Source organism: Hyla sarda, chromosome 2 (genome assembly GCF_029499605.1).
Source record: "Hyla sarda isolate aHylSar1 chromosome 2, aHylSar1.hap1, whole genome shotgun sequence".
Classification (NCBI taxonomy): domain Eukaryota; kingdom Metazoa; phylum Chordata; class Amphibia; order Anura; family Hylidae; genus Hyla; species Hyla sarda.
The window spans coordinates 503,015,682-503,159,860 of NC_079190.1; the positions used below are offsets into that span (position 1 = coordinate 503,015,682).

At 44.3% G+C, this 144,179-nt stretch overlaps 2 protein-coding genes across 6 annotated transcripts; one reads left to right on the top strand and one right to left on the bottom strand.

The window, feature by feature from the left end:
* Positions 1 to 7,936: 7,936 nt before the first annotated feature.
* LOC130357247 (gastrula zinc finger protein XlCGF57.1-like) lies at positions 7,937 to 47,522 on the bottom strand. Its single transcript, XM_056559851.1, has 3 exons — positions 47,408 to 47,522; positions 21,666 to 21,741; positions 7,937 to 12,950 (listed from the first exon to the last, which is right to left on the bottom strand). The coding sequence occupies exons 2-3, from the start codon at positions 21,730 to 21,732 to the stop codon at positions 11,329 to 11,331; spliced, it is 1,689 nt and encodes a 562-aa protein (XP_056415826.1). The 5' UTR covers positions 21,733 to 21,741; positions 47,408 to 47,522; the 3' UTR covers positions 7,937 to 11,328.
* On the top strand, positions 22,950 to 104,089 carry LOC130357252 (gastrula zinc finger protein XlCGF57.1-like). Of its 5 annotated transcripts, XM_056559865.1 has the most exons (5): positions 22,950 to 23,189; positions 69,127 to 69,347; positions 78,820 to 78,867; positions 99,121 to 99,196; positions 101,379 to 104,089. In XM_056559865.1, exons 4-5 carry the CDS (start codon positions 99,130 to 99,132, stop codon positions 102,587 to 102,589), a joined length of 1,278 nt encoding a protein of 425 aa, XP_056415840.1. In that variant the 5' UTR covers positions 22,950 to 23,189; positions 69,127 to 69,347; positions 78,820 to 78,867; positions 99,121 to 99,129; the 3' UTR covers positions 102,590 to 104,089. The 5 variants fall into 5 exon arrangements, with proteins under 5 accessions (XP_056415840.1, XP_056415843.1, XP_056415839.1 ...); XM_056559864.1 differs by lacking the exons at positions 22,950 to 23,189; positions 69,127 to 69,347 and adding an exon at positions 47,565 to 47,623; XM_056559868.1 differs by lacking the exons at positions 69,127 to 69,347; positions 78,820 to 78,867.
* The last annotated feature ends 40,090 nt before the right edge of the window (positions 104,090 to 144,179 follow it).

The following is a 144,179-nucleotide window of genomic DNA, read 5'->3' on the forward strand; positions in this document are numbered from 1 at the left end:
ACACCTAAAGGGTTAACACACTTACTGAATGTCATTTTGGATACTTTGAGGGGTGCAGTTTTTATAATTGGGTCATTTGTGGGGTATATCTAATATGAAGGCCCTTCAAATCCACTTCAAAACTGAACTGGTCCCTGAAAAATTCCGATTTTGAAAATTTTGAGAAAAATTTGAAAATTGCTGCTGAACTTTGAAGCCCTCTGATGTCTTCCAAAAGTAAAAACATGTAAACTTTATGATGCAAACATAATGTAGACATATTGTATATGTGAATCAATGTAAAATTTATTTGGAATATCCATTTTCCTTATAAGCAGAGAGCTTCAAAAGCAAAATTTTCAATTTTTTCATCAAATTCTGGAGTTTTTCACCAAGAAATGATGCAACTATCGACAAAATTTTACCACTAACATAAAGTAGAATATGTCACGAAAAAACAATCTCGGAATCAGAATGTAAAAGCCGTGATGGCGGCGACCGAGAGCGAGGATGCCGGGGAAGCAGAGGCCTTTCAGGAGCGTCAGGGACACATCGGGGATGCGGCAACAGCGATGGAAGGCGACATCCAGGGCAGCGGTGACGGTCCGGAGCGGTGGGGACACGTGAGTATAACCTCCAATACCAGTGGTCTTCAACCTACGGACCTCCAGATGTTGCAAAACTACAACTCCCAGCAGGCCCTGACAGCTGTTGGCTGTCTGGGCATGCTGGGTGTTATAGTGTTGCAACATCTGGAGGTCCGCAGGTTGTAGACCACTGTCCCATACTTTACATTGCACGGATCCCTCAACATACGGATTACCATCGTATGTTGAGGGACCACTGTATACGGCCTTCAGTTAATTGGCCGACCCGCGGCATCGCGCGGGTTAAACTTGCCTGCTCCCGCTGTTTCCAGCAGCATGTAAGTTCGGTTTCAGCACCAGGGACCTATAAGATGTGGTCCCCAGTCCAGGATCATGAGGGGGCCACGGATGTTCAGGAGTCCTCATGCGGCGGGCGTCCTGATGTATGGCACATGACTGGGTCTGCAGCGGGTGCGGGAGGTGTACAAGAGGTCTGGCTGCGGCGGGTTTAGCAGTAGCAAAACTACAACTCCCAGCATGCCCAGACAGTCAGGGCATGCTGGGAGTTGTAGATTTTCAACAGCTGGAGGACGACGATTTGGAGACCACTGAGTAGTGGTCTCTAAACTGTGGTCCTCCAGATGTTGCAAAGCTACAATTCCCAGCATGCCCACACAGCCAACAGCTTTCTGGGCATGCTGGGAGTTGTAGTTTTGCAACATCTGGAGGACTACAGTTTGGTGACCACTGTGTAGTGGTTTCTAAACTGTGGCCATCCAATGTTGGAAAACTACAATTTATTTTTGTTAGTTTTTTGCACTTATTTGGGAAGCGTATGCGGTCCCGTGCCACCAGTGACCGTACTCCATGTGCAAACTGTCCTGATTGCTGATCAGTGATTAATACTGATCAGCACATTTTTGGGGTACAGGCAATTTTTTTTTTGCTCTTTTTTGGAGGGGAGTTCGCTTCCCCAAAAACCCTACACCACAATAATTCACTGATCAGCAATCGGTACAGTCTGTACATGGGATCCGGTCCGGCCACACTTTGCAGAACAGTTGCTGGTGGCACTGCTCACATCCCCCAAAAAGTGCAAAAAAAAAACCCTGAACCTCAGTAAATGTAAAAATCACTACACTACACATTTAATGCGCATGGCGCTCTCTCACTTTGGAGCCCTGTAGTATTTCAAGGAAACAGTTTAGGACCACATATGGGGTATTTCCATACTCGGGAGAAATTGTGTTACAAATTATTTGGGGCTTTTTCTCCTTTTACCCCTTATGAAAATGAAAAAATTGGGGCTATACCAGCACATTCGTCTAAAATAATATTTTTTACACTTGCAGGATGGGTTTTTTCTTTATTTTTCATGTTCATAAGAGATAAAAGAAGAAAAAATCCCCCCAAAATTTGTAACACAATTTCTCCTGAGTACGGAAATACCCCATATGTGTGCGTAAAGTGCCCTGTGGGTGGACAACAGGGCTCAGGGGGGAGAGAGCACCATGTACATTTGAAGTCTAAATTGGGGATTTGCACAGGGGTGGCTGATCATTCCAGAGGTTTTGACATAAATGCTAAAAAAAAAACAAAAAAAAAAAACACGTGACCCCATTTTGAAAACTACACGCCTCATGGAATGTAACAAGAGGTGCAGCGAGCATTTACACCTCACAGGTGTCTGAAAGATTTTTGGAACAGTGGTTCATGAAAAAACAAACAAAAAATTTTTTTTTTTCATTTGCATAGCCCACTGTTCCAAAAATCTGTCTAATGCCAGTGGGGTATAAATGCACACTGCCCCCCTTATTACATTCCGTGGTGGGTGTAGTTTCCAAAATGGTGATACATGTTGGGGGTTTCTGCTGTTCTGGCACTATGGAGGATTTGTAAACGCATATGGCCCCTCTCCAAAAGCTCAATGTCGCTCCATCTCTGAGCCCTGTAGTGCCAGCAAAGCATTTTATGTCCACATATGGGGCATTTCCATACCCAATTTTGGGGGCTTTTCTCCTATTACCCCTTGTAAAAATGAAAAATATGGGGTAACACCAGCATTTTTGTGAAAAAAAATAAAATTCTTCATTTTCACGTCTAACTTTGATGAAAATTCGTCCTGTGGGTGGTTAAGGCTCACTGTACCCCTTGTTACATTGCTTGAGGGGGTTGTTTCCTAAATAGTGTGCCTCCCAAAAACCATTTCAGCAAAATCCTCTCTCCAAAATGCCAAAGTTGCTTCTTCCCTTCTGAGATCTGTAGTGCACCCGCAGAGCACTTTACATTCACAAATGAGGCATTTCCTTACTCGAGAGAAATTGGATTACAAATTTTGGGGGGCTTTTTCTCCTTTTAACCCTTGTAAAAATAAAAAATAAAAATGGGTCTACAAAAAGATGTTACTGCAAAAAATTGAGATTTTGAGTTTTCTCCTCCACTTTGCTGCTATTCCTGTGAAACACCTAAAACAGGGGTCTCAAGCTCAAATTATCTGGGGGCCACTGGAGGCAGCAGCTGGGTGAGGCTGTGCCACATGCGCCCCTTACATATAATGCCCCCATCATGCGCCCCTCATCATCAACGAGCAACACCCCCCCCCACCAGCAGTAGCACCTCTATGATCCACCAGCAACCCCCCCATTTCCCCTACCGCATGAGGTAATAGCATGAGCTGACAGATGATGGGGGTGCTGCTTCTGGGGTTTCCCCACATTAGGTAGGCAGCAGGTTCCCCACATTAGGTAGGCAGCAGGTTCTCCACATTAGGTAGTAGCAGGTTCCCCACAATAGGTAGGCAGCAGGTTCCCCACATTAGGTAGGTAGCAGGTTCCCCACATTAGGTAGCATTGTCGTTTCCCTCCTGACACACACACACACACACACAGACAACCATGCACACACACATAGACAACCTTACCTAACCTGCGCTGCGCTTTTCTTCTCCGGCGGCGGGCTGACGAGTGACGTCACTGACGTCCTCCTGTGCGGGTCTGCAGAGGGACGTCACATGCGCGATGCCCCTGATCAGACTCGTGCCGGCTGGCCGGCCAACCGGAGATGCGAAGGAGGAATAGGTAAGTGAAGCCTTCCGGCATTTGACGCTGCTTGCTCGAAGCAGGGCTAAATGCCTGAAGAAGTTACCTGCCCGGTGATCGGAACTGCATGTCCTGTGCGTCAGCAGGCCCGTCGCAAGAGGACAAGCAAACCTAGCAATTGCTTGGGGCCCCGAGCTGGCCCGGGGCCCCCGAGCAGAGCCAGTCTCTGCCTGTCCTCCTGCGCTATACTGTTCTGCAGGCAGCTCGCCCTGTCGGCCTGACGGGCCAGCAGTGCGAGTCCATGTCTGGAGCGGGAAGCAGAGACTGAAGTCCCTGCCTCCGGCTCCTTTTTGTGCCCCGCTCCGGCTCACCTTCACTCAGTCAGTCCAGGATTTGTAATTTCGCACGTCACCATCATGACGTCACCGCACTGATTCCCATAATTCAAGGGCTGGCGTCCTTACGCCGGCCCTAGAGCGTGACGTGTCACGTGATGGTGCGCGGTGCGCGAACTCACAGCCTCGTCACAGGATTACCGCGCGCGGTGTTTAGTGCTGCGATAGTGACAGTGAGTAAATGCAATGTTATTTAAAGTTCTAAACTACGTCCCTACTGGGTCTGGGGGGGAGGAGGTTAATCTGGGGTACCGATGTACTACCTTCCTACAGGGAGGGAGGGTTAATCTGGGGGGGTACTACCTTCCTACAAGGGAGGATGAGGGGGGGGGTAATCTGGGGGGTACTATCTTCCTACAAGGGAGGGGGTTAATCTATGGGGTACTAACTTCCTCCAAGGGAGGGGGGTTAATCTGGGGGGTACTACCTTCCTACAAGGGAGGGGGGGTAATCTGGGGGGTACTAGCTTCCTACAAGGGGGGGTGGTAATCTGAGGGGTACTACCTTCCTACAAGGGAGGGGGGGGGGGTAAATCTGGGGGGTACTACCTTCCTACAGGGGGGGGGGGGGTTAATCTTGGGGGTACTACCTTCCCACAAGGGGGTGTAATCTGGGGGGTACTACCTTCCCACAAGGGAGGGGGGGTAATCTGAGGGGTACTACCTTCCCACAAGGGAGGGGGGGGGGGTAATCTGGGGGGTACTACCTTCCTACAAGGGAGGGGGGGGTTAATCTGGAGGGTACTACCTTCCTACAAGGAGGGGGGGGGGTAATCTTGGGGGGTACTACCTTCCTACAAGGGAGGGGGGTTAATCTGGGGGGTACTATCCTCCTACAAGGGAGGGGGGGTTTAATCTGGGGGGTACTGCCTTCCTACAAGGGAGGGAGGGGGTTAATCTTGGGGTACTACCTTCCTACAAGGGAGGGGGGGGGTTAATCTGGGGGGTACTGCCTGTCTACAAGGGGGGGGGGTAATCTGGGGGTACAACCTTCCTACTGGGGGGGCAGGTAGTACCCCCAGAATAACCCCCTCACCCCCAGTAGGAAGATAGTACCCCCAGATTAACCCCCTCCCCCAGCAGGCATGTACTACCCCCAGATTACCCCCCCCCCAGTAGGCAGGTAGTGCCCCCCATACCGTATGCACTGACTGGCTGTCTGGTAGCACCTCCTACAGTAAAGGGAAGTATTACATGTTCTGTACTCTATCTGTATTACTGAAGTGTATGCGCTGACTGGTGTCTGGTAGTGCCCCCTACAGTACAGGGAGGTATTACATGTTCTTTACTCTTTACCTGTATTACTGAAGTGTATGTACTGACTGGTGTCTGGTAGCGCCCCCTACAGTACAGGGAGGTATTACATGTTCTTTACTCTTTACCTGTATTACTGAAGTGTATGTACTGACTGGTGTCTGGTAGCGCCCCCTACAGTACAGGGAGGTATTACATGTTCTGTACGCTTTACCTGTATTACTGAAGTGTATGCACTGACTGGTGTCTGGTAGCTCCCCCTACAGTACAGGGAGGTATTACATGTTCTGCACTCTACCTGTGCCAGGGTTAGCTGCTCCTTTTGGACACCAGTTGAGGGCGGCTACATTTCGTGTGTACTGTACAGGACCCTGAAGAAGCTCCTGTCCTCTATATAGACCAGTCTGTCCAAACCAGGGTCCCTCCAGCTGTTGCAAAACTACAACTCCCAGCATGCCTGGACAGCCTTTGGCTGTCCAGTCATGCTGGGAGTTGTAGTTTTGCAACAGCTAGAGGCACTCTGGATGGGAAATAACTGACATAGACAGTGATTTACAGCTCCCAGCAGATCTTTCTTACTTTTATATGTAAGGATTTGCTTTATCTATATTAGTTATCTACTTATTTTTCTTTAATCCTCACCTTTTCCTATTTCGGATGACATTTTGGGGCTTCAAAACCAATTATCAGGTTTCCATAGAGTTATGGTCCCAACATACAATGGTTTCAACATACAATGATCGTCCTGGAACCAATTAATATTGTAACTTGAGGGACCACTGTATATTGGATTGTATCCAATATACATTAAACATTTGCAAAAAACACCACTGTACCATACAATTTGTATGGTACAGTGGTGTTTTTTTGCAAATGTTCATTTGTTCAAAATGTTCAAATTTCATGCACATTAAATGCAACAGCACAGTGCAAATACTGCTGTTGCATTTAATGTGCATGAAAATTGCACTGTAAACCTCCTTTATTATTTATATAAAGTGTGTGTGAACTTAATCTGTATAGCTATGCTGTGGTTCCTGTAGGCTTTGGGTGCGTAAAGTGCGGGGGGCCTCCATGTCTATTTTGCTTGGGGCCCCCAAATTCCTTCAAACGGCCCTGAGCGTCAGGCAATACAAATTACATATACCTGGTGCGGGCCACAAACTTTCGTTCCTCAGGGTTAACAAACTTTCTGAATGTCATTTTAAATACTTTGAGGGGTGAAGTTTCTATAATGGAGTCCATTATGGGGGATTTTTTTTTTTTACAGAAAGGCCATTCAAATCCACTTCAAACTGAACTGGCCCCTGAAAAATTCAGATTTAAAATTTTTCATGAAAAATTGGAAAATTGCTGCTAAATTTGTAGCCCTTTAAAGTCTCCAAAAAGTAAAAACATGTCAAGTTTACGATTGCAATATAAAGTAGACATATTGTATATGTGAATCAATATATGATTTATTTGACATGTCCATTTTCCTTACAAGCAGAGAGTTTTCTAATTTTTCATAAATTTTTTTTAACCAAAAAATTATGAAAATATCGACAAAAATTTACCACTATCTTAAAGTAGAGTATGTCACTAAAAAACAATCTCTGAATAAAATTCATAAATAAAAGCATCCCCGAGTTATTAAAGGGGTACTCCGCTGCTGTGCAAGTTTCGGGACAATGTGACCCAGTCCTATGTGTTATCTGAACATCCTGCTGTTGCAGAGATTAGCGCTAGCTGTTTGGGGCAAAACTTACCTTTAGTTCTGGCAGGATATTGTGTAGTTTTTCGGGTTCTCCTTTGCTGGTGAGCACATTTCTTGCTCCTTTCACGGCCATGTTGTGTTTGTGACGTGTGTGTGGGTGTGCATGATGCTGTCCTTGCCTTTCCCCGTGCTCCAATTCTGGTCAAACCCTCCTCTTGAATATTCATTTTAGTTGTTTAGCCACTCCTTTTAGGAGTGCAGCCCTCGCAGCGCCTGTTGTGCATTGGCTGAAGCCTTACATGTTGAGTGATGCTTCCTTGCACTGCACGCAATAGCGTAGGAATGAATGAGGGAAGTTCGGTTGCAGTACAGCATCAGCTATTGGCCAGTGCAGGGCCGCATTAGACACTAGCAAGTTTCACAGAAAAGGTTCGAACACAATGATGCTGCCAGAAGGATGAACAAGGGGCGGAACAACATATTCTAAGCAGCACAAAGGGCAAAGACTAATGGCCAAGGAAGGGCGTGGAAAAGGAGGGGAAAAAGAGCAACGATAACAGGCGCAAGACCTCCTGGGAACTGTAGTTCTCCTGCTGGACAAAACAGGAAGACGGAGAGGGAAAGCAAAACAACACACAGAAAAAAAAGGGAGCACAAGACAAGCACGGACGACCAGGACCCCACGAATATTGCAGAGTAAGGTAAATGTGCATGAGAGCCAGCAGAGGGAAAACCACATTACCAACGGAGTACTCCTTTAATGCTTAAAGTGACAGTGGTCAGATGTGCAAAAAATGGCTGTGTCCTTAAGGGGTTAATATGTAATTTACACTTTTTAAGTCCCTATAGGGAACTATTATAAACAATCGTTAGATTGCGATGTAATGTTTAGTATTATGTAATAATAACATAGCACTGATCAGAATAACGAGAACCCCAGACACCCCCCCTCCCTCACAAGAGCCCCCCCCCCAGTAACTTCTTTTTTCCTATAAATGCTCTGATTGACATTGATAATGGCATCTAAAGGGTTAATGGCAGACATCATGGTGATCGCTTCTTGTATTCTCAGGCTGTTCTCCTCATGTCATTGTGGCTTTTCTCCAACACAAAAACACAATGATGGGTCAGTTTGGAGATTAGATTGTGAGCCCCATTGGGGACAAGGACCAAAGGGAGTGATGACAATCTCTGTACAGTGCTTTGGAATAAATTGGTGCCATGTAAAAAAGTATTATTATTATTGTAAAGATCTATAGTGACAGGACAGTGCTGCCCCGGTCCGTTATATAGAGAGAGGATACTTTAGGTCTCTGCCTGTGAGTACTACATGTCACCATTATATCTATTAACTGCTGAGGTAAAGTTGTGACACAATCCCGAGTAATTTAAGCCCCACCCCTGGAGCAACTGGAACCCCACCCACTGCTTGTTGGCCCCACCCCTTTCTGGGACCGTTTGCAACTTTGGCTGTGGTCAGGAAGCTTTGCTAGAAGGCTGGACAGTGGTCTCAACCCTGTGCTCCAGAATTACTGGTTACCTACCATGTGTATGTATTCCAGGACTACAACCAGCATGGACATGGTGGGGGTTATAGTCCTCCATGCACCAAGGAGCCCAGAGCTGACAACAGAGCTAACTACTGACCACTAGGGGGCAGTATGTGTCAGGATAGTCAGGCAGAGGTCTGTGTGCACATAGCTGGAACATCACAGGAGAAAGAGACAGAAGATACATGAGGAGATTACTCTTCTGTGTTATGCAACAATGGATTTTGTTGTTTTAAACTTAAAAAAAAAATGTTTTAGATTTTTGTATAGAAAAGTCATGTCCCACAGGATGTCTCTTCTGTTCTGTATAAAGAATAATGTCTGAATTCTCCAGATACAAAAAGAATAGAAGAAACAAAGAGAAGTCTTCATACTTTATTCTCAGGTAGAAGAACTTTGGGATACAGTCCATTTAGTCCAAACCCAGTTGGATGTGGAAATAGCAGTAATGGTTTTCAGTATTGTAGCCGGGCATTTCTAGTGTCCCTATAATGGTGATCTCCCCCCTGATCTTCAGATTGGGGGTGGAAGGACACAAGTCCCTGCTGGGCAGTACAGTTACTGAGGCGAGCATGTGACGTCCAGCGGGTTTCCTACACACATCCAATGGAATTAATAGGACTCGTGCACAGATTGGTCATCTCCATGTCCTATCTGACCATCAGACAGGAGAAGAACATTCCAGAGACACTATAACTTAGAAGACGTCCTGAGACATCAGGTCCTACAATGTGCACCGGACACATTTCCTACAGTCTGAACATTCTAATGACTTCTCTCCTCAGTCAGCTCTCACATCTTCCACAACACCAGATTTCCCCCATAGAGTGTATATCCTGAGGTGATGAACAAGATTTCATTTTTGGGGGGCACATGTTGTGACCTGTTTATACCTGCATCGGTCTAATCCCCTGTCTGGTATCCTGCACTGGTTTGCATCTTTTACTTTTGCATTCATTGTTATAGGACAGCCAGTCCATTCTGTGTATAAAGTATAGGGCAACATTACTTGGCTTTGCTGTTATACTGTGTAATGTGATTCTGTAGACTCGGTATTGTGTTTTCTGCTATATATATATATGGTTTACACATGAGGTTGGGGCTCTAGAAGGACTGAGCAGTATTATCTGCCCACCATTTATATACATGTGCCCTCTTGACGTGGTTATATCCTCCCCTCATGTTTTTGTAGGTTGCTCTGGTTAGAGCAATTTTAATTATTTTTAATTGTACGGTGTCTTTTTGTATCCATGTATTTTTGTATATATCTTTTGCTAATAAAGATTCATATTTTATACAGAATATTGTTGTTACTGATAGGTGTGCACTGCATTTTAGTATATCCGTTTTCTTCTCCTTTTGTTTTGTACAATATTTCATTTTGGACTAAAATATTTTTCACATTTTGAACATAAAAATGGCTTCTCCCCTGTGTGTGTTCTCAGATGTTTAACCCCTTAAGGACCAAGCCCATTTACACCTTAAGGGCCAGGCCAATTTTATTTTAGCGTTTTGGTTTTTTCCTCCTTACCTTCTAAAATCCATAACTCCTTTATATTTCCATCTACAGACCCATATAAGGGCTTGTTTTTTGCGTGGCCAATTGTACTTTGTAAGGAAACCTCTCATTTTACCATAAAATGTACGGCGAACCCCAAAAAATTTTTAGGGAGGAAATTTAAATGAAAACCAAAATTTTGCATATTTTGGAGGGTTTTGATTTCACACTATACTCTTTACGGTAAAAATGAGATGTGTTCTTTATTTTGTGGGTCAATACGATTAAAATGATACCCATGGCTAGATACTTTTATATTTTTGTACCGCTTAAAAAAATCTAAAACTTTTTGTACAAAATCAGTAAATTTAAAAATCGCCCTATTTTGACCACCTATAACTTTTTTCATTTTTCCATATATATGGCGGTATGAGGGCTCATTTTTTTGCGCCGCCATCTGTACTTTTTATCGATACCACGTTTGCATATATAAAACTTTTTGATCATTTTTTATAAAAAAATGTTTTAATAAAATGTGACAAAAAAAAAAGCATTTTTGGACTTTTAACATTTTTAACGTTTACGCCATTCACCGTACGGGATAATTAACATTATATTTTGATAGTACGGACATTTACGCATGTGGCGATACCAAATATGTTTATTTAAAAAAATGTTTACGCTTTTTGGGGGTAAAATGGGAAAAACTGACAATTTTCATTTTTTTGAGGGGAGGGGATTTTTTTTTTACATTTTTCAACTTTTTTAATTTTTTTATTTATTTATTTTTTACACTTTTTATGATGTCCCCATAGGGGAATATCTATAGCAATCCTTTGATTGCTAATACTGTTCAGTGCTATGTATAGGACATAGCACTGATCAGTATTATCTGTGATCTTCTGCTCTGGTCTGCTCAATCTCAGACCAGAGCAGAAGACCCCGGGAGACGTCCGGAGCCAGGTGAGGGGACCTTCGTCTGCCATGCTGGATGATCAGATCACCGCAGCAGCGCTCCGATCCGATCATCCATTCAAAGTACCGCACTGTATTGATCACGGCATCTGAGGGGTTAATAGCGGAAAAATCGCGCGACCGCGGATGTCGGCCATTACGTCCGTGGTCGTTAAGGGGTTAACAATATGTCTTACTAATACATTTTCCACATTCTGAACATGGATATGACTTCTTTAGGTTTGTCCTCATGTATACAGATGAATTTGACTTTTGGTAAAAACATTAGCCATATACTGTATATGATAACGGTTTCTCCCCTGTGTGATTTCTCAGATGTTTTACAAGCCTTGAGTTACGACTAAAACACTTCACACATTACGGACATGAAAATGGCTTCTCTCCCGTGTGAGTTCTCATATGATGCACAAGACTTGATTTTTTCCTAAAACTCTTCACACATTCCGGACATGAAAATGGCTTCTCCCCTGTGTGAGTTCTCATATGTTTTACAAGACTTGATTTATTACTAAAACACTTCACACATTCCGGACATGTAAATGGTTTCTCTTCTGTGTGAGTTCTCATATGATCCACAAGAGATACTTTCCTAGTAAAACACTTCACACATTCCGGACATGAAAATGGCTTCTCTCCTGTGTGAGTTCTCATATGATGCACAAGACTTGATTTTTGACTAAAACACTTTGCACATTCTGGACATGAAAATGGCTTCTCTCCTGTGTGAGTTTTCATATGTTCCACAAGAGTTGCTTTAATTCTAAAACATTTCACACATTCCGGACATGAAAATGGTCTGTCTTCTGTGTGAGTTTTCAGATGTTTTCCAAGATTTGATTTTTTCCTAAAACTCTTCACACATTCCGGACATGAAAATGGTTTCTCTCCTGTGTGAGTTCTCATATGATCCACAAGAGATACTTTCCTAGTAAAACACTTTCCACATTCCGGACATGAAAATGGCTTCTCTCCTGTGTGACTTCTCAGATGTTTTACAAGACTTGATTTATTACTAAAACACTTCAAACATTCTGGGCATGAAAATGGTTTCTCCTCTGTGTGAATTCTCATATGATCCACAAGAGATACTTTCCTAGTAAAACACTTTCCACATTCCGGACATGAAAATGGCTTCTCTCCTGTGTGACTTCTCATATGTTCCACGAGATGGGATTTATTCCTAAAACACTTTCCACATTCTGGACAGGAAAATGGCTTCTCTCCTGTGTGAGTTTTCATATGATCCACAAGACTTGGTTTTTGACTAAAACACTTCACACATTCCGGACATGAAAATGGCTTCTCTCCTGTGTGAGTTTTCAGATGTGTTACGAGATGTGATTTATTACTAAAACACTTTGCACATTCTGGGCATGAAAATGGTTTCTCCTCTGTGTGAGTTCTCACATGATCCACAAGAGATACTTTCCTAGTAAAACACTTTCCACATTCCGGACATGAAAATGGCTTCTCTCCTGTGTGAGTTTTCATATGTTCCACGAGATGTGATTTATTCCTAAAACACTTTACACATTCTGGACATGAAAATGGCTTCTCTCCTGTGTGAGTTCTCATATGTTTTTCAAGACTTGGTTTTTGACTAAAACACTTCCCACATTCTGGACATGAAAATGGCTTCTCTCCTGTGTGAGTTTTCAGATGTTTTACAAGATATGATTTATTACTAAAACACTTTACACATTCCCGACATGAAAACGGCTTCTCTCCTGTGTGAGTTCTCATATGTTCCACAAGAGATACTTTCCTAGTAAAACACTTCACACATTCCGGACATGAAAATAGCTTCTCTCCTGTGTGGGTTTTCATATGTTCCACGAGATGTGATTTATTCCTAAAACACTTCGCACATTCTGGGCATGAAAATGGTTTCTCCTCTGTGTGAGTTTTTATATGATCCACAAGATATACTTTCGTAGTAAAACACTTCATACCTTCCGGACATGAAAATTGCTTCTTTCCTGTGTGAGATCAATGTTCAAATAAATAAAATGAGCAAAGCACAATACAGTCAACACATCTAGATAACAGGCTCACTTTTTTTCTAGGTGCACACGGAGGGGGAGATTTATCAATATGTGTCAGTGTGCAGCCACTTCACATCATTTATTTTTTGTGTTTTTGGCTTAGGTGCGCCAAATTTATCAAAACGGAGTGAGGTTTGATAAATTTTGCACTAATTTGAAATCAACTCAGAACTTGCTGTAGGATGTCATTTTTCTAAGGCAAGGTAGACGTAGAATTAATTTGCAATTTTTTTAAACGTATGTGCAATAAATTTGCACAGTTTTAAAAAAGACACAGGTAATATACCTCATCCACTGCATAGTCATGAATGAAGCACTGCAGTTCATGGTCACTTTTGCCAAAGTTTACTATTTAAAAATTGCTCCAAGTGTTTGTGCAAAAACTAACTGTGCAAAAATTTTGCACCAAATTTCAGCCAATAAAATGTCAGGAAGGCAATGATTAATATTCCCCAGAAAGTTTCAAGTAAAGCCATGTACAAATAACAAAACAACATGTAGTCATATAAAGTAAACAAAATCTACCAAAATTGCCAAGTTGGTATTTGAAGGAAATGTGCAGATTTGTGGTCAGTTCAAATGATACGGCACAATTGAGTTCCAAATATAGGTGACTTATTCACTCAATAGCCACTACACCATAGAGCTCCATGTAAACTCAGCAGCAACTTAAATCGACACGTGTGTAGGGCATACAAATGCTGACCGCACGCCAAGTAAAACAATGAGAAAAATTGGAAAAATTTTCCGGATTTATTTTTCCCTTTTCATTTTATTCATATTGCACTTCAGATCGTCTTGAAAAGACTAAATAGCAGCATATTTAGCAGCAGAATTAGACAGCATAAGCAGTAGTTCCACCAGTCATGGCACAACGTTTCAGGGACGGACCCCCTTATTCATGCGCATTGACTGCTGGGAGCATGAACAGGTAAGTAAGACATCCACACCAGCATGCAATTAGACTAGCTGGACATCGTTGTAACTTGCACATTAATTCTAAAAATTATTTTAAACAGCAGGCAGTGCATAGTGTGGAACTTACGAAAAGACATTAAAGCTACATTGTTCATTCAAACCTTTCGGTATTAATGTTTTGAGTTCTGTAATCCAAAACGCTTCACGTTGAAGCAAGCGCTTTTGATTAAGATTTTCATTCGTGTGAACAGTAACCTGTTCCACGATTTGCAACCGTAATTCTGAAATTTGCTGACCATATTGTTGAAAGTGCCGTGCAACCGTGGTTTCTCCATATTTATTAAATGTTACGTCTGTTTCATGTTGTTCATTTTTTTCATTTTTTAAGGGTTTTCTGATTGCAGCTTTATGTTCAATTAAACGTGTTTTAATACTTCTTGAAGTTTGTCCAATGTAGCATTTGCCGCACGAGCATTTTAACAAATAAATTACATTACTCGAGCTGCAAGTAAAAAAGCCTCTAATATTTATTTTATGCCCTTTTGTAGGACGATGAATTATATCACCCCTGATGATGTTACTACAATTTGTACATGTTAGACACGGAAACGTCCCCTGTCTACGAGATGCAAAAAATGTTTGTCTATCTTTCTTTTTTTACAGTAATATCACTTTTAATTAATTAAAAGTAGTAACATCATCAAGGGTGATATAATTCATCATCCTACAAACGGACATAAAATAAATATTAGAGGCTTTTTTACTTGCAGCTCGAGTAATGTAATTTATTTTATAAAATGCCTGTGCGGCAAATGCTACATTGGACAAACTTCAAGAAATATTAAAACACGTTTAATTGAACATAAAGCTGCAATCAGAAAAGCCTTAAAAAATGAAAAATATGAACAACATGAAACAGACGTAACATTTAATAAATATGGAGAAACCACGGTTGTACGGCACTTTCAACAATATGGTCATCAAATTTCAGAGTTACGGTGGCAAGTCGTGGAACAGGTTACTGTTCACACGAATGGAAATCTTAATCGAAAGCGCTTGCTTCAACATGAAGCATTTTGGATTACAGAACTCAAAACATTAATGCCGAAAGGTATGAATGAACAATGTAGCTTTAATTTCTTTTTGTAAGTTCCACACTATGCACTGCCTGCTGTTTAAAATAATTTTTAGAATTAATGTGCAAGTTACAACGATGTCCAGCTAGTCTAATTACATGCAGCTTGGAAAAGATACCCTTTTGGTAGCCATTGATATTGAATCTTTATACACGTGTATTCGCCATGTGGATGGATTGGAAGCTACAGAATTATTTCTAAGATGCAGTAATATTAAACCTGAAATGTCCTCTTTAATATGTCAATTACTAGACTTCGTCCTTACTCACAACTTCTTTACATTTAATGGATCCCTCTACCTGCAGCCTTGTGCGCCCTCGTATGCAAATTTGTTCCTGGGGCTGTGGGAGAGGGATCTATTCCTGTCAGATCATGGGGACCTCTCAATGGAACGTGTCCTTTTTTGGGCACGGTACATTGATGACGTCCTCATTATCTGGCAGGGTACAATAGACGAACTGGAATCATTCATGTGTCAACTTAACCACAACACCAAAAATATTAAAGCCACTTATTCATATGATTACACTTCGATTCCTTTTCTAGATGTGACTCTGATTAAAGACACCAATGGATTCCTTCAGACTGATGATTACAGAAAACCGACTGCGACTAACACCTATCTTCATGCAACATCCGCTCACCCAAAACATGTTTTAAAAGCCATTCCGGTGGGTCAATATCTACGCATTAGAAGGATATGCTCCTCAGATGAAAGATTTGAAGAACAAGCAAAATTGTTACAGAAAAGATTTAAAGAGAGAGGCTACAGCCAGCGATGCTTAAAACGTGCATACAAACGAGCTAAAGCAACACTGAGACATCAATTACTGCATAGAAAGAAGGAGCCGATTCCGGACGACACAGTAAGATACATCTCAGATTACAATGATCAGTGGGACACCATGAGAAGGATTATTGAAAAACATCTCCCTATACTAAGGATAGGACACTATCCTCCAGCACTATATACCTCCACGAATTCAGATGACCGCAAGAAGAGCAAGAAATCTAAAAGACATCTTAGTGAAAAGGGAGTATATCACTAGTACTGTAAACCTTTTTGGCGGAAAGGGTCCTAAAAATGGGTGTTTCCCTTGTGGAAAATGTGTCGCGTGTCCGAATGTAGAAAAAAGTGACAGCTTCGTAGATTCATAAGGGCTTAAGACCTTCAGTATTCAACATCACATTACATACAATTCTAAAGCTCTAGTCTACTATGCTTCATGTCCATGTTCAAAAATATATGTCGGACTCACCACAAGAGCTTTAAAGGTTCGTATTAGAGAACATGTGAGAGACATTAGATTGGCATCTGAACATGAACATCCTGAGGAGTTGAAGTCTATTCCTAGACATTTTTTGGCTGAACATGGTGGGGACCCCAAGGCATTGAAAATAAAGGGCATTAATATGATTGATTTAGGCATGAGAGGTGGTGACATTCTAAAAATACTAGCACAATGTGAAACAAGTGGATCTGGCGTTTGAACTCTTTACAACCACAAGGGTTGAATGAGGTATTACCATTCTCCCCATTTCTCTGACCACCTGACGGTTTTCTCAGCAGCTTTTGCTTTTTAATATTTGTTTTAATTGGTTTTATGTACTAATAAGCTTTTTTCCCATTTTTCCCCCTTTTTTTTTATGTCAGTGGTGTTGTATCATCGCGTGACTAGTAGCCTTTTTTTGGAATCCTGGGATCCTATATGCGGACTATTAACAAGATTTATGAATGTTATGGGGATTGATACTTGGGGGTAGATATGTATAAAATCTATTGTACCTAATTTCGATATAATGTATGGATATAATTTTGCTGTCATTAATTACCCTGCTTAGCTTGAGAGATCCTTTCAATTGTGGTTTTCTTCCTTTTCCTCTTCCTCCTTCCCCTCCTTCTCCCTCATTCCCTTTTCCTTCTCTTTCCTTCCCCCCTTCCCTTCCCCCCCCCCAACACCATTGTTAGTATATATGAAGTTTAAGTCCATTAAGTACTGGGTCTCTTGGTTTGCCTGGACACGACGACTCCGCCCAATAGTGGGTTCGGGGCCGTCGGGGTTAATGCTGATCAATAGACCCAGTACCTCTATGTCTGCTGTGCGCACGAGCGCGGTCCGGCGGACGGCGTCCTTCCGGATCTGTGGCTGTAGGGCCGATCATGTGATGCGGTCACGTGACCGCGTCATGTGATTCGGCGTGTGACGCAGATTGCGGAAGTGGCGGCGCCCGGCCGAGACTGCACTTCATGCTCCGATTATGGCAGACAGACAGGTGGTTCCCCTAAAGGTAATTTTATGGCAAATTCTGATTGTTGGACATCACCTTAAATAGGATTGCTTGATGAGTTAACGCCAAACGTGCGTTGGGGTGGCGTTGCTCCAGCAGACCCTGATAGGAATTGGATGTTACAGTTTGGTATGCCTCTTGTCTTCACTGTGTGCATTGTTGTTAAAATGTTTAATATACAATATAACTCATGCAAGGTATAACTCTAGGGTATACAAGATGGCTAACTTGACACTGTATAATAGTTAGAGCATTGTTTTTCCTATATATGTGCTGTTAAAGGGGTAGTCCAGTGGTGAAAAACCTATCCCCTATCCTAAGGATAGGGGATAAGTTTGAGATCGCGGGGGTCCGACCGCTGGGGCCCCCTGCGATCTCTCTGTACGGGGGCCAGGCTCTCCGGCAAGATAGCGGGTGTCGACCTCCGCACGAAGCGGTGGCCGACACGCCCCCTCAATACATCTCTATGGCAGACCCGGAGATTGCCGAAGGCAGCGCTTCGGCTCTGCCATAGAGTTGTATTGAGGGGGCGTGTCGGCCGCCACTTCGTGCGGAGGTCGACACGCCCCCTTCCCGCGGGCTGTCAGGGCTCCGTACAGGAGATCGCAGGGGGCCCCAGCGGTCGGACCACCCGCGATCTCAAACTTATCCCCTATCCTTAGGATAGGGGATAAGTTGTTCACCACTGGACTACTCCTTTAATGCATACATGTGTGACTATGCACCATGTTACTTTTCCTTATGTAACTTATTAATGTGGATCTGTCTGTGAGCAATGCCGTTGTCTCTCCACTTTGTGGATGCTTCTCCCTATATGTGATTTTAAATTAACTTTTTAATGCATACCCAATAAAATTATGTAATTTTTATATTATAAGTGTCTCCATTCTCTTTTTCTGCTGCGATATTTGTGTAGGAGTACACAATAGGTTGATTGTAATAAGTACTATCTTGATATATTGATACAAAACTTTGTTTGCTGTTGTACTTATATTTACAGGTGTGGATGTCTTACTTACCTGTTCATGCTCCCAGCAGTCAATGCGCATGAATAAATGGGTTCGCCCCTGAAACATTGTGCCATGACTGGTGGAACTACTGCTTATGCAGTCTAATTCTGCTGCTAAATATGCTGCTATTAAGTCTTTTCAAGAAGATCTGAAGTGCAATATGAATAAAATGAAAAAGGAAAAATAAATCCGGAAGAATTTTCCAAAGAAATCGTGAGTTATGATTTAATCCTTTACTCACTCTCATTGTTTTACCTGGCGTGCGGTCAGCATTTGTATCAGATTTGTGGTCAGATAATAAAATCTCTATATCTCAGGACAGGTGACTACATTCAGCCCATTTCCCACACATATACATGTATTTACCAGAAGTGTAGTCTGATACAATTTTAAATCCTTGTAAAAACTTATATACATGAAGAAAATGGCCAATACTTGGTCACTAGATGACTATATTTGGGCCATTAAAGTGCATAGGGCCATGTGATCACGTGTATCTATCTATCTATCTATATATCTATACATACATACATATATTATATTGGCATCTGAATTTGATAAAATACCAATGTATACAAGTTACATAAGGGCAAATCATGAAGTGAACAAGTCCTTACACATCCAGCACCCACCATGTATAGAGCAGACTCAGCTCCTAAGCCCGCTTCATGCACTCTTAAAGGGGTACCCAGGTGGAAAACTTTTTCTTTTTTTAAATCAACTGGTGCCAGAAATTTAAACAGATTTGTAAATTACTTCTATTAAAAATTCTTAATCCTTTCAGTACTGATTAGCGGCTGTATACTACAGAGTAAATTATTTTCTTTTTGGATTTCTTTTCTGTCAGGACCACAGTGCTCTCTGCTGACACCTCTGTCCATTTTAGGAAATGCCCAGAGCAGCATTTGTTTGCTATGGGGATTTCCTCCTGCTCTGGACAGTTTCTGACATGGACAGAGGTGTCAGCAGAGAGCACTGTGGTCATCACAGAAAAGAAATCCAATAAGAAGAGAATTTCCTCTGTAGTATACAGCTGCTTATAAGTACTTGAAGAATTAAGATTTTTTAATGGAAGTAATTTACAAATCTGTTTATTTCTGGCATCAGTTGATAAAAAAAAAAAAAAAAGTAAATAAGGTTTCCACCGGAGTACCCCTTTAAGTCTGCTCCATGCGACCTTAACCCCTTAAGGACGCAGGACGTAAATGTACGTCCTGGTGAGGTGGTACTTAACGCACCAGGACGTACATTTACGTCCTGTGCATAACCGCGGGCATCGGAGCGATGCCCGTGTCATGCACGGCTGATCCCGGCTGCTGATCGCAGCCAGGGACCCGCCGGCAATGGCCGACGCCCGCGATCTTGCGGGCGTCCGCCATTAACCCCTCAGGTGCCGGGATCAATACAGATCCCGGCATCTGCGGCAGTGCGCGATTTAAAATGAACGATCGGATCGCCCGCAGCGCTGCTGCGGGGATCCGATCATTCAGAACGCCGCACGGAGGTCCCCTCTCCTTCCTCCGTCCGGCTCCCGGCGTCTCCAGCTCTGGTCTGTGATCGAGCAGACCAGAGCAGGAGATGACCGATAATACTGATCTGTTCTATGTCCTATACATAGAACAGATCAGTATTAGCAATCATGGTATTGCTATGAATAGTCCCCTATGGGGACTATTCAAGTGTAAAAAAAAATGTAAAAAAATGTAAAAGTAAAAAAAAAGTGAAAAATACCCTCCCCCAATAAAAAAGTAAAACGTCCGTTTTTTTCTATTTTACCCCCAAAAACCGTAAAAAACATTTTTTATAGACATATTTGGTATCGCCGCGTGCGTAAATGTCCGAACTATTAAAATAAAATGTTAATGATCCCGTACGGTGAACGAAAAAAAAAAAGGCCAAAATTCCTACTTTTTTAATACATTTTATTAAAAAAAAATATATAAAAAATGTATTAAAAGTTTTTTATATGCAAATGTGGTATCAAAAAAAAGGACAGATCATGGCGCAAAAAATGAGCCCCCATACCGCCGCTTATATGGAAAAATAAAAAAGTTAGAGGTCATCAAAATAAAGGGATTATAAACGTACTAATTTGGTTAAAAAGCTTGTGATTTTTTTTTAAGCGCAACAATAATATAAAAGTATGTAATAATGGGTATTATTTTAATCGTATTGATCCTCAGAATAAAGAACACACGTCATTTTTACCATAAATTGTACGGCGTAAAAACGAAACCTTCCAAAATTAGCAAAATTGCGTTTTTCGTTTTAATTTCCCCACAAAAATAGTGTTTTTTGGTTGCGCCATACATTTTATGATATAATGAGTGATGTCATTACAAAGGACAACTGGTCGCGCAAAAAACAAGCCCTCATACTAGTCTGTGGATGAAAATATAAAAGAGTTATGATTTTTAGAAGGCGAGGAGGAAAAAATGAAAACGTAAAAATTAAATTGTCTGAGTCCTTAAGGCCAAAATGGGCTGAGTCCTTAAGGGGTTAATATATGTTTGATCCCCTCTTGAATAACAGAAACATTTTAGATACTTACACATCATTTGGAAAAGATTCTATATAAGAACAAGAAGATCCAGCAGAGATAAAGAATGAAATCCAAGATTCTTTATTCCATTACATTAAATTAACAGAACACATGTCAGGGAGATAAAATGACGCATTTCAGGTGTTCATATGGCCCTTAGTCATACCAAGACAACAATAAAAAGACCAAAATGTTTACTTATACAATTATAATGTACATGTTATGAGGATAAGTAAGGCCGCGTGTCACAGGCTGAAACGCGTCATCTCCATGCCTGTCCTGTATGCTGCTTGCATGATAAAATAAACCACATATCTGTTTGAAACTGCTGCACTGGACCTCCTCCTTTCCTGATTGCATATCAGTGAATCCGCACCTGTCCGTGCTGCAGCGGGTCTACACTGGGTGAGCTGATCCTACTTCTCTCTTGTTACAATTATAATGCTACAATACTTTACTCTCTTATGATCATGTATGTGAAGGGTAAATATGCTTTCCAGTCCTATTGGTAGGAGATCATGTGATCTTTATATACACATGGCTGTGGAAGATAGTTTTTAGTATGAACACCTGAAACGCGTCACTTTATCTCCCTGACCTGTGTTCTGCCCTGCGCCCACTCCCTGTCTATGATGCGCGCTATCAATACAATATACATCTCCACCACTAAAAAGCAGGAAGAAATATCTTAAGGAACCTCAGTCTGCAATTTATAATGACAGAATAAAACATAAGATGTATGAAAGGCTCTTACCATTCTCTGATATGGGGTTTTCTAGTCCACTCATTGTTCCTCCAGAACTTTCCTGCAAAGATTCCATATTATAGACCTGAGGAAAAAAACATAAAGAAACCTTAGTTTATCGTCTATCCAGGTGAGTGTTACATCCCCCCTAGAAGGTATGAACCAATCTGCACAAGGATCTCCTCAAGTGGTGATCACATAGGATCTACAATCATCCCAGTCTCTTTCCTACAATTATTGTGGGGTTCAGTGATGGCCGCAGACAGGGCCAGACTGGGACTAAAAAGCCGCCCTGGACACAACCCTACCAGCCCACATACAATATACACATGGCATAAACAACAAATATGAAACAATTACAATATCTTATAATTCCTTCTACTTCCAGTCACCTCAGAGATGTTCTAGTCACCATACATGGACCCTCCACACACTCAGGTCTCTATCTCCAGTCAGTGTCTCCAGTGTCCCAAGTATATTCTCCTGGTAAGTTCCCCCATATGAGCCATGCTGGGGTCTTTTATACCCTTTTCACCATCAGATTGGCCTCCCCTCCCCCACCTACAATATGTAAAGTAAGAATGATGGGGCCAGAACCTGTCCAACCAGTTTTAGCATTCTATGGCCTCCTGGGATCAGCCTTCATTTACACATTGTATTGCAGGGTGGAGACATATTGGTCACACCCCTATTTACATCTGTAAGAGATACCGGGGATACTCTGAGACCTTTTCATATGATAATCAGAGGAAACAATCAGCATTTTCTCTCCTAATGAGGAACATGAACCCATAGGTCCCACACAACTTAACTCTAAAATAAACACACAACAACTGAGCTGGTGGATAAAATTGTCCACAATGTTTTACTAAAGGTTAAATAAATTATAATTTTATCAAAAATTTTAATTTGCCAAGATAACATAACTTAATAATTTTGACCAAAATACCAAATACTCAAACCAAATTAAATACCAGAACTATAAAAATAAACATGTCCACAAATGAAGTTCCCTTCTCCTAATCTTCACCACAGGCTGACTGAGCTGGAGACACCAGAGTCCTGTATTTAGGGGGGGAAAACCTGTTCCCGCCGTTGGGCCTGTAGCCAATCAGAATGCTGTTGGGGGCAGAAGCATCGCTGGGCAGAAGATCACAGTTGCCGGGCAGAATCTGGACGTCCAATCAGAACCAGGAATCCATCTCTTATCAGAAAAGCTGTTGCTGGGCAGAATAACTAAGTACAGAAATAACCTGAGGGGAAAAGGTGGGGGAGGGGGAGAGCACAACAACATGTATACTGGGAACCATGATGTCTTGTGTCCCTCCACCTCCAGACATGACACCATACACAGGACTCTCCATCTTTATCTCACATAGATGTAATTCTCCATATTATATCACATACAACCTATTATAAGGATTTCACAGACCAAACCTCCATATTTCCTGCACATATAAAGAAGGTTTATGACACAAAGAGGAACGAGACCTCAACATGACAGAAAATGACAATACATGAGGACGACTCTAGGTGAGTATTCCATGGATTACAGCAGGCAGTGCCGTCCTGAACCTCACTGAGATATGAAGGTGGGGTCCAGGGGCGGACTGACCGGCTGGTTAATTCGGCTGTGGTCTGAAGGCCCGGCCGGGTAAAGGGCCCGCTGCAGCTGCTGAGGATTCAGGACACTTGTCTCGGATCCCCAGTCCAACAAGCACTACTTTCAGCTGATGTATTTCTCTATATAAATATCCCTGTGCTGTTCCTGCTCTAGTATCATTAGTAGAGACAGGCAGCAGAGCAGGGATGAAGGGAACCTGATTGATGTCTCCGCCCCTAGCACAGGAAGAGGGCGGGGCTGAGAGCTGACAGGCCTCCCAGGAACAGAGCAGCTTCATGTGAGGTGAGGGATGTCCCTGTGTGCTGCCTCTCTCCCTTCTGATCAGCAGTATATCCTGGGGCTGGTTGACGTGTATAGTAGCAGCCCATTTGGGGTCACTTTCCCTCCTCCAGTGTTCATAGGTCACGAAAAGGTCACATTACAAGAACAATTTTGGGAAAAATCATGGCAAAAATGGCGCAGTGTTTCCGTGATTTTTCGAAATCGCGGTAAAACGGCGCCATTTTTGCCTGGATTTTTCAAAAAAATTATTCTGGTAATGTAACCTGTTGGCAAAGGAGAAGGGAAAGTGACCCCACTGGGGCGACAACACGTGGACACACTGCTTGTTTATTTATCATTAACCCCTTAAGGGTACATTCACATGTACAGGATCTGCTGCATATTTTGTGCAGCTGATTTTGCAACCCATTAGCTTCAATGGGTAGTAAAATCATCTGCAGAAAATATACAGCAGATCCTGTACTTGAGAACGTACCCTAAGTGCTCATTCACATGGACCGATCCACATTGTATTTTAGGCTGCAGATTTGCCCACAATGGACCCTACAGTGCTGCCTCCATCTGTGTCTGCTCATAGTGGCAATCCGCCGCTATGAGCAGACACGCTTCAATGTGCATGTTCGCCGCACGCATGTGCAGTGTACTCGCACACATCGCAGCCGCTCCCTCTGCTCCCTGAGCTAGGCCGAGAGCAGCCGCAATGTGTGAGAGTATACACATTGAAGTGTGTCTGTTCGTAGCAGTGGATTGCCGCTATGAGCAGGCACAGATGGAGGCAGTACTGTAGGGTCCATTGTCGGCAGATTCGCACCATAAAATACGCTGCGGATCTGTCCTTGTAAATGAGCCCTAAGGACACAAGTAGAGATGAGCGAACTTCCAGCAATTCGATTTGTCACGAACTTCTTGGCTCGGCGTTTGCTGACTTTTCCTGCATAAATAAGTTCAGCTTTCAGGTTCTCTTGTGGGCTGGAAAAGGTGGATACAGTCCTAGGAGAGAGTCTCCTAGGACTGTATCCACCTTTTCCAGCCCACCGGAGCACCTGAAAGCTGAACTAATTAATGCAGGCTAAAGTCAGCAAATGCAGAGCCGAGAAGTCTGTGACGAATCGAATTACTGTAAGTTCGCTCATCTCTAGACACAAGGCGTACATGTACGCACAGTGTCTGCTCCCACTGTGTTGTATAAATCATTAGCTGGAACCCTCGGCTAATGCCAGACATCACCAATCAGGCTGAAGTCCGACATTAACCCTTTAGATTCAATGTTGTTGAATCTAAGTGGCCCTGTATATAATCACTTATATGGTGTACAGCTGGTATATACTGCTATATGGGAACTGTATGGGGGAACACTGGTGTGTACAGTGACCCCCCAACCTACGATGGCCCCGACATACGATAAGTTCAACATGCAATGGCCTCTCAGAGGCCATCACATGTTGAAGGCAGCATCAACATACGATGCTTTTGTATGTCGGGGCCATCGCATAAACGGCTATCCAGCAGCGCTGACTGCTTCAGCTGCCGCCAGATAGCCATTTACGGTGCCCCGTGTGCTCCGGTGATGGTCTCCTACCTGTCCTCGAGGCACCCGAAGCGTCCTCTTCACGATCCCCTGCATCGCCGGTGCTCTCCATCGTCGTCATCACGTCGCCACGCGCACCGTCCCGTCATCCAATAGGAGCAGCGTGCGTAGTGACGTGATGGCGGCGACGTGAGAGCGACGATCCCTGAGAAGCAGAGACGTCCGAAGCGTCGGGGACACCACGGGGACGCGGCAACAGCGATAGAGGGCGACACCCAGGGCAGCGGTGACTGTTCGGAGCGGCGGGGACAGGTGAGTACAACTTCCTATACTTTACATTGCACGGATCCCTCAACATACGATGGTTTCAACAAACGATGGTTCATTTGGAACGGATTACCATCGTATGTTGAGGGACCACTGTATAGTGGTTTATTTCAGTACAGTATGTTGGTATTATCCAGTTATTGTGTGGTGGTATATATTTCCTTCTTGTATACAGGTATTATTGGTGATGAAAAATTCTTACCTATGTTATATATATATTTCATTTTATATGTAGAAGTGGTGCATGAGGAGGGATTTGTGTAGAAGAGGGGTGGAGCAGAGGTGTGGCCCGGGGCCGACTGGCGGCCCTTGTTCATTTGGTCTGGGGGCCCCCCTGAGTGTTGTCAGTCCGCCCCTGGTGGGGTCTACTATTCACAATATATGCACACTGACTATGCAGGGACCTTAAAGCATTAAAGCGTACCCATCATATCCCCAAAAAAAAAAAAAAAATAAGTTATCTGTTGCTCAGTGCCTCATCCTGATCCTATACATATAACTTTATATGTCTAGCTTCTGTATTTCTTTTAAAATCAGCTTATATCAGATCACACTCATTTTCCATCTTCTCTCAGGCAGGGGGCGTGTCCCTCTCCTGCCCTCACTGTACATGACTAAACTTCCTCCCTCACTGTGTCACTGAGCTGTCAGCCAATCACTGCACTCTGCTCTGTAACCCTTTCCACTCTGGTTTTATGCTGCACATGTTACACAGAGAGGAAGAAGGATTACTGGAGTTTGCCTGCTGTTCTCCTTATACACTATGTAGTAGGGGTGTGAATTGGCAAGAATCTGGCAATACGATACGTATCATGACACACATCTGATGAGACAATATATCCCGATTCTGTCTCAAAGACGATATATTGCTATTTTTTTTGCATGAGGCTGTATGAAGGCTAATTTTTTGCGCCATAATCTGTTTTTTGTATTGGTACCATTTTGGTACTGATCTGACTTTTTAATCTCTTATCTTTTTTTCTGGGATATTATAAAAATTGCAATACTGTGTTTTTATTTTATTTTTAACATATACTTCATTTACCGTACGGGATACATAATGTTATATTTTAATAGTTCGTACAATTACGCACTCAGTGATACCAAATATGTTTATTGTTATTATGTTTACATGTTTTTATATAGGAATAGGGGGTGATTTGAACTTTTAACATGGAAGGGGTTAATGTGTGTTTTTTAAACTTTTATTAAAACATTTTTTGTTTTTGTTTTACACTTTATTAGACTTTCAGGAGGAATCACTAGATTCCTCATACAGATCAATAGAGTTCTATTGAACTCCATTGATCTGTGTGCTCTGCGAGCCAGGCTGGCTCTGCGATCGCCGCATGCTGGCTATTAGCGGTGTCCCCCAGCTACTGAAATCAGCCGGGGGCTGCATAGTACAGAGTGGGCAGGAGTCCAGAGCCTTCTCCATTCACCCCTCTGAGCGCCACCCTGCTTGCCCGAAGGAGGACTAAGGGCTGGAAATTTCACCTGCCCGGCGCCCAGAACTGCATGTCTGGGGCGTCGGGAGATAGGAATTCCACATCCCTGAAAAGATCCATTCGAAAATATTTTGAATCGATACAGTATCGTCTAATGAAATATCACGATACTTGACTGAATAAATTATTTCTTACACCCCTACTATGTCGTACAGCCCTGCGCGTGACTGTTTTTTCAATCCCGCTCCCGATGATTTTTTGTCCAATCGCATCCGCTAACATAATAATGTACAGATACTAGGGTGCAATGCTCTGCACATATTGTGTAGTACACACACTGCTATACATGGGGCGTATGTGCAGAGCATTGCACTCTAGTGTATGTACAGATGTGAATTGCAGTGACTGTGCTGACTCAGAGGCCCTGGGTCACTGACCGATGCAATGCTCTGCACATACCCCCACCTGTATAGGAATGTACACTACACACACTGCTATACAGATGGGGGTATGTGCAGACTGCAGAGCATTGCACCCTAGGCCTAGGGTCTATAGAAGTCCATAGGGTGCAAAGCTCTGCAGTCTGCACATACCCCCCCATGTGTATAGCAGTGTGCGTAGTCTACATTACTACTGGGGTGATACTGTAACAAACCTCCTCCTCATGTAATCTCATTACTACTGGGGTGACACACTGTAACAAACCTCCTCCTCATGTAATCTCCTTACTACTGGGATCACACACAGTAACACCCCCTTCCTCATGTATCTCCTTACTACTGGGTTGTGAATCGGCAAGAATTTGGCGATACGATACGCATCGCAATACACGTATGACGATACGATATATCCTGATATATCGCGATATATCCAGATTATGTCTCAAAAACAATATATAGTGATTTTTACGCACGCAGTGATACCAAATATGTTTATTTTTATTATGTTTACATTTTTTTTAATATAGGAACAGGGGGTGATTTGAACTTTTAATATGGAAGGGGTTAATGTGTGTCTTTTACACTTCTTTTTTTTTTAAACAATATTATAATTTCACCCCCAAAAACCCAGGAAAAGTTATTGAATAGACTATAAGCCTAGGGTGGGAAATACATCATCCCCCCATGTCATTATCCAGACTCCAGTCATCATCCCCCCCCCCTTCATGATCACCGCCTGTCAAACCCTTCATCAGTGGTCTTCAACCTGCAGACCTCCAGACGTTGCAAAACCACAACTCCCAGCATGCCCGGACAGCCATCGGCTGCTGGGATTTGTAGTTTTGAAACCTCTGGAAGTCTGCAGGTTGAAGACCACTGTGGCTTTCGTCATCATCCAGACCCCCGTCATCATTCCCCCCCCACCCGTCATCATACCCCCCCTCCCTGTGCGGCGGCATCAAGGCTACGTCACTAGTCCGGGGCAGGACCGGAGCGCGGAGAAGAGGGCCCCCCGGTGAAAATGGACAGCCTGGAACGACTAACCCTCCCCATCAGACGGTCCCTGCAGCATAGATGGCCCGGACCAGCTCACCCTTCCTTCCCACCAAGGGGAGGTGAGTAGAAAACAAAAGGGGGGGGTCTGGATGATGACGAAGGCCGCAGTGGTCTTCAACCTGCGGACCTCCAGAGGTTTCAAAACTACAACTCCCAGGATGCCCGGACAGCCGATGGCTGAAAATCGTGCTGAAAAACTCGGCTATATTATAAAATAGAATAGATAAATAGATATAGATATATAAATTGTAAAAATTGACAGACTAGTTGTACATTAAGATAACATTAATTAAAGAATGTATAAATAAAATAGTAATATACAGTCCAAGCAGGGCCCTTGCTATGGACTAGAATAAATGGTAGAATTCATAATAATAAAAAAAAAATGGGGGTATTGATGGTGATGGAAAAAAATGATAAAAGATGATGAGAGTAAAAATATGAATGAAACAGCCACCTATATGCGCATAGATTCTGAGTAGTTACTGTTACTGTAATTAAAGGGGTATTCCAGGAAAAAACTTTTTTTTTTATATATATATCTCAACTGGCTCCAGAAAGTTAAACAGATTTGTAAATTACTTCTATTAAAAAATCTTAATCCTTTCAGTACTTATGAGCTTTTGAAGTTAAGGTTGTTCTTTTCTGTCTAAGTGCTCTCTGATGACACGTGTCTCGGGAAACGCCCAGTTTAGAAGCAAATCCCCATAGCAAACCTCTTCTAAACTGGGCGCTTCCCGAGACAGGTGTCATTAGAGAGCACTTAGACAGAAAAGAACAACCTTAACTTCAGAAGCTCATATGTACTGAAAGGAATAAGATTTTTTAATAGAAGTAATTTACAAATCTACGGTAAACAAGAGAAAAGATCCAGCAACTCACCGCCGAGATGACCGAGCAAGTGGAGGCACAACGAGGAAGCAGGTGGACAGATGGATGTAACGGGAGGCGACTAACCAGTTTGTTTCGTACAGGTGTACTTTATCCGGCCGGTGACCTCCGGCTCGGTGTAGATGTCCGCGCGGTAAATGGATGGATTCCCGGTGACCTCCAGTTATAGCACGGGATGCACCCGGCAAAATAGATAGTTGTAAGGATGCGATGATTGGAGCGGTGGATAGGTGCAAATGATCCGTAGTGCTGCCAGGCGGCGTCCTCGTGGCTAGGCGCGCGCGCCTGTACAGTGGTCCCGATATAGCTGTCCCGATATATAGTGGTTCCAGCTGTTGCAAGTGCAAATGTGCATAAACGGAGGTAATAGTCTTTGTATAGGTGGTCTGTATAGTATCAATGAGTTAGCTAAATGCGTTTTCTGGGAGACCCCTTCTTCAGTAGCTGTATATAGTGTACCCCATGTTAGTTCTGGGTTTAAATAGTCTTTCTGCTTTGATTTGTAGCCATTTTGCGCGGAGCGGTGCGGCGGTGGCAGTGATAGGACTCAGGACCCCCGGACAGGCAGGGGGAGATAAGCGGGTGGCAGCGGCGGCCTATGGCACCGTAAAAAAGCCACTGCAGTGTATTGATTTAAAGCGCCCGCTTCAAATCAATGATCTGCAGCGGTGTCGCAGGGGGATAAATAGCCGATAACTTATACCGATATTCCGGTATAAGTTATCGGCTATCGGCCCTAACCTCCACCGATTATCGGCCCTATAAAAACGATATCGGTCGATCCCTAATATACAGGTTCTTCTAAAAAAAATTTGCATATTGTGCTAAAGTTCATTATTTTCCATAATGTAATGATAAAAATTTAACTTTCATATATTTTAGATTCATTGCACACCAACTGAAATATTTCAGGTCTTTTATTGTTTTAATACTGATGATTTTGGCATACAGCTCATGAAAACCCAAAATTCCTATCTAAAAAAATTAGCATATCATGAAAAGGTTCTCTAAACGAGCTATTAACCTAATCATCTGAAGCAACTAATTAACTCTAAACACCTGCAAAAGATTCCTGAGGCTTTTAAAAACTCCCAGCCTGGTTCATTACTCAAAACCGCAATGATGGGTAAGACTGCCGACCTGACCGCTGTCCAGAAGGCCATCAGTGACACCCTCAAGCAAGAGGGTAAGAAACAGAAAGAAATTTCTGAACAAATAGGCTGTTCCCAGACTGCTGTATCAAGGCACCTCAATGGGAAGTCTGTGGGAAGGAACAAATGTGGCAGAAAACACTCCACAACGAGAAGAGGTGACCGGACCCTGAGGAAGATTGTGGAGAAGGACCTATTCCAGGCCTTGGGGGACCTGCGGAAGCAGTGGACTGAGTCTGGAGTAGAAACATCCAGAGCCCCCGTACACAGGCGTGTGCAGGAAATGGGCTACAGGTCCCGCATTCCCCAGGTCAAGCCACTTTTGAACCAGAAACCGCGGCAGAAGCGCCTGACCTGGGCTACAGAGAAGCAGCACTGGACTTTTGCTCAGTGGTCCAAAGTACTTTTTTCGGGTGAAAGCTAATTTTGCATGTCATTCGGAAATCAAGGTGCCAGAGTCTGGAGGAAGACTGGGGAGAAGGAAATGCCAAAATGCCTGAAGTCCAGTGTCAAGTACCCACAGTCAGTGATGGTCTGGGGCGCCATGTCAGCTGCTGGTGTTGGTCCACTGTGTTTTATCAAGGGCAGGGTCAATGCAGCTAGCTATCAGGAGATTTTGGAGTATTTTCATGCTTCCATCTGCTGAAAAGCTTTATGGAGATGAAGATTTCATTTTTCAGCACCACCTGGCACCTGCTCACAGTGCCAAAACCACTGGTAAATGGTTTACTGACCATGGTATTACTGTGCTCAATTGGCCTGCCAACTCTCCTGACCTGAACCCATAGAGAATCTGTGGGATATTGTAAAGAGAAAGTTGAGAGACGCAAGACCCAACACTCTGGATGAGCTTAAGGCTGCTATCGAAGCATCCTGGGCCTCCATAACACCTCAGCAGTGCCACAGGCTGATTGCCTCCATGCCACGCCGCATTGAAGCAGTCATTTCTGCAAAAGGATTCCCGACCAAGTATTAAGTGCATAACTGAACATCATTATTAGAAGGTTGACTTTTTTTGTATTCAAAACACTTTTCTTTTATTGGTCGGATGAAATATGCAAATTTTTTGAGATAGGAATTTGGGGTTTTCATGAGCTGTATGCCAAAATCATCAGTATTTAAACAATAAAAGACCTGAAATATTTCAGTTGGTGTGCAATGAATCTAAAATATATGAAATGTAATTTTCATCATTACATTATGGAAAATAATGAACTTCAGCACAATATGCTAATTTTTTTTAGAAGAACCTGTATATATCCACATACGGTAGCTCATGCATACATGGATAAACAAATAGAATAAATACATGTATAAAAGTGATAAAACATCATAAAATATAACTGTTATAAGAGTGTCAGAGTACAAAAATGTAATTATGAATGGGGATGTAATATAGAATATAAAAATATAAAAAAAAGATAAATATAAAAATATAGTAAGAACGCAATAAATACAGCAATATATAATACCAATGTAATATAAAATACAACAACCTGGTAATAATGGGATTAATAGTCATAGTAATATTACTACAATACAGATAAAATTAAAATCTACTAAAAACAATAAATATAAATATAATGAATTTCTGGTGAAGATGGGATAAACCATGTGGGCTTAGTCCCTGGACCCATCCAGATGCTTATATACAGCCTGGTGCTGGATGGGGCAAGGGGCCCAGACCCCCATGGGGACATCACAGGAGTCCAAAAACTTCTAATTCTGAATTTAATCCCTTTGGTTCCATGGACTCGAATTCGTCGATTTTCCTGGCTTCTGCTCTAGACATTTTTGCGATAAAATTCCCTCCTTTCCAATCCTTTTTAACCTTTTGTATACCTATATATATATATATATATATATATATATATATATATATCATATTGGATGGATCTTGTTTGTGGTATTGATGGAAATGTAGAGATAATGGATGTTTTGCATTGCCTTTTTTGATGTTATAAATATGTTCCGAAATACGTGTTTTTAATGCTCGTTTAGTTCTGCCTACATACTGTTTGTTGCAGCTGCATTGGATGATGTAAATTATGGCTTTTGTGTTGCATGATATATTGTCCATGATTTCCCATCGATAATTATTTACTGTGGAGCAGATGCTTTCTGTTTTCTTTTGAAATTTTGTTATTTTACAGTTTGAGCATATGTTGCAACGGTGGAAACCTTTGAGATGGAGCCATGTTTTGTCAGTATATGGGTTAAGGTTGTTTTGGATGGTTGGGGCTACTTGTAAGCCTAAAAACGGAGCCTTGGTATAGATAATAGAGGGGGTCGATGTTAAGAATGTGTTGAGGATTTTATCTTGATGAAGTAGGTGTCAGGTTTTTTTTTTTATAATTTTCTCGACTTTTTTGTATTCTTGGTTAAAAGGTAATATGAGACGTAATTGGTCACCTTCTTTTGGGGTTTGGGGTGTATCTGTGAAGTAAGTGTTTCTGTCATGGTTCTCTATTTTGGATTTAGCTTTTTCTAAGATGTTAATCGGATTGCCTTTTTGTTTGAATTTATCTGTAAGAGATTCGACTTCTATTTGATATTGGTTATCTTGTGTACACTTGCGTTTTAACTTTCTGAATTGGCCAGATGGAATATTTAGGAGCCACCATGGAAGATGGAAACTGGAGAATAAAATGAAACAATTTTTTGCAGTGGGTTTATGAAAAGTGTTTAGTTCTAAATTTATTAACAATATTGGTTATTTTTAAATCAAAAAATTTGATGGATGTGAGGTCACTAGACACAGTGAAAGATAAATTCCAATTTTTTCGTTAAGACTGTTTAAAAATGTTTTTAAGTCCTCTGGGGCGGACATGAATAGATTTGCATAGCTGGGCGCGAACCTGGTTCCCATGGCGGTACCTCTTTTCTGTAAATAAAAGTTATCGTTAAAATAAAAATAATTGTGAGTTAAAATGAATAAAATGCTGTCTAAAATAAATTGGATTTGTGCAGGTGGGAGATTCCCTCTTATTAGAAATGTTTTTACTGCACCAATACCTAAATTGTGTTGTATCACTGTATACAATGAACTCACATCAAAGTGACCAATAAATAATTTTCCTGCCATTTTAAGTTTTCCAATATAGAGATAATCTGAGTGGTATCTTTGAGGCAATGAGGGGTTGTCTGTATGTACGGTTGGAGTAGTCTATGTATTGTGAGAGGTTGGATGAAATTGACTCTATTCCTGAAACTATTGGCCGGCCTGGAGGGTGAGTAGGGTTCTTATGGATTTTCGGGATGCAATAAAAAAAAAACTGGTATCCTTTGCTGGGTCCCTAGTATGAAATTTTTTTCTTTCTCAGTTAAAATGCCTGATTGTGATGCTGTATTGCATAATAGTTCTTGTTCTTTCATGAACTGACAAGTTGGATCTGATTTTAGAGGTAGATATGTGTTGGTATCCATGAGTTGTGAGAGATATTCTTTGTTATAGTCTTCTGTATTAAGGATAACGATCCCCCCCCCCCCCCAACCCACTTTTTCTGTGGGGCGGATCGTAATACCTTAGTTTTGTTGTAATTGTTTTATGGCTTCTCTCTCTTTAAAAGTCAAGTTGGATTTTGCTGTCAGTGTAGGTGTAAGTTTACGAATATCACATTCTACTGTCTGTTTAAATGCTGTGATTTGGGGACCAGCTTCGTACCTTGGAAAAAAAATTCGATTTTAGGGCGCAATCCGTATGTGTAAAATTGTCTGAGGTGGAAGTTTGTGGTTCTAGAGGGTGTTTAATAAAATATTTTTTCAAGCATAATTTCCTTATGAATTTTTTGATCCCTATATAGGTATCGAATTTGTTTAATCTTTTAGTAGGGGCAAATTTTAATCCCTTCTCTAATAGGTTAGTTTGTGAGAGTAGTTGAACTGAGGTTTATAATGGAACTCTCAAGTTCTTTCAATTGGCCTTTCCTACCTTGGTTGGGGGCTGGGTTGATGTGTCTAAATGCTTCACAATTTAGATCTAAACTAGGGATCGACCGATTATCGGTATGGCCGATATTATCGGCCGATAATCACGATTTTGGGCATTATCGGTATCGGCAATTATCTTGCCGATAAGCCGATAATGCCCCGCCCCCCGCACCGCCCCCACCGCACTGCGACCGCCACCCCCTCGACCCGCCGCACCGCACCTCCGACCCACCGCACCGCGTCGCACCCCCCACCGTGATGCTAGGCGGTATACCGGTATGGATTTTTTCCCATACCGCTATACCGGTCGGGCCCCTCCCCCACCCTCCGAGTGAATAAAAAAATTAAACTTACCCGTAATGGGGGTGGTCCAGGCCATCCTTCCTTCATGTAGTGTCCGGGGGCGTTCCGGGTGGAGGGTGGTCCGGGCTGTCCTTCTTCTCCCACGGTCTTCTTCTCCACTCCGGGCAGGCTCCGGCCTAGTACGCTGCATAGACTCCGCTACGCCGTGACGTCAGGTGCGTCGCTGCACACGGGCGTCACTGCGCAGCGACGTCTATGCAGCGTACTAGGCCGGAGCCTGCCCGGAGTGGAGAAGAGGCCCGCCGGAGAAGAAGGACAGCCCGGACCGGACCACCCTCCACCCGGAACGCCCCCGGACACTACAGGAACGATGGATGGATGGCCCGGAGCACCCTGGCAGGTAGGGGAGAGAAGCGGGTGGTGGCGGCGGCGGCCTATGGCCCCGCAAACGCCACTGCAGATCATTGATTTAAAGCGCCCGCTTTAAATCAATGATCTGCAGCGGTGTCGCAGGGGGTTAAATAGCCGATAACTTATACCGGAATATCGGTATAAGTTATCGGCTATCGGCCCTAACCTGCACCGATTATCGGTATCGGCCCTAAAAAAACGATATCGGTCGATCCCTAATCTAAACTGTGAAGCATTTGACAATAAATGGAAATGTTCACTAAGGGAACAATCCAGAATCTTAATGCAATTAATTATTGAAAGAAGGTTACAACTATTAAATGAATATGATACTGACATTTTAAAATTAAAAGAGGATTTAGAAAAACGATAACAAAACAGCAATTATCACTGACTTCAGGACATCTTATGTCAAAAATTAGACAAATTAGAAACAGAAATCATTAATAAAAAATCCCAAAAATTAAGCTGGCTTTCAAACAATACAAACAAAAAATCATATACTGAAAACACACATAACGCTCAAACTAACACATCTGTCAATCAATTACACAATAAACCCCAGTATAATATACCTACACAAAATAGATACACCCAACTGTCTAATAGTAATTTTTTAGACAGATGCCGCCATTATCGCCCTTCTCCAAACAGAACCCACAGACCACACTATCAAAAATACCATCAAAGATGGAATCACCACAAATCTCCTCAAAAGGAGACCTCCACCACTTCTCCCAACCCCACAAACCACATTTCCACCAATTATCACTCCAAAAATACAACCACCCCTACCACATCCCAGACAACGCACAATACAAGCCGAAATACATTCAGCACCAACCACTTCTCATTCTCACATCAACCTTCCACCAACCCCAAGAAAAAGAGGATTCGTCGAAGAGTTAGAAGAACTGGACACACCAATCCATCCCTCAACCAAGGTAGGAAAGGCCAATTGAAAGAACTTGAGATTTCCATTATAAACCTCAGTTCAACTACTCTCACCAACTCACAAACTAACCTATTAGAGAAGGGATTAAAATTCGCCCCTTCTAAAAGATTAACCCCTTAAGGACAATGGACGTACTCCTACGCCCTCGTTTCCGAGTCCTTAAGGACCGAGGACGTAGGAGTACGTCCTGTCCATTCCCGGCCCCCCGCCGCTAGCCGGAGGGGAGCCGGTGCCCGATGCCTGCTGAAATCGTTCAGCAGGCATCGCGGCATGTCGCCCAGGGGGGTCATGATGACCCCCCATGTCGGCGATGGCCGCAGATCGCTGAACAATTCAGCCCAGCGATCTGCGGCGGATTCTGGGTCAATCGGGTCTCCAGTGACCTGGAATTACTGGCTGATCGGGGCCGTCTCTGAAGGCTCCGAACAGCCATAGCCAGCAGGGGTGAGGTGGCACTGGTGCCACCTCACGATCGCCCTGATTCGTCGGACGGTTTACCGGCCGACCAATCAGGGCACCTGCTGTGGGTGTCACTCCCTCAACCCACTCCGCCCCTCTTCCGTAGGACGTGAGAGGGTGCGGGAAGAAGACCCCGGAAGCTGGGGACCCCGATCCCCGGCATCAATGTTGGGATCGGGGCCCCAGGAGCGACGGCGGTAGCGAGGGACTGACCTGCAGCGGAGCAGCAGTTGGAGATGAGTGACAACCTCCTGCTGTTGCTTAGCAACAGCTCCCAGCATGCAAAAAGGGCAAAAGCAGGAGGCAGACCACCACAACTCCCAGCATTCCCTTATGGGCATGCTGGGACTTATAGTTTTGCAACAGCTGGAGGCACATTTTTTCTATGGAAAAGTGTTCCTTCAGCTGTTGTATAACTACAACTCAATCAGCTAAAGTGCATGCTGGGAGTTGTAGTGGTGCATCTGTTGGTTGCATAACTACAACTCCCAGCATGCCCGTTGGCTGTCAGTGACTGCTGAGAGTTGTAGTTTTGAAACAGCTGAAGGCACACTGGTTGTGAAACACTGAGTTAAGTAGCAAACCAGTGTGTGGCTGGACCAGGCTCTATCAATGGATTACAGAGCACACAGATCAATGGAGTTCAATAGAACTCTATTCATCTGTCTGAGGAATCTAATGATTCCTCATAGAAGTGTAATAAAGTGTTAAAAAAAAAAAAAAAAAAGTTTTAATAAAAGTTTGAAAGACACATTAACCCAGTGGTCTTCAAACTGTGGCCCATCAGATGTTACAAAACTACAATTCCCAGCATGCCAAGACAGCCGTTGGCTGTCCGGGCATGCTGGGAGTTGTAGATTTGCAACATCTGGAGGGCCACAGTTTGAAGACCGCTGAATTAACCCCTTCCATGTTAAAAGTTCAAATCACCCCCTTTTCCTATATAAAAACATGCAAACATACTAAAAATAAACATATTTGGTATCGCTTCGTGCGTAATTGTACAACCTATTAAAATATAACATTATGTATCCCGTACGGTAAATGTAAAATAATACCAAACCACAGATTTGCAATTTTTAGAATATCCCAGAAAAAAAAGTTAAAAAACTATTAAAAAGTCAGATCAATACCAAAATGGTACCGATACAAAAAACAGATTATGGCGCAAAAAATTAATATCATACAGCCTGGTATGTGGAAAAAAAATAAAGCTACAGGGGTTAAAAAATGGCAATTAAAAAGAATTGAAAAAGTCCAGAATTAGTAAAACATGACGTAAACGATACAAATCAGGTATTGCTGTAATCAGGCGCCTAAAGTATAAAACTAACATGTTACCTCAACCACAAGGTAAATGGCGCAGAAAAGAAAACCACAAAATCTGCAAAATTATCTTTTACTGTTTCAATTTCACTTCCCTTAATATATATATATATATATTTTTTTTTTTGGTTCAGAGAATATGTTATTGAAACATTAAAAGGTATCATTACAGTAGGTAGTTATGGTAGGGCGAGGAGGAAAAAATTAGAGCGTAAAAGCGAAAATTGGACATGGACAAGTGGATCGTCATGAGGAACAAGTAGATTTTGCTCCATTTTAATCCCGTGGACAAGTAGTTTTTTATAAAATTTCCACATCCCTGTGTATATAAATAGTGCAGACAATGTATATAATAGTATATATATGTATATATAATAGTGGAGCTGTATATAAATAGTGCAGACAATGTATATAATAGTATATATATGTATATATAATAGTGGAGCTGTATATAAATAGTGCAGACAATGTATATAATAGTATATATGTATATATAATAGTGGAGCTGTATATAAATAGTGCAGACAATGTATATAATAGTATATATATGTATATATAATAGTGGAGCTGTATATAAATAGTGCAGACAATGTATATAATAGTATATATGTATATATAATAGAGGAGCTGTGTATAAATAGTGCAGACAATGTATATAATAGTATATATGTATATATAATAGTGGAGCTGTATATAAATAGTGCAGACAATGTATATAATAGTATATATATGTATATATAATAGTGGAGCTGTATATAAATAGTGCAGACAATGTATATAATAGTATATATATGTATATATAATAGTGGAGCTGTATATAAATAGTGCAGACAATGTATATAATAGTATATATATATATATATAATAGTGGAGCTGTATATAAATAGTGCAGACAATGTATATAATAGTATATATATAATAGTGGAGCTGTATATAAATAGTGCAGACAATGTATATAATAGTGTATATATGTATATATAATAGTGGAGCTGTATATAAATAGTGCAGACAATGTATATAATAGTATATATGTATATATAATAGTGGAGCTGTATATAAATAGTGCAGACAATGTATATAATAGTATATATGTATATATATATATATATAATAGTGGAGCTGTATATAAATAGTGCAGACAATGTATATAATAGTATATATGTATATATAATAGTGGAGCTGTGTATAAATAGTGCAGACAATGTATATAATAGTATATATGTATATATAATAGTGGAGCTGTATATAAATAGTGCAGACAATGTATATAATAGTATATATGTATATAGAATAGTGGAGCTGTATATAAATAGTGCAGACAATGTATATAATAGTATATATGTATATATAATAGTGGAGCTGTATATAAATAGTGCAGACAATGTATATAATAGTATATATGTATATATAATAGTGGAGCTGTGTATAAATAGTGCAGACAATGTATATAATAGTATATATGTATATATAATAGTGGAGCTGTATATAAATAGTGCAGACAATGTATATAATAGTATATATATGCATATATAATAGTGGAGCTGTATATAAATAGTGCAGACAATGTATATAATAGTATATATGTATATATAATAGTGGAGCTGTATATAAATAGTGCAGACAATGTATATAATAGTATATATGTATATATAATAATGGAACTGTATATAAATAGTGCAGACAATGTATATAATAGTATATATGTATATATAATAGTGGAGCTGTATATAAATAGTGCAGACAATGTATATAATAGTATATATGTATATATAATAGAGGAGCTGTGTATAAATAGTGCAGACAATGTATATAATAGTATATATGTATATATAATAGTGGAGCTGTATATAAATAGTGCAGACAATGTATATAATAGTATATATGTATATATAATAGTGGAGCTGTATATAAATAGTGCAGACAATGTATATAATAGTATATATATGTATATATAATAGTGGGGCTGTATATAAATAGTGCAGACAATGTATATAATAGTATATATGTATATATAATAGTGGAGCTGTATATAAATAGTGCAGACAATGTATATAATAGTATATATATGTATATATAATAGTGGAGCTGTGTATAAATAGTGCAGACAATGTATATAATAGTATATATGTATATATAATAGTGGAGCTGTATATAAATAGTGCAGACAATGTATATAATAGTATATATGTATATATAATAGTGGAGCTGTATATAAATAGTGCAGACAATGTATATAATAGTATATATGTGTATATAATAGTGGAGCTGTATATAAATAGTGCAGACAATGTATATACTAGTATATATATGTATATATAATAGTGGAGCTGTATATAAATAGTGCAGACAATGTATATAATAGTATATATGTATATATAATAGTGGAGCTGTATATAAATAGCGCAGACAATGTATATAATAGTATATATGTATATATAATAGTGGAGCTGTATATAAATAGTGCAGACAATGTATATAATAGTATATATGTATATATAATAGAGGAGCTGTGTATAAATAGTGCAGACAATGTATATAATAGTATATATATGTATATATAATAGTGGAGCTGTATATAAATAGTGCAGACAATGTATATAATAGTATATATGTATATATAATAGTGGAGCTGTATATAAATAGCGCAGACAATGTATATAATAGTATATATGTATATATAATAGTGGAGCTGTATATAAATAGTGCAGACAATGTATATAATAGTATATATATGTATATATAATATAGGGATGTAAGAAAAAATCGATTCTCGCGATAATCGCGATTTTTCATTTGCCGATACAGAATCGATTCAAAATATTTTTGAATCGATTCTTTTAGGGATGTGGAATTTTTAATAAAACGCACTTTTCTTACCTGCCAACGAGCCCGCGGAGCTCCGGTACAGGTGTTCGGTCCCCGGGCTGTATTCTTCTTACTTCCTGTTAGTCCGGCACGTCACATGGAGCTTCAGCCTATCACCGGCCGCAGTGATGTCCCGCCTCCGCTGGTGATAGGCTGAAGCTCCATGTGACGTGCCGGACTAACAGGAAGTAAGAAGAATACAGCCCGGGGACCCAACACCTGTACCGGAGCTCCGCGGGCTCGTTGGCAGGTAAGATAAAGTGTGTTTTATTTTATTTTGCAGCACCGGAGTACTAGATCGCCGCTGTCAAAGCTGACAGCGGCGTCTATTGGGATCTATGAATGCTCCCAGGTGGGCGATATATCGCGATGTATCGTCACCTAGACGGTATCGCGATATATCGCGATATATCGAATCGCCACACTGGTATCGCGATTCGAATCGAATCGCCAAATTCTTGGCGATTCACACCCCTAATATAATAGTGGAGCTGTATATAAATAGTGCAGACAATGTATATAATAGTATATATATGTATATATAATAGTGGAGCTGTATATAAATAGTGCAGACAATGTATATAATAGTATATATGTATATATAATAGTGGAGCTGTGTATAAATAGTGCAGACAATGTATATAATAGTATATATATGTATATATAATAGTGGAGCTGTGTATAAATAGTGCAGACAATGTATATAATAGTATATATATGTATATATAATAGTGGAGCAGTATATAAATAGTGCAGACAATGTATATAATAGTATATATTAGGGATGTAAGAAAAAAATCGATTCCCGCGATTATTGCGATTTTTCACTTGCCGATACTGAATCGATTCAAAATATTTTTGAATCGATTCTTTTAGTGCTGTGGAATTTGTATCTCCTGATGCACAGAAAGCATGTCCCGGGCATCAGGAGATACAAGTTCCACATTTTGTCAGCCGGATCTGACACGGCGGCGGCGCTCTGGATGTATGGAGCGGGCTTCGACTCGTGCCCGCTCTATACTCTGCAGCCCCCGGCTGATTTCAGTATCCGGGGGCCGCTGATGCTTCACCGCCGCTAGTATCCAGCATGCGGTGCTCTGCAGTGAGTATGGAGCGGGCTACGGATTCCTGCCCGCTCCATACTCTGCAGCCCCGGCTGGCTATTAACCCTTTAGATCGCCGCTGTCAAAGCTGACAGCGGCGTCTAAAGGGACATGTGTATGCTTTCCATGGCTCTGTCATTGATAGAGCCTGGCTGGACCAGGCTCTATCAATGGATCGCAGATAAATGGAGTTCAATAGAACTCTATTCATCTGTCTGAGGAATCTAATGATTCCTAAAAGACTAATAAAGTGTACAAAAAAAATAAAATTAAAATAAAGTTTTAATAAAAGTGTAAAAGACATTGTTTTTTAGACAGAATGGGGATATATCGCGATGTATCGTCACCTAGACGGTATCGCGATATATCGGGATATATCGAATCGCCACACTGGTATCGCGATTCGAATCGAAGCGCCAAATTCTTGGCGATTCACACCCCTAGTTATACTGTACACTCGCTTGTAGTGGTTATACTGTACACACGCTGGTAGGTTTTATACTGTACATACGTTTGCAGGATTTATGCTGCACATACTCTGGTAGGGTTTATTATGTACATACGCTTGCAAGATTTATAATGTACACACACCTGTAGGATTTATGCTATACATGCACTGATAGGATTTATACTGTACACACGCTTGTTGGGGTCATTTGGTACACTCACTCGCAGGATTTATACAGCACACACACTTGGACACGTTTGTAGGATTTATACTGTACACACACTTGTAGGGTTTATACTATACACATGCTAGTTGGATTTATACTGTACACACGCTTGTAGCTTTTATATGGCACATACGCTTATAGCATTCATACTGTACACTCGCTCATAGGTTTTATACTGTATACATGCTATGGATTCATACTACACACGTGCCTGCTCGTAGGAATTATACTGTACACACGTTTGTAGATTTATACGGTTATCACGCTTGAAGGATTTATACTGTACATGCTTGTAGAGTTGGATTATATGTGTGTTCGTGGGAATCGTGCTGTGCGTGTGCTTGTGCCATGTGTGCGGTGCGTGTGCTTGCGGGTTGTGAGGTTAGCGCGCTCGCAGCGTTTGTGCCGCGCACATGCTTGTACAGCGCATGAGGTGTGGCCCTGTGCGCAGGTATGTGGTCATAATAGTTACTACATGCATGCTTGTTCTTTGTCATCGGTTGTGATTGGCCACAGGTGCGTTCGCTTTGGTGGTGTATATGCGCATTTAGTTGGCCTGTGTATAGGGTCATCAAGTTTGGTGGTACAGCCATGCATAGCTGTTATACGACAGTTTCGCACAGTCGTTCTGTACACATCTGTATATAGGCAGGGAGATACGTGGTGTAGTTGTTACTGACACGTTGCATTATTGTTACTGACACGCCTTCAGCACAACAATAACACAACACATTGGTGGTGTATACCCATTATACCTGCCACGTCTGCAGGGGGATACATTGCATAGTTGTTGTTACTGACACGTCTTCAAAACAATGACATTACGACACATAGGTGACGTATACCCGTTATGCCTGCCACGTCTGCAGGGGGGGTACGTCGCATAATTGTTGTTACTGACACGCCTTCAGAACAGCAATAACAAGACACATAGGTGGTGTATACCCATTATACCTGCCACGTCTGCAGGGGAATACATTGCGTAATTGTTGTTACTGACACGTCTTCAGAGCAACAATAACACGTCACATTGGTGGTGTATACCCATTATGCCTGCCACGTCTGCAGGGCGTCACGATGCACAATTGTTGTTACTGACACGCCTTCCGAGCTACAACGTTACGACACATTGGTGTGTACCCATTATACCTGCCACGTCTGCAGGGGGGTACATAGCATTATTGTTGTTACTGACACGTCTTCAGAGCAACAGCATTACGACATATAGGTGGTGTATACTCATTATGCCTGCCACATCTGCAGGGGTGTTCATTGCGTAATTGTTGTTACTGACACGCCTTCAGAGCAACAACATTACGACACATAGGCAGTGATATGCTCATTATTCCTGACTGTGTGGAAAGTTGCTCAGTTTATTTGTCCATACAGTTTGTTCAGTGCATATGCTCGCTTATGCAGTAATTTCCAGCCACACGTTCATAGTCTGTTCGGAGTACGCGCTCAAAGCTTTATACATACGCCCATATAGTTTGACTGTGTATTCGGTCGTGAGTAGTTTGAGCATGTGCTTGTGGTGTTAGTGAGGTGCATCTGGCCTTGATGGTTATGTTGGGCTCACAATATATTTTAAGGTCTGCATGTGGATCAAGAAGTCATCCAAGGCATATATTCTTAGGGCAGGATTGTTCTATTCGGTATAGATTCATAGGTCCATTGGGTACACGTTTCATGATATTTTGTTGTATGTTATGGTATTTAGACCATACACCTGTGTCTATGATACTGCGCGGGTTTTTTTGGCTTTGGGTGAGTCTGTACGGATAATTCCGTGGGGTACCTTTTTTATTGACATTGAGTCGAGCATATGAAAATATAGCTGGGGTTCGGATTATTACTTGCTAAGTCAACAGGTCAAGCATGGTTACGGCCTGTCTCAGCTTCAGGTTGATGTTGTCTCTAATAGTTATGTACATTGATACAGAGTTTTAAATTTGGCTTGATCAATCACATTTACAGGTCGGTCCGGGTACAACCTGACACGACTTCAGGTTGCCGACTATGTCATCATACGTTGTGTTATTCAGTTGTTGGGTTACGTATAGGGATATAGCTTTATTTTCCAATGTGAGTTGTCATGTTTATAGGTCAATCATGGTCACAATCTGTTTCGGTTTCAGGTTGACGTCGATACTAGTAGTCACATATGTTGGTTGAGGCATTAATTCGGTTAGATCAGTCACATCTGCAAGTCAGTCTGGGTACAACCTGACTCGACTTTGGGTTGGCAATAATGTTTTTGTATACATTGTGTTTTTTCAGCAGTTGGGTTATGCTGCAGGGATAGCTTTATGTTTCCATTGTTAATTGCCACGTCTATAGGATAGACCTGTTTTGGTTCAGGGTGACGATCATACTGTTAGTTACAGATTTGGTTGAGTCTTTCATTCATGTTTCGGCCTGTCTCATCTACAGGTCGGTTCAGTTGCGACCTGACACGCCCTCAGGTCGGCGGCAACGTCGTTATGTGTCAATATCTTTACTTAGCATTAGGGTCATAGCTTGGGTCTGTGTGGTTGGTTTTGTTTGTCTTGACTAAGGTTGACGATAATAGTAATTACGTGTTGGTTGAGTCTCATCATCATGTTGCTGCATGAGTGGTTTCATTGCCGTTAACGTCCACAGGTTCGTTACAGTGGTAACCTAACACAGGTATAGGTTGGTGGTTACGTAGTCTTTTGTGTATACACGTTGTTAGCACTTGGAGTTGTGTTTTCGGGCATAGGGTTGTTCTCTGTTGGGACGTTTCACGTCCGCAGCTCAGTGAGAACTTCCAACATGTAGCCTGGAATACTTTCACGATATTTTGCATTAGATACTTAAAGGCACATGAGATACCCTTTATCGGGTTTTGCCACCCTTCTCCGCATCCAGCATAATACTAGCAAAGTATATCTGTCAGGTATCCAGCATAATATCACGGTCTTGCTCTGACTGGGCATCATCGTTTGCATTCCATGCCATCAATTCTGCCCTGGTGAGTGCGCAGGAGGAAGGTTCGCAAGCCCTCTAGCCATCAGCTTAGTTGGTTGGTTAGTTAGTTGACGCTTTGAGTAGTTCCCCATGGCGACATCTGGACGGCTTGACATTAGAGGCTGCGCTGTCCTTCAGTTGTCATGGTTTCCTAAAGTTTAGGGGAATTACATGCAGATGCATGGCTGTAGTTACTATAACTTTGCAGGGTTACAGATAGTTACGTATTGATATTATATAGCAGATGAATGTTATGATCAGGTTATTATTATCATTCGTACTCTCCCGAGTCCCACGAGTGATGCTCAGTTCGAGTGTGGCTAGCTCCGCTTCCACATGTCAAGGATCCAACGGGATCAGCCGCTGCCATTGTTAGGGGGCGGCACTCACTGCTAAGTTGTTTGCCAAACATACGTACGTATTCTTGTTAAGTTCTTCATAGCGATCCGTCCATTATATCCAGTCATTCCCTTAGCATCGGGGCTGCTGCACCGTTGTCACATTGTGGTGTGCCAGCATAAGTGGTTAGGAGATAGGGGTGCTGGGAATTCAGTACTATATGCATTATACCCCCATTCCATAGTTAGTATTGCACGAGGCATTTCAGTTATTGGTCACAGGGTTATTGTGTGTTAATAGCGCTCTGTTCTCATTATGAGTTTTGCCCTCTATTTTTCAGGTGTACTCCTACGCGGCAGTATATGGCATAACTCAGTCTGCCTAGATAGGTTATTGGATGTAGTAGGGAATAGGAGTTTAGTTAGAGGTTTAGTTAGATAGGCTCGCTGTACGATTGAGAACCGACCACAAGTTTTAAGGCTAATTTATTAGCCGTATTTGTGGGAGGGGCAGGATTTCGCTATAAGAACCCGCGGCGTTACCTGTGCTTGACGCCGCGGGTTCGTCACATCCCACCCAACCCTCCCTCAATATCATTTTCACTTTATGATTATCATTACACATCAGGGTATGCCCTCTATTTTTCAGGTGTACTCCTACCCGGCAGTATATGGCATAACTCAGTCTGCCTAGATAGGTTATTGGATGTAGTAGGGAATAGGAGTTTAGTTAGAGGTTTAGATAGGTAGGCTCGCTGTACGATTGAGAACCGACCACAAATGTATATATAATAGTGGAGCTGTATATAAATAGTGCAGACAATGTATATAATAGTATATGTATATATAATAGTGGAGCTGTATATAAATAGTGCAGACAATGTATATAATAGTATATATGTATATATAATAGTGGAGCTGTATATATATAATAGTGGAGCTGTGTATATATAATAGTGGAGCTGTATATATAATAGTGCAGACAATGTATATAATAGAATATATGTATATATAATAGTGGAGCTGTGTATAAATAGTGCAGACAATGTATATAATAGTATATATATGTATATATAATAGTGGAGCTGTGTATAAATAGTGCAGACAATGTATATAATAGTATATATGTATATATAATAGTGGAGCTGTATATAAATAGTGCAGACAATGTATATAATAGTATATGTATATATAATAGTGGAGCTGTATATAAATAGTGCAGACAATGTATATAATAGTATATGTATATATAATAGTGGAGCTGTATATAAATAGTGCAGACAATGTATATAATAGTATATGTATATATAATAGTGGAGCTGTATATAAATAGTGCAGACAATGTATATAATAGTATATATATGTATATATAATAGTGGAGCTGTATATAAATAGTGCAGACAATGTATATAATAGTATATATGTATATATAATAGTGGAGCTGTGTATAAATAGTGCAGACAATGTATAATATATATATAGTAGTGGAGCTGTGTGTATATATATATATATATTAGTGCAGACAATGTATATAATAGTATATATATGTATATATAATAGTGGAGCTGTATATATATAATAGTGTAGCTGTGTGTATGTATATATATATATATATATATTAGTGCAGGTTACATCAAGAGGAAACTCACCCGGACAGCAGAGATAACCCTGTGTGCAGAGAAGATTCCGGACTCTGTTCAGGATATTAGGATCGGGTAGATGCTATTTCTTAGGCAGCTAAAGGACCTGTGATGATGTCATGGCCATGTGACCAGCCATGTGACTAGACTGGAGTAGGCGGAGCCAGTCTGGAGTCTGTAGGAAGCAATAGATTTGGCGGTTATGAGTGATTTGCTGGTGAGGAGGTGAGATAGTGATACTCTGCAGGGCCCAAGTGATACTCTGCATGGCCCAAGTGATACTCTGCAGGGCCCAAGTGATACTCTGCAGGGGCCAAGTGATACTCGTCAGGGGTCAAGTGATACTCGGCAGGGGCCAAGTGATGCTCTGCAGGGACCAAGTGATACTCTGCAGGGCCCAAGTGATACTCTGCAGGGCCCAAGTGATACTCGGCAGGGGCCAAGTGATACTCTGCAGGGGCCAAGTGATACTCTGCAGGGCCCAAGTGATACTCTGCAGGGCCCAAGTGATACTCTGCAGGGGCCAAGTGATACTCGTCAGGGGTCAAGTGATACTCGTCAGGGGCCAAGTGATGCTCTGCAGGGACCAAGTGATACTCTGCAGGGCCCAAGTGATACTCTGCAGGGCCCAAGTGATACTCTGTAGGGGCCAAGTGATACTCTGCAGGGGCCAAGTGATACTCTGCAGGGGCCAAGTGATACTCTGCAGGGGCCAAGTGATACTCTACAGGGGACAAGTGATACTCTGCAGGGGACAAGTGATACTCTGCAGGGGCCGATACTCTGCAGAGGCCAAGTAATACTCTGCAGGGGCCAAGTGATACTCTGTAGGGGCCAGGTGATACTCTGCAGGGGTCAAGTCATACTCTGCAGGGGCCAAGTGATGCTCTGCAGGGCCCAAGTGATACTCTGCAGGGCCCAAGTGATACTCGTCAGGGGTCAAGTGATACTCTGCAGGGCCCAAGTGATACTCTGCAGGGGCCAAGTGATACTCTGCAGGGCCCAAGTGATAGTCGGCAGGGGCCAAGTGATACTCGTCAGGGGTCAAGTGATACTCGGCAGGGGCCAAGTGATACTCTGCAGGGGTCAAGTGATACTCGGCAGGGGCCAAGTGATACTCATCAGGGGTCAAGTGATACTCGGCAGGGGCCAAGTGATACTCTGCAGGGGTCAAGTGATACTCGGCAGGGGCCAAGTGATGCTCTGCAGGGGACAAGTGATACTCTGCAGGGCCCAAGTGATACTCTGCAGGGCTCAAGTGATACTCGTCAGGGGTCAAGTGATACTCGGCAGGGGCCAAGTGATGCTCTGCAGGGGCCAAGTGATACTCTGCAGGGCCCAAGTGATACTCTGCAGGGGCCAAGTGATACTCGGCAGGGGCCAAGTGATACTCTGCAGGGGCCAAGTGATACTCTACAGGGGCCAAGTGATACTCTGCAGGGGCCAAGTGATACTCTACAGGGGCCAAGTGATACTCTGCAGGGGCCAAGTGATACTCTGCAGAGGCCAAGTAATACTCTGCAGGGGCCAAGTGATACTCTGTAGGGGCCAGGTGATACTCTGCAGGGGTCAAGTCATACTCTGCAGGGGCCAAGTGATACTCTGCAGGGCCCAAGTGATACTCTGCAGGGCCCAAGTAATACTCTGCAGGGCCCAAGTGATAGTCGGCAGGGGCCAAGTGATACTGGTCAGGGGTCAAGTGATACTCGGCAGGGGCCAAGTGATACTCTGCAGGGGTCAAGTGATACTCGGCAGGGGCCAAGTGATGCTCTGCAGGGGACAAGTGATACTCTGCAGGGCCCAAGTGATACTCTGCAGGGCCCAAGTGATACTCTGCAGGGGCCAAGTGATACTCTGCAGGGCCCAAGTGATACTCGTCAGGGGTCAAGTGATACTCGTCAGGGGCCAAGTGATGCTCTGCAGGGGCCAAGTGATACTCTGCAGGGCCCAAGTGATACTCTGCAGGGGCCAAGTGATACTCGGCAGGGGCCAAGTGATACTCGGCAGGGGCCAAGTGATACTCTGCAGGGGACAAGTGATACTCGGCAGGGGCCAAGTGATACTCTGCAGGGGCCAAGTGATACTCTGCAGGGGCCAAGTGATACTCTGCAGGGGACAAGTGATACTCTGCAGGGGCCAAGTGATACTCTGCAGGGGCCAAGTGATACTCTGCAGGGGCCAAGTGATACTCTGCAGAGGACAAGTGATACTCTGCAGGGGACAAATGATACTCTGCAGGGGACAAGTGATACTCTGCAAGGGACAAGTGATACTCTGCAAGGGACAAGTGATACTCTGCAGGGGCCAAGTGATACTCTGCAGGGGACAAATTATACTCTGCAGGGGACAAGTGATACTCTGCAAGGGACAAGTGATACTCTGCAAGGGACAAGTGATACTCTACAGGGGACAAGTGATACTCTGCAGGGGACAAATTATACTCTGCAGGGGACAAGTGCTACTCTGCAGGGGACAAGTGATACTCTGCAAGGGACAAGTGATTCTCTGCAGGGGACAAGTGATAGTCTGCAAGGGACAAGTGATACTCTGCAGGGGACAAGTGATACTCTGCAGGGGACAAATGATACTCTGCAGGGGACAAGTGATACTCTGCAGGGGCCAAGTAATACTCTGCAGCCGGTCTGGAGTCTGCAAGAAGTAGGGATCGACCGATTATCGGTATGGCTGATATTATCATCCGATAATCACAATTTTGGGCATTATCGGTATCGGCAATTACCTTGCCGATAATGCCCCGCGACCGCCCCCCCCCCCCCCCCCCCGACCCACCACACCGCGTCGCACCCCCCACCGTAGTGCTGGGCCAAGTGATACTCGGCAGGGGCCAAGTGATACTCTGCAGGGGCCAAGTGATACTCTGCAGGGGACAAGTGATACTCTGCAGGGGCCAAGTGATACTCTGCAGGGGCCAAGTGATACTCTGCAGGGGCCAAGTGCTACTCTGCAGGGGACAAGTGATACTCTGCAGGGGACAAGTGATACTCTGCAGGGGACAAGTGATACTCTGCAAGGGACAAGTTATACTCTGCAAGGGACAAGTGATACTCTGCAGGGGCCAAGTGATACTCTGCAGGGGACAAATTATACTCTGCAGGAGACAAGTGATTCTCTGCAGGGGACAAGTGATAGTCTGCAAGGGACAAGTGATACTCTACAGGGGACAAGTGATACTCTGCAGGGGACAAATTATACTCTGCAGGGGACAAGTGATACTCTGCAGGGGCCAAGTAATACTCTGCAGCCGGTCTGGAGTCTGCAAGAAGTAGGGATCGACCGATTATCGGTATGGCTGATATTATCATCCGATAATCACAATTTTGGGCATTATCGGTATCGGCAATTACCTTGCCGATAATGCCCCGCGACCGCCCCCCCCCCCCCCCCCCGACCCACCACACCGCGTCGCACCCCCCACCGTAGTGCTGGGCCAAGTGATACTCGGCAGGGGCCAAGTGATACTCTGCAGGGGCCAAGTGATACTCTGCAGGGGACAAGTGATACTCTGCAGGGGCCAAGTGATACTCTGCAGGGGCCAAGTGATACTCTGCAGGGGCCAAGTGATACTCTGCAGAGGACAAGTGATACTCTGCAGGGGACAAATGATACTCTGCAGGGGACAAGTGATACTCTGCAAGGGACAAGTTATACTCTGCAAGGGACAAGTGATACTCTGCAGGGGCCAAGTGATACTCTGCAGGGGACAAATTATACTCTGCAGGGGACAAGTGATTCTCTGCAGGGGACAAGTGATAGTCTGCAAGGGACAAGTGATACTCTACAGGGGACAAGTGATACTCTGCAGGGGACAAATTATACTCTGCAGGGGACAAGTGCTACTCTGCAGGGGACAAGTGATACTCTGCAGGGGACAAATGATACTCTGCAGGGGACAAGTGATACTCTGCAGGGGCCAAGTAATACTCTGCAGCCGGTCTGGAGTCTGCAAGAAGTAGGGATCGACCGATTATCGGTATGGCTGATATTATCATCCGATAATCACAATTTTGGGCATTATCGGTATCGGCAATTACCTTGCCGATAATGCCCCGCGACCGCCCCCCCCCCCCCCCCCCCCGACCCACCACACCGCGTCGCACCCCCCACCGTAGTGCTGGGCGGTATACCGGTATGAACCGGATACCGTTTTTTTTCTCCCACGGTATGGATTTTTGCCCATACTGCTATACCAGTCGGGCCCCTCCCCCACCCTCCGAGTCAATGAAAAAAATCCATCCTTCCTGTAGTGTCCGGTGGCATTCCCAGTGGAGGGTGAACCGGTCCGGGCTGTCCTTCTCCAGGGGTCCTCTTCTTCACTCCGGGCAGGCTCCGGCCTAGTACGCTGCATAGACGCCGCTACGCCGTGACGTCAGGTTCGTCGCTGCGCACGGGAGTCACTGCGCAGAGGCGTCTATGCTGCGTTACTGACAGGTAGGGGGAGAGAAGCAGGTGGCAGCGGCCTATGGCACCGCAAAAGCCACTGCAGTGCATTGATTTAAAGCACCCGCTTTAAATCAATGATCTGCAGCGGTGTCGCGGGGGGATGAATAGCCGATAACTTATACAGGAATATCGGTATAAGTTATCGGCTATCAGCCCTAACCTCCACCGATTATCTGTATCGGCCCTAAAAAACTATATCTGTCGATCCCTAGCAAGGAGCACAGTTCATATCCCCAGAGGCTTATGAGTTGTTTCTGTAATGCTCTGCAGGCGAGGGGGGTTGCTGTAATGCTCTGCAGGCGAGGGAGGGGGTTGCTGTAATGCTCTGCAGGCAAGGGGGGGTTGCTGTAATGCTCTGCAGGCAAGGGGGGTTGCTGTAATGCTCTGCAGGCAAGGGGGGGTTGCTGTAATGCTCTGCAGGCAAGGGGGGGTTGCTGTAATGCTCTGCAGGCGAGGGAGGGGGTTGCTGTAATGCTCTGCAGGCGAGGGAGGGGGTTGCTGTAATGCTCTGCAGGCAAGGGGGGGTTGCTGTAATGCTCTGCAGGCGAGGGGGGTTGCTGTAATGCTCTGCAGGCGAGAGGGGGGTTGCTGTAACGTTCTGCAGGAGATGGGTTGCTGTAATGCCCTGCAGGAGAGAGAGGGGGGTTGCTGTAATGCTCTGCAGGGGGGGGGGGGTTACTGTAATGCTCTGCAGGGGGGAGGGGGGTTAATGTATAATCTACCATTGATGGAGCTGAGGGGTCTCCTGCCCTGTACAGCTGTTGGCTGTCTGGTCATGCTGGGAGTTGTAGTTTTGCAACAGCTGGAGGCGCCCTGGTTGGGAAACACTGCTGTACAACAACAGGATGGGGGGGGGGGTGATAGTAGGACCTTGGCTGTGCTTATGGTGGACTACAACTCCCAGCATGTCCAGGCTGTTATGATTGGATATTAAAGAACATTACATGGAGAAGGTGTAAGAGAACTACAACTCCCAGCATGTCCAGACTGGTATTATGAGATATTGGAGAACATTAAATTAAGGAGGTATAAGATAAGTATGGACATGCTGGGAGTTGTAGTTATCTTATACCTCCTTAAAGGGTTATTAAAGGAAAAAAACATTTTTATATATCAGTTAAGCCCTTAAGGACCAGGGGTTTTCCGTTTTTGCATTTTTGTTTTTTCCTCCTTACCTTTAAAAAAACATAACTCTTAAAATTTTTCACCTAAAATTCCATTTTATGGCTTATTTTTTGCGCCACCAATTCTACTTTGCAGTGACATCAGTCATTTTACCTAAAAATCTACGGCGAAAGATTTGGGGGCTTCCATTTCCACGCAGTACATTTTTCGGTAAAAATGACACCTTATCTTTATTCTGTAGATCCATATGATTAAAATGATACCCTACTTATTAGGGATCGACCGATATCGTTTTTTTAGGGCCGATACCGATAATCGGTGGAGGTTAGGGCCGATAGCCGATAACTTATACCGATATTCCAGTATAAGTTATCGGCTATTTATCCCCCTGCGACACAGCTGCAGATCATTGATTTAAAGCAGGCGCTTTAAATCAATGCACTGCAGTGGCTTTTGCGGTGCCATAGGCCGCCGCCGCCACCTGCTTCTCTCCCCCTGCCTGTCTGGGGGTCCTGAGACCTATCACCGCCACCGCTCCCCCCACCGCGCCTAGGGGTGCCTCCAGCTGTTGCAAAACTACTACTCCCAGCATGCTGGGAGTTGTAGTTTTGCAACAGCTGGAGGGCCTACTGTAGGTTTAGTATATTATACAGATCCCTGTCCATCCCAGAACCCTGACTCACCTTCCCATTGGCTGCTGGGACCATCCGGGGAGGGTGGTCCGGGCCATCCATCCTTCCTGTAGTGTCCTGTGGCATTCCGGGTGGAGGGTGAACCAGTCCGGGCTGTCCTTCTCCGGGGGTCCTCTTCTCCACTCCGGGCAGGCTCCGGCCTAGTAGCGCTGCATAGACGCTGCTGCGCAGCGACGCACCTGACGTCACGGCGTAGCGGCGTCTATGCAGCGTGCTAGGCCGGAGCCTGCCCGAAGTGGAGAAGAGGACCCCCGGAGAAGGACAGCCCGGACCGGTTCACCCTCCTCCAGGAATGCCGCCGGACACTGCAAGAAGGATGGATGGCCCGGACCACCCCCATTACGGGTAAGTTTAATTTTTTTATTGACTCGGAGGGTGAGGGAGGGGCCCGACCGGTATAGCGGTATGGGCAAAAATCCATACCTTGGGAGAAAAAAAAAACGGTATCAGGTTCATACCGGTATACCGCCCAGCACTACGGTGGGGGGTGCGTTGCGGTGGGTCGGGTGGGTGGTCGCGGTGCGGCGGATAGGGGGGGGGGGGCGTTCGCGGTGCGGTGGGGGCGGGGCATTATCGGCTTATCGGCAAGGTAATTGCCGATACCGATAATGCCCAAAATCGTGATTATCGGCCATACCGATAATCGGTCGATCCCTACTACTTATATAGGTATGATTTTGTCGTACTTCTGGAAAAAATCATAACTACATGCAGGAAAATTATTTTTCCGCGTATGGGGCGGTATGAGGGCTAATTTTTTGCACCGTGATCTAAGTTTTTAGCGGTACCATCTTTGTATTTATCGGACTTGTTGATCACTTTTTATTTTTTCATGATCTAAAAAGTGACCAAAAATACACTATTTTGGAATTTTTTTTGCGCGTACGCCATTGACCGTGCAGTTAAATTAATGATATATTTTTTATAATTGGGACAATCTGCACGCGGCATTGCCACATGTTTTAAATGGGAAAAGGGTGGTGATTCAAACTTTTATTAGGGAAAGGGTTAAATGAATTAAATTTTGCTTTCCTGAAAATTTCAATTCCTGGAGTCCGTAGGCAGCACAGAATGGGTTCAGTTCGTCCTCCCGAACTTGTCAGAAGAGGTAATCAGCGTATAATTAAACAAATTAACATAATTAACAACCCCTCCCACCAGGTATAAGTAGGTAGATAGGAACTCAGACCACAGAGTATTTTTACAGCAATATTTATTTAGGGAGGGTCCTCTGTGCTGCCTACGGACTCCAGGAATTGAAATTTTCAGGTAAGCAAAATTTAATTAATTCCTGGACGTCCTACGGCAGCACAGAATGGGACTTAAGTAGCAAAAAAGGGACGGCATTACTTCTTCCAACACCGTCTTACCCAGGGTTGAGCTATTGGATATGTCTAGGCGATAGTGTTGAATGAACGTCATCGGAGTTGCCCACGTTGCAGCTCTTCAAATCTCTTGAAGAGACACATGAGAAGCTTCTGCCCAGGATTCAGATGTTTCCCTAGTTGAATGTGCTTTGAGATCCTTTGGGGGCTTCAAGCCTTCCTTTTGAAAGCAAAGACTGATCGTATTCTTAATCCAGTTGGCAATAGTAGTCTTGGCTGCCTTCGAGCCCTTAGACTTGGCCCCGAATTGCACAAATAGATGCTCCGAGCATCTGAAGGATGCTGTTCTAGACAAATATTCCAATACCGATCGCCTCACGTCCAGTTTTGAGACTTCTTGGTTCTCAGCCAAAGCTGGTAAGACAATTTCATGTTTTAGGTTATTAACCGAATGTACCTTAGGAATAAAACCCGGTAGAGTTTGAAGAACTAACGCATCCCCCAGGTCCCGCAGGTAAGGTTGCTGGCAAGACAAGGCCTTTATTTCACTGATTCTTAAAGTTGAGGCGATGGCTACCAGGAAACAGGTTTTCCACGTGAGAAACTTTATATCAATGGATTGTTCGCAAGGCGAATGTGGTGCCAATCTTCAAAAAGGGCTCTAGGTCTTCCCCAGGAAACTATAGACCGGTAAGTTTAACGTGCATTGTGGGTAAATTGTTTGAAGGACTTATAAGGGATTACATACAGGAATACATAGGGGATAATTGTATTATAAGTGATAGCCAGCATGGGTTTACTAAGGATAGAAGTTGTCAAACCAATCTAATTTGCTTTTATGAAGAGGTGAGTAGAAGCCTTGACAGAGGAATGGCTGTGGATATAGTGTTTCTGGATTTTGCTAAAGCATTTGATACTGTCCCTCATAGACGTCTGACAGGTAAGTTAAGGTCTTTGGGTTTGGAAATTTTAGTTTGTAACTGGATTGAACACTGGCTCATGGATCGTACCCAGAGAGTGGTGGTCAATGATTCGTACTCTGATTGGTCCCCGGTTATTAGTGGTGTACCCCAAGGTTCAGTACTGGGACCGCTGTTGTTTAATTTATTTATCAATGATATAGAGGATGGTATTAACAGCTCTGTTTCTATCTTTGCAGATGACACCAAGCTTTGTAGCACGGTACAGTCTATAGAGGATGTGCATAAGTTACAAGATGACTTGGATAGACTAAGTGTCTGGGCATCCACTTGGCAAATGAGGTTCAATGTGGATAAATGTAAAGTTATGCATCTGGGTACTAATAACCTGCATGCATCGTATGTCTTAGGGGGGATTAAACTGGCAGAGTCACTGGTAGAGAAGGATCTGGGTGTACTTGTAGATCAAAGACTACAGAATAGCATGCAATGTCAGGCTGCTGCTTCCAAAGCCGGCAGGATATTGTCATGTATCAAAAGAGGCATGGACTCAAGGGACAGGGACATAATACTCCCCCTTTATAAAGCATTGGTACGGCCTCACCTGGAATATGCTGTTCAGTTTTGGTCACCTGTCCATAAAAGGGACACTGCGGAGTTGGAAAGGGTGCAGAGACGCGCGACTAAACTAATATGGGGCTTGGAACATCTTAGCTATGAGGAGCGATTAAAGGAGTTACAATTGTTTAGTCTTGAGAAGAGACGTTTAAGGGGGGATATGATAAACGTATATAAGTATATTAATGGCCCATACAAAAAATATGGAGAAAAACTGTTCCAGGTTAAACCCCCCCAAAGGACGAGGGGGCACTCCCTCCGTCTGGAGAAAAAAAAGTTTAGTCTCAAGGGGCGACACGCCTTCTTTACCGTGAGGACTGTGAATTTATGGAACGGTCTACCTCAGGAACTGGTCACAGCAGGAACAATTAACAGCTTTAAAACAGGATTAGATACATTCCTGGAACAAAATAAGATTAATGCTTATGAAGAAATATAAAATCTCATCCCTTCCCCAATATCGCGCCACACCCCTACCCCTTAATTCCCTGGTTGAACTTGATGGACATATGTCTTTTTTCGACCGTACTAACTATGTAACTATGTAACTATTGTATAGGCTCAAACGGGTCTGAGGCGAGGCATCTTAATACTTGGATAGGTCCCATGACGGTATAGGTTTACTGACTCTCGGACATAGATTATTGACTCCTTTAAAGAATCTTTTAACCAAAGGATCTTTAGCGAATTTTCCTGCTAAGAATACATTTATAGCCGCAAACTGCACTTTCAAGGTAGACTGCTTGAGACCCTTGTTCAAACCTTTTTGCCGAAAATTCAAGATATCGATGACTGTAGGATCACGATTAGGGATCATAGACTTGAATAGATTCCATACCCTGGTGTAGCATTTCTTGGTCCCTGGTCTGCTTGATTTTTCCAGTGTTGATAACACCTCATCCGACAGACCCTTGTCCTTTAGTGAACTCAGTTCACCCTCCATGCAGTTAGGTGTAATGGGTCTAGATCCTGATGATAGATCCCCTGTTAAGACAACAGATCCACTCTCTTGGGCAGATGCCAGAATTGGTTGTCCCATAGTTCCCTTATCAGGGAGACCCATGCTCTCCTGGGCCAGTATGGAAGGATTAGAATCGCCCGAGGGTTCTCTTTCTTGACCTTCAATAAGGTTCTCTGTATCAAGGCAGGTGGTGGAAATAGATACAGGAATTTCCCTCTCCAGGGAAATGACAGGCCGTCCACATGCTGCAAGGTGGTCCAGGAGGGAAAGCGAACAAAACCTTTGCAGCTTGGAATTCTTCCTTGTTGCGAAGACATCTATCTCCGGTGTCCCAAAATGCCTGGTCACCTAATCGAAGACTTTTGCATTCAGCTCCCATTCTCCTGGATGTAGTGATTTCCGACTGAGGAGATCTGCCATGACATTTAGCGTCCCCTGTATATGTACCGCCGCCAAGTTCTTGACATTTCTGCCCAGCTGAAGATTTTGGCACACTCCGTCATTAATGATTGGCACCTGGTCCCTCCCTGTTTGTTCAAGTAGAAGACTGTGGGAAGATTGTCTGACCTCACTAGAACATCCTTGTTTGACAAGCAGGGGGAAAAATGAAGAAGGGCCAGACGTACTGCTCTTAGTTCTTTCATGTTTGAGGACAGAGATTTCTCTGAGCGGGACCAGAGGCCTTGGGCCCAGTGATCCCCAATGAATGCTCCCCATCCACGAGCTGATGCGTCGGTTGTGATGACCACTTGTTGTGCTGGAAGCAAAGACCTTCCCTCTGAGAACCTGTTTCATGCAAGCCACCATTGGAGTTCCCTGCAGAGGATCGACGGAATCCAGATGGATGTTTCTAAACCCATCCTCGATCTGTTCCAGTACGAGAGAACTCTTGACTGAAGACTGCGAATGTGGGCCTTCGCCCAAGGTACCGCATCTATTGTTGATGTGAGGCTGCCCAGTACTCTCATGGCTAGCCGAATAGACACTGTCCTGGATCTTATGAGGAACTTTATTTGCTTCCTCAACTTTATTTCCCTTTCCCGGGAGATAGAAATTTTCATTGATAGAGAATCCACTAGGAATCCTAAGAAAAGGATTTGTTGTGATGGGGCTAAGTGGGATTTCTTCAGATTGATTATAAATCCATGGTGTTCTAGAAACTCTATTGTCTGCTTTACATGACGACTCAATTCTGGTTGTGATCCCGCCTTTATCCACCAGTCGTCCAAGTATGGTACTATTGCAATCCCTCGAAGCCGCAAGGCCGATGAAAGAACCACCACCAGCTTTGTAATCAAAGGGGAGGCATCTGAACTGAAGGTGTCATGTTGAGTGTCCTACTATCACTGCAAACCTCAGGAATTTTCTGTAGGATGGATGAATGTCGATATGCGTCCGATAGGTCTAATGTGGCCATGAAGTCTCCCTGATTCAGAATGTGGAGCCCTGACCTGATGGTCTCCATCTTGAAGTGCTTTCTGGCCATGAACTTGTTCAGGTATGTGAGGTCTATGACCAACCTCCATTTGCTGTTGGATTTCGGCACTGCGAAAATCCTCGAATAAATTCCTGATGATTGTTCTTGAGGGGGCACCCACTCGACAGCATTCTTCTCCAGAAATTCTTTGATCAAAGACAATACATTCTGGTCCTGGTTCGAGTTGACAAAATACAACTCGTGAGGAGCACTGAGAAGCTCGAGACGACATCCTTTTCTTATTACTGAGAGTACCCACTTGTCCTTTGTCGTCTGTGCCCAGGCAGGAAAAAAAATTTCTAACCTTCCACCAACTTTTGGGGACGCTAAACTGTCGTCATAAGTCCTTCTTTTTTGTTGGTGGCTTGTTCTTAGATGCTGGATTATAGCCTGTGTTCTTTCTCTGCCGATTAAATCTGGGCTTGTTATATTGGCCCGACTGAAAGTTCCTCCTTTGGAACTTGGGTGATCTTCTCCACTTTGGGCGATCTTTTGATGCTTCCTTCTTAGATGTACCTGGAAAAGTGTCATTCTCATATTTAATATCTTTAATAATGTTTTTCAGACTTGGTCCGAAAAGAGACTCTGGAGAGAATGGAAGGGAGCAGAGATTATTCTTTGCTGCTACGTCTCCTTTACTCCAATTCTTGATCCATAGCGCCCTCCTAATGGAGTTAGATTCAGCCATGTTCTGGGCTGACAGGCCCATTGTGTCCAGCAGTGCATCGCACAGGAATTCTGCTGCGGATTTCATAACAGGGATTCTCTTGATGATGTCATCCCTGGAAACTCCATCACTCAGGTCTCTGGATGATTGGCTTATCCAAACCCTAAGAGCTCTAGCCACTGGAACAGAGGCCATCGCTACCTTTGAAATTGCCGCTGCTGTGGAAAAAGCTTTTTTAGATAGAGACTCTGCCTTTTTATCCATAGGGTTGGATAACACGGAGGACTCTTAGGATGGGAAATACGATTTTTTAACAAGCTTGGCTACTGATAAATCCACTTTAGGTGGATTGAACAAAGAACCTGTAGCCTCAGAAGGCATTTTGTATATGGATTTAAACCGGGCACCAACGTCCACTCTTTTTTCAGGCTTATCCCAGTTGGCCTTGAACCATTTAGTAATAGCTGGATGAGAGGGCAACACCCTATCTTTAGAAGCTGGAAAGTAGTATAAACTTTCTCTGGGAGGATTGCCTTCAGTGGATTGATCTGTTTCTAGTACATGCTTCACTGACTTTATCAGGGTATGCATGTCGTCTTTGTGGAAGATGTAGTAATCTTCCGGAGAATCTTGTGACTCAATCGAGGAACCTGAACTGGAGTCCTCCGAGTCAGGGGAGAGGCCGCTCTGTGTTTTATTTTGCGTTTTTTTGCACAGGAGCCTGCCTCGGGTAATATGGCAGAAATTCGTTTCTTAAACCATGAGAAGTAAGAGGAGGCTTTATCTCCAAAACTTTCTTCTTGTACTGGATGCTGTTGTGGAGAGCATCTGCCACAGGTGTCTCCTTCTATATCGTCTGCCAAAGGCTGGGAACATGATACACACAGTCGGTGCTTCATCTTTCTTGACCTTTTGCCCCTTGTGTGAGAATCTTCAGACATCTGGGGAAAAAAGAGGTCAAATAATGATATAGAAGTGAGATAATCACTTGACATATAAAGAGCATATATTGCATGCTAGAAAGACAGGCAGCGGAAAAGTGGGAGAAAAGCCTAGGTACTTCACAGTAACCTGGAACTCTTAAACAATAGTTTCACAGCTCACTAGGAAAAAAGAGTGCAGTATACCCAGCAGGTGGCGCAATTGGACACTTCACAGTAGTCCCAATACAGAACTCCGCCTGTACCGCCCCTCGCTTGATTGTGACGTACTTCCAGTCCGCGCGTACAGTAAACAACTGCACATGGGACACCGCCAGAAGCATTGCGAGCGGAGAGCAGGGACTCTGAGAGCCACGCTGACTCACCGGCTGACGGACATCTCACAGAGTTATGCTGCAGCCAAGTATGCCGATGAACGTGAGTAACACTATCTTTGCAGGGGAGGAAAGCATTCCACATTATCTGTATGCCTCCCCATACCTGGTTACTCTGTGTCCCCATCGCTGGGACGACCCTCCGTGGATCTTCTGGGGGGGCCATGAAGCCAGAAAGCCTCGGCTTCCCAAACCTCCTGGCCACAAAAAAGGGCACTTCACAGTAACCCAAGATAAAAAGTATAGAGGCTTCACAGCGTCTAAATATATTGGCATGTTGCAGAGGACTTCACAGTACCTTCCAGGATTTCATACTAGAGCTGAAAGAAACAAAATGAGACAGGGTATAAGTTAAAACCCCCGTCCAAACATTACCCCTTCTAAAAGATCAGAAGAAAAAAACTCTGTGGTCTGAGTTCCTATCTACCTACTTCTATCTGGTGGGAGGGGTTGTTAATTATGTTAATTTGTTTAATTATATGCTGATTACCTCTTCTGACAAGTTCGGGAGGATGAACTTAACCCATTCTGTGCTGCAGTAGGACGTCCAGGAATGATCTTTATTCACTTTATTTTTTTTCACTTTTTTTTGCAGTGTTATAGCTCCCTCTAGTGGCTATACCACTGCACACAGCACGCAGTGCTGTGTCCTATACATAGCACTGCACAGTATTAGTAATCGAATGATTGCTATAAATAGTCTTCTATGGGGACATAAAAAGTTGAAAAATGTAAAAATAAAAAGTAAAAAAAAATCCCCTCCCCCAATAAAAATGAAAATTGACAGTTTTTCCCATTTTATCCCCAAAAAGCGTGATTTTTTTTTTAATAAGCATATTTGGTATCGCCACATGCGTAAATGTCCAAACTATCAAAATATAATGTTAATGATCCCGTACGGGGAATGTCGTAAACATAAAAAGTCCAAATATGCTGCTTTTTTGTCACATTTTATTAAAAAAAAACAATTAATAAAAAAAATCTATGGTGAAACGGGAAAAAAAATCATTGTGCGACAAAATTGAAAAAAAAAAACGCTGTTTTGTAAATTTTGGGGGCTTCCGTTTCTACGTAGTACATTTTTCGGTAAAAATGACACCTGATATGTATTCTGTAGGTCCATACGATTAAAATGATACCCTACTTATATAGGTTTGATTTTGTCGGACTTCTGGAAAAAATCATAACTACATGCAGGAAAATTAATACGTTTAAAATTGTCATCTTCTGACCCCTATAACTTTTTTATTTTTCCGTGTATGGGGCGGTATGAGGGCTCATTTTTTGCGCCGTGATCTGAAGTTTTTAACGGTACCATTTTTGCATTGATAGGACTTATTGATTACTTTTTATTCATTTTTAAATGATATAAAAAGTGACCAAAAATGCACTATTTTGGACTTTGGAATTTTTTTGCGCGCACGCCATTGACCGAGCGGTTTAATTAATGATATATTTTTATAATTCGGACATTTCCGCACGCGGTGACACCACATTTGTTTATTTTTATTTTTATTTACACTGTGTTTTTTTTTTATTGGAAAAGGGGGGTGATTCAAACTTTTAATAGGGGAGGAGTTAAATGATCTTTATTCACTTTTTTTTTTCACTTTTTTTTTGCAGTGTTATAGGTCCCATAGGGACCTATAACACTGCACACACTGATCATTGTTATCCCATAGGGACCTATAACACTGCACACACTGATCTTCTATGTTGATCACTGGTTTCTCATAAGAAACCAGTGATCAACGATTCTGCCGCATGACTGCTCATGCCTGGATCTCAGGCACTGAGCAGTCATTCGGCGATCGGACAGCGAGGAGGCAGCTGTTCGGGATGCCGCGATTAGCCGCGGCTATCCCGAACAGCCCGATTGAGCTAGTCGGGAACTTTCACTTTTAGCCGCGCGGCTCAGCTCTGAGCGCGCGGCTAAAGGGTTAATAGCGCGCGGCGCCGCGATCGGTGCTGCGCGCTATTAGAGGCGGGTCCCGGCTTCACTATGACGCCGGGCCCGCCATGATATGACGCGGGGTTACTGTGTAACCCCGTGTTATATCAGAAGAGCAGGACCAAGGACGTACCGGTACGTCCTTGGTCCTTAAGGGGTTAATACCCCACAGGTGTTTCACGACGCACACCGGAGGCCTGAAGCAGCACGGACCCGACCCCAGCAACAGGAATTTATGCAACCGGGGATGGGGGGAGGCAACGGGGCAGCGGCGCCGGCAATGGGCGCCGCTGCCCCTTCTCTCCCCTTGGCTGTTGGCGCCGCTGCCCCATTGCCGGCGCCGCTTCTCTCCCCCTGACTATCGGCAATGGGGCGCCGGCACCAATAGTCAGGGGGAGAGAATGGGCAGCGGCGCCGATAGCCAGGGGGAGAGAAGGGCCGGCAGCAGGGCTCTAGACCCCAGGGCAGGCAGGGGGAGAGAAGCCGGCAGCGCTGGCTGTCTCTGCACCTGCAAAGCCGCTGCAGTTCATTGATTTAAAGCGCCCGCTTTAAATCATTGAACTGCAGCGGCTTATCGGCGTATAACACGCAGGTAGACTTTAGGCTAAAAAAATTTGTCTAAAAAGTGCGTGTTATACACCGATAAATACGGTATATATATATAAAATTTGTGTTCTGTGTATAACGCTGTGTGTATGTATATATATATATATATTAGTGTGCTTTGTATAACCAGGGGTGTGGAAATTTTATAAAAAACTACTTGTCCACGGGACTAAAATGGAGCAAAATCTACTTGTTCCTCATGACGATCCACTTGTCCCGGCCAATTTTCGCTTTTACGCTCTGATTTTTTCCTCCTCGCCCTATAATAGCCATAACTACCTACTATAATGATACCTTTTAATTTTTCAATAACGTATTCTCTGAACCAAAAAATAAATATATATATATTTAGGGAAGTGAAATTGAAATAGTAAAAGATTACTAGTTTTGTTGCATTGTAGTTTTGTAACATCTGGAGGGGCACAGTTTGAAGACCACTAGGTTAATGTGTCTTTCAAACTTTTATTTAAACTTTTTTTTTAACACTTTATTACACTTATAGGAGGAATCATTAGCTTCCTCAGACAGATGAATAGATTCTATTGAACTCTATTAATCTGTCTGCTCTGTGATCCATTGATAGAGCCTGGTCCAGCCAGGATCTATCAATGACAGAGCGGGACAGGAGGAAGCAGAGGTAGGTCCTACAGCTACCTCTATAGTGGATCGCCCCCCTGCGATCGCGCTGCGGGGGGGGTGATCCACCCCACTAGCCCAACAGGGAGCAATCACATGTCCCTTTAGACGCCGCTGTCAGCTTTGACAGTGGCGATCTAAAGGGTTAATAGCCAGCCACGGCGATCGCCGCATGCTGGCTATTAGCGGCGGCCCCCGGCTACTGAGAACAGCCGGGGACTGCAGAGTATGGAGCGGGCAGGAGTCCCAAGCCCGCTCCATACACCCAGAGCGCCGCATGCAGTCTCCCCGTGCAGACTCGCCTCCTCCCCTCAGCTCTCCGAAGCTACAGCTGGGGGAGTGAAGGCAGAGGACGCAGGTCTGCACGGGGAGCAAGAAGCCACGTCCCTCATCTCCCCCCGCACGTCTACAGAGCAGGGGAGAGAAGACAAATACACAGCTTCTATCTCCCCTGCTCTGCTTCCGAGGATACAGTTTTTTATTGTCGGAGGCGGCAGAGTATGGAGCGGGCAGGAGTCGGCAGCCCGCTCCATACAGACTGCAGATCGCCACCGCACTTGTCAGGTCCGGCCCTGCTTGCCCGATGCCGGGCTAAGGGCCGGACAAATTCACCTGCCCGACGCCCAAAACTGCTAGTCCCGGGCGTCGGGCGTTAGGAATTCCACATCCCTGCTGTATGTGTATATATATATATATATATATATATATATATATGTATATATATATATATATATATATATTAGTGTGCTGTGTATAACGCTGTATATATATATTAGTGTGCTGTGTATATATATATATATATATATATATATTAGTGTGCTGTGTATAACGCTGTATATATATATGTGTGCTGTGTATAACGCTGTGTGTATATATATATATATATGTGCTGTGTATAACGCTGTATATATATATATTAGTGTGCTGTGTATAACGCTGTATATATATATTAGTGTGCTGTGTATAATGCTGTATATATATATATATATATATATATATATACATATATATATATATATATATATATTAGTGTGCTGTGTATAACGCAGGTTTCCTCAAGCTGCAAGGGGAGGATGGTCTGCACGGGCTGGTTTCTGCTTTTTCATGGGGTGTTCATTAGCCCCATAAAGAGGACATAGAAATGAATGGGGTTTGTACAGGACATGAACATCACTGTATGAACCCTGTGCACTTATATGTCAGTGTTCATACAGGGAAGCAGAGACGTACGGGGTTCATACAGGGATGTAGAAATGCACAAGGTTCATACAGGGAAGCAGAGATGCACAGGGTTCACACAGGGAAGCAGAGATGCAAGGGGTTCATACAAGGAAGCAGAGATGCACGGGGTTCATACAGGGGAGCAGAGATGGACAGGATTCATACAGGGAAGCAGAGATGCACAGGGTTCATACAGGGAAGCAGAGATGCAAGGGGTTCATACAAAGAAGCAGAGATGCACAGGGTTTGTACAGGGAAGCAGAGATGCATGGCGTTCGTACAGGGAAGCAGAGATGCACGGGGTTCATACAGGGAAGCAGAGATGCACAGGGTTCATACAGGGAAGCAGAGATGCAAGGGGTTCATACAAAGAAGCAGAGATGCACAGGGTTCGTATAGGGAAGCAGAGATGCACGGGGTTCATACAAGGAAGCAGAGATGCACAGGGTTTGTACAGGGAAGCAGAGATGCACGGCGTTCGTACAGGGAAGCAGAGATGCACGAGGTTCATACAGGGAAGCAGAGATGCACAGGGTTCATACAGGGAAGCAGAGATGCAAGGGGTTCATACAAGGAAGCAGAGATGCACAGGGTTCGTATAGGGAAGCAGAGATGCACGGGGTTCATACAAGGAAGCAGAGATGCACAGGGTTCGTATAGGGAAGCAGAGATGCACGGGGTTCATACAAGGAAGCAGAGATGCACAGGGTTCGTACAGGGAAGCAGAGATGCACGGCGTTCGTACAGGGAAGCAGAGATGCATGGCATTGGTACAGGGAAGCAGAGATGCACAGGGTTTGTACAGAGGTCTTCATGTCAGCGTTCATTGCACAGCAGCTTCGAGAGAAAATCATGTCAGGAGGGACGTACAGGAGAAATAACACAGTAGCCTGTACAGGCTACTGTGTTATTTCTCCTGTACGTCCCTCCTGACATGATTTTCTCTCGAAGCTGCTGTGCAATGAACGCTGACATGAAGACCTCTGTACAAACCCTGTGCATCTCTGCTCCCCTGTATGAACCCCGTGCAACTCTGCTTCCCTGTACAAACCTTGTGCATCTCTGCTTCCCTGTATGAACCCTGTGCATCTCTGCTTCCCTCTACAAACCCCGTGCATCTCTGCTCCCCTGTATGAACCCGGTGCATCTCTGCTTCCCTGTACAAACCTCGTGCATCTCTGCTTCTCTGTACAAACCCTGTGCATCTCTGCTCCCCTGTATGAACCCTGTGCATCTCGGCTTCCCTGTACAAACCTCGTGCATCTCTGCTTCCCTGCATGAACCCCGTGCATCTCTGCTTCCCTGTACAAACCCTGTGCATCTCTGCTCCCCTGTATGAACCCTGTGCATCTCTGCTTCCCTGTACAAACCTCGTGCATCTCTGCTTCTTTGTACAAACCTTGTGCATCTCTGCTTCTCTGTATGAACCCCGTTCATCTCTGCTTCCCTGTACAAACCTCGTGCATCTCTGCTTCCCTGTACAAACCTCGTGCATCTCTGCTTCCCTGTACAAACCTCGTGCATCTCTGCTTCTCTGTATGAACCCTGTGCATCTCTGCTTCCCTGTATGAACCCCGTGCATCTCTGCTTCTCTGTATGAACCCCGTGCATTTCTACATCCCTGTATGAACCCCATGCATTTCTGCTTCCCTGTATGAACCCCGTGCATCTCTGCTTCCCTTGCTTCCCTGTATGAACCCTGTACATCTCTGCTTCCCTGTATGAACCCCGTGCATCTCTGCTTCTCTGTATGAACCCCGTGCATTTCTACATCCCTGTATGAACCTCGTGCATCTCTGCTTCCCTGTATGAACGCTGACATATAAATGCACAGGGTTCATACAGTGATGTTCATGTCCTGTACAAACCCCATTCATTTCTATGTCCTCTTTATGGGGCTAATGATCACCCCATGAAAAAGCAGAAACCAGCCCGTGCAGTTTGTCCTCCCCCTTGCAGCTTGAGGAAACCTGCATTATACACAGCACACTAACATATATATACTATATATATATATATATATATATATGTATGTATACACACACAGTGTTATACACAGCACACTAATATATATATACAGCGTTATACACAGCACACTAATATATATACCGTATTTATAGGCGTATAACACACACTTTTTAGGCTAAAATTTTTAGCCTAAAGTCTACCTGCATATTATACGCCGATAAGCCGCTGCAGTTCGATGGAGAGACAGAGCAGGCGAGGGGGATGGAGCTGTGTGCGGGGTATGGAGCTGTGTACCGAGCTGTGTACGTCCTCGCTCTCCCCCTGCTTCTTGTGTAATGTAGAGCAGGAGGCCATGAGAGCTCAGTGCAGCTTCAGCTATCACAGGGAGAGGAGATCCTCTCCCTGTGATAGCCAAACTGAGACTGCCGTGCGCGTTGATGCGTGACGGTTAAATATGTCAGTGTGAGGCAATAGGATGTGATGGAGGCGGAGCATCTCATTCTATGGCAAATCTCATTCTATGGCAATGCACCGGTCCCTGGACAGTTCCCCCGTTTTGCCCGGGCACCGATAGGTGGGCAAAGCGGGGGAACCGAACATTAACCCCCCCTCCCCCGGTCTGCTATCGGTCGGTTGCTTGGCCGACCAATAGCAGGGATAGGAGGGGTAGCACCCCTGCCACCAAACTCCTATCCCTTGAGGGGGATCGAGGGTGTCTCGGACACCCCCGATCCCTCTTATTTTCCGGGTCACCAGTGACCCGTATGACCCGGAATCGCGCAAATCGCAGGTCTGAATTGACCTGCGATTTGCGCCCATCGCAGTCATGGGGGGAGTCTCAAGACCCCCCTCGGCGATGTGCCGGGATGCCTGCTGTTAGAATTTCAATACAATAGCCCTGTATTTACCAACCTTGAGTTTATATGATCCCTTTTGTCCCAAAAAGTGTTAAGACCAATTTAAGGTGTAGATTCAGGAAGCCAAAAGGTGAGCTACAGGCTAATATTAACATCCCTTTTATAAAACATTCATATAATATGATCTCTGTAGCATTAATATGCTGCATTGCCCTATTGCAACAATGTTGGTGTGTGTGTATATATATATATATATATATATATATATATATATATATATATATATATATCTGATAGATAGTTATGGCATTATAAGGGTTATTTTTGTTATGCATAGCTATGTAGTTAAATGCTGTGTTAAATTGTCTAAATAATGTTTGGGGTGTCCAATCTTATAATTTGAGTTGCCTGATCAGGAATAATATTATCTTAGGTTAGATGGATAAGGATATCACATTATATAATGGTAGATATAGGCAGATATATCTAAATAATATATGTTATATACTTTCTTATGGTGATATCCCCAGTAGTGTTATGATATACCACAGTATAAAATGTATTTATGATGACCATACAAATGTTATATATAATTTAGACATATTAAAATACTGGCCATGCAGATTGGAAACACATGTGGATACCACTTTAATACATAATATCCATCTATTTACAGTCATCTATTTGAGATTTAAATATGTGGATATTATTCTGATCTAATTGGACAGGAACATCAAATAGTTATATTAAATAGATTGCATAAATATTATAGTCACATGACATACCTATACCCCAATTATAGAAAATATAGCTGTTCTTAAAGTTAATACCCTGTCACAGACTGCCCCCTATAGTTAATGCTAGGAATAGCACAAGTGTAAGGTTAATTGCATAGTCACACCCACCAGATTACATAATATTTAATTAGGTTGGGCTTTAGATAAAGAAAGATTTAAAAACCTGAGGGGGCTGACAATGAGGAGGAGAGACCTAGAGAGGAGACCTAGCTGGAGAGACCTAGAGGGAGACCTGAGGAAGCCCGAGGGGGGAGGATCAATCAGACACCACATCAGAGAGATCCAAGGAGCTGACCTTCCTAAAGAACCTGCATATTGCCTGCATTCCTGAACCTACTAGGCCCAGTATCTGGTAAAGTATAACTTTGATTACCTGTAGTAAGGATTATAATTAATTGGCTTGATATTTAGTCATTCCTGCCTTATTGCGGAGGTGTAATGTTAATGGTGCTAAGTCATTATTAGTGCTATTCGGTAAAGATGCATATTATCGAACATTGTATCTAAATTGACTCAGAGGTATTGTATCTATTATTTCCTTGGGTATATTTGATTGCCAAATATATATTTCCTGCCGTATTCAGGGTGGCTCCGCTGCCCTCTTATATTTTAAGGTGATAGAGACAGTTCTGTTGTGGTAGAGCCATCTTGTGGCCAAATTTGTGCATTCCATGCTACTGTGTATTATTGGGTTTTGTATTGATTAGTTTGATTGTATTTTAATTTATTGTATATTAAATCATTTATATATATTTTACATAGATATTTGTACCCTGTTTTACTAATTGCACAACATAATTACCTATCCCAGAACTCTTTTTGAGGTGTTTTTATGTCCACCTCATAGGATCAATAATATTTATAATTTTTCTTTGATCCTTATTTTTTTGGTATAAAGCGCTTTGCTTTATACACCGGCTATAACAGGAAACAACCGATTAGTGATCTGAAAAAAACTTAAAACAATGGCCCATGAACATATCCTGGCAAACACAGCCCAAGGAACACCGCCAGGCGAGGCCACACCCCCCCCCCATGATAGTGACCCAGTGGCTGACACTTGTGTGGTGACTCACGGTGTATAGCAGGACCACGGGATGTAGCAGTGTAGATGGTGGGGTAAGATGGTATTAACCCCAGGGCCAAGGTGTTGTTAACCCCTAACACCAGAGTGATTTTTGGGTACCGGAACCACACGAATGGTATCTCCGTTATTCTAATGGCTAGATATTGAAAGGAGAGTCCACAACCAGTTATGGTTTAACAGAGGCTTTACTGAGTTAAGACAGATGGAATTATCTTCACAGCAAGGCCAGAATCCCAGAGAGGTGGCCAGGAACACAGAAGGACCTCACAGCTTGCTGGGACCAATTAGACTTGTAATAGACTGTAGATAATTATCTTGAGGCTGGACTTGACTATAGGTAGTGACAGCAGACAGCAGACATAAAATTTTCGGTCTGCGAACGTGAACTTCCGCAAAAGTTCGCGAACCGGGCGAACCGACATTGACTTCAATGGGCAGGCGAATTTTAAAACCCACAGGGACTCTTTCTGGGCACAATAATGATTTAAAAGTTGGGGACTAACACCTGGACTGTGGCGTGCCGGAATGGGATCCATGGCAAAACTCCCATGGAAAATTACATAGTTGATGCAGAGTCTTGTTTTAATCCATAAAGGGCATAAATCACCTAACATTCCTAAATGGTTTGGAATAACGTGCTTTAGCCCCCTTTAGGCATCACATAGTTAGATCCCCCCCTTTAGACAGCACATAGATTCCCCAATATTAGGCAGCACATAGTTACAGCCTCCCTTTAGGCAGCACATAGAGCCCCTTTTAGGAAGCACATAGTTAGATCCCCCCTTTAGGTATCACATAGTTAGATTCCCCCCTTTAGGCAGCACATAGATTCCCCCATGTTAGCCAGCACATAGTTAGAGCCCCTCTTTAGGCAGCACATTGAGCCCCCCTTTAGGCAGCACATAGATTCCCCCATATTAGGCAGCACATAGTTAGAGCCCCCCTTTAGGCAGCACATAGTGGGATTTGAACCCAAGGCCCCAGCGCTGCAAGTCAGCAGTGCTAACCTCTGAGCCACCATGCTACCCTTACCATACATCTAATATGCACGATTGCTAAAATGGACAGAGATGTCAGCAGAGAGTACCAGAAAAATTAGGCATGTACACATGGCTAAAAAATTTGGTATTTTTGCAACCGCAGCTGTAGCAGCGCCCAGAAAAATTGTGGCAGCATAAAAATGCAGCACCAGAGGCCAGAAAAAGGAGGCATGTACACATGGCTGAACTATAAGAACAAGCACATATCCAAAAGTCCAGAAGACTCTATGATGCAGGATGGTGAAAATCACAGAGAAATCCTTTTCCCAAAATAATTTTTCATCAAATCAAGATGAAAGCAGCACCAGAGGCCAGAAAAATTAGGCATGTACACATGGCTGAAATATAAGAACAAGCACATATACAAGAGTCCAGAAGACTCTATAATGCAGGACGGAGAAACAAAGAAATTATTTTCTAAATAAAATTTTTCATCAAATAAATAAACAGAGTTCATCCCTCTCTGTATTTTACTTTTGAAAATTTAAGTTAAAAAATCACACGCAACAAGCGTTCCTTTGTGTAATGGTTAGTACTCTTGAAAATTCAAGTTTAAATTATCATAAAGTCCAGAAGACTCTATAATGCAGGATGGCGAAAAACACAAAGAAATCCTTTTCAAAAGTGCGCCATGGCCGTTTGGGAACGCCTGAAATGGCCACACACCTTCCTGGACTGCTTCAGGACATCCTGTAAGCCTGGGTACTAGAGCACAAAGCGTTGTACAATCAGATTACATACATGTGCCATGCACGGCACATGTGTCAACTTGCCCAACCTCAATGCCGCCAGCAAATTTGTTCCGTTGTCACAAACAACCTTGCCGATCTCCAGTTGGTGCGGAGTCAGCCACTGGTCCACCTGTGCGTTCAGGGCCGACAGGAGCGCTGGTGCGGTGTGACTCTCAAGTTTGAGGCAAGTCTGACGGATCAAGTAAAGCTGCAGCGGTGCTAGTGTTGGTGATGGCGGCAGGCGGGCAAGTGGTAGCATGAGAGGTGCCCGAAGCTAAGCTAGAGGAGGAGAAGGACGGTGCGTCAAGGTTCCGAGCGGAAGCTGTAGTAGATTGGGTGTCTTGTTATAGCCAGTCAACGAAGTCCTCAGAACTTTGGGGGTTCAGGGTACGTGGCCTCTGAACACTGGCCATTCTAGGGTCAAAGGGAATCCCAGCACCACGACGGCCCCTGCGGGGTGACCTTCCTCTGCCTGTCATTTTTTTGGTTAAATTTGCACAAGTGTCACACCAAATGTGATTTGCACTAGGGTGACACAATTTGCCCTGCAGGCAAAAAAAAAAATGGCAACTGTGACGTGAACTGACAGTGACGACTGGTTTTATGTAACAGCCAAAAAAGGTTTTTGTTTTTTTTTAATTTGCACAACTGTCACACCTAATGTGATTTGCACTAGGGTGACACAATTTGCCCTGCAGGCAAAAAAAAAAATGGCAACTGTGACGTGAAGTGACAGTGACGACTGATTTTATTTAACAGCCAAAAAAGGTATTTTTTTATTTTTATTTGCACAACTGTCACACCTAATGTGATTTGCACTAGTTTGACAATGAGCAAAAAAGCTTGCCAGCGGATTTCCAGTTTTAAGCAGTGGTCCCCAACCAGGGTGCCTCCAGCTGTTGCAAAACACACGGACTGATATATTTCAGCCCTTTGAATACTGTAGTAGTTAGTTGCTTTAAAGAAAAAAAGCTTGCCAGCGGAGTTCCCCTTTTATGCAGTGGTCCCCAACCAGGGTGCCTCCAGCTGTTGCAAAACACACGGACTGATATATTTCAGCCCTTTGAATACTGCAGTAGTTAGTTGCTTGAAGGAACTTAAGTTTTATACTGGAGTACCCCTTTTAACCAGCGGTTCCCTCCCAACCAGGGTGCCTCCAGCTGTTGCAAGACACACGGACTGATATCTTTCAGCCCTTTGAATACTGTAGTAGTTAGTTGCTTGAAGGAACTTAAGTTTTATACTGGAGTACCCCTTTTAACCAGCGGTTCCCTCCCAACCAGGGTGCCTCCAGCTGTTGCAAGACACACAGACTGATATCTTACAGCCCTTTGAATACTGTAGTAGTTAGTTGCTTGAAGGAACTTAAGTTTGATTCTGGAGTACCCCTTTTAACCAGCGGTTCCCTCCCAACCAGAACTGATATCTTTCAGCCCTAAAAAGGGCTTTTTTGGGTGCTGTCCTTAAAGCAGATGTTACACTAGTGCTTTAGAAGTAAACTGGACCCTGAATACACCACCTAAAAGCAACCTAGCTATCGCTTTCCCTATACAGCAGGAGCAGCTTCTCTAACCTTCCACTTCCTAAGCCTGCAGCATGCTGAATGAGGCTAAAATGGCATCCGTGCAAGAGGTAGGAGGGTCTGGAAGGGAGCGACTGCTGCTGATTGGCTGTAATGTGTCTGCTGACTCTGACTCACAGGGTCAAAGCTTACTGCAATGTTAAAGTATAGGGGGCGGATCGAACTTCACATATGTTCGCCCGGCGATGTGAACATGCTAAATTCGCTGGGAACTGTTCACCGGCGAACAATTCGCGAAATCTCTATTTTTTAGTTATTGTTTCAGTGACGACTTTGTGAATCTAATGGTGGAGCAAACAAACTTCTACGCCCAACAGTTCATCGCCCACCACCCACACGCAGGCGGTTCAAGGCCATATGGTAATGCCTACATTACGCTGATAATGTGGCATGTCCCCTCCAAAGTGATCCTGCCTATGACTGGCTTTACAAAGTGAGGCCGGTCATAGATCATTTTGGGGCCAAATTTTGGGAGGCCTATGTACCCCTAAGGGAGCTCTCTGTAGATGAGTCTCTTATCAGTTTTAAGGGGAGACTCATCTTCCGCCAGTACATTCCCTCGAAGCGGGTGCGGTATAGTGTGAAACTCTACAAACTTTGAAAGAGTACCTCAGGGTACACTTGCAAGTTTAGAGTATATGAAGGACGAGATTCCCGTATTGAACCCCCAGAATGTCCCCCCACTCTGGGTATTAGTAGGAAAATCGCTTTGGACCTTGTAAACCTATTACTGGATAAGGGTTACCACCTTTATGTGGATAACTTGCATACCAGCATCCCCCAGTTCACATCCCTCGCCACTAGTTCCACGTCCGCTTGTGGGACAGTGCGGAAGAACCAGAGAGGCCTCCCTCTAAATTTTATCCAGACACCTACACCCAAGGGTGAGTCCCGTGCCCTAACCCATGAAAACCTGTTGCTGGTCAGGATAAGAGGGATGTCCCTTTGCTGTCCACAATTCATGGTAACAGCAGCTCACCTGTCCCTGTGTAAGGTACCACAACAACGGTCCTCAAGCCCGATTGTATTCTGGGCTACAATCAGTGTATGGGGGGAGTTGATCTCTCTGAAAACACGGGTATGGTACAAAAAAGTTGCGGTCTACTTGGTACAGGTTGACATGGACAACTCTTTTATACTGCCCCAGTACGCTGGCAACACAGGGACATTCCTCCAGTTCCAAGAAGAAGTCCTAATGGCCCTGATCTTTGGCGACCGGGAAAGAGTAGGCCGGAGTTCCCAAGGAAATGGAAATATCGGTGCCAGGATTGTCCCAAGCCAGCACTTTCCAGGTGAGGTCCCCCAAACTAGAAAGAAGGAACGGTCCCAAAAAAAAAATGCAGAGAGTGTCACAAGAGGGGGATATGGAAGGACACCACCACTCAATGTGACACTTGCCCCGATCATCCGGACTTCTGCATTAAAAGCTGCTTCCATGGATTGCTAAATTTTCTCTTTTCATTTTAATTTTCCATAATTGGACCGCAATGTGCCAAATCCAGATTACATTCCAAATTTTAACCCCATAAACCACTAAATTGCCCAAAAAACTCTTTTATTAAAAAAAATTAAAAAAAAACCTGATAAGACCTCTGGGGGTATTTTTTCCAAAAATAGGTCATGGGTCACTGAGTCATTAGCATCGGGGTCTTTTTATGTCGCCTCAAGTGCGCAGCGCTCTCTCTCCACCTGAGCGTTGTGCGCATTTGAGGCAACAGGTTAGTGACGGCCACACACATCACATTCACAGAATGATGATTCAGAGCATAGGGTTTAGGGCGGCATGTTTTTTACTTTTGGCTATGCTCCGGGTCATCATTCTGGGAACATAATTGTAATATCAGTAGTCAAGTAGCAAATTCCAAAATTCTCCAAAAGCTGAATGGCGCTCCAGCTCTTCTGAGACCTGGTGTGCACCTGCAGAGCAGTTTACATCCAGCATGAGGTATGTCCTTACTCCGAAGAAATGTATTTACACATTTATGGGGACATTTTCTACTATTACCACTTGTAAAAAAGAAAATATTTGGGTTAACCCCAGCATTTTAGTGTACAAAATCAAATTTTTCCCTTTCACATCCCACTTTAATGAACATTTATCAAACACCTGTGGGAAGTTAAGGCTCACTGTACTGCTTGTTACGTTCCTTGAGGGGTGTAGTTTCCAAAAAAGTATGCAATGTGTTTTTTTTTTTTTTTGCTGTTCTGGCACCATAGGGGCTTTCTCAATGCGACATGCCACCCAAAATTTCAGCAAAATTTGTATTCCAAAAGCCAAATGTGGCTCCTTCTCTTCTGAGCATTGTATAGCGCCCGCAGTGCAGTTGACGTCCACACATGAGAAGAAATGTGGTTACAAATTTTGGGTGGTATTTTCTCCTATTACCCCTTGTAAAAATGGTAAAATTGGGGGGGGGGGAATGCATTTTAGTTAGAAAAAAAAATAATTTACACATCCGATTTTAACAAAAAGTCATCAAACACCTGTGGGGTGTTAAGGCTCACTGGACCCCTTGTTACGTTCCTTGAGGGGTGTAGTTTCCAAAATAGTATGACATGTTGGTTTTTATTTTTGCTGTTCTGGCACCTTAGGGGCTTCCTAAATGGGACATGCCCCCCAAAAACCATTTCAGAAAAACTCACTCTCCAAAATTCCATTGACACTCTTTCCATTCTGAGCCCTCTAGTGCAACCACAGAGCACTTTACATACACATATGAGGTATTTCCTTACTTGAGAGAAATTGGGTTACAATTTTTGGGGGGATTTCTCCTTTTAACCCTTGAAAAAATTCAAAAACTGGGTCTACAAGAACATGCGAGTGTAAAAAATGAAGATTTTGAATTTTCTCCTTCACTTTGCTGCTATTCCTGTGAAACACCTACAGAGTTAAAACACTTTCTGAATGTAATTTTGAATATTTTGATGGGTGCAGTTTTATAATGGGGTCATTTATGGGGCATATCTAATATGAAGGCCCTTCAAATCCACTTCAGAACTGAATTGTTCCCTGAAAAATTACGATCTTGAAAAATTTGTGAAAAATTGGAAAATTGCTGCTGAACTTTGAAGCCCTCTGATGTCATCCAAAAGTTAAATCATGTCAACTTTATGATGCCAACATAAAGTAGACATATGGTATATGTGAATCAATATATAATTTATTTGGTATGTCTTATTTCCTCACAAGTAGTTTAAAAAAAATCAAACTTTTAAAATTTTTCATGAAATTGTGGAATTTCTCATCAAGAAATGATGCAAGTATCGACGAAAATTTACCACTATGTTAAAGTAGAATATATCCCAAAAATAATCTTGGAATGAAATTGATAAAGAAAAGCATCCCAGAGTTATTAATGCTTAAAGTAACAGTGGTCAGATGTGCAAAAAATGCTCTGGTCCTTAAGGTGAAAATGGGCTTAGTCCTTTAACCCCTTAAGGACGAAGCCCATTTGGGCCTTAACCCCTTAAGGACCGGAGGTTTTTCCGTTTTTGCATTTTCGTTTTTTGCTCCTTGCCTTTAAAAAATCATAACTCTTTCAAATTTACACCTAAAAATCCATATGATGGCTTATTTTTTGCGCCACCAATTCTACTTTGTAATGACGTCAGTCATTTTGCCCAAAAATCTATGGTGAAGCGGGAAAAAAAATCATTGTGCGACAAAATTTTAAAAAAAACGCTGTTTTGTAACTTTTGGGGGCTTCCGTTTCTACGTAGTACATTTTTCGGTAAAAATGACACCTGATATGTATTCTGTAGGTCCATACGATTAAAATGATACCCTACTTATATAGGTTTGATTTTGTCGGACTTCTGGAAAAAATCATAACTACATGCAGGAAAATTAATACGTTTAAAATTGTCATCTTCTGACCCCTATAACTTTTTTATTTTTCCGTGTATGGGGCGGTATGAGGGCTCATTTTTTGCGCCGTGATCTGAAGTTTTTAACGGTACCATTTTTGCATTGATAGGACTTATTGATCGCTTTTTATTCATTTTTTCATGATATAAAAAGTGACCAAAAATGCACTATTTTGGACTTTGGAATTTTTTTGCGCGCACGCCATTGACCGTGCGGTTTAATTAACGATATATTTTTATAATTCGGACATTTCCGCACGCGGTGATACCATTTATGTTTATTTTTATTTTTATTTACACTGTGTTTTTTCTTTTATGGGAAAAGGGGGGTGATTCAAACTTTTAATAGGGAAGGGGTTAAATGATGTTTATTCACTTTTTTTTTGCACTTTTTTTTTGCAGTGTTATAGGTCCCATAGGGACCTATAACACTGCACACACTGATCTTTTACATTGATCACTGGTTTCTCATAAGAAACCAGTGATCGATGATTCTGCCGCATGACTGCTCATGCCTGGATCTCAGGCACTGAGCTGTCATTCGGCGATCGGACAGCGAGGAGGCAGGTAGGGGCCCTCCCGCTGTCCTGTCAGCTGTTCGGGATGCCGCGATTTCACCGCGGCTATCCCGAACAGCCCACTGAGCTAGCCGGCATGCTTTCGGTTTCACTTTAGACGCGGCGTTCAACTTTGAACGCCGCGTCTAAAGGGTTAATAGCGCGCGGCACAGCGATCAATGCCGCGCGCTATTAGCCACGGGTCCCGGACGTTAGGGGCCCTCCCGCTGTCCTGTAAGCTGTTCGGGATGCCGCGTTTTCGCTGCGGCTATCCCGGACAGCCCACTGAGTTAACCGGCATGGTTTCACTTTCGCTTTTAGCCGCGCGGCTCAGCTCTGAGCGCGTAGCTAAAGGGTTGATAGTGCGCGGCGCCGCGATCAGCGCTGCGCGCTATTAGCGGCGGGTCCCGGCTTCACTACGCCGGGCCCACCGTGATATGATGCGGGGTTACCGTGTATCCCTGCGTTATATCACTGGAGCAGGACCAAGGACGTACCTGTACGTCCTTGGTCTTTAAGGGGTTAAAAAAAATCTCAAACTTTTTAACCAAATTAGTACATTTAAAATCCCCCTTATTTAAAGACCTATAACTTTTTTATTTTTCCGTATAAGCGGCTGTATGGGGGCTAATTTTTTGCGCCGTGATCTGTACTTTTTATTGATACCATATTTGTTTATATAAAACTTTTAATCCATTTTCTTATTAAAAAAAATTTGGAATAAAATGTAATCAAAACTTTTTTTCTTTTTTACGTTCACACCGTTCACCGTACAGTATCATTAACATTTTATTTTAATAGTTCAGATATTTACACACGTGGCAATACCAAATATGTATCTAAAATATTTTTCAACACTTTTTGGGGGTGAAATAGGGAAAATGGGACAATTTAAGTTTTTATTGGGGGAGGGGGTTTTTCACATTATTTTAACTTTATTCTTTTTACTTTTTTAAAAAGGCAGAAGGCATATCAGAGCAGAAGACGCCGTGAAGGCAGCGGAGCCAGGTGAGGGGACCTCCGTCTGTCATGCTGGATGATCGGATTGCCGCGGCAGCGCTGCGGGCGATCCTATCATCCATTTTAATGACCGCGACGCTGCACATGCCGTGATCTGTATTGATCTGAGGGGTTAATGGTGGACATCCGCGGGATTGCGGATGTCTGCCATTACGGGCGGGTCCCTAGCTGCGATCAGCAGCCAGGACCTGCCGCGCATGATCCGGGCATCGCTCCGATGCTCGCGGTTATGCTTAGGACGTAAATGTATGTCCTGGTGCGTTAAGTACCAACCCTACCAGGACGTACATTTCCGTCCTTCGTTGTTAAGGGGTTAAGGGTTAACAAGGACAAGCAGGGCTCTGTATAATAAGGACAAGCAGGGCACTGTATAATAAGGACAAGCAGGGCACTGTATAATAAGGACAAGCAGGGCTCTGTATAATAAGGACAAGCAGGGCTCTGTATAATAAGGACAAGCAGGGCTCTGTATAATAAGGACAAGCAGGGCTCTGTATAATAAGGACAAGCAGGGCTCTGTATAATAAGGACAAGCAGGGCACTGTATAATAAGGACAAGCAGGGCTCTGTATAATGAAGACAAGCAGGGCTCTGTATAATAAGGACAAGCAGGGCTCTGTATAATGACAAGCAGGGCTCTGTATAATAAGGACAAGCAGGGCTCTGTATAATAAGGACAAGCAGGGCTCTGTATAATAAGGACATGCAGGGCTCTGTATAATAAGGACAAGCAGGGCTCTGTATAATAAGGACAAGCAGGGCTCTGTATAATAAGGACATGCAGGGCTCTGTATAATAAGGACAAGCAGGGCTCTGTATAATAAGGACAAGCAGGGATCTGTATAATAAGGACAAGCAGAGCTCTATATAATAAGGACCAACTGGGCTCTGTATAATAAGGACAAGCAGGGCTCTGTACACTGAGGACAAGCAGGGCTCTGTATAATAAGGACCAGCTGGGCTCTGTATAATAAGGACAAGCAGGGCTCTGTAAAAGAAGGACAAGCAGGGCTCTGTATAATAAGGACAAGCAGGGCTCTGTATAATAAGGACAAGCAGGGCTCTGTATAATAAGGACAAGCAGGGCTCTGTATAATAAGGACAAGCAGGGCTCTGTATAATAAGGACAAGCAGGGCACTGTATAATAAGGACAAGCAGGGCTCTGTATAATGAGGACAAGCAGGGCTCTGTATAATGAGGACAAGCAGGGCTCTGTACACTGAGGACAAGCAGGGCTCTGTACACTGAGGACAAGCAGGGCTCTGTACACTGAGGACAAGCAGGGCTCTGTACACTGAGGGCAAGCAGGGCTCTGTATAATAAGGACAAGCAGGGCTCTGTATAATAAGGACAAGCAGGGCTCTGTATAATAAGGACAAGCAGGGCTCTGTATAATAAGGACAAGCAGGGCTCTGTATAATAAGGACAAGCAGGGCACTGTATAATAAGGACAAGCAGAGCTCTATATAATAAGGACCAACTGGGCTCTGTATAATAAGGACAAGCAGGGCTCTGTATAATAAGGACAAGCAGGGCTCTGTATAATAAGGACATGCAGGGCTCTGTATAAGAAGGACAAGCAGGGCTATGTATAATGAGGACCAGCAGGGCTCTGTGCAGTGAGGCTCTATGAAATGCTCTTGGCTCACACAGCAGGATGATTGACAAGCCAATAGACTGCACAGAGCCCTGCTTGTCCTTCCCACACTTCCTGTATTTGGACTCCTCACAGACACTCAGGCAATAACTGCAGAGACAAAATATACACATTGTTTAACCAATGTATATTACAGATATACATGTGATGGTATTATCTACATTATATGAAAAGGTTTTGCAAATGACAGGTACACTTTAATTATTAGTCATTTTGGGTCTCATTCCTATTTGTGTCATAAACTTTTGTCTGAAGTTTTAAGGCTCAAACTCAATTCTGAATTATAAAATTATAAAAATGATGTCCTGTTATACAGTCAATAAATCAATCTGAGACGACTATTTCTCAGATATATTTAGTTCTTTCTGATGATCTGAGATGGGATTAACGCTAGGAAGGTAGTTTTGCCATGTAACAAAATAATTCTCAAATATTATAAAAAATACAAAGATTTATTGTTTATAGGTAATAAACATTAATCAGTAAGTGAACAAAATTATATATATATATATATATATATATATATATATATGAATGAATATCAAGAAGATATAAGTTTATAAAGAATATAAATAAGGAATTATAGGCTTATGTTAATTAACTACAATTCAGAAGTTATCCACTATGTCACAATATAACATCAGTTAGAAGGTTAGATCAGATATCATACAGAAAAAAATGGTAAATTACTCTGAAAGAGAAAACCCCACGATATCAGATTGGGCCATCTAACCTCTATAGGACTACTCTATATATGGAATGGGTATGATATCTTACACTCCGCCACTTTAAGATAAAATTGTCTGAAAATGATCTCTTTACATAACTTACACATGGTTATACCAGAAATTTGGAAAAAGGGTCATGTGACCAGAAACGCGTCATGCATGTTTAGCGTTCCTTGTTCTTATCTGGATGTCTGATGACTACTGCTTTTTTTTTTTTTTTTATTCAAAACTTTTTTTTGGTCATAAAAAGAGTAGAGGTGGTACAAGAACGTTGCGGACTCGCAGGTCCATACAGATAAGCAACTTTTCAGTGCAACGAGCACTAATACAGCAATAGAACCACAAAGGAAAACAATAATACGTGGAATTCCATTAGGGTTACATAAGTAAAGGCAAATTACACTTAATAAGAGGAAATAAAAGAAAAGCAAGCCTTGTCAGAGATAATTTGTTTCATTATCGATGACACATCATACCTGCAACTTTTCTTTCAGTTCAGATCAAACAAGGTAGGTAGCAATATTAGATCTAGACATCTTCAGCTTATCCAGAATCATAATTTCCATGGTACATGTATGCAGTAAATGTTGTTTAAGTTCAGCTATAGTCGCTGTGTCCTGAGATTTCCAGTTTCTAGCAATGGATAATCTAGCCACAGTGAGTATGTGAAAGCAAATTAACAAGTTGGAATGCAGTAATTTTTCCGGGTGGAGAGACAATAAAGCAACCCCAGGGCCCCAAGAGAGAGGTTCCGTTATCAGTGATTGTAGAAAGGCATACACATTATCCCAGAATACCTTTAAATTCGGGCACGCCCACCAAATATGGAGTAAAGTCCCCCGTGCCGCTCCACACCGCCAACAGAGAGGGGAAGTGCCAGGATAAATTATCGCTAAGTGGGTGGGGACCATGTACCAGCGAAACATCTATTTCCTGGTTACTTCTATATGACCCACATTGCGTGATAACCTAGTTGGAAGTGAGAACAGCCATTCCCATTGGTCTTGAGAAATATTTGTGTTAAGGTCACAGTCCCAGGCTAATTGATACGGGAATGTAGGGGGTGTAGACTGGGTAGCTAAGACTAAGTAAGCCTTGGACACTCCTCCCCTGCCCGAGGCCGTGCAAGTGAAATAGTGGTTGTATGGCGTGGTAGGCCCACTCAGAGTCCATCGCAGGCACGACAATAAGTGTCTAAGTTGGAGGAATTTGTAGAAGTCCCTGCTGGGTATAGCATAACCATTGGAGATAGTACTGAACTGAGCGAGTGTATTATCAGTGCTAATGTCACCCAGGGAACATATCCCGGCCTCGATCCACGGAGAAAAATCAGCACTAGGGAGTAACAACTGGATAGCCGCTAGTGGTGTGGTGTTGTACGGGCCAGGGGAGACAAAGTTATGCCTAATAGTGTACAACCACACAGTGAGACCCGCTTGTATTTTAGGGACATAACTCAGATCAAAATCTCGTCTCAAGTAAACGGACCAAAGAAGAGATCTAAGTGACGACACCCCTAAAATGTCCCGTTCGATATTAACCCAGTGAGCTGTAACTTCCGTATCCCACCATTGTTTAACTTGTGTAAGGATAGCAGCTCTGTAATAGCTCACTAGGTCGGGGCACCCCAGACCCCCAGATCTAACAGGCCTGTATAAGATTTTAGCTGATATGCGAGGCTTGGAGTTTTGCCAGATAAATCCCATGAGTTGGGACTGCAGACGACGTATAGTAGAGAGAGGGAAAGGAATAGGGAGATTTCGGAACAACTAGAGGATTTTGGGTAGCAAAAACATTTTGGCCACAGCTATTCGCCCTAACCAGGACATGGGGATTTTAATGTACTTTGCAATCTCCGTCTTCAACAGGGCGGTGAGGTGAAGCACATTAGTAGAGAGAAGAGTAGAGGCAGATGGGGTCAGTTTAATTCCGAGGTATGTTATGCTATCGTCCGCCCACATGAACGGGTACATAGATTTTGGAAATTGGGTTGTAAGGGGATCCAAATTAATCGGCAAAATAACTGATTTCGTGGAATTTAGTTTGTAGTAACTAACCTCGCTAAACGAGGACAGGGTGTGCATAATCGATCGTAAGGATGAAACTGGGTTAGTGACAGACAAGACCACATCGTCAGCAAAATGCCTGATGCGGTGATCACGACCTCCCACTACAATGCCGGTGATATCAGGGGAACACCGGATATGTTGAGCCAGTGGTTCCATGACAAGGGCGAAAATCAGGGGTGATAGCGGGCACCCCTGACGTGTACCATTCGTTATGGGAAATGCCCTGGACAGTGCCCCCCCCCCGTAAACACCCTTGCAGATGGCTGGGTATAAAGCACCATTAGTGCTGCAATCAGGGGTTCAGGGAATCCGAACTTCTGCAGTACCCCCCTCAGATAATCCCAGTGGACGCGGTCGAACGCCTTCCCCGCATCCAGAGAGAGGAGCAGAGAAGGCGTCCGACCCCTATTGGCCACATATATGAGGTCCAAAAACCTCCTGGTGCCATCAAGAGTCTGCCTCCCCTTTACGAATCCCACCTGGTCCATAGTAACCAGAGATGGGAGGACATTCGCCAAGCGGTTGGCCCATAACTTTGCATATATCTTTATGTCCCCATTTAGCAACAAGATAGGGCGGAAATTAGCTGGAGTGGTGGGTAATTTTCCCGGTTTGGGCAGGGTCACTATTACTGCCGACAACATTTCACTAGGGATGTAACCAGTGCGAGCTATTTCATTAAAAACATCCACCAGGTGGGGGGACAACATAGGTGCATGGGTGGTGTAAAATTCATTAGTAAGACCGTCGGGTCCAGGGGACTTGGCGGATTTAAAGGACCTTAGGACTGTTAACACCTCCTCATTGGTGAATGGTAGAGCGAGGTCCGCTGCCTGGGAATGGGATAAGGTGGGGAGAGATATCAAAGATAAGAAGGAAGAGATGGAGGGGAGAGAAGGTTGAGCAGTATCAGCAGAAGAGGAAAGATTGTAAAGAGAAGTATAGTAGTCAGCGAAAGAGTCTGCAATCCCTTTAGGATCCACTATTTTCGCCCCTAGGTTACCTTCCAAATAGCTTATCCTACTATGTTGCTGTTTCTTAGCAATCTGGCGAGCAAGTAGGCTACCAGGTCTGTTAGAGCGCCAATAAAAGTTCATTTTCATCCTTCTCAGTGCTAAATCAAAACGATACAAATCTAATTGTCGTAGCTCCTCCGTAAGAGAGGAGATACGAGTAGTGATATCAGCGGATACAGTAAGTTTGTTGCGTCTGTGCAGGTCGGCTAGTTCAGTGTTAATAGCAAGCCGTTTGGCAGTAGTAGATTTTCTGAGGAATGAGGTCTGACTAATAAGCTGACCCCTCACCACTGCTTTGAAGGCGCACCATAGGGTAGAGTTCAAAGAAACCGAGCCCCGGTTGGTATCAAAATAAGAGGTCATGAGAGATGCCAATTTAGGCCGGAATTCCGGGGATTTTAGTACATATGGACTTGCACGCCATAATCTATCACCAGGTTTCGCAAGGGAATCCTTAATCGACAGTACAATGGGAGCATGGTCGGACCATGTGATTGTGGAAATAAGTGTCTGATGAAGACAGTCTATGAGGGGGGCACTAACCAAAAAATAGTCTATGCGGGAATAAATTTTGTGGGGATGGGAAAAAAAAGTAAAATCGGTATCAGTCGGATGCATAAGTCGCCATGCATCATAAAGGCCATGCGACTGGATAGTGTGGAACATAGGGGAGGGTTCCGCAGCCTTCCTAGCGGATGAGGAGTCAACTGAGGGCCATACAGGGCAGTTAAAGTCCCCCATAACTATAACCCTATCTCGGGGACTAATTGCCGACCTGCGCAGCACTGTTCGTAAGAAGCTAACCTGTTTAACATTAGGCGCATAAACCCCAACCAGGACATATGGTGTACAGTTGATAGAACATCTCACAATCAAATATCGACCACCTGTGTCAGACTCCACCTGGACATCAGTCAAGGCAATGGAATTCTTAAACGCTAAGGACACCCCCCTTTTTTACGGGGGGCAGGTGCATGGAGCACAGTAGGAAAGGAGCTTTGTGAAAGTCTGTGGGAGTCCACGTAGCGAAGGTGCGTCTCCTGGAGACAGAGCACATCCGCCCCGAGGTTGCCAGCTTCCTTCCAAACCATAGACCTTTTAAAGGGGGAGTTGAGACCCCTACAGTTGAAGGAGACAAACCTTAGAGTCATGGCATAACATTAACCCAATCCCAAAAATAATGAGGAAGCACACAGGGTGACTTCTTGGATTGCACCAATCCTGACAAGGTACTGAGTGTCACAAGTAACATGAGTACAGAGAGAAAGGAAGACCACGTAACAAACAGAACAAACAAGAAACAGAACAAACAACGGTCCAGAGGGACCACAGGTAAAAGAAGAAAATAGTCGCCAGACAGAGCGCGTGGAGTACGCTCTCGGGGGGTACATTAGAACATACAACGTACTAAACCGTGACTAAACCGGCCTTAGGCTATGTGAACAAAGGGAATCAGGGAAAAAAAAGAAGGATTATAGCATCTTAGGAATCATAATGTATAGCAAAATAGAGATCATGAAGGAGTATACATTACAAACAGACAGTCCAAATTCAAGTAGTCTTCCTCTTCTTCTTGGTGACCGTGATCCATTCCTCCGCAAGATGGGCTGGTTCATTTCCAGTAGCGGGGTGAGCAGAAGGCACATCAGGGCAGAGGTTCCAGTCCTGACAGAGTCTGAGCAAACCCTGAGGCGTGGAGGCTGTGTGCTTCATTCCCTCATGGGTCACGATCACCTTCACTGGGAACCCCCATTTATAGCTTATGGAGTGATCTCTCAAGATGCGGGTGCCCGCAGCGAACTCCCTCCTCCTCGCCAAAGTAACAGCAGAGAGATCCGCAAAAATGGAAAGAGATGCAAATCTTTCAGGTAGGTGAGCAGTGTTGCGGGAATGAAGCATGATTTGTTCCTTAATATGGAAAAAATGCAAGCGAAGTATGGTGTCCCTGGGTGATGATACAGGGACGGTCTTAGGCTTAGGGAGCCTATGGGCCCGGTCGAGGAGGAGATCTTGAGAAGATGCCTGAGGGAGTATTGCGGCAAAGTAATCAGTAAGGAAGTCCTTTAAATCTTCAGTCTTGACAGCTTCAGGGATTCCCCGTACCCTGAGATTATTCCTCCGAGACCTATGTTCCATATCTGCCACTTTAAGTCTCAAGGAGGTGAGCTCCTCATCCATGGAGTTAATGAGGTCAGCCATATTGTTGTGGGAGTCGGTAATTTCAGACATCTTATTCTCAATATGGGACGTTCTGGAGCCCAAGGAGTGCATTTCTTGCTGGATGCTGTGAACAGCAGTGTGAAGGGCTTGTTGAAAGGAAGCCTGTAAATCAGCCAGCAGGAGTCTCATGGCAGTCTCAGTGATGGGAGCTGCAGGGTCACGGGCAGCGTGAGTCAGAGTACTGGGTACAGCGCTGGGGGCCGCCATTGCAGGAGAACGTCTCTGGGCCTGAGACCCCGGCAAGGCCAGGGGCGCTTCCGGACCGTGCTCGGGTGAGGTAGCCGACAAGGCACCCACTGATACACCTGATGAAGCAGGGGATAAACGGCCCCGAGGACTCACCGCTGCCGGAGGTTGCGCAGTAGCTACAGCCTGCTGGGACATCGCTGGTGAGGAATGCCCGGGCAAGTCAGCGCCATCTTGGTTCCGCTCAGCAGCGGGAAAGAAGGTAGTCAGTCTAAGAGGGCTTTTCTTCTTGGCTCTAGTGCGGGTCATGGTTGCGGCAGTTTCCGCCGATGCCTGAAGCTTTCAGGAGTCTGTTAAGCCCTTTGTTCAGCTGTGCAGTCGCAGTGTGCCGCGGTAATAGCCGGTTACTGACGGAGCTCTGCAACTATGCCTCCGCCGCCATGCGTAGCTAGCCATGCCCCATGACTACTGCTTTTAAGTCCACTTTTTGTACACACATTTTATCGCTGAAATAAAGTGAAGTTACTGTTGCCGCTGGCTAAAGTCTGCTTTCTACATTTGCTTGGAGGAACAGCCGTGCGGTGGAATCCGTGAGCTGACTTCCTGGTCTGCATTGATACCAGAAATATTATTAGTCATACACACCTTCTAAATGAAAAATGTCCTATGAATGTAGACTGGGTAGGCACGGATGCAAATAAGTATTTAGTCATCATTTGCCATATATTTACTTTTCTTTTGGCATAATGTAAATGTACCGTCCCCCCTAGGGGGCACTATTGCATAAGTAAATAGAATCAGTTATCAAGCAGCCAGTTAAGTGTTAACTTTTTAAGACTAACTTAATAGTCATCACATCCATCAATAGACAAGAGATAAGCCTGACACTTCCCAGCCATTAAACCTGGTTTACCATAGACAGGCTGGCACCAGTTGGGCTGTAACTCTATGAAGTATCACGTCTTGTCTTTAGTCTTGTAGATAAGATAAGACACTTCTTACCTCCCTATTATCTGGGCTTAGACATCTCCCCAATACATCTGTGTAGTCTATTGTTCATACCCAAACTAATAGAGCTAGAATAACATCCACACATCACAGCTTGGAGCTTATGTCAGAGTTCACATTAGGAATCATGCAACGTCTTTATGTCTCAAAGATACAAGGCTGTATAACTCATTTACTGAGAATATAATATTAAAGGGGTACTCCGCCTCTAAACATCCAAAAGATAAGGGATAAGATGTCTTATCGTGGGGTCCTGTAGCTGGGACCCCCACGATGTTTGTGCAGCACCCGGCATTCATTTAGAATGCTGGGTGTGGACGGCAGTGGTCGTGACATCACGGGTACGCCCCTCGTAATGTCACACCACACCCCCTCAATGCATGTCTATGGTAGGCAGTGGCCACGCCCCCTCCCCTAGACTTGCATTGCGGGGGCATGACGTGATGTCACGACGGTAGTGGCCGTGATTTCATGACCCCTGTTGCTCGCTCCAAGAGAAGCCACCAGGGGGCAATGAGAACAATGGTCGATTTCTGGGATCGCACTAATTGGAGCACTCTCGGGATCAGAATAAATGGGGGAAATGCGTAAAGGGTTCCTGCGGGCCACATTTGAAGGAGGGCATCTGTGCCCTCTGCCTCCGGATCTGGGCGCCAACTGAAAAATCTTAATGTTTGGCGATTGAGTCTGGAAGCAAATAGGTCTAGAAGTATTGGGCCCCATAGGGAATCGATCATATGGAATATACTGGGATCCAGTTTCCAATCGCTGGAATCTACCAAGTATCGAGAGTACCAGTCTGCAACTGTATTGGAGAGCCCTGGCAGATATTCTGCCTTCAAAATAATATTCCTGGAAATACAGAAATGCCAAAATTCTTTAGCAATATTGGCTAAGGACTCTGATTTCGTTCCACCCAAGCGGTTGATATATTGAACCGCTGAAATTTTGTCCATTCTTAAAAGAATACAACATTGAGATCTGTGACTGGCAAAACTCTTGATGGCAAAATATCCAGCTAGGAGTTCTAAACAGTTTATATGTAAGAGAGACTCCTCTTCCGACCACTTGCCTCCTGTAGAGGAAGAACCGCATCTTGCTCCCCAGCCTGAACGGCTGACATCGGATTCCACAATTAGATCTGGAACTGCATTGAAAATAGTCCTTCCGTTCCAAGATTGAATGTGTTTTAGCCACCATAAAAGTTCCTCTCTGGTTTCTGAGTTTAAGGTTATCTCGTCTGAGTAACCTAACCCGTTTCTGAGATGTTGAATTTTCAACCTCTGTAAAGCCCTGTAGTGAAGAGGGGCTGGAAAGATGGCCTGAATGGATGAAGAAAGGAGACCTACGATTCGGGCAATGGAACGAAGTGATATCGGTTGTTTGTTTAAAACAATCCGAATTTCCCTGCGAATCGTCTTCAATCTCTTGGAGGGAAGACTCAAAATCACTTCCTGGGAATTGGTAAGGAATCCCAGGAATTCTATCTCCCGGGAGGGGGAGAAAATGGACTTCTCCGTGTTTATAACGAAGCCCAGATTGGATAGAAGAGTCATTGTCCATTGTATATGAAGATGAATTAAGGGGAGAGACTGTGCGAGGATAAGGATGTCGTCCAGATAAATTATTAATCGGACTCCTCTTGTTCTCAATAACGCTGTTACAGGCTTTAGTAGTTTCATAAAGCACCAAGGTGCTGAGGATAGACCGAAGGGTAGGCTGGTAAACTGCCATTTTTGTTCCTTCCAAACAAATTGGAGGTAAGGTTGAGAATCCCGATGCATGGGAACCGTCAGGTAGGCATCTTTGAGATCTACCTTGGCCATCCAATCGTTGTGTAATAGAAGATCTCTCAACAGGTGAATCCCTTCCATTTTGAAATGTCGGTAATAGACAGCATTGTTCAATGTCTTTAGATTTATGACTGGACGAAATCCTCCGTCCTTCTTTTTCACAATAAATAAATTGCTCACATAACCTGGAGCTGTCATTGGAACTTGTACTATAGCTCCTTTTAATAATAAATCCTCGATTTCCTTTCAGAATTTGATCTGTTTTTGAGAAGACAATCGGATGAGGAATATTGTGTTGAATAGGAGGCTGGAAAAATTGTATTTGAAACCCCAAAACTGTGTTTAGTACCCAGGTGTCTGAGGTGATTATGGCCCAATTGTGGAAAAAATTAGCTATTCTTCCTCCTAGCTTTATTTGGGAAGAAGGTAGGAGTATGGATCTTACCTGTAGGTGGTCTGGATCTCGGAGAACCTCGATGTCCTCGAACCCTCCATGGTCTTCCTCTCATAGCAAAGAAGGGGTAGGGTTGGAAAGGGTTGGGAGGAGTGGGGTATCTGTCCACTCGTGTGGAGGGGGGGGGCACTGGAATAATGTCCCTCTTGATACTGACGGCTGAGAAGTCTGCCCCTTCTCTTCCCAGCCTTGTGAAAAACTCGGGGTTGGAAAACTTTCCTCAATGAGGTCTAGGCTTTATCAAGAGAAGAAAACAAGTTCACATATTCATTAATCTCTTTTATAAAAGAATCTCCAAAAAGGAGACCTTCTGTAGGGACATCGGGTACTGTATTCGCTAGATGGATTAGTTGGGGGTCTAGCTTTAATAGAATAGACTGTTTCCTTTCTGTGGATATGGTGGAGTTAACTCCCCCAAATATGCAAATGGCTCTTTGAGGCCAACCCCTTAGAACTGATAAATTAATAGGGGTATCCGAAGACATGGCCTCTTCGGACAGGTCTAATATTTTAGTGAGGGGGCCGAGTAAATCCAGAAATCTGTCCTGGATGGTTTTAAAAGACCTATCTATCCCTTTCTTGGGGTTTTTCCCTGATTTATTCAAAAATTTTACTCTGGTGTAACCATCAATTTGTGAGGTAAGGTAGGTCTGGGACACTCGTGTCTGAGTTTATTTTTAGCTGACTTATCAATTGGCTTACTAAGCCAGACACTTTAAAATTTGGAAATTTTTGGGTGTGGGAACCATTCCCCTGATCTAGGGTGTTCAATAGCATTGGGGTTAGAAAAGGGGTTCCCAGCACTATCAAGTACCACAGGTCTCTGATCCTCAGGATCGGTATTATAATCATCGTCAGGCATATCTATATAATCCGAATCGTGTTCAGAATCAGCTATATCTGAATCTTCAGATGAAGACTGGTTGGGCGATTCATTAAATGAGTCAGGCTCATTTCTATGCGAGACTTTAACCCGTTTATTTTTTACCTCCTCACGGGTGGAGGGATGGTGATGCGCCAAAGAGGCATCCACATGACTGCTTTTTGAAAAAGCCACAGAAGAAACCTGGTCCTTAGTCTTTCTATCTTTCTGTACTGAGGATGAGGGACCGGTAACATGGTGCCTTTTACGGAAGGCTTTCCCTGATTTTTTTCCAACCATATTGCAACTGTGAAATAGATTCCTCTGGTGACCAGAATTGGTCAGATGGAGTAGAAGGATCTTGCTTTGGAGAAGCAAGGTTAGACATTTTCATGACTAAAGCGAAAGATTTAGCAATCATATCAGGAAAAGAGGACATGGCTGACCGTACTGCGCAATGGACGGACTTATTCACAGACTGGTCCATAATATTCTGGATTGCAGACTCCTCAATAATATCAAATTGTTGAGGTACATTGGAAATGTTAGTATCCTCATTAGCCATGGTAATGGGTAAAATATAAATATTTTTTAGATATTTATTTAAATATAAATTGTTTTTAAATATAAATTGTATTAAGGGATAAGGTAAGGGAAAGAGTTCTTATACACTGTAATTAGAAAAAGATAGTTCTTTATTAATATAAAATGTTCACTGAATTTACTTTTGAAAAATTTTTCAAAAAACAATATCCCCACAATCCAGTAGGTGGCCCTGCAGGATAAGAAATAAACTTCACCAGCAAAATTTCTGTCAGAGACAATACAAAAAGCTATTTGTATGTCCCACAGACGTGAAGTTCTAGTTGCCTCACAGAAATCCCGTTCTGACAGGATTCCTGTGAGACAATTTGAATAAGCGCGCCTCAGGGCTGAGTGCCAGCCCGGCGCGAACTATCGCGGGAACAGCTGTGAGGGGATTAGAAGCGTTCAAAGACGGGCAGCGACGGTGCCGAAAACCCGCCGATAACCGAGGAAAGTTGGGTGAAATAATATAATGCAAAGGTATGTCACGGAACGCAGGGGAAGGAAGAAAAACTATATATAAGTACAAGAAAATATATATAAGGACGGGGAACTAAGGGTAAATGAGGAGTAGATATAAAAGTGAGTAGATATAAAAGTTATGACTGACAGAATGTAGTAAATAGGATACTATGAATATATTCAGTCAATATGTATAAAGAACATATACATAAGCGGACATTTGTAAGAGAATAATTTTATATATATATATACTATCTATCACAATAAGAGAAACATTTTGACACACTTAACCTTGATGCAGAGCAGCAAAGAAGAGGAAGTAGTTTACCTGTATTCACCTTATATCACCTATCCTCAGCTCTGATTGGTTGTCAGAGTATACCTATTTGCATATTATTTGTTTTTTATTTCTTTGAAAAAACGTTATTGTACTCGCTGCTATTTATGTCAGTAAAGAAGATCAGCATAATGGCAATCTCCTGTCATGTGATAAAATATATGTAAGAAATTGTTACGCCGAGCGCTCCGGGTCCCCGCTCCTCCCCGGAGCGCTCGCTACACTCTCCTCACTGCAGCGCTCCGGTCAGTTCCACTGACCCGGGGCGCTGCGATACCGCCTCCAGCCGGGATGCGATTCGCGATGCGGGTAGCGCCCGCTCGCGATGCGCACCCCGGCTCCCGTACCTGACTCGCTCTCCGTCAGTCCTGTCCCGGCGCGCGCGGCCCCGCTCCCTAGGGCGCGCGCGCGCCGGGTCTTTGCGATTTAAAGGGCCACTGCGCCGCTGATTGGCGCAGTGGTTCCAATTAGTGTTAACACCTGTGCACTTCCCTATATCACCTCACTTCCCCTTCACTCCCTCGCCGGATCTTGTTGCCATCGTGCCAGTGAAAGCGTTTCCTTGTGTGTTCCTAGCCTGTGTTCCAGACCTCCTGCCGTTGCCCCTGACTACGATCCTTGCTGCCTGCCCCGACCTTCTGCTACGTCCGACCTTGCTTCTGTCTACTCCCTTGTACCGCGCCTATCTTCAGCAGCCAGAGAGGTTGAGCCGTTGCTAGTGGATACGACCTGGTCACTACCGCCGCAGCAAGACCATCCCGCTTTGCGGCGGGCTCTGGTGAAAACCAGTAGTGACTTAGAACCGATCCACTAGCACGGTCCACGCCAATCCCTCTCTGGCACAGAGGATCCACTACCTGCCAGCCGGCATCGTGACAGTAGATCCGGCCATGGATCCCGCTGAAGTTCCTCTGCCAGTTGTCGCTGACCTCACCACGGTGGTCGCCCAGCAGTCACAACAGATAGCGCAACAAGGCCAACAGCTGTCTGAACTGACTGTTATGCTACAACAGTTACTACCACAGCTCCAGCAATCATCTCCTCCGCCAGCTCCTGCACCTCCTCCGCAGCGAGTGGCCGCTTCTGGACTACGACTATCCTTGCCGGATAAATTTGATGGGGACTCTAAGTTTTGCCGTGGCTTTCTTTCCCAATGTTCATTGCACTTGGAGATGATGTCAGACCAGTTCCCCACTGAAAGGTCTAAGGTGGCTTTCGTAGTCAGCCTTCTGTCTGGAAAAGCCCTGTCTTGGGCCACACCGCTCTGGGACCGCAATGACCCCGTCACTGCCTCTGTACACTCCTTCTTCTCGGAAATTCGAAGTGTCTTTGAGGAACCTGCCCGAGCCTCTTCTGCTGAGACTGCCCTGTTGAACCTGGTCCAGGGTAATTCTTCCGTTGGCGAGTATGCCGTACAATTCCGTACTCTTGCTTCAGAATTATCCTGGAATAATGAGGCACTCTGCGCGACCTTTAAAAAAGGCCTATCCAGCAACATTAAAGATGTTCTGGCCGCACGAGAAATCCCTGCTAATCTACATGAACTCATTCACCTAGCCACTCGCATTGACATGCGTTTTTCCGAAAGGCGTCAGGAGCTCCGCCAGGATATGGACTCTGTTCGCACGAGGCGTTTCTTCTCCCCGGCTCCTCTCTCCTCTGGTCCCCTGCAATCTGTTCCTGTGCCTCCCGCCGTGGAGGCTATGCAGGTCGACCGGTCTCGCCTGACACCTCAAGAGAGGACACGACGCCGCATGGAGAATCTCTGCCTGTACTGTGCTAGTACCGAACACTTCCTGAAGGATTGTCCTATCCGTCCTCCCCGCCTGGAAAGACGTACGCTGACTCCGCACAAAGGTTCAACATCCCGGTGACCAGTCTCGCCAGACCCCTCTACATCAATTGTGTAAACAATGAAAGATTGGACTGTACCATACGTTTCCGCACGGAGCCCCTTCTAATGTGCATCGGATCTCATCACGAGAGGATTGAACTTTTGGTCCTCCCCAATTGCACTTCTGAAATTCTCCTTGGACTTCCCTGGCTTCAACTCCATTCCCCAACCCTGGATTGGTCCACTGGGGAGATCAGGAGTTGGGGGCCCTCTTGTTCCAAGGACTGCCTAAAACCGGTTCCCAGTAACCCTTGCCGTGACTCTGTGGTTCCTCCTGTAACCGGTCTCCCTAAGGCCTATATGGACTTTGCGGACGTTTTTTGCAAAAAACAAGCTGAGACTCTACCTCCTCACAGGCCTTATGATTGTCCTATTGACCTCCTCCCGGGCACTACTCCACCCCGGGGCAGAATCTATCCTCTGTCCGTCCCAGAGACTCTTGCCATGTCTGAATACGTCCAGGAAAATTTAAAAAAGGGCTTTATCCGTAAATCCTCCTCTCCTGCCGGAGCCGGATTTTTCTTTGTGTCCAAAAAAGATGGCTCTCTACGTCCTTGCATTGACTACCGCGGTCTTAATAAAATCACGGTTAAGAACCGCTACCCCCTACCCCTCATCTCTGAACTCTTTGATCGCCTCCAAGGTGCCCACATTTTTACCAAACTGGACTTAAGAGGTGCTTATAATCTCATCCGCATCAGAGAGGGGGATGAATGGAAAACGGCATTTAACACCAGAGATGGACACTTTGAGTATCTGGTCATGCCCTTTGGCCTGTGCAACGCCCCTGCCGTCTTCCAAGACTTTGTTAATGAAATTTTTCGTGATCTCCTATACTCCTGTGTTGTTGTATATCTGGACGATATCCTGATTTTTTTCTGCCAATCTAGAAGAACACCGCCAGCATGTCCGTATGGTTCTTCAGAGACTTCGTGACAATCAACTCTATGCCAAAATAGAGAAATGTCTGTTTGAATGCCAATCTCTTCCTTTCCTAGGATACTTGGTCTCTGGCCAGGGACTACAAATGGATCCAGACAAACTCTCTGCCGTCTTAGATTGGCCACGCCCCTCCGGACTCCGTGCCATCCAACGTTTTTTGGGGTTCGCCAATTATTACAGGCAATTTATTCCACATTTTTCTACCGTTGTGGCTCCTATTGTGGCTTTAACCAAAAAAAATGCCGATCCCAAGTCTTGGCCTCCTCAAGCGGAAGACGCCTTTAAACGGCTCAAGTCTGCCTTTTCTTCGGCTCCCGTGCTCTCCAGACCTGACCCATCTAAACCCTTCCTATTGGAGGTTGATGCCTCCTCAGTGGGAGCTGGAGCTGTCCTTCTACAAAAAAACTCTTCCGGGCATGCTGTTACTTGTGGGTTTTTTTCTAGGACCTTCTCTCCGGCGGAGAGGAACTACTCCATCGGGGATCGAGAGCTTCTAGCCATTAAATTAGCACTTGAGGAATGGAGGCATCTGCTGGAGGGATCAAGATTTCCAGTTATTATTTACACCGATCACAAGAACCTCTCCTACCTCCAGTCTGCCCAACGGCTGAATCCTCGTCAGGCCAGGTGGTCTCTGTTCTTTGTCCGATTTAATTTTGAAATTCACTTTCGGCCTGCCGATAAGAACATTAGGGCCGATGCTCTCTCTCGTTCCTCAGATGCTTCTGAAGTTGAACTCTCTCCTCAACACATCATTCCTCCTGACTGCCTGATTTCCACTTCTCCAGCCTCCATCAGGCAAACTCCTCCAGGAAAGACCTTTGTTTCTCCACGCCAACGCCTCGGAATCCTCAAATGGGGTCACTCCTCCCATCTCGCAGGTCATGCGGGCATCAAGAAATCTGTGCAACTCATCTCTCGCTTCTATTGGTGGCCGACTCTAGAGACTGATGTGGTAAACTTTGTGCGAGCCTGCACTATCTGTGCCCGGGATAAGACTCCTCGCCAGAAGCCCGCTGGTTTTCTTCATCCTCTGCCTGTCCCCGAACAGCCTTGGTCTCTGATTGGTATGGATTTTATTACTGACTTACCCCCATCCCATGGCAACACTGTTATTTGGGTGGTCGTTGATCGATTCTCCAAAATGGCACATTTCATCCCTCTTCCTGGTCTTCCTTCAGCGCCTCAGTTGGCTAAACAATTTTTTGTACACATTTTTCGTCTTCACGGGTTGCCTACGCAGATCGTCTCGGATAGAGGCGTCCAATTCGTGTCTAAATTCTGGAGGGCTCTCTGTAAACAACTCAAGATTAAATTAAATTTTTCTTCTGCATACCATCCTCAATCCAATGGACAAGTAGAAAGAATTAACCAGGTCTTGGGTGATTATTTACGACATTTTGTTTCCTCCCGCCAGGATGACTGGGCAGATCTTCTACCTTGGGCCGAATTCTCGTATAATTTCAGAGTCTCTGAATCTTCCTCCAAATCCCCATTTTTCGTGGTGTACGGCCGTCACCCTCTTCCTCCCCTCCCTACCCCCTTGCCCTCTGGTCTGCCCGCTGTGGATGAAATTTCTCGTGATCTTTCCATCATATGGAGAGAGACCCAAAATTCTCTCTTACAGGCTTCTTCACGCATGAAGAAATTCGCGGATAAGAAAAGAAGAGCTCCTCCCATTTTTTCCCCTGGAGACAAGGTATGGCTCTCCGCTAAATATGTCCGCTTCCGTGTCCCTAGCTATAAGTTGGGACCACGCTATCTTGGTCCTTTCAAAATTTTGCGCCAGATTAATCCTGTCTCTTACAAACTTCTTCTTCCTCCTTCTCTTCGTATTCCTAATGCCTTTCACGTTTCTCTTCTTAAACCACTTATCATTAACCGTTTCTCTCCCAAATCTGTTCCTCCCACTCCTGTCTCCGGCTCCTCGGACATCTTCTCCGTCAAAGAGATTTTAGCATCAAAAAAGGTCAGAGGGAAAACCTTCTTTTTAGTGGATTGGGAGGGTTGTGGTCCAGAAGAGAGGTCCTGGGAACCTGAGGACAATATCCTGGACAAAAGTCTGGTCCTCAGGTTCTCAGGCTCCAAGAAGAGGGGGAGACCCAAGGGGGGGGGTACTGTTAAGCTGAGCGCTCCGGGTCCCCGCTCCTCCCCGGAGCGCTCGCTACACTCTCCTCACTGCAGCGCTCCGGTCAGTTCCACTGACCCGGGGCGCTGCGATACCGCCTCCAGCCGGGATGCGATTCGCGATGCGGGTAGCGCCCGCTCGCGATGCGCACCCCGGCTCCCGTACCTGACTCGCTCTCTGTCAGTCCTGTCCCGGCGCGCGCGGCCCCGCTCCCTAGGGCGCGCGCGCGCCGGGTCTTTGCGATTTAAAGGGCCACTGCGCCGCTGATTGGCGCAGTGGTTCCAATTAGTGTTAACACCTGTGCACTTCCCTATATCACCTCACTTCCCCTTCACTCCCTCGCCGGATCTTGTTGCCATCGTGCCAGTGAAAGCGTTTCCTTGTGTGTTCCTAGCCTGTGTTCCAGACCTCCTGCCGTTGCCCCTGACTACGATCCTTGCTGCCTGCCCCGACCTTCTGCTACGTCCGACCTTGCTTCTGTCTACTCCCTTGTACCGCGCCTATCTTCAGCAGCCAGAGAGGTTGAGCCGTTGCTAGTGGATACGACCTGGTCACTACCGCCGCAGCAAGACCATCCCGCTTTGCGGCGGGCTCTGGTGAAAACCAGTAGTGACTTAGAACCGATCCACTAGCACGGTCCACGCCAATCCCTCTCTGGCACAGAGGATCCACTACCTGCCAGCCGGCATCGTGACAGAAATTTGGACACTTAAATAGTAAAATCCTCATAAAGCTACTTTCACACTGCCGTCATGTTCCCGCCTTCTGATACCCGTTATTCAGCAATAATGGATAATGAATTATCGGATCATCTAATTTTAACTTATTTTTGACTTCCTAATTGAGAGACTTTACTGAGCATGCTCAGATCCTAATGCAATATAAAAATTTATTTTTGACGGAAGAAAAATTTGTGCATTCACCGTTATTTCTCTTGTCAAAAAAACTGACTAGAATCATAACTGACTGCAACTGGTGTCGACAGATGATCCAAAGACACCATTGACATTAATGGAATCCTTTGACGGCCGTTATCAGGAATTTCGAATGGGAGATCATGGCGGGGATCATTTACAGTATGATAACGGCAGTGTGAAAGAGGCCTAATATGTTGTATGTGATATAATATGGAGGATTTCATCTATGTGAGATAAAGATGGAGAGTCCTGTGTATGGTGTCATGTCTGGAGGGAATGTTCCTCATCAGGAGGGAAAATGCTGATTGTTTCCCCTGATTATCATATGAAAAGGTCTCAGAGAATCCCCGGTATCCCTTACAGATGTAAATAGGAGTGTGACCAATATGTCTCCACCCTGCAGTACAATGTGTAAATGAAGGCTGATCCCAGGAGGACATAGAATGCTAAAACTGGTTGGACAGGTTCTGGCCCCATCATTCTTACTTTACATATTGTAGGTGGGGGAGGGGAGGCCAATCTAATGGTGAAAAGGGTATAAAAGACCCCAGCATGGCTCATATGGGGGGAACTTACCAGGAGAATATACTTGGGACACTGGAGACACTGACTGGAGATAGAGACCTGAGTGTGTGGAGGGTCCATGTATGGTGACTAGAACATCTCTGGAGTGACAGTAAGTAGAAGGAATTATAAGATATTGTAATTGTTTCATATTTGTTGTTTATGCCGTGTGTATATTGTATATGGGCTGGTAGGGTTGTGTCCAGGGCGGCTTTTTAGTCCCAGTCTGGCCCTGTCTGTGGCCATCACTGAACCCCACAATAATTGTAGGAAAGAGACTGGGATGATTGTAGATCCTATGTGATCACCACTTGAGGAGATCCTTGTGCAGATTGGTTCATACCTTCTAGGGGGGGGGGGGAATTAACGCTCACCTGGATAGAAGATAAACTAAGGTTCCTTTATGTTTTTTCCTCAGGTCTATAATATGGAACCTTTACAGGAAAGTTCTGGAGGAACAATGAGTGGACTAGAAAACCCCATATCAGAGAATGGTAAGAGCCTTTCATACATCTTATGTTTTATTCTGTCATTATTAATTGCAGACTGAGGTTCCTTAAAGGGGTACTCCGGCCCTGAGACATCTTATCCCCTATCCAAAGGATACAGGATACAATGTCTCACCGCGGGGATCCCGACGCTGGAGACCCCCGCAATCTTGTATTTGCCACCCCACTGTTTGAGCTGCACGCCGCGGTGCCAGCTCACCAACAGCCGGGTGGCGACCAAGGGGCCGGAGTATCGTGACGTCACGACTCCACCAACAGGTGACGTCACCCCCCTGCCCTCGCTATGCAAGTCTATGGGAGGGGGCATGATGATCCTTTGGATAGCGGATAAGATGTCTCAGGGCCGGAGTAACCCTTTAAGATATTTCTTTCTGCATTTTAGTGGTGGAGATGTATATTGTATTGATAGCGCGCATCATAGACAGGGAGTGGGCGCAGGGCAGAACACAGGTCAGAGAGATAAAGTGACGAGTTTCAGGTGTTCAGATCGCCCTTAGTTTTTAATATGACTATCTGGCCACAGCCATGTGTATATAAAGATCACATGATCTCCTACCAATGGGATTCAAATACGTGATCATGAGAGAGGAAAGTATTATAACATTATAATTGTATAAGTAAACCTTTTGGTCTTTTTTTATTGTTATCTTGGCTATTTTTGCACAGCTTGCTGGGTGCTGTAGTACCTTACATGTTTTGGTATGCTTTTCTGTCTGGAGAGTATTGCAATTCCCTGTATTGTTTGTGCCTTTATTCTCTTGTGATCATGCATGTAAAGGGTTAATATTCAGTCCTAAGGGAAGAAAACCATGTAATCTTTATATATACATCACCGGGACCTGATAGATTTTAGTATGACTAAAAAAGACCAAATTGTTTACTTATACAATTATAATGCTATAATACTTTCCTCTCTCATGATCATGTATGTGAAGGGTAAACATGCTTTCCAATCGTATTGGTAGGAGATCATGTGATCTTTATATACACATGGCTGTGGCCAGATAGTTTTTAGTATGATTAAGGGCGATATGAACACCTGAAATGCGTCACTTTATCTCTCTGAACTGTGTTCTGTCATTTTAATGTAATGGAATAAAGAATCTTGGATTTCATCCTATATCTCTGCTGGATCTTCTTGTTCTTATATAGAATCTGTTCCATGTGACTTGTAAGTATCTAATATGATGTTAATATTCAAGAGGGGATCAAACATATAAGACTGGACACTATAGGCCTTTAGGTGTAACCTCTCTTCTGGGTAAAATCTTTGAAGGATTTCTAAGAGGTTCCATCCTGAGGTATCTCAGAGACAATAACCTTATCACACACATCAGTATTGGTGTATGAGGGATCGGTCCTGTCAATCCAATCTGATCACATTCAATGAGCAGGGCCGTTCTAGTTGTCTTTGAGTCTGTGAGATACAAAGGGTTTAAAAATATAGGAAGATATGTGTTAATAACTGACTATAAGAAACAGTGAGGGGTATTAAACCCTTTCTACCCCATCATGTACTATAATGATATGGCGGTATTAAGGGAGCATGGAGCGGACTTAGGAGCTGAGTCTTCTCTATACATGGTGGGTGCTGGATGTGTGAGGACTTGTTCACTTCATGATTTGCCCTTATATAACATGTATACATTGGTATCTTATCGAATTGAGATGCCTATATATAAATAGATACACGTACTGACATGGCCCTATTCACTTTAATAGCCCAAACATAGTCAACTAGTGACAAGTATTGGCCATTTCCTCCATGTATATGAGTTTTTACCAGGACTTAAAATTGTATCAGACTACACTTCTGGTAAATACATGTATATGTGTGGGAAATGGGCGGAATGTAGTCACCTGTCCTGAGATATAGAGATTTTATTATCTGCACTTTTCCTCCAAATACCAACCGGGCAATAAGTTTATTTTAGAAGGGGTGTGAATCATAAGCTCAGAGGGTGTGAATGTGAGGGCAATGTAAATCTCCATAAAATTTACACCCCCGGAGCCTGAGATTCACTCCCCCTTGTGTAAGAAAGATACCGGAAAAGTTTTTTTTCTTTATATTCTGTAAGTACCTAGAAATAAGTGATCCTGTTATCTACATGTGTTGACTGTATTGTGTTTTACTCATTGTATTGATTTTAACATTGATCTCACACAGGAGAGAAGACATTGTCATATACAGAATGTGTGAAGAGTTTTAGTCATAAATCAAGTCTTGTGGAACATATGAGAACTCACACAGGAGAGAAACCATTTTCATGTCCAGAATGTGTGAAGAGTTTTAGTCTAAAATCATATCTTGTGGAACATATGAGAACTCACACAGGAGAGAAGCCATTTTCATGTCCAGAATGTGTAAAGAGTTTTAGTCAAAAATCAAGTCTTGTACAACATATGAGAACTCACACAGGAGAGAAGCCATTGTCATGTCCAGAATGTGTAAAGAGTTTTAGTCTTAAATCAAGTCTTGTGGAACATATGAGAACTCACACAGGAGAGAAGCCATTTTCATGTCCAGAATGTGTGAAGAGTTTTAGTATAAAATCTAATCTTGAAAAACATATAAAAACTCACACAGGAGAGAAGCCATTTTCATGTCCAGAATGTGTAAAGAGTTTTAGTCTAAAATCATATCTTGTGGAACATATGAGAACTCACACGGGAGAGAAGCCATTTTCATGTCCAGAATGTGTAAAGAGTTTTAGTCTAAAATCATATCTTGTGGAACATATGAGAACTCACACAGGAGAGAAGCCATTTTCATGTCCAGAATGTGTAAAGAGTTTTAGTCAAAAATCAAGTCTTGTGCAACATATGAGAACTCACACAGGAGAGCAACCATTTTCATGTCCAGAATGTGTGAAGTGTTTTAGTAAAAAATCAAGTCTTGTAAAACATATGAGAACTCACACAGGAGAGAAGCCATTTTCATGTCCGGAATGTGTGAAGTGTTTTAGTAAAAAATCTAATCTTGAAAAACATATAAAAATTCACACAGGAGAGAAGCCATTTTCATGTCCAGAATGTGTAAAGAGTTTTAGTCAAAAATCAAATCTTGTGAAACATATGAGAACTCACACAGGAGAGAAGCCATTTTCATGTCCAGAATGTGTAAAGAGTTTTAGTCTAAAATCATATCTTGTGGAACATATGAGAACTCACACAGGAGAGAAGCCATTTTCATGTCCAGAATGTGTGAAGAGTTTTAGTCATAAATCAAGTCTTGTGCAACATATGAGAACTCACACAGGAGAGCAACCATTTTCATGTCCGGAATGTGTGAAGTGTTTTAGTAAAAAATCAAGTCTTGTGGAACATATGAGAACTCACACAGGAGAGAAGCCATTTTTTGTGCTTGGAATGTGGTAACTATTTTACTACGAAATCACATCTTGTTATTCATCAGAGAACTCACACAGGAGAGAAGCCATGTTCATGCTTGGAATGTGGAAGTGTTTTAGGCTGAAATCACATGTTTTTAAAACATCAAATAATTCACACAGGAGAGAAACCATTTTCATGTCCTGAATGTGCAAAAGTGATTTACTAATAAAAATACGTTTTGAGAGACATCTGAGAAGTCACACAGGAGAGAAGCCATTGTCATATATAGTATGTGGCTAATGTGTTAACCAAATATCAAATCTGTGAATCATCTAAGAACTCAGACAAAGGAGAAGTTATTTTCATGTATAAAATGTGTAAAATATTTTTGTCTGAAATAAAATCTTGTTCATCATCTCAGTCTATCTATGTGGGAAAGGTTTGTGAAACATCTGAGAACTCACACAGGGAGAATCAATAGTCCTGTGCAGTATCCTGTAAATGTTTTATCCAGAAATCTGGTGTTGTGGAAGATGTGAGAGCTGACTGAGGAGAGAAGTCATTAGAATGTTCAGAATGTAGGAAATGTGTCCGGTGCACATTGTAGGACCTGATGTGTCAGGACGTCTTCTAAGTTATAGTGTCTCTGGAATGTTCTTCTCCTGTCTGATGGTCAGATAGGACATGGAGATGACCAATCTGTGCACGAGTCCTATTAATTCCATTGGATGTGTGTAGGAAACCCGCTGGACGTCACATGCTCGCCTCAGTAACTGTACTGCCCAGCAGGGACTTGTGTCCTTCCACCCCCCAATCTGAAGATCAGGGGGGAGATCACCATTATAGAGACACTAGAAATGCCCGGCTACAATACTGAAAACCATTACTGCTATTTCCACATCCAACTGGGTTTGGACTAAATGGACTGTATCCCAAAGTTCTTCTATGTGAGAATAAAGTATGAAGACTTCTCTTTGTTTCTTCTATTCTTTTTGTATCCGGAGAATTCAAACATTATTCTTTATACAGAACAGAAGAGACATCCTGTTGGACATGACTTTTCTGGACATGTGTTTTATCAAAAAATAACAACAATATCAACCAAAGTTTGTAATAGTCCCAGAAAGGGTGGAGCCTGTTTACAGGTAGGTGGGACTTCCAGCTGTTTCAGAGTTGGGGCTTAAATGACCCAGGATTGTGTCACATTCTTTACCTCAGCAGTTAAAGGGGTACTCTGGTGGAAAACCATTTATTTTTTTAAATCAACTTTTTAATTACTTCAATAAAAAAAAATCAGTCCAGTACTTATCAGCTGCTGTATACTACAGAGGAAGTTCTTATCTTTTTGAATTTCTTTTTAGTCTGACCACAGCAGGATAGGTTTGCTATGGGGAATTGCTCCTACTCTGGACAGTTCCTGACACGGACAGAGGGGTCAGCAGAGAGCACTGTGGTCAGACTGGAAAAAAGCTACACAACTTCCTCTGGAGCAACCAGTGTCAGGATTCGGCAGGCTGGAGGTGGATCCTCTGTGTCAGAGAGGGATTGGCGTGGACCGTACCGTTGGACCGGTTCTAAGTTGCTACTGGTATTCACCAGAGCCCGCCGCAAAGCGGGATGGACTTGCAGCGGCGGTAGCAACCAGGTCGTATCCACCGGTAACGGCTCAACCTCTCTGACTGCCGAGATAGGCGCGGTACAAGGGATTAGGCAAGAGCAAGGTCGGACGTAGCAGAAAGTCAGGGCAGGCAGTAAGGATCGTAGTCAGGGGCAACGGCAAGAGGTCTGGAACACTGGCTTGGGACATACAAGGAACGCTTTCACTGGCACAATGGCAACAAGATCCGGCAAGGAAGGGAAGGGGAAGTGAGGTTATATAGGGAAGTGCACAGGTGAATACACTAATTAGAACCAGGCGCCAATCAGCGGCGCACTGGCCCTTTAAATCGCAGAGAGCCGGCGCGCGCCCGGACAGTACAGACGGGGAACAAGTCTGGTAAGCGGACCGGGATGCGAATCGCGAGCAGGCGCGGCCCGCATCGCGGATCGCATCCCGGCTAGGGACATTATCGCAGTGCTCCCGGTCAGCGGGTCTGACCGGGGCGCTACGAACAGGAAAATGCTGCGAGCGCTCCGGGGAGGAGCGGGGAACCGGAGCGCTCGGCGTAACAGTACCCCCCCCCCTTGGGTCTCCCCCTCTTTTTGGAACCAGAAAATTTGTGAATGAGGTCCTTGTTGAGAATGTTATCCTCGAGTTCCCACGACCTCTCCTTAGAACCGCAATTCTCCCAATCTACAAGAATTTTTTTTTTACCTCTGACTGTCTTAGACGCGAGAATTTCTTTAACCGAGAAGACATCTGAGGACCCGGAGACAGTAGTAGGAGCGACAACCTTGGGAGAGAAGCGGTGAAGGATAAGCGGTTTAAGGAGAGAAACATGAAAAGCGTTAGAAATACGGAGAGAAGGGGGAAGAAGGAGTTTGTAGGAGACAGGATTGATTTGGCACTTGATTTTAAAGGGTCCAAGATAACGTGGTCCCAGTTTATAACTGGGGACACGGAAGCAGATATACTTGGCGGAGAGCCACACTTTGTCTCCAGGAGCAAAGACAGGGGGAGTTCTTCTCTTTTTGTCGCCATGCTTCTTCATCCGGAATGAGGCCTGTAGGAGGGATTTTTGAATCTCTTTCCAGATGGTGGAGAAGTTCCGGGTAACCTCGTCTACAGCGGGCAAACCAGAAGGCGTGGGAGTGGGGAGGGGGGGAAGAGGGTGACGGCCGTACACCACAAAGAACGGGGATTTAGCGGAGGATTCAGAGACTTTGAAATTGTACGAGAATTCAGCCCAGGGTAGAAGATTGGCCCAATCATCCTGGCGGGAGAAAACAAAATGTCGCAAATAGTCACCAAGAACCTGGTTAACTCTCTCTATTTGCCCATTGGATTGGGGATGATAGGAAGACGAGAAATTTAATTTGATTTTTAGTTGATTACAGAGAGCTCTACAGAATTTCGACACAAATTGAATGCCTCTATCCGAGACGATATGCGTGGGAAGCCCGTGAAGGCGAAAAATGTGCACAAAAATTTTTTCGCCAACTGTGGCGCAGAAGAAAGGCCTGGAAGTGGAGTAAAATGTGCCATCTTGGAGAAACGATCAACGACCACCCAAATGACTGTGTTGCCATGGGATAGAGGCAGGTCCGTTATAAAGTCCATGGTAATCTGAGACCATGGTAGCTCAGGGACAGGCAGAGGATGAAGGAGGCCGGCAGGCTTCTGGCGAGGAGTCTTGTTCCGGGCACAGACTGTACAAGCCCGAACAAAATCAGCAACATCTGCTTCCAGGGTAGGCCACCAATAAAATCGAGAGATGAGTTGGATGGACTTCTTGATGCCAGCATGGCCGGCGAGGTGCGAGGAGTGTCCCCACCTGAGGATCTTGAGGCGCTGGCGTGGAGGGACGAAAGTCTTTCCAGGGTGTGTTTGTCTGATGGAAGCTGGGGAAGAGGAGATCAGACACTCAGGAGGAACATGTGTTGCAGGGGGGCTTCCGTTTCGGAGGCATCAGAGGAACGAGAGAGGGCGTCAGCCCTGATGTTTTTGTCAGCAGGGCGAAAATGAATCTCAAAGTTAAAACGGGCAAAAAACAACGACCACCTAGCCTGGCGTGGGTTCAGCTGTTGGGCAGACTGAAGATAAGAGAGATTCTTGTGATCTGTGTATATGATAATTGGGTATTTGGAACCCTCCAGCAGGTGCCTCCATTCCTCGAGGGCTAGTTTTATGGCCAGCAGTTCTCGATCACCAATGGAGTAATTTTTCTCAGCCGGAGAGAAGGTCTTAGAAAAGAAACCACAAGTAATGTTATGTCCAGAAGAGTTTTTTTGTAGGAGTACAGCTCCGGCTCCCACCGAGGAGGCGTCTACCTTCAGTAAGAGGGGTTTAGATGGATCAGGTCTGGAGAGTACAGGAGCAGAAGAAAAGGCAGTTTTGAGACGGTTGAATGCCTCGTCTGCTTGGGGAGGCCAGGACTTAGGGTTGGCGTTTTTCTTGGTTAGGGCCACAATTGGAGCCACAATGATGAAAAAATGTGGAATAAATTGTCGGTAGTAATTGGCAAACCCCAAGAAGCGTTGGATAGCTCAGAGTCCGGAGGGGCGTGGCCAATCTAACACGGCTGACAGTTTGTCTGGGTCCATTTGAAGTCCCTGGCCAGAGACTAAATATCCTAGGAAGGGAAGAGATTGGCATTTAAAGAGACATTTCTCCATCTTGGCATACAATTGATTGTCACAGAGTCTCTGGAGCACCAGACGGACATGACGGCGGTGTTCTTCGAGGTTAGAAGAGAAAATCAAAATGTCGTCCAAGTAAACCACAACACAGGTATATAACAGATCACGAAAAATTTCATTCACAAAGTCCTGGAAGACAGCAGGAGCGTTGCAGAGCCCAAAGGGCATAACCAGATATTCAAAGTGCCCGTCTCTTAAATGCGGTCTTCCACTCATCCCCTTCCCTGATGCGGATGAGATTATATGCACCTCTTAAATCCAATTTGGTGAAGATGTTAGCGCCACGTAGGCTGTCAAAGAGTTCCGAGATAAGAGGCAGGGGATAGCGGTTTTTTATAGTGATCTTATTAAGACTGCGGTAATCAATGCATGGCCGTAAGGAACCGTCTTTTTTGGAGACAAAGGAGAACCCCGCTCCGGCAGGGGAGGAACACTTGTGGATGAATCTCCTTTTTAATTTTTCTTGCATGTAATCCGACATAGCTTGTGTCTCAGGAGCTGACAGAGGATAGATCCTGCCCCGGGGTGGAGTAGTACCAGGAAGGAGATCAATAGGGCAGTCATAAGGCCTGTGAGGAGGCAAAGTCTCTGCTTGTTTTTGCAAAAAACATCGGCATAGTCCAAATAGGCCCTGGGGAGACCTGGTACAGGAGGAGCCATAGGGGTTTGACTGGCAGGACTGGGAGCAGACGTGAGGCATTTTTTGTGGCAAGAAGCACCCCAGTTCTTGATTTCCCAGGTGGTCCAGTCAAGGGAAGGGGAATGGCGTTGGAGCCAAGGCAGTCCGAGAAGAATTTCAGAAGTGCAGTTAGAGAGGACCAGAAATTCAATTTTTTCGTGATGAGGTCCAATGTACATTAACAGGGGTTCTGTGCGGTAACGCACAGTACATTAACTGAAGCGATGTAGAGAGGTCTGACAAGACTGGTCACTGGGATGTTGAACCTGTTAACGAAAGAGGCCAAAATAAAAAATTTCCTGCAGATCCAGAATCCAAGAAGACCACAAAGGAGAAGGAGGAGTTAGAAGAAGAAATCCGCACAGGCACAGTAAGACGTGGAGAAGCAGAGTTCACACCTAGAGCTGTCTCACCTTTGTGCGGAATCGGAGTGCGTCTTTCCTGACGTGGAGGACGGATAGGACAATCCTTCAGGAAGTGTTCGGTACTGCTACAGTACAGGCATAGGTTCTCATTGCGGCGGCGTGTCCTCTCTTGTGGTGTCAGGCGAGACCGGTCTACTTGTATAGCCTCCATGGCAGAAGGCACAGGAACAGATTGCAGCGGACCAGAGAAGAGAGGAGCAGGGGAGAGAAACTGCCTAGTGCGAACAAAGTCCATATCCTGACGGAGCTCCTGGCGTCTTTCGGAAAAGCGCATGTCAATGCGGGTAGCCAAATGAATAAGTTCATGCAGGTTGGCAGGGATTTCTCGTGCGGCCAGCACATCTTTGATGTTACTGGATAGGCCTTTTTTGAAGGTCGCGCAGAGGGCCTCGTTATTCCAAGATAATTCAGAGGCGAGGGTACGAAATTGGATGGCGTACTCGCCTACAGAAGAATTACCCTGGACCAGGTTCAGCAGGGCAGTCTCGGCAGAAGAAGCTCGGGCTGGTTCCTCGAAGACACTTCGAACCTCAGCGAAGAAGGACTGTACAGTGGCAGTGACAGGATCATTGCGGTCCCAGAGCGGTGTGGCCCATGACAGGGCCTTCCCAGACAGGAGACTAACCACGAAAGCCACCTTCGACCGTTCAGTTGGAAATTGGTCCGACATCATCTCCAAATGCAGGGAACATTGCATGAGAAAACCACGGCAAAGTCTAGAGTCCCCATCGAATTTGTCCGGCAAAGATAAGCGGAGGCTGGATGCGGCCACTCGCTGCGGAGGAGGTGCAGGAGCTGGCGGAGGAGATAGTTGCTGGAGCTGTGGTAGAAGCTGTTGTAGCATAACAGTCAGTTGAGACAGCTGATGGCCTTGTTGCGCTATCTGTTGCGACTGCTGGGCGACCACCGTGGTAAGGTCAGCGTCAACTGGCAGCGGGTCCTCAGCGGGATCCATGGCCGGATCTACTGTCAGGATTCGGCAGGCTGGAGGTGGATCCTCTGTGTCAGAGAGGGATTGGCGTGGACCGTACCGGTGGACCGGTTCTAAGTTGCTACTGGTATTCACCAGAGCCCGCCGCAAAGCGGGATGGTCTTGCAGCGGCGGTAACAACCAGGTCGTATCCACCGGTAACGGCTCAACTTCTCTGACTGCCGAGATAGGCGCGGTACAAGGGATTAGGCAAGAGCAAGGTCGGACGTAGTAGAAGGTCAGGGCAGGCAGCAAGGATCGTAGTCAGGGGCAACGGCAAGAGGTCTGGAACACTGGCTTGGGACATACAAGGGCCCTTTAAATTGCAGAAAGCCGGCGCGCACGCGCCCTAGGAGCGGGGCCGTGCGCGCCGGGACAGTACAGACGGGGAACGAGTCTGGTAAGCGGACCGGGATGCGAATCGCGAGCGGGCGCGTCCCGCATCGCGGATCGCATCCCGGCTAGGGACATTATCGCAGCGCTTCCGGTCAGCGGATCTGACCGGGGCGCTGCGAACAGGAAAACGCTGCGAGCGCTCCGGGGAGGAGCGGGGACCCGGAGCGCTCGGCTAACAACCAGTAGTAAAAATCACACTTAACACTTGGATTTTTTCGTATTTGCTTATTCTTTAGTATTCAATTTTCATAGTACAAAAGTCAATCGATCGTATATTTAAATAGATACAAAAGTTTTATCACCCATAGTGCTCACTAAGTACATCCGACAGTCCTTGTTCAGCTATCCGAGTAGACTTCACCGTTCCACGAGTATAACGGAGCTGACCTTCCTTCCTCTCATGAAGCGGTAGACGTGTGTGAGGTTGCCGGACACTTCCGACATTTTGGAGGACACGCCCCCTTTCTCAAGTGACCCTGTTGTGCACCCATCACCAGTTACATAGTATTTTACATCTCAGGTGAACCCAATTCTGCAATGAGAGATTTCAAGTTAAAAGAGGAGCATTAATGCTTCCAAATTAAAAACAAGCATCTTATAATAATTCTACGCAGCAAAGGAGAAATAAAGACGAGAAGCGCAAAGAAATTACAGGAAACCAAGGAGATGAGCTCTTAATAAATATTTCACCTGTAGAATTAACTGATAAACAAAAAGAAGTTATTAACAAAGGGTTAAGTTTTGTCCCAACCTTTGAAATGGACAAATTTGAATTTTGAGTGGACTTTTTTGTAGATCATTGCGTTTCAAAATGTTTTTCTAAGATGTGAACAGGTCTAAACCGAATGTTGGTGAAATACCAGATAAATAAAAAAAAAACCTAGTCTGTTTGATAAAGTCATCCACAACCCCCTCCTTGAGAGTTTTCAGAAGGGACGGAAATGTTTCAAAAAAACTAAAGGGAGATCCCACAAATATGTTTGCTAAGGAGATTAAGATCTTGATAGAAGAAGCAGTGAATAATGGAATAATAGATACTGTGAGCCAGGGGCGTCACTACGTTAAAACTTTCGGGGCACCTGCCCCGAATGTGAACCACTGGTGCCCCGAATGCAGGGGCGGACAAATCACATGTGCAGCATGATCAGCTGCACAGGGGCCCGCCACTACACATGGGCCCTCAGGCACTGGCCAAGGGCCCCCTTGAGAGAGAGGTGCAGCTGGTGAGGATCCAGGACAGTTGTCCCGATCCCCACTCAGACAAGCGCTGTGTTTTTTTTTTACAATCCCTGCGCTGCTCCTGCTCCGGTATCATTAGGGAGACAGGCAGTAGCGCAGGGATGAAGTTACCTGATTCATGGCTCCGCCCCCAGCACAGGAAGAGGACTGAGGCCGAGAACTGACCGGCCTCCGAGGAGCACAGCGGCTGTGAGGGGAAGTTATGTCCCCTGTCCTGCCTTTCTTCTCACTAGCAGTATAACCTGGGGCTGGGGGTAGCAGCCCAGTGGGGTCACTTTCCCTGCTCCGGTGTCCCCAGGTCACCTACAGGTCACATTACAAGAACAATTTTTGTGAAAAATTGCGGCAAAAATGGCGCGGTTTTTGCCGCGATTTTTCAAAAAATATATATTTTAATGTTTTTTTAATATTAATATTTTAATATTTTACTGTAGGCGACCTGTGGCCCCCGGAGGAGGGAAAGTGACCCCACTGGGGCCACAACATGTGGACACACTGCTTGTTTATTTATCATTAATCCATTAAGGCAGTGTTTCCCAACTAGGGAGCCTCCAGCTGTTGCAAAACTACAACTTCCGGACAGCTAAAGACTGTCCTGGCATGCTGGGAGTTGTAGTTTTGCAACAGCTGGAGGCACACTGGTTGGTAAACACTGAGATAGATAGATTGACTGGTCATAGATCAGTGTTTTCCTACCATGGTGCCTCCAGCTGTTGCAAAACTACAACTCCCAGCATACCTCAACAGCCAAAGGCCCAGGAGTTGTAGTTTTTTAGTTTTGCAACATCTGGAGGCACCCTGGTTGGTAAAAAGATATCCATGTCCTATCTATCATCTATCTACCTATCTATCAATCTACTGTATCTATCGTATATCTATCTATCTCTATCTATCATCTATCTATCCATCTAATATCTTTCTATCTATCTACCTCACACCTATCTATCTATCTCATATCCATCTCATATCTATCTGTCTATCTATCTCATATCTATCTTTCTATCTATATCCATCTCATATTTATCTATCTAATATCTCTCTATCTATTTCATATCTTTCTATCTCATATCTATATATCTATCTCATATCTATCTCATATCTATCTACCGTATATACTCGAGTATAAGCCGAGTTTTTCAGCACGATTTTTCGTGCTGAAAACACCCCCCTCGGCTTATACTCGAGTGAACTCCCCCACCCGCAGTGGTCTTCAACCTGCGGACCTCCAGAGGTTTCAAAACTACAACTCCCAGCAAGCCCGGGCAGCCATCGGCTGTCCGGGCTTGCTGGGAGTTGTAGTTTTGAAACCTCCGGAGGTCCGCAGGTTGAAGACCACTGCGGCCTTCAACATCATCCAGCCCCCTCTCACCCCCTTTAGTTCTGAGTACTCACCTCCGCTCGGCGCTGGTCCGGTCCTGCAGGACTGTCCGGAGAGGAGGTGGTCCGGTGGGATAGTGGTTCCGGGCTGCTATCTTCACCGGGGAGGCCTCTTCTAAGCGCTTCGGGCCCGGCCTCAGAATAGTCACGTTGCCGTGACAACGACGCAGAGGTGCGTCATTTGCGTCATTGTCAAGGCAACGCATCTATTCCGGGCCGGAAGCGCGGAGAAGAGGCGCCCCCGGTGAAGATAGCAGCCCGGACCACCTCCTCACCGGACAGCCCTGCAGGACCGGACCAGCGCCGAGCGGAGGTGAGTACTCAGAACTAAAGGGGGTGAGAGGGGGCTGGATGATGTTGAAGGCCGCAGTGGTCTTCAACCTGCGGACCTCCGGAGGTTTCAAAACTACAACTCCCAGCAAGCCCGGACAGCCGATGGCTGCCCGGGCTTGCTGGGTGTTGTAGTTTTGAAACCTCTGGAGGTCCGCATGTTGAAGACCACTGAGGGCGAATGATGAGAAGAGGATGATGAAGGGGGGGTGTGGGGATGATGAAGGGGGGTGGGGATGATGAAGGGGGGGGGGGATGATTACAAGGGGATGATGAAGGGGGGATGTGTGGGATGATAAGGGGATGATGAAGGGGGGATGTGCGGGATGATAAGGGGATGATGAAGGGGGGATGTGTGGGATGATAAGGGGATGATGAAGGGGGGATGTGCGGGATGATAAGGGGATGATAGGGGGGATGTGTGGGATGATGACAAGGGGATGATGAAGGGGGATGTGTGGGATGATAAGGGGATGATGAAGGGGGGATGTGTGGGATGATGACAAGGGGATGATGATGAGGATGTTAATGACGGGTCTGGATGATGACAGGGGGGGATGAGGTATTTCCCACCCTAGGCTTATACTCGAGTCAATAACTTTTCCTGGGATTTTGGGTTGAAATTAGGGGTCTCGGCTTATACTCGGGTCGGCTTATACTCGAGTATATACGGTATCTCATATCTATCTAATATCTATCTCATATCTATCTAATATCTATCTCATATCTATCTATCTCATATCTATCTATCTATCTCATATCTATCTATCTCATATCTCATATTAATCTCCTACCTGAATAATTGATGAATGGGGGGGCCAGGCACGTTCTTTGCACAGGGGCCGTATGCTGTCTGTGTCTGCCCCTGCCCAAATGTATGAACTCCCTGCTGTGTGTGCTGGCAAACAGTAGCCGCGCAACCAGGCTGCTGTTTGCCAGTGGCAGCGCGCCGGTGGGACACCTGCTTTATTGATTACAGTACCGTCGGGCAGGCCCTTTAACAGACCGGGGGCTGCTGGTAACAGACGTGCATGCCACTGTGCGCAGGCACGTCTGTTATCAGGGACAGAAGCAGTGGTGAATCGGCCTGAAAATTCCCCCCAAACCCCTTCCCCCCCCCACCCCCGCACTATAGCATGGTGGAGTGGGACAGCTCCCGCTCCACCAATCCCTCACCCTTCCGCATGCTGTTCCATTTTTGCAAAGTGAGCGCCGCGGGGACACCATCCACTGCAGGCGCGATGACGTCACATCATCGCGTCGGCTCCTGGAGATCACGTCCCCGCAGCTCACACTCTGCAAGAATGGAACAGCGTGTGAGAAGGGTGACGCTGCGGAGGGGAAAGCTGCAGAGCCAGACAGAGCTGGAGTGCTATATGGTACAGGGGAATTATTAAAACGGGGGGGGGGGGGGGGGGCACATAACAGGGGGTCACTATATGTGACGGGCACATGACCCCTAACATATAATATTCCCCTGTCATCTGTCCCTCATATATAATGGCCCTTTGTCATGTGCCACATCATATATAAGGGCCCTTTTATGTGTATCTGCCCCCATCCAACCGCCCCTGGGGGCAGATGTCTGGGGCCCTTATATATGATGTGGCACATTACAAAGGGCCATTTTATATGAGAGACAGATGACAGGGGAGTATTATATGTTAGGGGTCATGTGCCTGCCACATATAATGACCCCCTGTTATGTGCCCCTGACTTATAATGTGCCCTTTTATGTGTAAGTCAGGGGCAGATGTCAGAGGGCCATTATATGTGAGGGGCACATGACAGGGGCCATTTTAAGTGAGGGGCAAATGTCAAGGGGGCATTATATGTGCCCCCTACACATAATGCCCCCTTGACATTTGCCCCTCACTTATAATGCCACCTGTCATGTACCCCTCACATATAATGGCCCCCTGACATTTGCTCTTCACCTATAATGCCCCCCCTGTCATTTTCCCCTCACATATAAGGCCTCCTGACATGTGCCACTCATATATGTAATGCCCTCTGTGCTGTGCCCCTCACATATAATACCCCCTGTCGTGTGCCCTTCACATAAAATGCCCCGTGTCCTGTGCCCCTCACATATAATGCCCCCTGAGGGGCAGGACAGGGGGAATTATATGTGAGGGGGCAGGACAGGGGGCATTATATGTGAGGGGCACAGCACAGGTGGCATTATATGTTAGGGGCACAGGACAGAGGGCATTATTATTATTTTGTGGGGGGGGGGGGGGGGGCAGGGCAGAGTGTTTACCCCAGAAATTATATTTATATATACACTATACCTCTGGAATGCTAGTTTGGTTTTTATGGGCCACAATACATTACAGTATTGTATTTAGAGGATGCACGGCAAGGTTATATTCAGAGAGTGCAGTATGTGGCAGAATTATATTCATAGAGCGCAGTAGGTGGTTGAATATAATACTACCACATACTGCACTCTCTGACTATAATACTGAGGGTGCAGAATGTGGTAGTTTTATATTCAGAGGGCACAGTGTGTGGTAGTAATATATTCAGAGGGTACGGTGTGTGGCGGTTTTATATTCAGAGGGTACAGTATGTAGTAGTATTATATTCAGATGGTATGGTGTGTGGCAGTATTATATACAGAGGGTATAGTGTGTTCTAGTATTTTCAGAGTGTGTACAGTGTGTCAGAATTATATTCAGAGGGTGTGTGCCAGTATTATATTCAAAGGATAAGGTGTTTGGCAGTATTATAATAATTATTGTTTTCATATAAAGGATCAGAATGCGCTGACATAGTGAAATGCCGTCTGGGCGTCAAGTTCTGCAGAGAGAACATTTAGCTGGACTTGGTGGTATGTACATCTGAATTAGATAAGGGAAAACTATAGAGAAGATGTCACCTGTAGTCACTGATATCATTGTGTATGCTGCCTGACTGTCCCATCAGAGCTGTAGTTCTGCAGTTATGAAACAACTCCCAGCATAACCTTACCACATACTTAAGGTCATACTGGGAGCTGTAGTTTTAAATGGTAAAAATTGGTATATTTGATTATTATAGTTGAAGTAAATTTCCGCAGCGCTCTACAGCACAAGCATCCATCACTTCACTCCAAGTAGGGAACCTGTTAAAAACTTGAACCCCCTGCTACTGCTGCTGTCACCTGAATCCCACCTCAGGTTAGAACATAGAGTGGTCTCACTTAATAATCGGTACTATGGCTATAACGCTCCTCATTTGCACTTGTGTTCCCTGTCCTGAAGTAACATCAGCTGACAGTCAATAAGACTAACCCCTACCTCAAACCCCAATGCAAGGAACAACATTTTTTATAGCCATGTGACATTAAGTGGCCCCGCCCCTTGGCCCCTCCTTTTTGTGGCTCCACCCTCAGCCACGCCCATGGCCCGTGCCCCGGATCTTTTGGAGACCTAGCAACGCTCCTGCTGTGAGCCAAAAAGCCCTAATTAATAACCACGTGAGGACACCAATTCTATATTTGCTCCTGAAGGTGCATAAGGATATGAAGAGACCCCTGGGACATCCAATTGTCTCGGGGGTCGACTCCATGCTCTATCCTTTCGCAGTTTATGTAGATGGTTTCCTGCCAAAAATTGTGAGAAAACTGAAGAACTGTTCGAGTGACACAAATTATTTTTTAAATCATATTGAAAATCTAGAGGTAACCGAAGACACAATGATCAAAGACATTGTGTAATTCCAAAATAGGGTTTATAATGGATCTGCTGGAGCTGGTGCTTCTTAAGAATTATTTTAGGTTTGGAGAGGATTTTTATTTACAGGTACAGGGGACTTTGATGGGGTCCCCTGTCGCACCTAGTGTTGCAAATATTTTTATGTCTAAATTTGAAGAATTATTTGTTAATTCTTTTCCGATTAGCATCCATGTTAAAAAAATGGATTCATTACGTGGATGACGTTTTTCTGTTGTGGTCAGGTTTGTTGGAACAGTTGAAAGAATCTAAATATATAAAACTCAATGTGTGTATGTATGTTCCAGCATCATGTCCAAACGGCTAAAGATATTAACATGAAACTTGGCCACATGTTACTTTATATGTCAACAACAAACATAGGATAGGTGACTTAACCCTTACTCACCCCCATTTGCCAGGGGCAGGGTTTTTGTTTAAAGTCCCATACAAGTCTATGGGATATATGTTACTGCATAACTTCCAAATGGCTGGAGATATTTTGATAATACTTGGTCACATGTTATATATCCACTTAAAATATGGGATAGTTGATTTAACCCTTAACTACCCCCATTTGTGAGGGTCTGGGTTTTTGTTTAAAGTCGCATGCAAATCGATGGGAAATGTATGTTCCCAAGTAACTTCAGTAGGGCTGGAGATATTTCAATACCTGGTACACATATTAGGGGTCGGGATAGAAGGTCGGGATAGGAGGTCGAGATAGGAGGACGGGATAGGAGGACGGGATAGGAGGTCAAGATAGGAGGACAGGATAGGAGGTCGAGATAGGAGGACAGGATAGAAGGTCAAGAAAGGAGGAAGAGATCGAGATAGGAGGACGGGATAGAAGGTCGAGATAGGAGGTAGAGATAGGAGGTCGAGATAGATGGACTGGATAGGAGGATGAGATAGGAGGTCGGGGTAGGAGGTCGAGATAGGAGGACGGGATAGGAGGTCGAGATAGGAGGACAGGATAGGAGGTCGAGATAGGAGGATGGGATAGGAGGTCGAGATAGAAGGAAGAGATCGAGATAGGAGGACGGGATAGGAGGTCGAGATAGGAGGTAGAGATAGGAGGTCGAGATAGATGGACTGGATAGGAGGATGAGATAGGAAGTCGGGGTAGGAGGTCGAGATAGGAGGACAGGATAGGAGGTCGAGATAGGAGGACGGGATAGGAGGATGGGATAGGAGGATGGGATAGGAGGTCGGGATAGGAGGTCGAGATTGGTTTAGGAGGACGGGATAGGAGGTCAGGATAGGAGGCCGAGATAGGAGAACAGGATAGGAGGTTGGGATAGGAAGTTGGGATAGGAGGTCGGGATAGAAGGACGGGATAGGAGGTCGGGATAGGAGGTCGGGATAGGAGGTCGGGATAGGAGGTCGGGATAGGAGGACGGGATATGACAAGAATATATGAGGATGGGTTGTGAAGTCAAAAGCTTCCTCCTTTGTTTATTTTCTCCAGTAAGGATTAGGAAGGAAAAACCGGGCAATGCCGGGTACTCAGCTAGTATGTTATATTGCTCAATAAATGTCATCCACTGATTGAGTTTACTATGGAAGTGTACCTCCAGCAGATCCATTATTAATTTAACCCATAACTACCCCCATTTGTGAGGGTCAGGGTTTTTGTTTAAAGTCCCATGCAAATTAATGGGAAATGTATGTTCCCACGTAACTTCAGTACGGCTGGAGATATTTCAATACCTGGTACACATATTACGGGTTGGGATAGGAGGTCAAGATAGGAGGACGGGATAGGAGGTCGGGATAGGAGGTCTGGAAGGGAGGACGGGATAGAAGGTTGAGATAGGAGGATGGGATAGGAGGTCAGAATAGGAGGTCGGGATAGGAGGTTGAGATAGGAAAGATAGGAGGATGGGATAGGAGGTCAAGATAGGGAGGTCGAGATAGATGGACTGGATAGGAGGATGAGCTAGGAGGTCGGGGTAGGGGGGCAATATTGGAGGTCGAGATAGGAGGACGGGATAGGAGGTCAAGATAGGAGGACGGGATAGGAGGTCATGATAGGAGGTCGAGATAGGAGGAAGAGATCGAGATAGGAGGACGGGATAGGAGGTCGAGATAGGAGGATGGGATAGGAGGTCGGGATAGGAGGATGGAATAGAAGGTCAAGATAGGAGGTCGGGATAGAAGGTTGAGATAGATGGACTGGATAGGAGGATGAGATAGGAGGTCGGGGTAGGAGGTCAGGATTGGAGGTCAAGATAGGAGGACGGGATAGGAGGTCAAGATAGGAGGACGGGATAGGAGGTCAAGATAGGAGGACGGGATAGGAGGTCATGATAGGAGGTCGAGATAGGAGGTCAAGATAGAAGGAAGAGATCGAGATAGGAGGACGGGATAGGAGGTCGAGAAAGGAGGTCGAGATAGGAGCATGGGATAGGAGGTCAGGATAGGAGGTCGGGATAGGAGGTCGGGATAGGAGGACGGGATAGGAGGTTGGTATAGGAGGACGGGATAGGAGGACGGGATAGGGGGTTGGGATAGGAGGTCGGGATAGGAGAACGGGATAGGAGGTCGGGCTATGAGGACGGGATATGGGGTTGGGATATGACAATAATATATGAGGATGGGTTATGAAGTCAAAAGCTTCCTCCTTTGTTTATTTTCCTCCCCAATAAGTGTTAGGAAGGAAAAACTGGGCAACTAGTATGTTATATTGCTCAATAAATGTCATCCACTGATTGAGTTTACTATGGAAGTGTACCTCCAGCAGATCCATTATTAATTTAACTCTTAACTACCCCCATTTGTGAGGGTCAGGGTTTTTGTTTAAAGTCCCATGCAAATGAATGGGAAATGTATGTTCCCACGTAACTTCAGTACGGCTGGAGATATTTAAATACCTGGTACACATATTACGGGTCGGGATAGGAGGTTGGGATAGGAGGTCAAGATAGGAGGTCGGGATAGGAGATTGGGATAGGAAGACGGGATAGGAGATTGGGATAGGAGGACGGTATAGGAGGTTAGGATAGGAGGTCGGGATAGGAGGACAGGATAGGAGGATGGGATAGGAGGTCGGGATAGGAGTTCGGGATATGGGGTTGGGATGTGACAGCAATATATGAGGATGGGTTATGAAGTCAAAAGCTTCCTCCTTTATTTATTTTCCTCCCCAATAAGGAATAGGAAGGAAAAACCGGGCAACACCGGGTACTCAGCTAGTATGTTATATTGCTCAACTAGCTGAGTACCCAGCGTTACCTGGTTTTTCCTTCCTCATCCTTGTTGGGGAGGAAAATCAACAAAGGAGGAAGCTTTTGACTTAAAATCCCATCCCCATATATTGTTGTCATATCCCAACCCCATATCCCGTCCTCATATCCCTTCCTCATACCCCTTCCTCCTATCCCGTCCTCCTATCCCGTCCTCCTATCCCGTCCTCCTATCCCGTCCTCCTATCCCGTCCTCCTATCTAGACCTCCTATCCCGTCCTCCTATCTCGACCTCCTATCTCGACCTCCTATCCCGTCCTTCTATCCTGTCCTCCTATCTCGATCTCCTATCCCGTCCTCCTATCTCGACCTCCTATCTCGACCTCCTATCCTGTCCTCCTATCTCCACCTCCTATCCCGACCTCCTATCTAGACCTCCTATCCCGTCCTTATATCCTGTCCTCCTATCTTGACCTCTTATCCCGTCCTCCTATCCCGTCCTCATATCCCGACCTCCTAACTCGACCATCCCGTCCTCCTATCTTGACCTCCTATCCCGACCCGTAATATGTGCACCAGGTACTGAAATATCTCCAGCTGTACTGAAATTATGTGAGAGCATACATTTCCCATTGATTTGCATGGGACTTTAAACAAAAACCCTGACTCTCACAAATGGGGGTAGTTAAGGGTTAATTTAACTATCCTATATTTTAAGTGGACATATAAGTAACATGTGACCAAGTATTATCGAAAATATCTCAAGCCGTTTGGAAGTTATGCAGTAACATATATTTCCCATTGACTTGTATGGGACTTTAAACATAAACCCCACCCCTGGCAAATGGGGGTGAGTAAGGGTTAAATCACCTATCCTATGTTTGTTGTTGACATATAAGTAACATATGTGCAAAGTTTCATGTTAATATCTTTAGCCGTTTGAAAGTTTTTGTGGAACATACATACACACACACGTTGAGTTTTATATATATATGTACTAGCTGAATACCCAGCGTTGCCCGGTTTTTCCTTCCTAATCCTTTTTGGGGAGGAAAATAAACAAAGGAGGAAGCTTTTGACTTCATATGCAGTCCTCATATATTGTTGTCATATCCCGACCCCACATCCCGACCTCCTATCACGACCTCCTATCACGACCTCCTATCTCGACCTCCTATCTCGACCTCCTATCTCGACCTCCTATCCCGTCCTGCTATCCCGACCTCCTCTCCCGTCCTCCTATCCCGTCCTGCTATCCCGTCCTCGACCTCCTATCCCGTCCTCCTATCTCGACCTCCTATCCCGATCTCCTATCCAGTCCTCCAATCTCGAGCTCCTATCCCGACCTCCTATCCTGATCTCCTATGCCGACCTCCTATCCCGACCTCCTATCCCGACCTCCTTTCCCGTCCTCATACCTTGACCTCCTATCTTGACCTCCTATCCCATCCTCCTATCCTGACCTCCTATCCTGTCCTCCTATCCGGACCTCCTTTCCCGTCCTCATATCTCGACCTCCTATCTTGACCTCCTATCCCATCCTCCTATCTCGACCTCCTATCCCAACTTCCTATCCAGACCTCCTATCTCGTCCTCATATCCCGTCCTCCTATCTTGTCCTCCTATCCCGACCTCCTATCCTGACCTCCTATCCTGACCTCCTATCCCGTCCTCCTATCTCGATCTCCGATCTCAACCTCCTATCCAGACCTCCTATCCCGACCTCCTTTCCCGTCCTCATATCCTGACCTCCTATCCAGACCTCCTATCCCGTCCTCCTATTCCGACCTCCTTTCCCGTCCTCATATCTCGACCTCCTATCCCAACTTCCTATCCAGACCTCCTATCCCGTCCTCATATCCCGTCCTCCTATCTTGTCCTCCTATCCCAACCTCCTATCCTGACATCCTATCCCAACCTCCTATCCCGACCTCCTGTCCCGACCTCCTATCCCGACCTCCTATCCCGACCTCCTATCTCGACCTCCTATCTCGACCTCCTATCCTGTCCTCCTATCCCGTCCTCCTATCCCGACCTCCTATCCCAACTTCATATCCAGACCTCCTATCCCATCCTCCTATCTCGACCTCCTATCCTGACCTCCTATCCAGACCTCCTATCCCGTCCTCCTATCCCGACCTCCTTTCCCGTCCTCATATCTCGACCTCCTATCCCAACTTCCTATCCAGACCTCCTATCCCATCCTCATATCCCGTCCTCCTATCTTGTCCTCCTATCCCAACCTCCTATACTGACATCCTATCTCGACCTCCTATCCCAACCTCCTATCCCGACCTCCTATCTCGGCCTCCTATCTCGACCTCCTATCCCATCCTCCTATCCCGTCCTCCTATCCCGACCTCCTATCCCAACTTCATATCCAGACCTCCTATCCCGTCCTCATATCTCGTCCTCCTATCCTGACCTCCTATCCTGACCTCCTATCCCGTCCTCCTATCTCAACCTCCTATCCCGTCCTCCTATCCCGACCTCCTTTCCCGTCCTCATATCTTGACCTCCTATCTTGACCTCCTATCCCATCCTCCTATCTCGACCTCCTATCCTGACCTCCTATCCCGACCTCCTATCCCGTCCTCCTATCCGGACCTCCTATCCCGTCCTCCTATCCCAACTTCCTATCCAGACCTTCTATCCCGCCCTCATATCCCGTTCTCCTATCTTGTCCTCCTATCCCAACCTCCTATCCTGACATCCTATCCCGACCTCCTATCTCGACCTCCTATCCCGACCTCCTATCTCGACCTCCTATCTCGACCTCCTATCTCGACCTCCTATCTCGACCTCCTATACCGTCCTCCTATCCCGTCCTCCTATCCCGACCTCCTTTCCCGTCCTCATATCTCGACCTCCTATCTTGACCTCCTATCCCGTCCTCATATCCCTTCCTCGTATCCCGTCCTCCTATCCCGACCCGTAATATGTGTATCAGGTAGAGATGAGCGAACTTACAGTAAATTCGATTCGTCACGAACTTCTCGGCTCGGCAGTTGATGACTTTTCCTGCATAAATTAGTTCAGCTTTCAGGTGCTTCGGTGGGCTGGAAAAGGTGGATACAGTCCTAGGAAAGAGTCTCCTAGGACTGTATCCACCTTTTCCAGCCCACGGGAGCACATGAAAGCTGAACTAATTTATGCAGACTAAAGACATCAACTGCCGAGCCGAGAAGTTTGTGACGAATCAAATTTACTGTAAGTTTGCTCATCTCTAGTACCATTGATTTGCATGGGACTTTAAACAAAAACCCCGACCCTCACAAATGGGGGTAGTTAATGGTTAAATTAACTATCCTATATTTTAAGTGGACATATAAGTAACATGTGACCAAGTATTATCAAAATATCTCCAGCCGTTTGGAAGTTATGCGGTAACATATATTTCCCATTGACTTGTATGGGACTTTAAACATAAACCCCGCCCCTGGCAAATGGGGGTGAGTAAGGGTTAAATCACCTATCCTATGTTTGTTGTTGACACATTAGTAACATGTGGCCAAGTTTCATGTTAATATCTTTAGCCGTTTGGACGTGATGCTGGAACATACACATATACATACACATACATATATACACACACACACACGTTGAGTTTTATATAGATAAATGTCATCCACAGATTGAATTTACTATGGAAGTGTACCTCCAGCAAATCCATTATTTAGTCTTTAACCCCTTAAGGACCACAGATTTTTCAGTTTTTGCACTTTCGTTTTTTCCTCCTCACCTTTTAAAAATCATAACCCTTTCAATTTTCCACCTAAAAATCCATATGATGGCTTATTTTTTGCGTCACCAATTCTACTTTGCAGTGACATCAGTCATTTTACCCAAAAATCTACGGCGAAACGGAAAAATAAATTATCATGCGACAAAATTGAAGAAATAACGCCATTTTGTAAATTTTGGGGGCTTCCGTTTGTACGCAGTACATTCTTCGTTAAAAATGACCCCTTCTCTTTATTCTGTAGGTCCATACGGTTAAAATGATCCCCTACTTATATAGGTTGGATTTTGTCGGACTTCTGTAAAAAATCATAACTACATGCAGGAAAATTTATACGTTTAAAATTGTCATCTTATGACCCCTATAACTTTTTATTTTTCTGCATATGGGTCGGTATGAGGTCATTTTTTGCGCAGTGATCTGAAGTTTTTAGAGGTACAATTTTTGTATTGATCGGACTTTTTGATCGCTTTTTATTCATTTTTTCATGATATAAAAAGCGACCAAAAATACGTTATTTTGGACTTTGGAATTTTTTTGCGTGTACACCATTGACCGTGCGGTTTAATTAATGATATATTTTTATAGTTCGGACATTTACGCACACGGCGATACCACATATGTTTATATTTATTTTTATTTACATGGTGTTTTTTTTATGGGAAAAGTGGGGTGATTTGAACTTTTATTAAGGAAAGGGTTAAATCACATTTATTAACTTTTTTTTTTACACTTTTTTTTTTGCAGTGTTATAGCTCCCATAGGGACCTATAACACTGCACGCACTGATTGCCAGCACTGTTCACTGCAAAGCCATAGCGTTATCGGCGGTCGATTGCTCAAGCCTGCATCTCAGGCTTGGAGCAATCAATCGCCGAGGGGACACGCCGGAGGCAGGTAAGAGGACCTACGCTCATGTCCCAGCTGATCGGGACACCGCATTTTCACTGCGGTAGTCCCGATAAGCCCCGCAGCCCCGGGCAGCTTTCACTTTCGTTTTAGTTCAAAGTTGAACGCCGCGTCTAAAACGAAAGTGAAAGCTGCCCGGCTGCTCAGTGGGGCTGATCGGGACTACCGCGATCGCTGTCGCGTGCTATTAGCCCCGGGTCCCGGCATCAGATACATGCCAGGACTGACCCGATATTATAACGCGGGAACCGGCCAATTACGTAAATATACGTCCTTTGTCGTTAAGGGGTTAAAAACTGAATAAAATTCGAAACTACGCTATTTAAGAAGGAAGCAGACAAATAATGAGTCAGAGTCGGCATGCTTCCCAAACTTTCAAAGGGATACCTAGAGGGCAGTTTATAAGAGCTAGGAGAAATTGTAGTAAAGAAGAGGAGTACATTAAAAACAAAGAAATGCTAGTTCAAAAATTTGTAGCACGAGGGTATGAGGAAAAATTTGTTAGGAAAGTAGGGGAAGAGGTACAAAAAATTCCAAGGGAAAAATTGAGACAAAAGAAGAATAGAAAGGATTCTAAAAAGAAGAAAAAACTTTTTCCTATATCACTACGTATGATTGTCATGCACAGCTGATTAGGACTGTGAACAAATATTGGGGGCTTTTGCGGGCTGACCCCAAATATGGGAAGATCTTTGAGAGAGCACCCAGATTCATTTATAAAAAAAGGAAAATCATTAGCAAATTTCTTAGTGCGTGCGGATATGAAAAGCAAAATAAATACTGCAAAGAAAGGGACCTTTCCATGTTTGGGTTGTCAGAACTGCAATAGCATTATTAAAACGGATTGTATCCATCATCCATTGAAGGGTACTAAAATTCCCCTCAGGGGTATGTACAATTGCAATTCTAAACACGTAGTCTACATGCTTAAATGCCCATGTGGCCGAGTATATGTAGGCCAAACAATGAGAAACGTAAAATACCGGAGTAGGGAACATCGGTGCGCAATCCGGAATATGAGAATTTCCATCACTCAGAGTCAAACAGAATTAACGAATAGGTTCGAAGAGACAGGTGTAGCAAAAATTTTTCGATTATGGCGACCAGGCCAGCAAACTGCGCTGGATGGTGATAGAAGAAATAGAAGAAAATACAGAAGAGATCATAAAAAGGAAGTTATTACAAAAAGAAGTGTATTGGATCGAAAAATTGAATTCTTTGTACCCGATGGGCTCAATGAAATGTGTAACTTTTCCCGTATTCCTATAAAATCTCGTACTCTTACCTTAGCCTGTTCAGGACACAGGGCGTATGCATATGCCCTGCATCCCGAGTCCTTAAGGACTGAGTGCGTATGGATACGCCCGTGGGAATTCCGGTCCCTGCCGCTAGCCGGTTGGGGACCGAATCGGGTTGCCTGCTGAAATCATTCAGCAGGCATCCCGGTACATCGCCCAGGGGGGTCCTGAGACCCCCCCATGTCGGCGATTGGATAAAATCGCATGTCAATTAGGACATGCAATTTTCTCCAATTCCGGGCTGATCGGGTCTCTGGTGACCCGATCACCCGGAAAATAGGGCTGATCAGAGTTGTCAGCGACAGCCCCGATCAGCCTAAGGGATAGGAGTGAGGTCGCAGAGCTGCGATCTCCTCCTATCCCCTGCCATTAGCAGAAAGGAGTTCTGACCAATGGCAGCGCAGGACAGGGGGTTGCCATGGCAACCCCCCCCCCCCCCCGTTCTGCCCGCCCCTGGATGTCGAGGGGATCGTGGGAAGAAGATGGAGGCTGTACCTGCAGGAAAAGATGCCTGGGGACCCGGGATCTTCGCTGGAGACTGCTGGATCCTGGCTCAGGTAGGGAATTGTCGTGGGGGGGGGGGGGGGAATTGAAAGTGAAAGTAAAACGATCTTTACTGTGGAAACCACTAGGAAGGCCAAACTGCAACTCCCAGCATGCCCAGACAGCCAAAGGCTGTCTGGGCATGCTGGGAGTTGTAGTTTTGCAACATCTGGAGGTTCACAGTTTGGAGACCACTGTTACAGTGGTGCCCAAATGGTAGCCCTCCAGATGTTGCCAAACTACAACTCTCAGCATGCCTGGACTGCCCAGGCATGCTGGGAGTTGTAGTTCTGTAACATCTGTCCCTTCAGATTTAGCAATTTTCATGAATTTTTTGAAAATTGCTGCTCTACTTTGAAGCCCTCTAATTTTTTCAAAAAGTAAAAATATGTCCATTTTATGAAGCCAACATAACGTGACATATTGTATTTGTGAAGAAAAATAAAATTTATTTGGAATATCCATTTTCCTTACAATTAGAGAGCTTCAAAGTTAGAAAAATGCTAAATTTTTAAAATTTTCATGAAATTTTGTGATTTTTCACCAAAAAAGGATGCAAGTAGCGCCGAAAATTTACCACCAAAATAAAGTAGAATATGTCGCGAACAAACAATATCAGAATATTTGGTAAAAGTGTTTTCACGTTATTAATTCATAAAGTGACGGTGGTCAGAATTGCGAAAAAGGGCTGCGTCCTTAAGGGGTTAAATGGTATCCTGGCGCTATAACATCATATTATTGCTGCGTAGAATTATTATAAGATGCTTGTTTTTAATTTGGAAGCATTGATGCTCCTCTTTTAAAGGGGTATTCCAGGCAAAAAAAAAAAATTCTATATCAACTGGCTCCGGAAAGTTAAACAGATTTGTAAATTACTTCTATTAAAAAATCTTAATCCTTCCAATAGTTATTAGCTTCTGAAGTTTTCTGTCTAACTGCTCAATGATGATGTCACGTCCCGAGAGCTGTGCATGATGGGAGAATATCCCCATAGGAACTGCACAGCTCCCGGGACGTGAGTCATCAGAGAGCAGTTAGACAGAAAAAAACAACTCAACTTCAGAAGCTAATAACTATTGCAAGGATTAAGATTTTTTAATCAAAGTAATTTACAAATCTGTTTAACTTTCCAGAGCCAGTTGATATATAAAAAAAAACAGTTTTGGCCTGGAATACCCCTTTAACTTGAAATCTCTTGCAGAGAGTTCACGCGAGATGTTAAATACTATGTAACTGGTGATGGGTGCACGACAGGGTCACTTGAGAAAGGGGGCGTGTCCTCCAAAATGTCGGAAGTGTCCGGCAACCTCACACACGTCTACCTCTTCGTGAGAGGAAGGAAGGTCAGCTCCGTTATACTCGTGGAAGGGTGAAGTCTACTCGGATAGCTGAACAAGGACTGTCGGATGTACTTAGTGAGCACTATGGGTGATAAAACTTTTGTATCTATTTAAACATACGATCGATTGACTTTTGTACTATGAAAATTGAATACTAAAGAATAAGCAAATCCGAAAAAATCCAAGTGTTAAGTGTGATTTTTACTACTGGTTGCTATTGGAAACGGAGTGGCGTCCCGGTATTGGACACACTTACACCCTAGTGCACTTTAGGTTAACCTACTGTTTGCCACATAGACTTTTATTTCCTCTGGAGCATACAGCAGCTGATAAGTACTGGAAGGATTAAGACTTTTAGCCCCTTGGGGACGGAGCCCATTATGACCCTAAGGACGGGATCATTTTTTGCAAATCTGACCACTGTCACTTTAAGCATTAATAACTCTGGGATGCTTTTACTTATAAATTTGATTCCGAGATTGTTTTTTCAGGACATATTCTACTTTATGTTAGTGGTAAATTTTTGTCGATACTTCCATCATTTCTTGGTGAAAAATTCAAAAACGTTATGAAAAATGTGAAAATTTAGCATTTTTCTAACTTTGAAGCTCCCTGCTTGTAAGGAAAATAGACATTCCAAATAAATTATATATTGATTCACAAATACAATATGTCTACTTTATGTTTGTATCATAAAGTTGACATGTTTTTACTTTTGGAAGACATCAGAGGGCTTCAAAGTTCAGCAGCAATTTTCCAATTTTTCACAAAATTTTCAAAATCAGAATTTTTCAGGGACCAGTTAAGGTTTGAAGTGGATTTGAAGAGCCTTCCTATTAGAAATACCCCACAAATGACCCAATTATAAAAACTGCACCCCTCAAAGTATCCAAAATGACATTCAGTGAGTGTGTTAACCCTTTAGGTGTTTTACAGGAATAGCAGTAAAGCGAAGGAGAAAATTCAAAATCTTCATTTTTTACACTCGCATGTTCTTGTAGACCCAGTTCTTGAATTTTTACAAGTGGTAATAGGAGAAAAAGCCCCCAAAAATTTGCAACCCAATTTCTCTCGAGTAAGGAAATACCTCATATGTGTATGTCAAGTGTTCGGCGGGTGCAGTAGAGGGCTCAGAAGGGAAGGAGCAGCAATGGGATTTTGGAGAGTGAATTTTGCTGAAATGGTTTTTGGGGGGCATGTCACATTTAGGAAGCCCCTATGGTGCCAGAACAGCAGAAAACCCCACATGGCATACCATTTTGGAAACTACACCCCTCAAGGCACGTAACAAGGGGTCCAGTGAGCCTTAGCACCACACAGGTGTTTGACGACTTTTCGTTAAAATCGGATGTGTAAATGAAAAAAAAAATTTCACTAAAGTGCAGTTTCTTCCCCAAATTTACCATTTTTACAAAGGGTTATGGGAAAGAGTGCCCCCCAAAATTTGTAACCCCATCTCTTCTGAGTATGGAAATACCCCATGTTAGGACGTAAAATGCTCTGTGGGCAAAATACAATGCTCAGAAGAGGAGGAGCGCCATTGAGCTTTTGGAAATAGAATTCGTTTGGAATGGTAGTCAGAGGCCATGTGCGTTTACAAAGCCCCCTGTGGTGCCAGAACAGTGGACCCCCCCACATATGACCCCATTTTGGAAACTACACCCCTCACAGAATTTAATAAGGAGTGTAGTGAGTATTTACACCCCACTGGCGTTTGACAGATCTTTGGAACAGTGGACTGTGCAAATGAAAAATTTTAATTTTTCATTTTCACGGACCACTGTTCCAAAAATCTGTCAGACACACGTGGGGCGTAAATGCTCACTGTACCCCTTAATACACTACATGAGGAGTGTAGTTTCCAAAATTGGGTTACATGTGGGGGTGGTCCATTGTTCTGGCGCTATGGGGGCTTTGTAAACTCATGTGGCCTTCAATTCCGGACACATTTTCTCTTCAAAATCCCAATGGCGCTCCTTCTGTTCTGAGCATTGTAGGTCGCCCGCCGAGCACTTTACATCCACATATGGGGTATGTTCTTACTCAGAGGAAATGGGGTTACAAATTTTGGGGGGCTTTTTTCCTATTTTCCCTTGTGAAAATGAAAAATTCAGGGTAACACCAGCATTTTAGTGAAAACATTTTTTTTTCATTTTCCCATCCAAATTTAATGAAAATTCATCAAACACCTGTGGGGTGTTAAGGCTCACTATACCCCTTGTTACGTTCCGTGGGGGGTTTAGTTTCCAAAATGGGGTCACATGTGGGTATTTATTTTTTTGCGTTTATGACAGAACCACTGTAAAATCAGCCACCCCTGTGCAAATCACCAATTTAGGCCTCAAACGTACATAGTGCGCTCTCACTCCTGAGCCTTGTTGTGCGTCCGCAGAGCATTTTACTCCCACATATGAGGTAATTCCGTACTCAGGAGAAATTGCGTTACTAATTTGGGGGGGCTTTTTTCCTTTTACTGCTTGTGAAAATAAAAAGTATGGGGCAACACCAGAATGTTAGTGTAAACATTTTTTTTTTACACTAACAAGCTGGTGTAGCCCCCAACTTTTTCCTTTTATAAGGGGTAAAAGGAGAAAAAGTCCCCCAAAATTTGGAGTGCAATTGCTCCCGATTACGGAAATACTCCATATGTGGCCCTAAACTGTTTCCTTGAAATATGACAGGGCTCCAAAATGAGAGAGCGCCATGCGCATTTGAGGACTAAATTAGGAATTGCATAGGGGTGGACATAGGGGTATTCTACGCCAGTGATTCCCAAACAGGGTGCCTCCAGCTGTTGCTTAACTCCTAGCATGCCTGGACAGTCAGTGGCTGTCCAGAAACGCTGGGAGTTGTTGTTTTGCAACAGCTAGAGGCTCCGTTCAATACGTTTTTCACTTTTATGGGGGGGACAGTGTAAGTGGGTGTATATGTAGTGTTTTACCCTTTATTATGTGTTAGTGTAGTGTAGTGTTTTTAGGGTACATTCGCACTGACGTGTTACGGTGAGTTTCCCGCTAGGAGTTTGAGCTGCGGCGAAAAATTTGCCGCAGACCAAACTTGAAGCAGGAATCTTACTGTAAACCTGCCTGTGTGAATGTACCCTGTACGTTCACATGGGGGGCAAACCTCCAGCTGTTTCAAAACCCCAACTCCCAGCATGCACTGACAGTGCATGCTGGGAGTTGTACTTTTGCAACAGCTGGAGGCAACAGGTAACAGAACCTAACTGAAGGTTTTCCAACCAAACTCTGTGTTTTCCAACCAGTGTGCCTCCAGCTGTTGCAAAACTACAACTCCCAGCATGTACTGACATACCATGCATGCTGGGAGTTGTACTTTTGCAACAGCTGGAGGCACACTGGTTGGAAAACCTTCAGTTAGGTTCTGTTACCTAACAGTATTTTCCAACCAGTGTGCCTCCAGCTGTTGCAAAACTACAACTCCCAGCATGTACTGACATACCGTGCATGCTGGGAGTTGTACTTTTGCAACAGCTGGAGGCACACTGGTTGGAAAACCTTCAGTTAGGTTCTGTTACCTAACTCAGAATTTTCCAACCAGTGTGCCTCCAGCTGTTGCAAAACTACAACTCCCAGCATGTACTAATCGCCGAAGGGCATGCTGGGAGATGTAGTTATGCAACAGCTGGAGGTTATGCAACTACAACTCCCAGCATGGTGAGACAGCTGTTTGCTGTTTGGGCATGCTGGGATTTGCAGTTTTGCAACATCTGGAGGGCTACAGTTTATAGACCACTGCCCAGTGATCTCCAAACTGTGACCCTCCAGATGTTGCAAAACTACAAATCCCAGCATGCCCAGACAGCAAAGAGCTGTTTGAGCATGCAAGGAGTTGTAGTTTTGCAAGATCTGGAGGGATACAGTTTAGAGACCACTATATAGTGGTCTCAAACAGTAGCCCTGCAGCTGTTGCAAAACTACATATTCCAGCATGCCCAAACAGCAAACAGCTGTCTGGGCATGCTGGGAGTTGTAGTTTTGCAACATCTGGAGGGCTACAGTCTTACCGGCTTCCGTAGGATCCAGGGAGCCGTCTTCTTCTGCCACACGCCGCCCGCGCCAATCTCCATCGCCGCCCGCCGATCACCATCGCCCGAAGCCTCCGGAGGGAGGGGTAAGTGGACCTTCGGCGTTCGGTCCCCTTCGTTTCCTCGTTCTGCCCCTCCTATTGTGGGTGGAAAGTAAACCCCTCCGCCCCCGATCTGCTATTGGTGGTCGCGTCTAGACCATCAATAGCAGGGATAGGAGGAGTGGCACCCCTGCCACCTCACTCCTATCGCTTCAGGGGGATCGTGGGTGTTTTAAACAACCGCGATCCCCCTTCTATTCCGGGTCACCGGGTCACCATAGATCCGTAATGACCCGGAATCGTCGCAAATCGCAAGTGTGAATTAATTTGTGAATTGCGTCGATCGCCGACATGGGGGGGTCTAATGACCCCCCTGGGCATTTGCACGGGGTGCCTGCTGATAGATATCAGCAGTCACCCCAGTCCGGTCCCCGCCCGGCACGCGGCGGGGACCGAAATTCCCACAGGCATAAGGATACACCCTTCGTCCTTAAGTACCAGGACGCAAGGGCGTATCCATACGCCCTTCGTCCCCAACAGGTTAAATAGAAGTAATTTACAAATCTGTTTAACTTTCTGGCACCAGTTGATTTAAAAAAATAGTTTTCCACCGGAGTACCCCTTTAATAGATATAATGGTGACATGTAGTACTCACAGGCAGGGACCTAAAGTATCCTCTCTCTATATAACGGACTGGGGCAGCACTGTCCTCTCACTATAGATCTTTACAATAATAATAATTAGTTTTTTTTCATACAGCTCCAACTTATTCCACAGCACTAAGCAGAGATTGTCATCACTCCCTTTGGTCCTTGTCCCCAATGGGGCTCACCATCTAATCTCCAAACTGACCCATCATTGTGTTTTTGTGTTGGAGGAAAGACACACGAACATGAGAAGAACAGCCTGAGAATACAAGAAGCGATCACTCTGATATCTGCCATTAAAGGGATACTCCGGTGAAAAACTATTTTTTTTAAATCAATTGGTGCCAGAAAGTTAATTACTTCTAAAAATCTTAATCCTTCAAGTACTTATTAGCTGATGTATGCTCCAGAGAACGTTCTTTTCTTTTTTACATTTATTTTTCTCTCTGCCCACAGTGCTCTCTGCTGACACCTCTGTCCATGGCAGGAACTGTCCAGAGCAGGAAAGGTTTTCTATGGGGATTTGTTCCTGCTCTGGACAGTTCCTGACATGGACAGAGGTGTCAGCAAAGAGTGATGTAGTCAGACAAAAGAAATTAAAAAATAAAAGAACTTCCTGTGGAGCATACAGCCGCTGATAAGTACTGGAAGGGTTAATATTTTTAAATAGAAGTAATTTACAAATCTGTTTCACGTTCTGGCACCAGTTGATTTAAAAAAAAAAAAAAAACAGCCATTCAGTTTTAGCAGTACACCATTTTCTTTTCAACTTCAAAGCCATTAACGACTTTGCCGAACACTTTCCGTCCAGCCATTCAATTTTAGCAGTACTCCTTTTAACCCCTTGGGGACAGAGCCCATCATAACCCTAAGGACGGAAGCATTTTTTGCAATTCTGAACACTGTCACTTTAAGCATTAATAACTCTGGAATGCTTTTACTTTTCATTCTGATTCCGAGATAGTTTTTTCGTGTCATATTCTACTTTATGTTAGTGGTAAAATGTTGTCGATACTTGCATCATTTCTTGGTGAAAAATCCCAAAATAAAAATAAAAATGAAAATTTTGCATTTTTCTAACTTTGAAGCTCCCTGCTTGTAAGGAAAACAGACATTCCAAATAACTTATATATTGATTCACAAATACAATTTGTCTACTTTATGTTTGCATCATAAAGTTGACATGATTTTACTTTTGGAAAACACCAGAGGGCTTCAAAGTTCAGCAGCAATTTTCCAATTTTTCACAAGATTTTCAAAATCTGAATTTTTCAGGGACCAGTTCAGTTTTGAAGTGGATTTGAAGGGCCTTCATATTAGAAATACCCCATAAATGACCCCATTATAAAAACTGCACCCCTCAAAGTAAAGTTAAAATGACATTCAGTAAGTGTGTTAACCCTTTAGGTGTTTCACAGGAATAGCAGCAAAGTGAAGGAGAAAATTCAAAATCTTCATTTTTTAAACTTGCATGTTCTTGTAGACCCAGTTTTTGAATTTTTACAAGGGGTAATAGGAGAAAAAGACCCCCAAAATTTGTAACCCAATTTCTCACCTCATATGTGTATGTCAAGTGTTCGGCGGGCGCAGTAGAGGGTTCAGAAGGGAAGGAGCGACAATAGGATTTTGGAGAGGGAATTTTTCTGAAATGGTTTTTGAGGGGCATGTCACATTTAGGAAGCCCCTATGGTGCCAGAACAGCAAAAAAATTAACTCACTATTTTGGAAACTACACCCCTCAAGGCACGTAACAAGGGGTCCAGTGAGCCTTAATACCCCACAGGTGTTTGGCGACTTTTCGTTAAAGTTGGATGTGTAAATGAAAAAACTTTTTTTTTCACTAAAGTGCATTCCTCCCCCCCCAATATACCATTTTTACAAAGGGTAATGGGAGAAAATGCCCCCTCCAAAATGTGTAACCCTCTTCTGAGTATGGAAATACCCCATGTTAGGGCATAAACTGCTCTGCGGGCGAACTACAATGCTCAGAAGAGAAGGAGTCACATTTGGCTTTTGGAAAGCAAACTTTGCTGAAATGGTTTTTGGGGGGCATGTCGCATTTAGGAAGCCCCTATCGTGCCAGAACAGCAAAAAAAAAAAAAAAAAAACACATGGCCTAATATTTTGGAAACTACACCCCTCAAGGAATGTAATAAGGGGTACAGTGAGCCTTAACACCCAACAGGTGTTGGACGAACTTTTGTTAAAGTGGGACGTGAAAATTAAAAATTAGATTTTTAACACTAAAATGCTGGTGTTAACCCAAACTTTTCATTTTCACAAGGAGTAATAGGAGAAAATGATCCACAAAATTTGTAACCCCATTTCTCTTGAGTAAGGAAATACCTCATATGTGGATGTAAAGTGATCTGCGGGTGCACTAGAAGGCTCAGAAGGGAAGGAGCGACACTGGGCTTTTGGAGAGCGAATTTTGCTGAAATGGTTTTTGGGGGCATGTCGCATTTAGGAAGCCCCCATGATGCCAGAATAGTAAAAAAAAAAAAAAAAAAAAAACACATGGCATACCATTTTGGAAACGACACCTCTCACAGAATTTAATAAGGGTGCAGTGAGCAGTTACACCGCACAGGCATTTGACAGATTTTTGGAACAGTGGGCTGTGCAAATGAAAAAATGTAAATGCTCACTGTACCCCTTGTTACATTCCATGAGGGGTGTAGTTTTCAAAATGGGGTCACATGTGGAGGGGGTCCACTGTTCTCGCACCATTGGGGCTTTGTAAACACTCATGGCCTTCAATTCCAGCTTATTCTCTCTCAAAAAGCCCAATGGTGCCCCTTCTCTTCTGAGCATTGTAGTTCGCCCACAGAGCACTTTACATCCACATATGGGGTTTTTATAAACTCAGAAGAAATGTGGTTACAAATGTTGGGGGGGCTTTTTTCCTATTACCCCTTGTGAAAATGAAAAATTTGGGGTAACGCCAGCATTTCAGGGGAAAAAAACTAATTTTAAATTTTCATGTCCAACTTTAATGAACATTTTTCAAAGACCTGTGGGTTGTTAAGGCTCACTATACCCCCTGTTACATTCCTTGAGGGGTGTAGTTTCCCAAATGGGGTCACATGTGGGTGTTTTTTTGTTCTTTTTCATGTCAGAACCTCTGTAACGATCAGCCACCCCTGTGCAAATCACTAATTTAGGCCTCAAATGTACATGGTGCTTTCTCACTCCTGAGCCATGTAGTTCGTCCGCAGAGCATTTTACGTACACATATGGGGTATTTCCGTACTCAGAAGAAATTGCGTTAGAAATGTTGGGGGGTCTTTTTCCCCTTTTACCTCTTGTGAAAAGTATGTTAGTGTAAACATTTTACTTTTTTTACACTAACATGCTGGTGTAGCCTCCAACTTTTACCTTTTCATAAGGGGTAAAAGGAGAAAAATCCCCCCAAAATTTGTAACACAATTTCTCCTGAGTACGGAAATACCTCATATGTGGCCCTCAACTGTTGCCTTGAAATACGACAGGGCTCTGAAGTGAGAGAGCGCCATGCGCATTTGAGGCCTAAATAAGGAATTTGCAATAGGGGTGGACCCGGTTACAAGGATGGGGCTTGTCTCCACCAAAACCCTACAGCAGTGTTTCCCAAACAGGGTGCCTCCAGCTGTTGCAAGCCTTCCAGCCTCCCAGGGGGTGTAAGGGGGTGTATATGTAGTGTTTTACTTTTAATTATTTGTTAGTGTAGTGTAGTGTAGTGTTTTTAGGATACATTCACAAAGGCGGGGGTTCACAGTAAGTTTTCCGCTGGGAGTTTGAGCTGCTGCAGAAAATTTGCAGCAGCTCAAACTTGTAGAAAGAAACACACTGTAAACCCGCCCGTGTGAATGTATCCTGTACTTTCACATGGGGAGGGGGGGGGCAAACCTTCAGCTGTGGCAAAATGACAACTCCCAGAATGCACTGCCAGACCGTACATGCTGGGAGTTGTAGTTTTACAACAGCTGTAGGCACACTGGTGGGGAACCACTGAGTTAGAAAACAGACTCTAGCTCAGTGATTTCAACCAGTGTGTATCCAGCTGTAGCAAAACTACAACTCCCAGCATGTACGGTCTGTCAGTGCATTCTGGGAGTTGTAGTTTTGCAACAGCTTGAGGCACACGGGTTGGAATCACTGAGTTAGGAAACAGACTCTAGCTCAGTGTTTCCCAACCAGTGTGCCTACAGCTGTTGCAAAACTACAATTCTCAGCATGGCCAGACAGTGAGGGATGCTGGACCTGTAGTTCTGCAATATCTGGCCCTTCATATGTTGCAGAACTACAACTCCCAGCATGCATGGACAGTCTGAGCATGCTAGGAGTTGTAGTTAAGCAACAACTGGGGAAGAACTTTTTTTTAGACCGCTAAGTAGTGGTCTCCAAACTGTAGCCCTCCAGATGTTGCAAAACTACAGCTCCAAGCTTGCCCTGACTGTCTGGCCATGCTGGGAACTGTACTTTTGCAACATCTGGAGGGCTACAGTTTGGACCATCGTATAGTGGTCTCCAAACTGTGACCCTCCAGATGTTGCAAAACTACAACTCCCAGCATGCCCAGACAGCCTTTGGCTGTGTGGGCATGCTGGGAGTTGTAGTTTTGCAGCTTTTAGAAGGCCACAGAGAAGATCACTTACAGCGATCTTCACTGCAGCCTTCTCCGCCGCACTTTCCGGCCGCATTCCTCCTGCTGCCGTCGATGCCGCCGCTGCTCCAGAATGCCGCCTCCACCAGTCCAATAAGCCGGCCATGTTCCCCACCTTGCCGCCCGTGTCCGCCCCCCACCCTCCGCTCTGCCCGGACTCTGATCGGTGGGCAAAGCGGGGGAAATTAATTCTAACCCCCCGCCCCCAACTGTCATTGGTCGTCAGCCTGATCGACGAATGGCAGGGGATAGGAGGGGGTGACAACACTGCCACCTTGCTCCTATCCTTTAGGATGGTCGGAGCTGTTTCTGACAGCTCTGATCTTTCTTATTTTCCGGGCGATCGGGTCAGTGACCCGATTGGCCCAGATCACCGCAAATTGCCGGTCAGGACCCCCCCTAGGAATTGCTACCGGATGCCTGCTGATAGATATCAGCAATCATCCCAGTCCGAGCGAGCGGCGGTGATCGGAAATGTGGAGGGCGTACAGGTTAAGGGGCTAATATGTCATTTACACTTTTTAAGTCACTATAGGGAACTATTATAAACAATCATTAGATTGCAATGTAATGTTTAGTATTATGTAATAATGTGGTGTCCCAATACAGGTACATTGTGTCAAGGTATTGTAGGCCCTGTCAGATTGAGACCTCCAGTGTCCTGGGGGCTCCCCTGCAGGGACTCAACCATTTCTAATGTGTATTTACACTGTTATAACTTAGCAATCAGTTATTAGGTATCTGTAGCTTTAAGTATGTTACCTAGCAACCTCATGCCTAGTCAGGGTATGTGAGAGTGGAGGACTGAGGGCTAGACTAAACTTTTGTGTAAGGTATTATGTTATTACTTGTATGTAACTTTATTGTTCATCCCAAAGGAGAGACAGACAACTCTATGATCCACAGCTGCCTGGCCAATGGGCTTTAGTTTAGCCTTCCCTCATAAGGGGTGGCATTTCCTGTGTAGTTCAGTTCAGGGGTCAGCAGTTCTGGAGAGTGGAGGAGCAGAGTTCAGGAGGAGTTCTGGAGAGTTGAGGAGCAGAGTTCAGGAGTGGAGTGGTGTGCAGGAGTTCAAGAGTGCAGGAGTTCAGGAGAGCAGTTGAGTTCAAAGTGAAGAATCATCAACTCATTTCAGTTAGTGTACGGAGTGGAGAAATATCAAGCCTTTACTGCAGCCTTGATCGGCGAATTCCTAAAGGACAAGTCACTATTCTCCGGCGAAAAGCCACAAATCTACCGACACTTCAGTAAGTGACTTTAAACTCAAGCTAATATAGGGCAGAGTTAAAACTACTAGTCCGGCCGTAAGAGCCAAGCATATATGCAATATCAAGTCCAGGCACTGCAAGCTGTGTGGTCCTCTAGAGACTGTCTGTTAACCCTTTGGGAGACTTTGGTTGAGCGCTGTGAAGATTGTACCACCTATCTTCAAGTTAGTAAAGCCTCCATTAACCTGCAACCTAGTGTGGAGTCAATTCTTTCCTTGCTAGCCTGTGGGGAGACGGAGTTCCCCGGACCTGTAGTACCCCGGGAGATACCAAGACTACAGTGGCGTCACGTGACATTAAGGGTTAATACCATCCAACCCTGGGTTAATACCCCCAAGAACCAAGTAGCTAACCCCAGCGTAGCGGTGGCTGCGGACCTTACCTGTGGCCACCACAATAATAACATAGCACTGATCAGAATAATGAGAACCCCAGACACCCCCCCTCCAAAGAACCCACCAGTAACTTCTTTTTTCCTATAAATGCTCTGATTGACATTGATCATGGCATCTAAAGGGTTACAGACATCAGAGTGATCGCTTCTTGTATTCTCAGGCTGTTCTCCTCATGTTCGTGTGTCTTTCCTCCAACACAAAAACACAATGATGGGTCAGTTTGGAGATTAGATTGTGAGCCCCATTGGGGACAAGGACCAAAGGGAGTGATGACAATCTCTGCTTAGTGCTGTGGAATAAGTTGGAGCTGTATGAAAAAAAACTAATTATTATTATTGTAAAGATCTATAGTGACAGGACAGTACTACATCTCACCATTATATCTATTTACTGCTGAGGTAAAGTTGTGACACAATCCCGAGTAATTTAAGCCCCACCCCTGGAGCATCTGGAACCCCACCCACTGCTTGTTGGCCCCACCCCTTTCTGGGACTGTTTGCAACTTTGGCTGTGGTCAGGAAGCTTTGCTAGAAGGCTGGACAGTGGTCTCAACCCTGTGCTCCAGAATTACTGGTTACCTACCATGTGTATGTATTCCAGGACTACAACCAGCATGGACATGGTGGGGGTTATAGTCCTCCATGCACCAAGGAGCCCAGAGATGACAACAGAGCTAACTACTGACCACTAGGGGGCGGTATGTGTCAGGATAGTCAGGCAGAGGTCTGTGTGCACATAGCTGGAACATCACAGGAGAAAGAGACAGAAGATGCATGAGGAGATTACTCTTCTGTGTTATGAAACAATGGATTCTGTTGTTTTAAACTTAAAAAAAAAAATTAGATTTTTGTATAGAAAAGTCATGTCCCACAGGATGTCTCTTCTGTGCTGTATAAAGAATAATGTCTGAATTCTCCAGATACAAAAAGAATAGAAGAAACAAAGAGAAGTCTTCATACTTTATTCTCACATAGAAGAACTTTGGGATACAGTCCATTTAGTCCAAACCCAGTTGGATGTGGAAATAGCAGTAATGGTTTTCAGTATTGTAGCCGGGCATTTCTAGTGCCCCTATAATGGTGATCTCCCCCCCTGATCTTCAGATTGGGGGTGGAAGGACACAAGTCCCTGCTGGGCAGTACAGTTACTGAGGCGAGCATGTGACGTCCAGCGGGTTTCCTACACACATCCAATGGAATTAATAGGACTCGTGTACAGATTGGTCATCTCCATGTCCTATCTGACCATCAGACAGGAGAAGAACATTACAGAGACACTATAACTTAGAAGACGTCCTGACACATCAGGTCCTACAATGTGCACCGGACACATTCCCTACAGTCTGAACATTCTAATGACTTCTCTCCTCAGTCAGCTCTCACATCTTCCACAACACCAGATTTCTGGCTAAAACATTTACAGGATACTGCACAGGACTATTGATTCTTCCCTGTGTGAGTTCTCAGATGTTTCACAAACCTTTCCCACATACATAGACTGAGATGATGAACAAGATTTTATTTCACACAAAAATAATTAAAACATGAAAATAACTTCTTTGTCTGAGTTCTTAGATGATCCACAGATTTGATATTTGGGTAACACATTAGCCACATACTATATATGACAATGGCTTCTCTCCTGTGTGACTTCTCAGATGTCAATCAAGATTTTTTAAAAAAAAATTTAAAGTAAATTTTATTAGCATTTACAAAAATGTGCAGTCATATAACCGATAGACAAATGTCAAACAGCAAATGGCAGAATGATCACATGGTAATCAATCAACAATGAGAACGCTGAAAGTCCAGCCTGGGCTTTAGCCACTAATACAATAAAGACAAAAATTCAACGTCTCATAGGGAGACAAGCATCAAAGCAGTTGCGTGACCTCTGCAGTAACAGGTGGGGGGGATAGGTCCAGGGTTAGAAGAACAGGGAAAGAGGGAGCGGGGACAGGTAGGGACATGAGAGCGGGGGAGGCAGGAAAGAAGGAGGTGAAGTCAGTTACCTTGTGAGACACGACCGACCCTCCAGTCGACACGAAATCAAGATTTTTTTTATTTATTAGTAAAACACTTTGCACATTCATGACATGAAAATTGTTTCTCTCCTATGTGAATCATCTGTTGTTTAACCCCTTAAAGGGGTAGTCCAGTGGTGAAAAACTTATCCCCTATCCTAAGGATAGGGGATAAGTTTGAGATCGCGGGGGGTCCGACCGCTGGGGCCCCCTGCGATCTCCTGTACGGGGCCCCGGCTCTCCGCCGAGATAGCGGGCGTCGACCCCCGCACGAGGCGGCGGCCGACACGCCCCCTCAATACATCTCTATGGCAGAGCCGGAGATTGCCGAAGGCAGCGCTTCGGCTCTGCCATAGAGTTATATTGAGGGGGCGTGTCGGCCGCCGCCTCGTGCGGAGGTCGACACGCCCCCTTCCCGCGGGCTGTCGGGGCTCCGTACAGGAGATCGTGGGGGGCCCCAGCGGTCGGACCCCCCGCGATCTGCAACTTATCCCCTATCCTTAGGATAGGGGATAAGTTGCTCACCACTGAATCACCACTGGACTACTCCTTTAAGGACCAGCAGTTTTTCCGTTTTTGCATTTTTTGCATTTTTTTCCTCCTTACCTTTAAAAAATCATAACTCTTTCAATTTTGCACCTAAAAATCCGTATGATGGCTTATTTTTTGCACCACCAATTCAACTTTGTAATGACATCAGTCATTTTACCCAAAAATCTACAGCGAAATGGAAAAAAAAATCATTGTGAGACAAAATTGAAAAAAAACAAAACGCCATTTTGTAAATTTTGGGGGCTTCCGTTTCTACACAGTAAATTTTTCGGTGAAAATAACACCTTTTTTTTATTCTGTAGGTCTATACGGTTAAAATGATCCCCTACTTATATAGGTTTGATTTTGTCGAAAAAAATCATAACTACATGCAGGAAAATATATACGTTTAAAATTGTCATCTTCTGACCCCTATAACTTTTTTATTTTTCCGCATATGGGGCAGTATGAGGGCTATTTTTTTGCGCCGTGTGTGATGTGAAGTTTTCAGCGTTACCATTTTTGTATTGATCGGACTTATTGATCACTTTTTATTTTTTTCATGATACAAAAAGTGACCAAAAATACACTATTTTGGACTGTGCGGTTTAATTAATGATATATTTTATTTCCGCATGTGGTGATACCACATATGTTTATTTTTATTTACACAGTTTTTTTATTTTATTTATTTTTTATGGGAAAGGGGGGTCATTCAAACTTTTATTAGGGAAGGGGTTAAATGACCTTGGTTAACTTTTTTTTTTCACTTTTTTTTTGCAGTGTTATAGCTCCCATAGAGGGCAGTAACACTGCACACACTGATCTTTTACATTGATCAATGAGCAAACCGGCAGTGATTTACTTTCACTTTAGATGCGGCGTTCAACTTTGAACGCCGCGTCTAAAGGGTTAATAGCGCGCGGCACCGCGATCAGTGCTGCGCGCCATTAGCCCCGGGTCCTGGCCGTTGTTAGATGCTCGGCCCGACCCACTATGAAAGGAGGCCACGGCTTGGCCCCGCGTTATAGAAAGGGAAAGGACTCAGGACGTACCAGTACGTCCTTGGTGCTTAAGAGGTTAAAAACATGTGATGAAAAATCCTATTCTTCGCTGCAGAATTATAGGTAGGACTATAAAATACTTTAAAACTGCTTATGTGACGTTTTTATTTTTCAAGATGACCTATAATGATCTACCGGATATGTCTATAATATCCGCAACATCCAGAGACATGATTCTGCAAATTAACCCCTTAAGGACGCAGGACGTAAATGTACGTCCTGGTGCGGTGGTACTTAACGCACCAGGACGTACATTTACGTCCTGTACATAACCACGGGCATCGGAGCGATGCCCGTGTCATGCGCGGCTGATCCCGGCTGCTGTTCACAGCCAGGGACCCGCCGGCAATGGCCGACGCCCGCGATCTCGCGGGCGTTCGCCATTAACCCCTCAGATGCCGGGATCAATACAGATCCCGCCATCTGCGGCAGTACGCAATTTCAATGAATGATCTGATCGCCCGCAGCGCTGCTGCAGGGATCCGATCATTCAGAATGCCGCACGGAGGTCCCCTCACCTTCCTCCTTCCGGCTCCCAGCGTCTTCTGCTCTGGTCTGAGATCGAGCAGACCAGAACAGAAGATCGCCGATAACACTGATCTGTTCTATGTCCTATACATAGAACAGATCAGTATTAGCAATCATGGTATTGCTATGAATAGTCCCCTATGGGGACTATTCAAGTGTAAAAAAAAAAAAAGTAAAAAAATGTAAAAGTAAAAGTAAAAAAAAAGTGAAAAATCCCCTCCCCCAATAAAAAAGTAAAACGTCATTTTTTTCCTATTTTACCCCCAAAAAGCATTAAAAAAAATTTAATAGACATATTTGGTATCGCCGCGTGCGTAAATGTCTGAACTATTAAAATAAAATGTTAATGATCCCGTACGGTGAACGGCGTGAACGTACAAAAAAAAAGTCAAAAATTGCTACTTTTTTAATACATTTTATTTTAAAAAAATTATAAAAAATGTATAAAAAGTTTTTTATATGCAAATGTGGTATAAAAAAAAGTACAGATCATGGCGCAAAAAATGAGCCCTCATACCGCCGCTTATACAGAAAAATGAAAAAGTTATAGGTCATCAAAATAAAGGGATTATAAACGTACTGTCACGATTCGGCTAGCTGGATGTGGATCCTCTGTGTCAGCGAGGGATTGGCGTGGACCGTGTCGGTTGACCGGTTCTAAGATGCTACTGGTATTCACCAGAGCCCGCCACAAAGCGGGATGGTCTTGCTGCGGCGGTAGCAACCAGGTCGTATCCACCGGCAACGGCTCAACCTCGCTGACTGCTGAGAAGGCGTGGGACAGAAGGACTAGGCAGAGGCAAGGTCAGGCGTAGCAGAAGGTCGGGGCAGGCGGCAAGGTTCGTAGTCAATATGGATAGCAGGAGATCTGGAAACACAGGCTTTGGACAACACTAAACGCTTTCACTGGCACAAGGCAACAAGATCCGGCAAGGGAGTGCAGGGGAAGTGAGGTAATATGGACAGGGAGCAGGTGGAAGCTAATTAGGCTAATTGGGCCAGGCACCAATCATTGGTGCACTGGCCCTTTAAATCTTAGAGATCTGGCGCGCGCGCTTCCTAAGGAGCGGAGCCGCGCGCGCCAGGACATGGCAGGCGGAGGCCGGGACAGGTAAGTGACTTGGGATGCGATTCGCGAGCGGGCGCGTCCCGCTATGCGAATCGCATCCCCGCCGGCAATGTCAGTGTAGCGCTCCCGGTCAGCGAGTCTGACCGGGGCGCTGCAGAGAGAGGAACGCCGCGAGCGCTCCGGGGAGGAGCAGGGACCCGGAGCGCTCGGCGTAACACGTACTAATTTGGTTAAAAAGTTTGTGATTTTTTTTAAGCACAACAATAATATAAAAGTATGTAATAAGGGGTATCATTTTAATTGTATTGACCCTCAGAATAAAGAAGACATGTCATTTTTACCATAAATTGTACGGCTTGAAAACGAAACCTTCCAAAATTAGCAAAATTGCGTTTTTCTTTTTAATTTCCCCACAAAAATAGTGTTTTTTGGTTGCGCCATACATTTTATGATATAATGAGTGATGTCATTACAAAGTACAACTGGTCGCGCAAAAAACAAGCCCTCATACTAGTCTGTGGATGAAAATATTAAAGAGTTATGATTTTTAGAAGGCGAGGAGGAAAAAATGAAAACGTAAAAATTAAATTGTCTGAGTCCTTAAGGCCAAAATGGGCTGAGTCCTTAAGGGGTTAATATTTCTACATACAGCTGAGTGATATTTATATAACTGTGTTGTAAATTTCCCCCCCCAAAAAAATCCAATAAAAATTGTGTGACTTCAGCCTAAAACATTTCCACATTCCAAGCATGAAAAGGGCTTCTCTCCTGTGTGAGTTCTCATATGTTCCACAAGACTTGATTTATGACTAAAACTCTTCACACATTCTGGACATGAAAATGGCTTCTCTCCTGTGTGAGTTCACAATTTTATGTCCCGGTAAAAACTCATATACATGAAGGAAATGGACAATACTTGTCACTAGTTGAATATGTTTGGGC

Bases quoted from the DNA above. Each gene is read 5' to 3' on its own strand.
- LOC130357247 (XM_056559851.1), bottom strand. From the start codon at position 21,732: ATGGAATCTTTGCAGGAAAGTTCTGGAGGAACAATGAGTGGACTAGAA. The intron at 12,951-21,665 runs GTAAGAGCCTTT...GATCTCACACAG, and splicing joins AAACCCCATATCAGAGAATG to GAAAGAAGCAATTTTCATGT.
- LOC130357252 (XM_056559865.1), top strand. From the start codon at position 99,130: ATGGAACCTTTACAGGAAAGTTCTGGAGGAACAATGAGTGGACTAGAA. The intron at 99,197-101,378 runs GTAAGAGCCTTT...GATCTCACACAG, and splicing joins AAACCCCATATCAGAGAATG to GAGAGAAGACATTGTCATAT.